This window comes from Maylandia zebra, linkage group LG4 (genome assembly GCF_041146795.1).
Source record: "Maylandia zebra isolate NMK-2024a linkage group LG4, Mzebra_GT3a, whole genome shotgun sequence".
Lineage (NCBI taxonomy): Eukaryota > Metazoa > Chordata > Actinopteri > Cichliformes > Cichlidae > Maylandia > Maylandia zebra.
This window is the reverse complement of record NC_135170.1, coordinates 20,963,683-21,107,861: the sequence shown is the minus strand read 5'-3', so window position 1 is coordinate 21,107,861 and position 144,179 is coordinate 20,963,683. Positions and strand designations below refer to the sequence as shown.

The 144,179-nt window shown below is 41.2% G+C and overlaps 4 protein-coding genes, 1 long non-coding RNA gene and 1 other non-coding gene across 14 annotated transcripts in view; 5 read left to right on the top strand and 1 right to left on the bottom strand.

Moving 5' to 3' along the window:
• tex2 (testis expressed 2) overlaps positions 1–20,676 on the top strand; it is a 29,088-nt gene extending 8,412 nt beyond the window's left edge. For 6 of the 7 annotated variants that reach the window (XM_004558325.3, XM_004558324.4, XM_004558326.3 and 3 more), the window contains exons 3-13: positions 8,156–9,896; positions 10,746–10,946; positions 11,865–12,228; positions 12,836–13,131; positions 13,419–13,562; positions 13,690–13,789; positions 15,859–15,979; positions 16,590–16,712; positions 17,011–17,220; positions 17,741–17,861; positions 20,135–20,676. In XM_004558325.3, the coding sequence (XP_004558382.3) occupies positions 8,178–9,896; positions 10,746–10,946; positions 11,865–12,228; positions 12,836–13,131; positions 13,419–13,562; positions 13,690–13,789; positions 15,859–15,979; positions 16,590–16,712; positions 17,011–17,220; positions 17,741–17,861; positions 20,135–20,281 (3,546 nt within the window). In that variant the 5' untranslated portion in view covers positions 8,156–8,177 and the 3' untranslated portion in view covers positions 20,282–20,676. Of the gene's footprint in view, positions 1–4,327; positions 4,525–8,155; positions 9,897–10,745; positions 10,947–11,864; positions 12,229–12,835; positions 13,132–13,418; positions 13,563–13,689; positions 13,790–15,858; positions 15,980–16,589; positions 16,713–17,010; positions 17,221–17,740; positions 17,862–20,134 lie in introns of those variants that run through there. The other variant, XM_004558329.5, reaches the window with a different exon arrangement.
• Positions 20,677–23,353: 2,677 nt separating this feature from the next.
• Positions 23,354–24,424, bottom strand: LOC101465772 (uncharacterized). The gene is made up of 4 exons (XR_191366.4): positions 24,188–24,424; positions 24,003–24,089; positions 23,761–23,799; positions 23,354–23,621 (listed from the first exon to the last, which is right to left on the bottom strand). It is a non-coding gene; the product is annotated as an uncharacterized LOC101465772 (long non-coding RNA).
• A 116-nt stretch (positions 24,425–24,540) lies between these two features.
• ern1 (endoplasmic reticulum to nucleus signaling 1) lies at positions 24,541–49,337 on the top strand. Its single transcript, XM_004558330.3, has 22 exons — positions 24,541–24,806; positions 33,282–33,402; positions 35,913–35,946; positions 36,081–36,153; positions 36,356–36,428; positions 37,407–37,529; positions 38,711–38,812; positions 38,907–39,168; positions 40,616–40,694; positions 41,039–41,198; positions 41,575–41,690; positions 41,805–41,999; positions 42,577–42,841; positions 42,937–43,027; positions 43,122–43,311; positions 43,563–43,662; positions 43,776–43,975; positions 44,337–44,484; positions 44,981–45,108; positions 47,127–47,250; positions 47,794–47,861; positions 47,952–49,337. The coding sequence occupies exons 1-22, from the start codon at positions 24,729–24,731 to the stop codon at positions 48,486–48,488; spliced, it is 3,267 nt and encodes a 1,088-aa protein (XP_004558387.2). The 5' UTR covers positions 24,541–24,728; the 3' UTR covers positions 48,489–49,337.
• Positions 49,338–51,372: 2,035 nt separating this feature from the next.
• On the top strand, positions 51,373–88,824 carry LOC112429978 (uncharacterized). The gene is made up of 5 exons (XR_013098342.1): positions 51,373–51,526; positions 55,960–56,021; positions 57,533–57,582; positions 80,813–80,876; positions 83,577–88,824. It is a non-coding gene; the product is annotated as an uncharacterized LOC112429978 (transcript).
• Positions 88,825–91,913: 3,089 nt separating this feature from the next.
• On the top strand, positions 91,914–101,326 carry gaa (alpha glucosidase). Of its 2 annotated transcripts, XR_013098341.1 has the most exons (20): positions 91,914–93,540; positions 93,867–94,018; positions 94,237–94,402; positions 94,571–94,667; positions 94,774–94,893; positions 95,100–95,218; positions 95,590–95,721; positions 95,917–96,027; positions 96,119–96,232; positions 96,353–96,437; positions 96,526–96,643; positions 96,974–97,107; positions 97,273–97,424; positions 97,652–97,800; positions 97,937–98,078; positions 98,238–98,336; positions 98,786–98,950; positions 99,084–99,236; positions 99,334–100,640; positions 100,731–101,326. XR_013098341.1 is itself a non-coding variant. In XM_004558335.6 (19 exons), exons 1-19 carry the CDS (start codon positions 93,007–93,009, stop codon positions 99,397–99,399), a joined length of 2,808 nt encoding a protein of 935 aa, XP_004558392.3. In that variant the 5' UTR covers positions 91,914–93,006; the 3' UTR covers positions 99,400–101,326. The 2 variants fall into 2 exon arrangements, 1 of the variants encoding a protein (XP_004558392.3); XM_004558335.6 differs by having other exon boundaries at positions 99,334–101,326.
• tbc1d16 (TBC1 domain family, member 16) lies at positions 100,556–127,010 on the top strand. 2 transcript variants are annotated; one of them, XM_004558334.4, is made up of 13 exons: positions 100,556–100,640; positions 105,577–105,789; positions 108,368–108,530; positions 108,681–108,989; positions 115,416–115,610; positions 115,775–115,922; positions 116,056–116,220; positions 116,877–117,025; positions 120,137–120,271; positions 121,074–121,260; positions 121,845–122,024; positions 123,829–123,975; positions 124,626–127,010. In XM_004558334.4, the coding sequence occupies exons 2-13, from the start codon at positions 105,609–105,611 to the stop codon at positions 124,917–124,919; spliced, it is 2,253 nt and encodes a 750-aa protein (XP_004558391.2). In that variant the 5' UTR covers positions 100,556–100,640; positions 105,577–105,608; the 3' UTR covers positions 124,920–127,010. The 2 variants fall into 2 exon arrangements, with proteins under 2 accessions (XP_004558391.2, XP_076739255.1); XM_076883140.1 differs by lacking the exons at positions 100,556–100,640; positions 105,577–105,789; positions 108,368–108,530; positions 108,681–108,989 and adding an exon at positions 109,663–109,781.
• Positions 127,011–144,179: the final 17,169 nt, after the last annotated feature.

Here is a 144,179-nt window from a genome sequence, read left to right as displayed (position 1 = left end):
CAAATCAGCTGCTTGTAATGTTGGTAACAGGCACATGTTCATCTCAACACTCAAAGAGAACATTAAAGTTGGCTTAAGTTGTCAGGAGAAAGTTTATTGATGTTGACAACCATAATCAGAGTTTATTAATTGATCGGGGACATTCGCATCTTAGGCAACACAATCCCCAAAATGACCAATTGATGTGCATCACATTCTCTTTTTCACATATCTCAGAAGTTTTACATCTGAGATCTGGGTTTTGTCGTTTCTTTTTCTTGTTCTGTGGCTTTGTACCCACACATCCTACACACGCGCACACACACACTGAACACAGTTCGCTGACAGCTTTGTGCTAACAAACCCTCCACACCACACGCTCCTCAGAGCGCACCATTACAGAGCGAGAAGAAGCTGCCCTCCCTAACAAAAGGATGCAGACACGAGTGCAGAGCAAGATGAAAGCTTCTCGGTTGGCATGGCAACCACCCGATCATCTGCCGCACGGCGAGGTTGGATGTTTGACGTGTCGATGGTGCATTCTGGGTTAGAGAGACAGAGGACGAGAGGGAGAGGTGAAGAAAACTGGTTTGATCCAGCTCAGTTGAGCGTGTGCTCTTTATCTGGCTTGGCTTTTATTTTATTGTTGTTTTACGTCTTTCTTTAAGAGAGAGCTGCATGATTCAGCTCACCATCAAACCGCTCCTCAGTGTTTCCTCTGAGCTCAACTGGAGCTCATCAAACTACCAGCTCGTGTACTGTCAGACCCTGGAGGTGGACTGTGTTAAACTCTGTGTGCTTGTGTGTTTTATATGAGAATGTTACACAGCAAGTGTTGTTGTTGTGCAAACGTGCTGGTCTAACAGGCTGAGTGTGAGACAGGCAGTGGTGATCACTGCTGATGTGAATGCCCAAAAATAGTCAGTAAAACTGAATGTGACATGTCCGTTATGTCCATGTCCACACTCAGGTTTAACATTACAAAGGTGTGATGCAAAAGTGGGGGGTACAGTATCAAAAGGACGTTTCACTTTTGCATTTGGGGGCTATTTAACTTGCATAACGTGTCTTATTTTAGACTTTTGCAAAGAAAATGTTCAAAAATGTCTTTATTTTAAAATACTGTCTTGTCTGTTGACATACATTTACCGTTACACTTTGCTAGTACTGGGCTGGACCCCCCTTTTTCCATAAATTCGTAGATTTTACAAGGTGCTAGAAACGTTCCTGTGAGATTTTGGTCCATTTTGACATGAGAACATCATATAGTTGCTGCAGATTTGTCGGCTGCACATCCACAATGTGACTCTACTGTTCTGGCCACATCCCAAACAGGGGTGCACATAAGTGGTCTGCAGGTGCGCATTCGCTGTCAAAATAAAAGACGCGCACCAGATAAGAAGTTGCAACGCGCGTTTGCGTCCATATAAAAAGCACAGTTTTTGTCCGCTAGAGTGGGATTTTCACGGCATATTCTGCACCACACCTCTGTGCGTTCATCATTTGTTTGAAGCCAGCTCACCTCCTGCAATCACTTTTCCGAGAATAGGCGCTTCTTTTGCGGTTCGGACTCCTTCTGACATTTCTTTGGAGGTGGAGGAAAACCAAAGTAATTGCTTAAAGGAGCTTCTTCTACATCTTTCTACATCTACATCGTTCTAAACAAATGTCTGTCCTCCTCCAGAAAATATTATGGACGCAAACGCGCGTTGCAACTTCTTATCTGGTGCGCGTCTTTTATTTTGACAGCGAATGCGCACCCGCGGACCACTTATGTGCACCCCTGATCCCAAAGGTTGTATTGAGATCTGGTGACTGCTTAAGTTTGAGCTTTGTAGAATCCGAGCTGCTGGAATCAGATCAGAAAATGGATACACTAGAGTCATAAAGGGATGGACATGGTCAGCAACAATACTCAGGGAGGCTTTTGTGTTGATATTTTCTGTGTACGCCATTACACCACCAGCACCCTAAACCATTGATACCAGGTAGAATGGACCAGTGCTTTCATATTATTTGCACCAAATTCTGACCTTGCCATCCAACTATTGCAGCAGAAATTGAGTTTCATCAGACCAGACAATATTTTTCCAATCGTCTTTTTCTCCAATTATGTTGAGCCTGTGTGAACTGCAGCCCTGTTTCCTGTTCTTAGTGGACAGGAGTTGTACCTTGTGTGGTCTTCTGCTGCTATTGCTCATCTGTTTCAAGGTTTAATGTGTGCATTCAGAGATGCCCATCTGCATACCTTGGTTGTAACAAGTGGCTGCTTGAGTTACAGTTTTTTTCCTATCAGACTGAAACCATCTGGTCATTCTCCTCTAAACTCTGACATGATCCACACAGAGAACAGCCACTCGCTGCATACTTTTCTGACCATTCTCTGTAAATCTCTTGGGAAATTCCAGCAGATCAGCTGTTGCTGAAATATTCCAGCCTATATGGCACCACCAATCATACCAGGTGACTTAAATAGCCTTTCTTCCCCATTCTGATGTTTGAACTAAAGCTAAAGGTCTAGACCATGTCTGTATTCTTAAATGTGTTGAGCTGCTGACATGTGGTGGGCTGATTACATATTTGCATCAGCAAACACTTTAACAGAGAGGCTGATGAATGCATATGCAAATAAGAGTTTGGTTAACACATATTTAAAGAATACATTTGAGAAAACTTGCAATGCAAAATACAAAATGTGAAAAACACATTAAAACCCATTTTCTCTCTTTTTTTCACACACCGAGCCCGAAATAAATTTGCCGTCATTTACTTTACAGATTTACCGAAAGGTTTGTTTGCATATCAAAAATGGATTTATTCCCGGCTGCTGACAATAATTTGGAATTTTTCTGATTAATAAATGCAGATATAATCCCCTCTCTAAAAAAAACTCTAATGTTGACAAATCGAAGCACGAATTCTGAATCTTGCTTCAGCCATTATTCAGATTTCTGTTTTAAAAACCTGTGAAATTAGCATACATTTAAAAGTCTAATTCCTTATTTGCATCCTTAAAAGAGCCATTCGAAACACTTCGAAAAAGAACAAAAAAAAAGTCATGTTCTTGGTAAGTAACCAGCTCACGATAAGCCAACACTGCAGGAACTACAAGACACGATCGCAGATCTTTACAGAGGTGATGTTGATTAATGCCCGCTCAATTGCCAACAAGTCTTATATTTTAAATGACTTGTTCTGTGCAGAGACGCTTGATTTTATGTTTATCTCTGAGACGTGGCAGCGTGAGAATGAAGTCTCACATCTTTTAGAGCTTTGTCCCGCAGACTGTTCGTTTCTCTGTGCACCTCGGATATCTCGACGAGGAGGTGGAACAGCTGTAATTTTTAAAAAAGACATTTTTATGCCAGATGATCTCTTCGAGCTGTTACAATTCTTTCGAGATGATCGTGATAAAAATTGGAAGAGATCAGCCCATGTACGGTATCTTAATTTATCGTCCACCTGGGTCTGCTGCATCTTTTCTGGCAGACTTGCAAGAACTTTTAATTTCCACTATTAAACTGGGCAAGGTCGTCATTGTTGGAGACTTCAACATTCATGCAGAAGACTCATCAAATAGTACCACTAAGGAGTTCCTGAGCATCATGGACTCTTTTAATTTTGTTCAGCATGTATCAGGCCCTACTCACACTGCTGGGCATACTCTGGACTTGGTCTTCACTTATGGCATTTCCCTTGACCACGTGAATTTAAATGACCTTGTTTTTAGCGACCATAAGTCAGTCTCTTTTAATGTGTCTGTCAACTCAGAGTCTCTTCCCCAAGGTTTTTTTAGGCGCAGGCGCTTTATTGATGACTCTGTTATTTCTAAATTTTCTTCCCTTTTCAGCCTTTCAGTCGGTGGCACCAAGGCTGTGGAACAGTCTACCACCACAACTACGTTTGGCTGACTCTGTGTAAAAAGCAGTTAAAAACTTTATTATTTAAACAGGCCTTCTGTTAATCAACACTTTTGAATTTGCATTATTTATATTGTCTATTTTATTACTTGATGTTTTCTTTATTTTAACCTTTGTGCACAGCGCTTTGTGACTGCCTGTCTACGAAAAAAAAGTTCATGTCATTTAGTAGCGATTTTAAATCTTGTCTTTGTCTGTTGAATATACTATTATACTGCTTAAATCCTTTTTAGTCTCCCATCTGTGCGCTGTAAACGGCCAGTCTGGTGCTGGGGGACGACACCTCCACTGCCTCGCAGAGCTATTTTAAGAACTGCTTGTGTTGCTTCTTCACTGTGAGAGTCAAGTCAGGGACTCCTTGGCTGATAAAAGCGGGCGTAGTCCGGCTTTCGTGTTGGTCTATGATCGTGATGACCTCTCTTCATTTGCGTTCGACTCTTCTGATTTAGGTCACGGTGGGAAATGTTTGGATTCTTTCCCAGCTGACACGCTCTGACTCGCCCTCTGTGCAATATGCTGCATGTAAGCAAACAAAGTCCAGTACAGTTTGCGTAATAGGGCCAGGGTGCCCGTGATGACTGGGACCTGCGTTCTCCTAGGAGCGAGCAGCAGAGTATGAAACAAGGTGGGTCGTGTGTTTACCTGCTCTGAGCTTTTGTGTGACTCGTGTGCTCGGCGACAAAGCCTCCTCGACCTTTGTGTCTTTTTCTGTTTCTCTCCCTCCGCTCGCTTTAGCTGCTCAGACTATTCTCCCCTTTGTCTCGGTTTGCTTGCACCCTACTCATCCAGGCAACTGTGCGCATCACAAGTCCACAGAGTGTGAGTGTGCGTGCACTCGTTAGTGAGTGAGGCCTCTGTGTATCTCGGTTGTTAGTGACAATCAATTGCGCCATCATCCCCCTCCCCCGCCCTGCACCCTGCGTTCATCTCCGATCTCTCTGTCTCACTCGATTTATCTTCCCGCCGTCGCCCTCCCCTTTCAGTCCCTTCGCTGACTCGCTTCTTCTTTTGATGTCCTCTCTGTTCTTCTCTCGCAACCATTTTTCACCCAGTGGGCTCACGTCACTCCTGCACGCCTGCTTTTATTTCTTTTCTTTTCTGTTTGTTTATCTAAAGGTAAAATGTCTTTGCGGAAATGAACTTTGCAGACTTTAGGCGAGGTCACGCCGGGCTGTCCTGAACACCCGCCAGTCACCTTGTTATTTAATTACAGGGATGCACTTAATAGGTTGGGATTAACTAGGAAACAACAACAACTTGGTACTGGCCCTAAAAACCCAGTGTTGACTAAAATTCCCACCTTTCCTTTAGCAGCCCACTTCTCATGTTCCCTTTCTGTGTCTAATAATGGATAGCAGAGAATTTCTGTGGAGTAGATGCACTTTGAATTGAAGCAGGATGTTGGTATTGGACAAGGATGTTTTTGTGTATAATATTGATTAGCAGACTCTACATTACAAAAACATTGCTTTATGTAGAAGTCGTCATTGAACACCTTTTACACGGGCCGCTGTGCCCTGTGCTGACATGCTTGTTGCCCTGTAGCCTGTTCAGCCTCTTATGTCATTATGTTACCTTGCTGCTTTTAACCTCCCTCCCTTTCTCTGAAGTCTCCATAGGGCTGGCTTGAGCTGATTAGAGAGGCCATGCTTGCATTGATTAATTGGATGAGTCTCGTCTCCATGCCAGTCTCCTCTCGTCTCACAGTAGTGGCTAAAACAAACACACGCAAGGCGTTTAATGGCAGTGGAGCTTTGATGACAGGAAGTACCCGAAACTGTGGGTGTGTCAGCAAACACAGTGTTGGTGTGAACCTGAATAGCACTCATCTTAACAGCAAACCTTACATCTACAGAGGAGAACAGTACCTTAAAAGGTGTAGGTGCGTGCAAGCGTGCTATGTTTTGCATTGATTCAGTGTGCGATTTTTATTTTTTTATTTTTTTGTCTTTTGGCTGCACCTTGCTAAAACCTGACTCTGAGAAAACTTGGAAACGTTGCTCCCTGCTCACCTTGTCAGCCTCCATAATGCTTTAATTCGTCCTTCAGGCTCTGATGACAACAACAACCTCTCCCATCTCCATGACTCTGTCTCCCCACTTAATTTGTCTCCTCTCCATGCTCTCCTCTCACTCTCATCCACTTCCCCTCATCTTTTTCGTCCTCCCTGTTTTCTCTCTCCTCCTGTCTTTAAGTAAATTCTGCTTCAAAAGCTTGTCTCTGAAAGGTCGTCTGCTGCTTCTGCAGACCCCCTGTGGCCTTTCATCTTTCTTCTTTATGTTGCTCTTTTTTTCCCTGTATCTGTCATTTTCTTTTGTTGTTTTTATTCGATCTGCTCTGCCCCTAGCACTTACCATGGCAGAACCAACAGCACACACGCATATACTGAAAATGACACACACAAAACCTATTGTAGCTCAGCCAAGTGAATGGCTGGCTGGGAAAGTCAAACGCTCTGTTATTCCATCCCGGCAAATGCAATCTCTGGAGATACAGTGCCAACCAGAGAGCCCCTAAGGGGCACTGAGGCTTTCTCAGAAATGCAGACAATCACACAAGCTTACTGCTATGTTGTCCCTCTCCCATCCCTCCTTCTTCCATTACAGACCTTTTTTTTTTTAATTTTTTTTTTTATATCAACCAGCTGAAAGCCCCAACACCAAAGAGGCTGCATGGTGTTGTGTGCACAAACAGCATGTTTGCACATATGTGTGCTCTGACTGTTTGATCATGCTAACCAAGGATGAGGAAGAATAAACAAGCACAATAACTCAATAACGACGCGAGGCCTCATTCAGTGAAATCATTGCATGATGAACGACTGCGGTTCCACTGTGTCGACTACACAAAAGACGCCTTGTTTCTGTGATCGCTTCAGCTGAACGGCCACTTTGTGGTGTCATTATGACCCGTATATTGTTTTGGATTGGTGAGGGAAAGTGGTTTTTTGTTTTTTTTTCTTGTCATGTGAATGTTTGTCTTTTTTAAGGTCAAATAAGGTCAACCCTTTATAGAATCTCTTATCTTTAAAACTGGTCTTAAAATGCTGCTGCCTTTGTTTGTATTGGCAACATTCAGGAAGTCATACTGATATATGTGGATTCTAAATATCACGTTTTAGTTTGCATCCAAATATCATGTCATGTTTGAACTTTGCTTACCTGTAATGCTTTAATTTTATTGTACTGCAAACTTCAATGTTTAAAAAGAAATCTCATGAAAAGCCGCCCAGAGAGTGAGCTGGCTCGGGGGAGGTTTGAGCTCTTGGAGTGCTCCTTCTTTTGATCCGTTCTCATTTTCACCTCTTTTCAGTATTTAACCCGCTGCATTCTTTCCCCCTTTGGAGGGTGGAGTTAAACACAGCTGAAATGTTGATGGCCCTTCTTCTTGAGACTTGTGAGCTCTGAAGTAACCCATTAATCATGTTGCCATAGTGGGATGAGTGACTGGGTGCTTGTAAGACAGAGCGGGAGAGAGATAGAGGCTTGGCCTGAGAGCAACTCGGTCTTCCGGCTACAACCTTACATAATGAGAGCTAATGGGTTGGGGAACATAGACATACCTGTCCAGTCCACTCACATTAGGGTGAACAGAAAGCTGCAAGGCTGTTCTTTTCTGTCTCAAGTACTGTATGTACAAGGAGTGCATTTAGAGCTCGTGGGGGTCTCTGCAGTTGTCACATGAACTCGAGAACTCTTTCATCAACAGCACCTCGTGCAGGAATGTGTTCAGTCAGTTTAACCGGGTAGACACTTCTTTAGCTTACCATTTATTAGTTGAGGGCAGTTAGCAACCAATAATTTCATGATGCATAGTAAAAATCTTGAAGTGTTTAGCCATTAATGTATTTTGTGCTGCTGGGTAACAAATTTAATAGTTTAATTTATACTTTTATCTACTTGGCTGTCATTCTCTATGGGTGTCAGTTTTCTACTGCTTATCGACTACTTCCAGTAGTTTTCCGCTCAGACCATTTTGTTCAGGCCTGCTCAATTCTGTAATTAAATTGCAATGTAATTTTTTTCCCCCCATTGGTTGATCTCATCTTCCCACCTATCCCCTGGCTACTGCAGAAGTGGCCCTCAGGGTACTTATACGTCTGGTTTGAAATCGCTGATTAAATCGAATTGCCAATTTGTACTACAAACACTACAGCCTCCCTCCCCCCTGCACTGATGCACTATTGCTTCATTGTTTTTTATTAACCACGTGTTCCCACTGTCTCTGTGTTTTGTTTTGTTTTTCCCCCCCCCCAGGCCGTGAGCCCTGTGCAGGGTGATGATGAGCAGTCAGGGCGGCAGCAGCAGGGGAAGTGGCCAGCATGCTGCCACTCCGCCCCCTCGTCACACCCCTGGACCCAAGCTGCAGGTCCAGCGTTCCCACTCTCGTGACACCATCACCATACACTTCTCTGCTCTGGGGAAAGAGGAAGACGATGAGGAAGAGGAGCTCTTTGGGATACCCGCTGGATCTGTTAAAGACAAGTCTGTCCTCGATGGTACAGGGGGGCTTCAAGGTCCAGCTTCAGCAGCTGATGACCGGTGCGTTGCTACAGGCTTGGAAGCAAAAGAGGAACTGCTGTTTGAATCTGCTGGTGCAGACACCCCCTCGGGACCTGCTGTTCTCCCAGTTTTATCTACCACCTTATCTGTGCAGCCCTCAGACCCTCAGCCACACACACACTCTCCTGCCTTGACTATTAATCCCACATCCACCCTCTCCTCCAATCCTCCTGCCAGCTCCTCCTGGCCGTCTGAACGGCTCCCGGTCAATCCCTCCCCCGCAAGCTCCAGCTCCTCTTCACCATGCAAGTCTGCAGCACTGTCATCCTCCAAGCCTTTTCTTAGTCTGGTTAGGTCTTTGTCCAATGACGTTGAGTCTCGAGAAACTGTCCCTTCACTTTCCACCGTAGCACCAACCCACGCACGTCATCGACACTTAATGAAGTCTTTTGTTAAGTCTCTGTCCACGGACGCTTCCAAGGCTGACCATTCGGAAGGGCCTCTTCAGCATCAGCAAATACAGCCATCCCATCGGCCTCCACCTCGCAACATGCAACTCTTCAAACAGTTCTCCCAACCCCGTTTATCCTCCAGTCCCGTCATCGTCACTCAAGCAGGTGGAGACTCTAAAACAGCCCCCTCCTCCCCCATCATGTCTCCAGATGGTAGGTCCTTCTTCAAAGTCCAAGAGGTGGAGGCCAAGATAGAGGATACCAAGCGGCGGCTATCGGAAGTGATGTCAGACCCTCTGCAGCTTTTTAGTAAGATAATGGGGGATGAGTCTGGTACGGGGTCTGCTGGAAGTGCTGCTTATCGTGCCAAATCGCTGTCCTCCAGTGCGTCGGAGCTCAGCGGAGTAACAGCGGTAAATGGACACGGAGAAGGTGGCAACAACTACAGCATCAAAGAGGAGGAAGGGGCAGAAGGAGAAGACGAGGAAGAAACCCCCACAGCTAAGGGCCCAGAGTCAGGTTTTTTCTCTTTCCCATCACTCGCGCCAGCCCTCACCCAGGCCTCATCTTCTGCCCTCCACAAATCTCCCTCTCTCACTCTGGGCCGCTGTTCGATGTCAGCCCTGGTAGCTCGACAGGAAGACGAGGACTTCTGTGAGCTGTACAGCGAAGACTTTGAGTTATGTACTGACACAGAGACACCGGACGGTGATCGTTCTGGGTCCCGGCAACCCCATACTGGTAGCACTGGTTTGTGTAGTGAGCTCGATCCAGAGGACGAGAGAGCCGAAGAGGAGGCCGAGACCTTACCCGTGACTGGTCTCATTATTTTAACACAGTTGGTGTATTGGTATTTGGTGCTTCCTGTGCCACCCTGTGTGTGCTCAGTAGTGCACGGGATAATAGCGGGGTTCGCGTTGGCGTTGCTCGTGCTTTGGCTGTCATCCCCTCAGCCCTCCTCATCAGTGAGCAGAAAAAGGAGGCGAAGGATAGAGCAATGGAATGTGGCCCAGCTGGATATTAAGGAACCAGGGATATTCAAGGTAAAGGCAAAACATGTGACTTCAAAAGTAAACTTGTGATTAGTTTTCCCAAGTGTGGTGCCTATGTTCAGTTTGTCCTTACTCTGAAGAAGACTATATGTTTCTACTCTGTTATTTCAGTTGAATTGCCTTTGTTAACACAGTGCCCTTCGGGAACAAAAAGGTAGGAGTTTGGATGAGAATTCAATCTGTGCAGCCTGTTGGGGAATCACGAGGTTGTGTTGCACTTCTTCTCCAGTGATGGCTCCAGTTTTTCTTTAAGCGAAACATTTTAATGACAGCACCACCGTTTGCTCCTTATTCTCGAGTAACCTCAGAAAATCAGAAGAGAAATCTTTAGTAATTTGACAGAGTTATGCAAGCATGTGTATGTGTGTGTGCCTTAGTGGGTACTAAGCGATTGCACAGGATAGCCTGATGGCTAGAGGCCACAGCTGTTCCAAAAAGAGGAGCTCTGCAGAACATGATACAGGCAGATGAACGACAAGTGTGGGGAAGCGGTCCACCAAGCTTTGTCTTTTTCTTCATACTTGTCTTTCTTTGGGAATACACAAAGTCTCAGATGCCCCACTTTATCTTTTGCTGTGTTGCATAAATTTTAAGCAAGAATGTCTTTTTAAATCAATGGTATGTGATACATAGTGGAGATTCAATAAACTGCGTTTTTTGGCACTTTAATGATGGTTTCATTTTTTATCTCAGGAGGTTACTTAGTTAATTTGAGCAAATTAATTCTCTGGTTTTAAACTGAAAATCTGATGTGTGTATAAAAGACTGTGCAAAAGTCTTGAGAGGTGACTCGAGTTTTACTTCATTGTAGCTGAAAAGTCTTCTGCTTCGCTCTCGCAGGGCTGGATGAATGAGATCCACAGCTATGACCCGGAGACGTACCATGCCACCCTGACCCACTCCGTTTACGTCCGTCTAGAGGGCTCAGTCCTGCGTCTGTCCAAGCCCAACCGGAACATCTCCCGTCGTGCCACACACAATGAGCCTAAACCTGACGTCACTTACATCAGCCAGAAGATCTACGACCTGACTGACAGCAAGGTGCGGTGGCTTAAACAAACCTTTTGGTCATGGAAAGAGAGATTTTTGCTAACACCACTCAAAGACGAGGGGGAAATTAATGTGTTAAGTGTGTGTGCGCGTCTCCTCAGTGTATTACTGTGCTTGATGATAAGCTTAACATTTAGTGACATCGAGCACACGTCCCGTCACATTTGCCTTTGCCCGACTGCATGCTCGCTAATAGGTCATGCTCAGTGACAATCACAGCTTGTGACTCGTAGACTGTGTGTAAACGTAGAGTGAATATCACAGGTCACTGACCTTATATACACAGTTGTGTATCTTGTGTACTAGCGCACTGATTCAACAGTTTTGCATATCTCAAGGCACAGCTGACATTTCTCATGTCAGTGTATCACAGAGCAAAAGGTTTCATCATGTACCCTTAACCTACTCTTCTTCTCTGGTTTCCTAAAGTGCCCTTTCTCAGTTATTATTGTAGATACTTAGTGTGTAGTTTATTCAGACACTCGTACAGGAAAAGCATCCCTGAAGGTCCAATTTCTGCTCATGGTGTTATTGTTTTAATCTGAGATCCAATACCGCTCCAACCCATTACAACCACAGGGATGAATGAAGTGCTGCTGTATGTATTAGAGAATTGTTGGCCTATAGCAAGAACAAAAGCAGAAGTACATGAACCTTTCCAGCCCTGAATGGTGCCAAATCTTGGTTACTTATCAACAGAAAACAGGCATATTCTTACATTTATTGCCACCAGTTGTTTCCACTCATACCCTCAGGTATCAATCTGCCGCATAAAAATGTGAACACTTTTTCTCTTTATCTTCTTTTCTTTATAATCATTCTGTTGCCCTAGAAACACCAATAAAGAAATAAAGAAAGCACTCATGTTCATGAGATTGATTTAGTGAAGTCAGTCTTTATACCCCACAGATATACCTGATGCCTCAGAGCCTGGCTAGGAAGAGAGTTTGGAACAAGAAATACCCCATTTGCATTGAGCTGGCCAAGCAGGATGACTTCATGTCCAAGGCCCAGGGAGAGAGGCCTGAAGCTGGGGAAGAAAAATCGACAGTTCAGAGTGAGAAGGTGGAGAAAACGGACAAGGGTGAGAAGGCAGAAGGATCGGCGTCAGCAGAGGAACCCAAAAAACCAACCTTTGGAGGCGGGGATTTGACTATCTACCTTTTCGGGAGGACGGGTCGGGAAAAGGAAGAGTGGTTCCGTAGATTTCTTCTAGCATCCCGAATGAAATCAGAGGGAAGAGGTGGCAGTCTGCCTAGCATCTGCAAGAATGGTGAGCTTCACACTCTCCCAGATCAAGGTGCAAACACACACACACGTAAAGCATTTGTTATCCATGTTCTTTCTTTCTTTCTTTTTTTTACACACCTGTATTTGCACAGACACGCGCCATTCCTCGATGTCAGAATAGCCGTTCTATTAAGTAGGCAACTGCGCAGCAATCAGATCTGTGCATAAGCCCCAGCTTAGGGACTGCCAATCCCCTCAACTAAGTGAACCGATGAGTGTGGTGGGTCAGCAGGATTACAAGCACAGAGCATCAGCGTATTATAGCATCACTTTCCACAGTGGGATGTAAGCCTGTGCGGAGGAGGCCTTATACAAAGAGAAATGCCAAAATTGTGTGGGTCAGGAGATAAAGGTAGTAAAGGTAGGGCTGGATTACTGGAAAGCAGTGTACAGCATGCTAATTCAGAGTGCTGCAGTCTACTGTGAGAAAGGAATACAAAAATAGCTGACAGCTATCTAAGGCTAATTAAATTTTGAGCATTTATTATTATTGTATACAAATCTGGAATCACTAAAAATGTTCCGTGTTCTAGCATAATTGTGTCAAAACACCCCCTTCACATCCCACATTTCCTTCCTTCCATTTGTAGCCTTCTTACCCTCCCACAGTCGCAGTAGCAGCTTTCAATCTGTCGGAGGCCTGGAGGCTGACAGCAGGAGCAGCAGCCGGGGAAGCCTGGAGGAGCTGTCTCAGTCTCAGTCTCGTCACAGAGAGACCACCGCCGCTCTCTCCTGTGGCTCTACTGCAGGCTTGAAGCAGAAGATGCTGTTGGACTATAATGTCTACATGGCCAAATACGTGAGTCCCCAGGTGCCGCCTAGAAGCCCGACTGCCACTGACAGCGCTAGGAACAGCCCGGATAGCAGCCCCCAGACTACCAAAAAGGTAGGAGACAGATGGATGCATGTCAGGCTGAATAGAAAAAGATTGTCATCCAAAGTGGGCATCTATCAAAAGCCCCCCCTGGGGTCTGCACGTCTAAACCACAATATCAACTAAATCAGTCTGTTGTCACCTGAAGTTACCCCAGAGAGCTCCGAACCACTGGCAACTCAGTGAATCTTACTGAAGGGTTGCTGGGAGCAAACTCAATATATCAAGCTCAAGCTTGATGCAGAAAATGATTATAGATATTCAAAACTGCCATTCATACATGTATGTGTGTCCTTTAGCTGCGTAGGAGTTCAGAGGAGACTGCGGAGCCTGAGGCCTGGGTAAATGCATTTCTGGGAAGGATATTCTGGGACTTCCTGGGAGAGAAATATTGGGCCAATGTAGTCTCCAAAAAGATCCAAATGAAGCTCAGTAAGATCAGGGTGAGTAGTAGTAGTAGCAGTAGCTACAGTTAGTAATATCCAAATGCAAGAAGATTTCCTCAAGAGATAGAGATTTGTCTTTGCGTTGGCTGTATTTGTATCTTTTTCCGTACATGTTGTCTTTTAGCTGCCATATGTTATGAATGAGCTGACTCTGACAGAGCTAGACATGGGCTTCTCCATTCCTAAGATCCTCCGTGCCTCCAAACCTTCAGTGGACCACCAAGGTAGGAAGAAAATTACATTAGGTGTGTTATTTTTTTTACATTTTTGTGGGTGCTTTCAAGATTTCTTATTTTTATCTTACTCGAGCCACTTATTAATTCTGTCTTTTCCCCAACCCGTCTTCTTCACCTTTCATACCATATCTCCATCTTATTCCTCTTCTCGCTAGATTAAGCCATAACCCCCTACCCTCCAACACTCTGTCCTTCTCTCCTCTGGAGTCTAGCCTTTCTGCATGTTTGCTCTATTAAGCCACAGTAATTAAACCTCATGTCTTGGCTCCCCCTCATCCATTACTGAAACACTGACTCACCCAGCCTGCTTTAAGCCTGAGCAAAGGGACTAGTTTGACACAGAAACAGAGCAGAGATGTGTATTAATTCCAGCTGGTTTAAGGCAAAAAAAGAGATTGTTAAAAGCTTCAGTCATTTGGGGTGGGGGGTTTTTTTAGTTTTTTTTTTTTTAATTTGTCATTTCTTAAAATATGATGATTATACACTTGCTAGCCATTTTGTTAGGTATTGTTCAACTGGTCGAATGCGTCATTAGCCAATGACATGGCAGCAACTTAGTACATTTAAGCATGTAGACATGGTCAAGATGACCTGCTGAAGCTAAGGCTATAATTGACATGAGCTCACCGAAATTGGACAACAGAAGAAAAATGTCGAATGCTGAAGACTTCACTGGATTCAAATGGCCTCCACAGTCACCAGAGCTCAAGATCTCTGGAGCACCTTTGAAACCAAAATCTGTGAGAAATGTTTCCAGCACCTTTTCGAATCTGTCTCATGAAGAATTAAGACCATTCTGAAGGCAAAAGGGGGTCCAACTAGTAAGGTGTACCTCATAAAGTGTCCAGTGAATGTAAATGTCATGAGGAGCCGCCGTGTTAAAATTTTTGTTTATCAATTCCAGATTAAGAACATTCAGTTTTTCTTGATCTTAGGTCTAAAGATTCTTGTTGTTCAGTTGTTGGAGCAGGGTGTCTGCAGAGCTCACAAATGTGTCTGAACCTATACATCCTCAGATATATACTAACAAAGCATCATTAGCCGATGATGAAATGTGCGCTTTCATCCTGCATGAACTGAACACGCTTGTGATTTCTTCTCTTGTGTGATGATGGTAAAATTGAGGGAAAGGCAGCTTCTCAATGCCTTATTTATGGGGAGACATGGCTTGATTGACAATGTTTACACTGTGCTTCGATAACCGCACAATACACACAAACTGATGTTTGTCAGTTGTGCAAAGATGTGAAAATGAGCTAGAGGCTTATAAGAAACAAGTGGGTATAACATTCTTGACGTTAGTGTATGCACAGAACCATTTTAACCATCTTAGCATGCAGACATTTCATAATTAGCTCAGAGGAGAGTCGGGCTGAAGCGTCACTTTTGCAATTGCTTGGTCATGCACATGCTGCACAAATGGAAATTATTAATGTGGAGGCAAATTCACCACACTATATGACAATGAGAGCGATTTAAAGGAATATCTAATGCACGATTGCTGTGATATGTTTCCCGGTTCTACATCTGTCTGTGGTAGAGATGTGTTGGCTCCTTCAAATTTAATGAGAAAATCCAGACGGTCTCTTCCTGCTGTTTGTCTCGTGCTAGACAATGAGACACTGTCTTCCATGATGTGTCTTGCTGCTGTCATGTAGCTTCTCTCTGGCACTGCTGTCACACAGACTGTACGAATCAATGAGCATTTACAGGGAGAGGGAAAGTGAAGAGAAGGGAGGGGGGCAGACAGAGGGGATAATAAACGTCAGTTACCGGCTGCAGACGTTCGCTGTGCAAACAGCAGGGGGATCGTAATCTGAATAATTCTCCTGCCGCCCGCTGAGGAGTGGGACGTGTAAACAGGAAGTAGCTTAATAAAGAACTGCTTCCTGATAGGTGACCTTTTTTTAGGTAGATGAGCACTAGATTTAACCTTGCAACAATTAAACACAAATCATTAGGTTGTTATTGATTTTCCTTATGCTATTGACGAGGATGTCAGCAGGCATGGGTTTGGTATAAAAAAACATCATAAGTCTTTATGTTTTCTTTCTCAGGTTTGTGGTTTGATCTGGAGGTCTCCTACACGGGCTCTTTCCTCATGACGCTGGAGACCAAGATGAACTTGGCCCGTTTGGGAAAGGAGGGCGAGGGCCTTGGAGAACATGGGAAAGATTGGTGAGGCTTTAAAAGTGCATGTCTTCTTTTAAGCAGAATAATGAAGCTAAGTGAAGCTCGGTCTGATTTTATTTTGTTTTTAAGAAGGCTTCCAGATTTTAGAGTCGTCCTCCACAGCTTGTCCTGATTCCTCCGTGTTTGTTTTTCTTCTTATTGTCTCATTCTCAGTGACAGTGCCAAAATAAAATGTGTGAAGGATTCGATTTTCTGCTAAAGAAAACCAGCTCTGAGTCGGATGGTAATCGGGTGCATTTGCATTTTTAGAGCCATATTAGTTGTCACATGCGTTTTTCACAGTTCCTCCCCTTTTGTCGTGTTACCTTTTCCCTCCTTCTCTTTATATACTAATCCTTCCCGTGGATGCTTACCGCTGTGGACATGTGTACAGTAAACTGGCGAGTTTGGGAATTGGATGCCTACAGTCGCTGTCCCTGAAACAATACATTTTGTTACCCATTTGGGTTTTTGGATCTTTTTTTGAGTGAGATCGGTGGAGAAGTAGTTCCTGGGATACATTTAATGGGAATTAATAGTGATTGATAAGGGCTCTTTGCAAAGCCACTGGGGCCTGACTTTGCAACATGAGTGCTTGTTTATGTGTGCGTGACAGGTCAAGGCCACGGACATACTGTCTGGCAGACAGTGACGAGGAATCGTCTAGTGCCGGTTCATCGGACGAGGAGGATCCTCCAGAACTCCTCAGTGACAAACCTGTTCTGCCTGGAGCAGAGGGGTGAGCAAATGTCTCTTTCTAACAACATTAGTGCACCTCCGAATTGAAAATGAGCAGAATAACATTCGTACTGAGGTTCTGAAACAGAACATTTTTCCTTTTTCTATCCAACCAGCCACCCACTCAGACATACATATTTGAAAGCTCGCTGATGATTTAATGTAGCACCCGGTCACTTGCACACATAGCCCCTCGATAGTGGGTGCTGAGTAGCAAGAGATGCCGTTATGAATTAATTATGAACCTGACTCACTCCTTGTCTCCCCTCCTCCTCTGTTTCCATCATCGACTCGCGTAGTTATGTGGGAGGCCACAGACCCAGCAAGATCATGCGCTTTGTGGACAAGATAGCCAAGTCGAAGTACTTCCAGAAAGCCACAGAGACGGAGTTCATCAAGAAGAAGATGGAGGAAGTATCCAACACGCCCTTGTTGCTCACCGTAGAGGTGCAAGAGTGCCGCGGGACTCTGGCTGTCAACATCCCACCTCCCCCCACAGACAGGATATGGTATGTTTAGAAGGATGTGGAAAATTGCAGGATGGAGTTGGTATGTCACAATCTATGTGAATGGCTTGAGATTATAGCACTGCACCCTCTGCTGGGCAAAAACAACAACACAAGCAAGTGATGAGAGAATAAAAATGTTTAATCACATCTAAGAAATGAGGGCACAAAGGTGTGTTTTCCATTAAAGATGTGGAACATTGAAGCCTTAAATACACACTGAGTTATGTTTGGCTTAATTAATACGAACTTCTTTATTTGCGCCACTAAATAGGTGCTAAGAAAAATATAATTAAAACAACATATAGAAAAATCTGTTTCTGTTGCATGCTATATATGTTTTGCATGTTTTCCTCCATGTTTTTACCTTTTTTCTCCTTAAATACTGCTAATATGTATTTTTTTTTTTTTTTATTGAAATGAAGCAGTCATTTAAGGAAAAACCCATCAATCGACATCTGTTTCATGAAGCTGGTCTGAAAATTCAACACGATTATCACAAACTTCTCTTTTTGGCTGTCAGGTATGGTTTTCGGAGTCCGCCTCACCTGGAGCTCAAAGCACGGCCCAAACTCGGTGAAAGGGAGGTGACGCTGGTGCATGTAACAGAGTGGATTGAGAAGAAACTGGATCAGGAGTTCCAGGTATACACTGGGAGAAACAAGCACCGGTGAAATCTAATCTTAAGTCATAATAAAGTCTACTTATTGTCCATTTGCAAGTTCCATTGTTAAAAACGAGGAATTGCATGGTTTTAAATTTACACTCGCTGGTCACTTCATTTACTATACCCGCTGAACTGTTCATTATTGCAGATATCTAATCAGCCAATCACATGGCAAAACGCAAATACATTAAGACATGTAGGCATGGTTAAGACAACTTGATGAAGTTCAAACTGAGCATCAGAATGGGGAAGGAAGGTGACGTAAGTGACTTTGAATGTGGTATAGTAGTTGATGCCAGACGGGCTGGTCTGAATATTTCAGAAACTGCTGATCTACTGGGATTTCCCCACACAGCCGTCTCTATGGTTTACAGAGAATGGTCAGAAAAGAAAGAAAAATATTCAGTGAGCAGCAGTTGTGTGGATGAAAATGCCTTGCCAATGTAAAAGGTCAGAAGAGAATGGCTAGACTGTTTTAAGGGCAAGAGTACCTCAAATAAGCACTCATTGCACCCAAGATATGCAGAAAGGCATCTCTACATACAGATGGACTACAGCAGCAGAAGACCACCCTGGGTGCCAGTGTGGTCAGATAAGAACAGCAAACTGAGGCTACAATTTGAAAGATTTGACAACAGAAGATTGGAAAATGTTACCTGGTCTGACGATTCTTGATATCTGTTGCAATGATCATTAGAATCAGAATTTGACATGGATCTGTCTTGTGTTGTATTAATGATTCAGGTTTGTGGACTTTGGGCTAGTTCTGGTTCTAGTTGCTGACCACATCCACCCCTTTGTTACCACAGTGGACCCATCTTCTGATGGCTGTTTCCACCATGTTAACGCACCATGCGACAAAGCTCAAATCATCTTAAAACTGTGTTCTTGAACACACAGTGACCATGTTCAAATGGCCTCCAGAGTCACCAGATCTCAGTTTAATAGGGAACCTTTTGGAAATGTTGGAATGGGAGATTCTCATCATTGATGTGCAGACGATAAATCTGAAGCAACTGTGTGATGCTGTGATGTCCATATGGACCAAAGTCTCTGAGGAATGTTTCCAGCACCTTATTGATTCTGTGCCATGAATTAAGTTAGCTCTGAAGGTAAAAACCGGGTCCAACTTAGTACTAGCACGGTGTAATGAAGTGGCTGGTGAGTGTTCAGTTTGAATTTGACACTCTGTTTGGAACTGAACAAGGGATTTTAAGTATTTAGCACATCCGAATACACCTTAAACCAGTGGTGTCCAAACCCAGGCCTCGAGGCTCGGTTTCCTGCAGGTTTTAGATGTGTCCTTGATCCATCACAGCTGATTTGAATGGATAAATGACCTCCTCAACATGTCTTGAGGTTCTCCAGAGGCCTGGTAATGAACTAATCATTTGATTCAAGTGTGTAGACCCAGGGTGAGATCTAAAACTTGCAGGACACCGGCCCTCGAGGCCTGGAGTTGGCCTTAAACCAATGTTCTTTATGTAAAATACCTTTGGCCTATTTAGAATTACCACCCATGTGTGCATAGGAGGAACATGTAGATCCAAACAGAAAGTTTTAACCAGTAGGTTTAAATCCAATATGTTGTTAATACATTGTGCTATTTTCAATTGAATATAGTTTAAAAAAAAACTCCAACTCACTGGAATCTGTTTTTACGTTTAACACAGCACCCTAACCTTTTTTGTAAACATGGGTGCATTTAGTGCATGATGTCATATCCTGTGGTATTTATCAACTGATGTTTGAAAGTCTACCATTGGCATGGCCGAGAAGCTCAAAGTTTACTCACCAAGGACAAAGAGCACCTCTGCAAACTACCGCAGCAAATTGTCCCTGTCAGGTTTACCACACATCAACATTTATCTCTGCCTCCTCCTCAGGGGCTGTAATTACGTTTTGGCCCCCTCCACAATGCTTCTAGTAAAATATAGCGCTGCGGTGCACACTGTTGTCATTTGTGAGCAAGTGTTTACATCTGGCTTTCAACAAACGCTGGACTCAGGCTTTATTGGGTTTCAGACATAACAATACAGGGTTGCTTTGTTGCTTTCTTGTTAAAAGAGATAGTTTGAAACTTTATTTTTGTTTTCATTTTGTATGTTTTTGATGACAAAACTAGAATTTATAGGTTCTGTTCCTCTAATAGTCTCTCACAGTGGTTTTCGAGTAAACATGCTTCACTGTCCTCCACCATATTTATTGCTAATCCTTGTTTTTTTTTTTGTTTTTTTCATCATTTCACAGAAAATATTTGTGATGCCAAACATGGATGATGTGTGGCTACCCATAATGCACTCTGCCATGGATACGCGTTCAAATGCCAACTTGTTTACTGTGACAAATGATGCCTTGAAGGATCCAGAACCCGAATCTGATGTCTCTGACATGTGAAGGCACGCTGCTCGAGGTGTTCAATGACAAGCTTTTTATCGCCATGTCCCCGCCCCGTCTCAGAGATCACAGCTCCAGCAGTGGGCTCGGTCGGCTCCCTGGTATTTTTACCAGTACTCCAGTCCTGCTGTCGCACCGCTCCATGAAGGCTGTGCTTCAAAACGATCTGAAATCTACTCATATCGGGCTATTAAAAGCAAACAGAAGAGAACAGTGACTCACAGACTGCCGATCATTCACACAGTTTTAGTGTGACATCAAATATTATGATTCACTCTGATGAAATTACTTTTTTGGGGGACATGGTTAAAGTGTGTGTGTGTGTGTGTGTGTGTGTGTGTGTGTGTGTGTGTGTGTGTGTGTGTGTGTGTGTGTGTGTGTGTGTGTGTGTGTGTGTCATGGTGGATTGACAAATAGCCATCCGATCCAACCAGAGGAACCATAATACCTGTGATGTACAGCTGCCCCAAACGTGATAGTTGTACAGTGTAAACCTTTTATGTGACGTTTCTAATTGACTGGTTTATTGTTACTATAACTCTTTGAGAACTCCTGAGGCCACTAAACGAAGATTGTGTATATCTGAGCGAGCAAACACCTGACAGAATATTCCTTTAAATTCGCAGGCGATTTCGCCGAAAACCCCAGCATCTGTGATTACATGTTTCACAGGGATGTCGAGACACATTTATCAACCACTCACACTGCTGCCTGTGCCGGCTGCCTGGCACCTATATGCAAACCAATCAACGGCTCTGCGTCTATAAGACACCGGGCCTGTTTAGAATAAAGGACTGTCATTATGCTTTTTACCTGTGTCATAGGACTTACAGAGGAGTCGTGTGAATTGAAGTACATCTGCAAACGCAGCAGCAAAACATTGCCTAGGTCTATTGAATGTATACATAGGAATGCAGCTCTTTAGCTGTGCAATGGAATAGCTCATTCACTGAAAACGTGCTTCTAAGCAACATGTTTCAAGCGCTCTTTTCGTGTTATGTTCAGAGTCGACAAAAAGTAATAATTTTCTATTTTTTATTGCCAAAGCAATCTTTCAGTGTGGTTTAAAGAAAGAAACCAGAGGGTTGTGTATGAGGTAAACAGAAATTCAGAAGACGGAGAAAAATAATCTGCAGGGAGTGATTTTAATGAGCAGGAGACTGAAACACTTTTAGTTTAAATGGAAACACATAAACTCAGAAATGTGTAGTTTAAAGAGCTGGGACATCCACTCTTGCTGTTTTATTTTAAATCAATAACATACTGGATATTAGCCATATTATTTAATGCTCTCAGCAGACATCCAGCTAATGAATGCTCCGTTTCTGTTGAATTATTTATTGATTTCCTTTTTTTAAATGCTGTCTACTGTTGTACACATTAAAGAAAAACATGACATACACTAGAACTACAGGATCTTTGTAATCTGCCAAGACGCCCTGCTTTACAGGTGACTTTTACTTTATATGTCCAGACATGTGTGTTGACAAGTGTATGAGGCAGAAAGTGCCTTTAAAGTAAATTAAACATTCCTCCATAGTGAGCCGCCGTGTTTCTTGCATCAGTTGAGAATAGGAAAAGGGGAAAAAAAAGTCTTTGTGCCATTACTGTGTCTGTTAAGACATGCCCATTTTGGTTTTTCATGTCTCGGTGTTGTTTATTTGCACAAGTGATGACAATATCAAACATTGCTGTTGTGTTCAGTGATGTTGCAGAATGTTACGTTTCTGATCATTGTGGATCAATAAAATCTTTTTGCTCGGAAAGAATACGTATGGATTTGATGTTCTGACAGAAGAGATGAGGAATGAGAAGCCGGAGCCAGATTCTCATCAGAAGACATGCATTTATATGCTGTTTCGCTTCATAAGGTACGCCTGTTCAATCACAAGGCGCCAACTCAGTGAGTTGAGGCGTATCAAGATGAGATACACCAGAATGGAGAAGAAAGGTGTTTTAACTGACTTGGCATGGTTGTTGATGCCAGATGGGCTGGTATCTACTGGGATTTTCCTGCACAATCATCTATTAATGTAACAGGGAATGTTCCAAAGGAGAAACTATTCAGTGAAAAACACTTTACTGATGTGAGAGGAGGGCGGGAAGAATGCTTTGAGCTGATTGGAAGGCAACAGTACTCAAATAACCACTTGTTATGACTAAAGTATGCAGAAGAGCACCCTCTAATTACACACCAAACAAACCTTGAAGCAGATGGGCTACTGCAGCAGAAGACCACACAGGGTGCCACTCATGTTAGCTAAGCACAATCCACAGGCTACAACCCACAAAATTAGACAATGCAAGGTCTCTGTGTTCCCACTCGTGACCTGGAAACTGATAGCAGTTTGATCTGCTGAGAGTTGTCTCAACTCCCGAAACAAATCTGTGGGTAGAGACGTTGCACAGGTGTCATTTGTGGAAGTGTTTATACACGTGAAGTAGTGGTGGCACATCACTGGATGATATGAAGCCTGCTGAGAGTTGGACTTTAAGATATTCAACAAATGAACTTTATCATTTCCAATTATAAATATAGTGGCTATAACAGCCACTTATGAGATGATGCCGCTGTCCCATGTCATAAGTGGCATCTTATTTTTGTTAACCAGTTTTTCCTAGCCCCGTCTGCTCTCATCTGGGGGAAGAGGAATCAAGGACGTGAAGTATGAAAGACAACACTTCACAATCTAAAAATAGTATGTGTGTGGATGTACATTCACTTGACAAAAATATTCAGTATTTAACCGGCTGCATTTCTTCTTTTTAAACATCTGACTTGTGGTGTCAAATTAAGTGTTAATGCTAACAGATGTGCTGACACCACAGACGGATGTTAAACTCCGTCACGTGGGCAGCTTCCGCACTTTGAGAACACTATACCTGAACTTCATCTCGAGTCTGTGTCTTGCTTTAAAAGAGAGACTTGGTGAAATAAAAGCCAAGAAACCCCAGTTATGACAAGACATGACTTGATCTTGCACTGCTCTCCACCTTTGAGTGGCCACGGAAGAGGCCAGCCAGGTTCAGAGGAGTGCCCAGAAATAAGTTAAAATAACAAAAACGACGCTGTTGGTTTGTGGAAAAATGCTTTATTCTTTTTAAAGAGTCAAGATTCAAAGTGTTTATTGTCATGCGTCACAAGAGAAAAGGCATTTCTCTGTGCAATGAAATTCTTTCTTTGCTGTCCACCCGCAGATGTCGATTAATATATACAATACAAATAGTACAAATAAAATAAAAACAAAGATGGAAAAAAAAAACCCCAAAAAAAACATGTTTATCTGAGACACTGCAACTTCAAGCCTGGGTCCACTTCTTGAGCATCACAGGCTGGTCCCTGAAGAAGAAAACAAATAAGCTCAGTTGTTAACAAGCTGTTTATAAAGATCTTTGAGGGGGGCAGATCAATAATGTCTTCAAATTTATCAGAAGACTTATCAGTTACAATCATTTTGGATTACACTCAAATTACTTACTGTGTCATTATCCTGAACATCCATTCACACTGAAGGCCCCTGTGCAGAAAATGATAAAAAAAAAAAAAAAAAGCTTAAGTGCATGTGATTGATTGATTACAAATCCTGACCTGTGTTAGTGACTCAACTCAGATTTCAATTCTGACTTCATTTTCAGATCAGAAGTCTAACGCACGAAAACTCATCATCCATGAACCAAAGGGAAAACACATTTTCTGTACTTCATATTTCTGACTTCATACCTCGCTGCTGGCCGTCCTCCACGAGACTGTATGACACCACCCTGTCCACGTGAAGTGCAGAAAACATCCACTAGAGCAATCACCATCCTATTTCACAAAGAGACCAAAATACCTGGTTACAGATGGGAGCTCAAGCGGGTTGTATTTTTATTTAGTTTTTTTTTTTTTTTTAAATAAGTTCTTACCTTCGTTTTCTTTGCTCTTGCGGCCTAGTCAAGTCCCGCTGCTCAAACGCGCAGTCATTGCTTTCAGTGCTCTAACTTTACACCTCCCCATCATATATGCACTGGCAGTCAGCTGCAATAATAATAACTACAACATAAAATTTCATAGCCAAATTAAACACGACCATGCCGCAGTTCGCTTGCCCAACGCTGAAAAGCATGCTTCCCACACTCTTCGCAGACCGCTGTAGAAAATGTCCCCCGGATCTATTTTATACCACATCCGGTGTCCGTATCGCTTTTCTCATTGGCTCACAGACTCTCGACATTTCCCCTCCTCCACTCGTGTGGATATCTATCCCAAAGTCCAACCCCCACGGTTTTCATTTCAGGAAGAAGCACATTTAACGTCGCATCCAGTGCGGCTGGCTCGATGCCTTTAACGTATCAACATTTACAAAACTATTTATAACACCTGTCTGCGAACCAGAAAGCGGTTTCTATGTAGTCTGCGGCCGCTCGGACCTCCCCAGCTGTCTATCCCGGTTTGAGACCAGAGAATATGGACTGGACAGTGAGCAGTCGGGCCCTGGTGTGGTGCATTTTAGCCCTGCTTTGCTACGCTGGTCTCCCACAAAAGGTAAGAGAGCTAGCTGGTTAAGCTAGCTAAACTTGGAGGACACTAACAGCAAAATTACAGTTATAAACAAAACGTGGACAGATATTTTTCACTACACGGGTGTCACCGCAGGGAGCTAAAGTTGTGTCATTGAAGCCTCTGTTTGTGTGCTTCGTGTTGCCCCAACATTACAGAAGTGAGCTAACACAGATGTTAGCTACCTGGCTGAAAAGCTCTAAAATTGAACTTTACTGGCACCAATTTTACATTTTCAGCGCTTCAGACCCGCTTCGCAAGCGAAAGAAGCAAACATGTTTACATTAACATTTTTGTTAAACATCTGAGTTATTGCGGAAAACGAGAAATTTTGTATTTACATGTTTAGACGTCTTCGTTTGCTTGTTTCAAAAACAGGATTTTTAAGTGTTTTTGTGGCTTGGTGATAAGTTAATACGCAGTATCTTTTACAAGCATCAGCACACATCCTGTCCCTTCACATCCACATCAGTAGCATCAGTAATCGCTGTAGGATATTTAAGCTGCAGAGGTGACAAACCAGACACCACAATGTGATGGCTTGAATAAACATTCTCCAAACGCTGGAGACATTGATGAGATATTACAATTGCAAGCTCAGTTCAAGGTAATGAGAGGTGGCTACAGAAAATGTGCTCCCTCTGTTGTTGGTTTTCTTAAGCTCGAAGGATAACATTGTGCATAAATTAAGCCATCATGCAGAAACACCTGCACTCAGTAACTGCACGCAAGAGATGGATTATGTATGAATTAGTACGTGTGCTAGTGATGTATTGGTATCAAATAACTTCTTCTTCTTTGCAAAAGAAATGGTTCTCACAAAAGCTTTGAAAAGCTGTAATTGGATCTGGGCGTTCTTTTAGTTCTGACCAAAACCCCTATGGCGACCCTCCCTATTATCCACAAACACCAATCCCATCCTCACCTATCCTGTATTGCTAACATCCTGTAAATGAGCCAGATCTCACAGTAAAAGGCTGGAGGCAGAGACCCTTCAGTACCCAGATACTAAACCACTTCAGCTAAACAGGAGATTAAACTAGATTTATAATTCCCTATCATGTCTCAGGTTACTCTCTTAGCCTGTTAAGATGGTCTGTTGGTGTAGCGGGGGTGACGGATGATAGGCTATCTATAGATTCTGACTAACATGTGTCTGAGTGGTAGATATAAATTGGATATTTTCAGAGAATATCTCTTTCCTTGTCACTGTTTTTAAGGTCAGCCGATTTTTTTTTTTCCATTGAGGGAAGGATGTCTCTGACTAAAAGCTTGCTAACTGTTTCAGCAAAACATAATATTTGTTTATAGATGCACTTTTTGTTTTTTCTAATGCCTCACTTTACACTCTGCAGGCTGTGTATAACAACACTATATTTAATACTTTTGTCCTCAGCTGTAGTTTACCCATTGCTCACAAGAACAGCATTTTATTTTCATCCTTATTTTTTCAGTATGGAGACAAGATTAAGGTTTGTTTTTAAAAGAAAATGGATAAAAGGCTGCGAGCTTACTCTGTCTTATCACAGGAGTGGATTGACTCCACTTTGACTGAGCGTGCCTGATCGTGGGCCAACATGTGACATATTCCACTTTGCAGCAAACGCATGGGGAGCATAGGTCCTTCAAACCTTCTTAGACCTGTCTTTGTTACACAGCTCCAGAGGAGAACCTTTATGTCTAGAGATATTACCAGGCTGTCCTTAATCCTAAAATACTAACGTCTGATGTTTTGTCACCCATGCGACTGTAGTCGGGTGATTTTCATTGTAGAGCCTTTTTTGTCATTTTATCAGATGTAGTATGTTCTTTTCTTGGTTCCTGTGTTGTTGGTTTTTTTTTTTTTTTTTGCTTCCTGCACAAAAGCAAGCTGCAAACACAGCTTATTGCTGCAGACAAGCTAATCGGTAGGACTGGCAGAGGTAATTTAGCAAGAAGTTAATTACCACGCGGAGGTAGTTTTTGACTGGTGAACTCTTAATGCAATTCACAAATTTCATTATTCCTCTTCTATTATTATTTATTTTCTAAAATTTATATTCACAGAACCCTCATCCCTCTTATGTATGTGATCCAAAAGCCCATGCTTCACAGCACAGCTTCTCTCAGGGTTTTTACTTAAGGGGGAAAGAAGCGAAATAATTTTCTGTTCTACTTCACTGTCTTTATCAACCCTGCTTTATAAAGTCTTTATTGTTCTTTGGCTCCTTAATGCGCTTCTCTGTAATCACATAATCGCCTGAGAGGTCAGATAATAAAGGAAAATACTTGTCTGTCGCAGTAGCCTGTACTCAGACAGCCAAACACATGACTACATCTGCACACATGTTTTTATAGTCTCTCCATGGTCTGCTGCTCTAAATTATGAGCATGATGACGCTAAAACGAACAGGCCATGCTTTCTCTTAATACGCCAGGTATTTGAGGTGTGTATCAACCCAAACAGAGAGGTGAAATAGTTATCAGTATAACCCAGTCTGTTCCTAACCTCTTGTTGTACTGTACTTTGGTTGGCAGAAAGAATATGAGAACAAAAACAAACTGTTTTAGCCCCTGTCTGTTGGTTGGTGATGTACTCCAGCATCTTATCAGACATGGAGGGTTGTGATGCATGTAACATGCTATCAAAGTGCTTTGTTTACACTCAGCTGGAAAGCTGCCAGTTACAGCCAGTCCCATGTTCAGGTTGGTCTGGCAAGCAACAGGCTGTGAAGCACCGTGACACTTCAGTGACTGCTAACAGGGATACCATAAGCATTGTAGTCTGTGTGCCTTTAAGCCATGCTGGGTCTCATTGCAGAAGGAAAAGAAGATCTTTAGAATAAGCCAATCGTTTTGGTTTCACCTCAGTCTTGTAGTATTATGTAACACTCTTGTGCAATAACTTCACATTTCTCTTTTAGAAAAAAGAATGAGGAAATGAGAGGGAGTGCACCAATATTTCACCATTAACTTATACAGCGCTTTATAACTCGCATGCTCAATCATGGCTAGCAGCCAGATGCTGTCTAGCAGATGTCCCTGAAGCTGAATACTGTATCCACCAGCTGATGAATATCAGTGTGTGTCCAAGACTAGGAGGCTAGCAGATGTTTGGAGAGTTATTTGTTTGCAAAACCAAGAGTGCTGGTAAAGGTTACAGGGGGCCTAAAACTGGATTAGTTATGATTTTTCTCATGAGTTCGGCACCCAGTGGGAACTGTCACAGATGCACATTGTTGACACAAATGCTTGTATAGGATAGGTGAGACTACAGCAGGGGTTTTGTAGGCAAATGTAGAAGGACACAGTTTCTTTATGTAGATAGTGTGAAACTTTCAGGGTTTGTTTGGCCTTGGTTTCTGCACAGACTATTAAAGCATGCTAGTGTCTTCCCATTTTTTGAGCAGAATGACTCACAGGAAGAAAGAAGTGAGCGTTTTAACATGGTAAAATTTGGAGTTTAACTGTAATTTGGTGCTTTCCCACTAGTGTAGCCTGTATTACGTTTTCTATTCACTCTTAAAAGTGGGGAAATACACTCCTTTGTTTCTCCCCTTTCACTAGCGGTGCTTATCTGAGAGCCTCTTGTCTGTGCCAGATGGTAATCTTTGTGAAATGTAGAAGTAATTTAATTGAGTGCTGGTACACGAAGACAACACTTGAAACCTGGGTTGAAGAATATTTATGGTAGTCGTCATTAACAGAAAAGTGTTAAGACTCAAGGTTGATCTGGTGACCCCCTCTCAGCCTCGAGTCTGTCAGATCCTGTACTAATCCAAAGCAACCTGACATTCAACCACCCAGAAATTGCACTATGCATTGCTGTGTAATGACCTGCTATTGTATCTGACTGCCTTATAGTGCTGACACCACAGCCCGTAATCTGCCAGAGTAGCATCTGCTGTTTCCTCTGCATTTCCCAGCTTTGCCAGTCGTTTTACAGTATATAACAGTCAGTCCTTCTCTCATTTCTATGTTGCAATAATTTCAGTTAAAGTAAGTCTTGAGTAACATTGTTATTAGCTGTTTAACTGTATTAATAATATTTGAAGCACACGGAAAGCTGAAAACGGTGTCATAATCAAGTAGTGGTTTTAGAGATGTAATTACAGACCAATACAGAGGTGTTAACTGTTAAATAAACTGTTGGATACACTGCTGTTTATATATATTTATTTATTCATTTATTTATCTATCTCATCAAATTATCACGGTAGAAGGACTGATCAGGTTGGGTTTGTGCATTTTTCTGTGGGGAGGCAAGCACGTCCACTGGAGTTTTTTCCTGCCAGAAACTGAAAGGTGCCCACGACTTGGTTATCAAGAGTGGAGTTTCTAGCATTCCTTAGTGGGTGACTGGAGCACTCTTCACCCACAGTGTTGTTAATTCTGGCATAAGCCAAGTCATGGGGCTGGATTGCTTTGCCACTGTTATGGGTTTTGTGGGTTCAGTTGTTTTCCCTGCGCAGTCTTTCATTTTACTTTCTCTTTATTTTCTCTTTGTATGTACTGGTTTATCTCCTCCTTGTATACTGGCTATTTCTTTCATGTGCTGAACCCATGTCTGTTCTTGTGCCACATATTTCTGAGTAGGAGAAAAAGTTTGTGAAAGGATTAGGTGCCCGTATGGCTCGTCAGCCTACTAGTCATCTGTGCAGCGGGATGTTGAAGCACTCTTCTGAGTTAATCCATTGCGAAATCTGTTTTCAAGTAGAGTGACCAAAAAAATCCCTGAAGTCAATTTACGATTCCCTTTGTGCTCTTGGAGGCTTGGCTTACCTCTAGCTTTCATTTTATCTGGGATTATGGTATATAACGTTTATTTAGAAAAAAAAACTCAAAGAAAAGCTGAGCTGCTGCTGATAGAGGTTATACAGATAAAAAAAAAGCTGCATAGGTGGTGAGTTAACAGTTCGGTATGATATCAGGCAGCGATGACCCTCAATGCTGCTGCAGACTCTGACACATCATCAGTGTCAGTGTGACATGCAGCTCTCTCCAGCCACAGCTTTCTGAGTGCACACAGCCCGACCACTTACAGTCACCATCTTTCTCCGCCTCCTCAGCCAGTGGGCACTGACCTCTGGTACTGCATCCTGTAGTGTGCACAATACAGCACTGGGAGATCAGTTCGACAGAAAGACAGGAGTCTGTATGTTTGACATAGAGCTGGGCGATATAAGATTTTTTCATATCACGATATGTTTTTTTTTTTTCATTTCAGGCGATAACGATATCTATCACGATATAAGCCAAATAACTATATTTGTAAGATTTAAATGTGCCGTTGCTCACAAGTAAAATGTGAAATAATCAGCAGCTTGTTTTTATTTAAATATTTATTTCCCATAATAAGTTCAACAGGGTAGATGTACTTAAGGAACATGAGACTTTTTCAGATAAATAAAGGCAAATATTGCAAACTACACAAAAGGCAGCCGCTAAAGCGTTTAAGTTTCAAAATAGAACAAACGAAACAGACTAAATTGTCAATTCCACTTAGAAACAAAATATTAATTCTAAAAATAAATCTTAGTTTGTTTTACAGAAGAACAGACAAAACTGACTAACTTTTGTCAATATCAAATAAACTGAGCACTAAAAGGAAATTCTCAATCTCTCCTTGTTGTATAGCTTAGCTTTTCAAACAGTTTTAACAGTTATTTTAGTCTGACAAAAGCCGAATGACGAATTAGCGCTTCCAGTCAGAGACTGAGGCTACGTCCACACGTACACGGGTATTTTTGAAAACGGAGATTTTCCGTTTTCGTTTTAAAAAATAATCCCGTCCACACATAAAGGCAGAAATGAAGGAAAACGCTGCTATGAACATGCCAAAGCAGCAGGTGGCGCTAGATTCCTAACCGTGCAGAAATGTTGGCCAATCAGAAGTCTAGAAGCCTCGGTGAGAAAAAGTAAACAAAGCTGGGGCATAGAAGCAGAACCGAGTCGTATGTGTGGAGGGACAGTAACTGTGTGTATATGTAAGCATTTAAACACTGCAGAGAGTAGAATTAACAGTAACAGTATTGTAGAAATTCATTTCACCGAAACAATAACGTGGCGCACAGTGTGACGTCAAAAAATGCGCACACCTTTGACGCTGCGTTTTCTCCGTTTTTCTAGTCCACACGTAAATGCAAAAACGGAGTTTTCAAAAATCTTCGTTTTCAGTGACCAAAAACACAGTTTACGTGTGGACGAAAGGTGCAAACGCATAGAAAAATCTGCGTTTTCAAAAATACCCGGGTACGTGTGGACGTAGCGCATGCACCAGTTTATTGTATTTCCAGACTTGCTTTCGGCACAATTTACAGTGCACGCTACTCTGTTTTTTGTCAGACTTGAAATAGCCGAAATACCTTCACACTACGGAACTTCTATGGCTCTTCCGTTCGACAATCTCTCCGGCATTGGAACCATCATCTGTTTTCTCTTCGGTAACCTTCGGTCACGCTCGGTTGATTTTTCTAGTCGGCACACTCATTTCCTCCATTACCCGGGCGGTATGGTGGCTGGCTGCTTCCCAAACAAATACACATGTGCAGCTTGGCACTTGTGCTGTACGTAACAAGTCACGTGACGTGACGCTGCGGCTGTGATTGGTTCGGCTCTGCGGTACGTAATTTGGATTGGCTGCTCTTTTTTTTTTTTTTTTTTTAAGAGGACAAGAGCGGCAAGGTCTATCGCGATAGTTTAATTTTTCTATCGAGAAAAAGTTATATCGCGATACATATCGTTATCGTTCTATCGCCCAGCTCTAGTTTGACATCAGACATTTTGTGTTTTTAAATAGTACTATAAAGTAATATTCCACCCTAACTGACTCACCAACCCACACACAGCTCTGACAGATAAGTTCTGGCAGTTTTTGTCTGGCTGACGAGCACTTCAGCTTCCACAATCAGTAGACAAGTAGACAAGCTTCAAACCTCATCATTTCTAGACAAATGGTCCGTTTTCATTTCTCATGCAAAGCAGACAAAATGTAGTCTAAAGTCGAGTTGCATACTTCGTGGCAGCACGACAGTAGATTAACTCAGCCAAAGGCCCAGTTTGATAACCTTTTCACTAAGTAACTTTGGCTGTGGTGGTGAAGATTGAATGGCAAGAAAAATGGTTTTTATTTATTTGGTTTTTTTTGTTAAGATATTCTATCATTCTGTCCTTGATGAATTATGAAATCTGTGAATTGGTTCCAGAAAAGTGTTGCTGCCACTCTTAAAGACTTGATTGGGCATTAAGAGTAAGATTGCTGTACTGTGTTTGCATTCAAAAACTCATGGCGCATCCTGTGGTAGGCCCAATGCTGATTGGTTAAAAAGTTGGCCGGAACAGAAAAGCCAGCGGCCTTGGGGTTCGTCGTGAATAATGCTACGTTCCGGTTATCTCAGAACTTGGGAGTGACTGCACTCATGGGTTAGTGCATTCCAGACAGTGTGGGGAAAGCAAAAACATGATTTCTTGTAGGCTTTTTTTTTTTTTTATCAAGGCAAAGGTATTCAGGTATTGATCGCAATACAGTATAATCCTTGTCCTGTTGCGCTGAAACACCACTACAGCCTGGCCAGTGCTCTGTGTATGGCTTATTTAATGAGTCACAAATACAGAACAGTACTGATTTAAAGTTTTACAGTTTTAAGTTCAGGGTTGCCATGTTGGATTGTTAGCTCAGGGTTTCTGGGGGCTTCTTCGACTTTCCAAGCGGAAAATCAGTTCAGGGGGCTTTCTAGATTCAAACTTTGACTGGGAACTCGGAAATTCTGACTTCAGACTTTTTCTTGGAACGCACCACAACCATAAAAAAAAATAATCAAAAACTGTATTAAAAACACAGGCATTGGGTGCAGAACAAACTTTCTATTATTTGTAACACCCGTTTTCTCTTTAGCTGTTTGTATGTTTTACCTTTGCGACTGGCTGAAGGACCAACAGCACAAACCGTTGTAGCCCACAGCCCACATGCTTGTGAAACTGGCTTGCAAAGCTTCCTTGGCTCCATGTGGGACCAATGTAAATGCATGAAAAAGCCATAAGGGCTTATCCAGTAACCTTCCCCCTGTCATCAACCCTGTCAGCTTCTTTCTTATTGCGTCTTCTGCTGTATTGATTTGAAGTTCATTGATTTTCATAAGGGTGGCAAACTCCCTGGGGCAAATGACTGCCATGCAAGTTCTAGCAAAGGCTAGTTATTGCAGGGTGATGATGAAAGCATCTTTTTGAAGGTGTAACATTTTCTTCCGTCTGATGCCTTCGTCTTGCAGTGTAAACAATTTCAACATTTTCCTAACGTTTGCTTCAGCCGTCTGTGCAGATAACCAGTGTCTGACTGCAAATGAGATTGCAGTTCTTTCCTAGTGTCTGATTATGATTATTTTATTTTATTTTTTTTAACTTTGCAAATGTGATAATTTTTATTTGCATCAACCATACATAACTTGTTGTATTAAGAGCTGTTTGTGTTTGTGCTCTTTGTAGGGGCTTTGCAGTGGCAGCACAGTGTCGCTTCCTGAAAGCCTGCTCTTTGTGTCCACCCTGGATGGAAACCTGCATGCTGTTAGCAAGAAATCAGGCTCTATTAAATGGACTCTAAAAGAAGGTAAGAGGAGAGGACTGGAGTCAGGTTTAGGTCTTTGTTTGTATTTTTCTCTGTTCAGCCCCATTAAAGCCCTGGGTTTTTTGTTTTTTTTTCCAAGCAGCCACAGGAAAAACAATGTATCCTGCTGCTTTTGAAAAAGAATAAAGAAAGTGTCAGAGAGGTGCCTCAAGCTCATTTTATTTATGTCATGTAAGCTGTTTTAGAAAACAACAATAAGACGTAAACTTAATAAAATAATTTAAAAAGAATGAGCTACAGACAACTATTCTTGTCATTTTGTTTCAGTTTAATTTAATTTTATTTATATAGCGAATCAGAACAGCAGTCGCCTCAAGGCGCTTAAATATTGTAGGGTAAAAGACTGTAATATTGGAGAGCCAATCAAATGACCACCTTTTATGCCAACACTTGGCAACAGTGGGAAGGAAAAACCCCTTTTAGCAGGAAGAAACCACAGGGATAGGCAGCAATCTGCCAGGACTGCTTGAGGGTGGGGGGAGGAAGATGGGACAAAAAACACAATATCCATGAATTGCACACTTCATAGATAATACTTGGCTTCCTTGTTAAACTGGCCTGTTGATTTGCAGTACTCCTTATGTGTTTTCTTTCCTTCTTTTATGAATGCAAGGTTGTGCACTTTGTCAACATATTAACACTAGGATTTAATTGTAACATCACATTGAATATTAGGCAATATTTAAACCCAATTTATTAAAATGGTGTAATGCTGTCTAGGGCTTATTTATACTGGTAATGACTGGAACCATGTGAACAAACTAAAAGCAGTTAAAAGACATCTATACCTATGAATTATATTGTCAGAATAGTTATTGACAGGTGGTGTTTTCTAGGCTTGAATCCTATTTTCAGTCCCTACTTGAAGAGAGTCTTTTGAAAGGCTCCATTATGCATGAAAACTGGTTAATTATTAACTGAGAGAGGGGAAAATATAGCCTGTAATCAAGGTCGGAGTGGGCCGGGGTAAGCAACGTTGCCGTACTGCACATGCACCGTGTGCAGTGATTACCATGTTAATGTACGAACTGTATGTTTGGGAGTTGTAGTAGATAAGATACACGAAGGGATAATTGGAAAACATTCAAGAGACATAATACGTGAGAAAGTTTCCCTGTTTTCTACATACATTTCTGATACTTTTCTGACATTTTTAAGATTGGTAAAAGTAGAGATGTGGGCCTGTAAGTCCGTCAGCTACCCCAATCATTAATAATGAGAGGCAGAAGCTGCCTCCTCCGCATCATCTGTTTTTCTGGAACAACTACTGAATATAAATGTAACCAGTTTTGTTCCAGGCTTTGCACACACCTGTTGTTGTGCGTCTGTCAGGCAACTGTAATCCTGCATAACGAAAAGGAGGCAGGAGTCTTTTATCTACACCAAGGCAGTACAAGTCAAGCCACATGCTTGCACGTGCACATGTCCCCTTACTGTTTGCTTATTACTCCGTGTTGGCTTTGTAAACATATACTTGTATTAAAGCCGGTCAGGGGGTAACATCCTTGTATGTAGCACAGAAAAATAAATTGTTTTCTCCACACCCTCTGTAACCACATTGAATGAATGCTCGTACTGTTCTTTAGCACCTCCATATAATCTGTGCTTACACCCTGCTATTGTTGACCCCTTTGGGTGCTTCCACAGAGATCAACTCCACCTGTTCCACACCCTGTATGTTCACAGTGTAAGGAAGGTGTGTGTTTAACCTGTTTAGATGGAGGCTTCACATTTTGACTGTTGTGTGTCAAGGAAGCACACTGGTATTTTAAAAGTCGTTGTAGTGGCTGGCCGTATTAGTGTTTTCTCTTTTTTTAAAAGGGATTTTCCCTTCTTTTAGGGAACTGCTTGTTTGTTTGTGTGACATGGAAGGAAAATAAGATGTGATGAGAAAGTGACTGAAATGATGACAGCAGTAATGTTTCTTTGAAAATGAACCATCAATTTGTGTTTTTGTCAGATTAAATGATACGAATGCTTCTGTTTCATGTCATGTTCATATGAAACTAATTTTCACCTCTACTAAACAGCTTTCCACCAGATAGTCCAAATGATTGCATTAGTAGTAATACAAAGAGCTTGAAATATTTACTAAACTGGCAGAATTTCAGGTGGGAAATGCCCTGAAAGCTTCTTAATGCCTGTTTCCTTAGCAGGGCAGGAGTAAAAAAAAAAAAGATTCTGTTTGCAGGATGAGCTGAGGAAATTATCACAGTTGTAATTATTTCCAATAAAACAATCACATTTTGTGCCTTAACAGTTGGTGTTTATTTGTCTGATTTATTCACTGAAAGCTGTTTGTTGACATGACTGTTTGCCTTTGATGTTTGCCACGGGGGGAATCCATGTTCATTTGGACTGTGTGTCCTCTGCGATTTTAATGTCATCAGTGCTCATGTCATCCTCTTACTCAACCGCTCCTGGCAGTGCTTTTCATTGTTGGTTGATATTCTTGTCACTCCTGACTAGCATCTTCTGGTCTCGCTTCACAGATCCAGTTCTTCAGGTCCCCACGCATGTAGCAGAGTAAGTATCTTTGTGTTCACACGCATCCTTGTGTATTGTGTTTAACTGTCAAAAGATGGATGCAAATAATCGTGGCAATCTGTTGAGCTCATCTTGAGCCATGATCCTGATGCCGTTTTTCTTCTTTGCACCAGGCCGGCCTTTCTGCCTGACCCAAATGATGGCAGCCTGTACTCTCTAGGCGGGAAGAACAACGAAGGCCTCACAGTAAGAGGAAACAAACTTATCACACACTATAATCTTGCCCCCCCCCTCTTTACTTCTCACTTCTCTGTTCAGGGGAAAAAGTATCTAAAAGTAATACTCTCTCATTTTAACTTGCAGTTGTGGGGATGCATAGATTCCATATATTATTTTAGGATTGCAGATTAATATTGTTTTCTAATGTTCGTTCATTTTCCTTAAACAGAAATTACCCTTCACCATCCCTGAGTTGGTCCAAGCTTCTCCCTGTCGCAGTTCTGATGGAGTCCTTTACATGGGTAAGGTGCATTCATAAATAAAATGATTAGGACACTTTTGATTAAGCTCAGTGTTTTATTCTCGTGGCTGTGTGCAGTCCATGTCCTGTGTATCACCTTGTCTAGCTGAGCTGGTGACGTTCTGGCCTCATATCACAGTGGTTTTCTTTTCCACTCAGCCTGCTGTCGTTGCCTCTGCTCTTTTGAATTTGCAGCAGTTAGCACAGAAAAGGTAATCTGCTGTGGTTACTATGTGTCATTGTTAAAAGAGAAGCGGCTGCCATTTGCCTCCCTGTGGTCATTATCAGTGAAGTATTTGCTTTCATTTAACTGACACTGCAGCCAGAAAAAGCATATTGGAGCTGATGAGTGTTACAAATTCTCACTACTTAAATTTGTTCATGTATGAATTTTTTGCAAAGTAGATTTTGCAGTTATCAGGGCCAAACAACCGTCCCTCTTTGTCTGCTTTCTGTCAATCAATCAAGCCATTTTCTGTATTATGGCTTTTGTATTGATCTATAACTAGCAATGACTGGCATTGCTTCTACACCCTGCATTGACAAAGTAGGCGAGGCAAGGAGTCCGTAAGCTGCTTATTGAATTACAGAATGGGTAACACCCATTTCTGTCAATCTTTAAATCCATATTGTTTTCCTTGGACAGTTTTCTTTACATGAGGCAAATATACGTTAGATGTTTTGCACTCTCTCCTGCTACACCTTTGTTTCCGTGTGACAAAACGAAGAGTAGGAAGTAAAATTGGAAAAGCCTCATGAGAAGGTGCCCTCTTTGAGGACGGACACACACAGTGGTAGTAAAATAAAGCAATAGTGAGAATTAAAGTGTCACGATTGGATACATAAAACCCCGCCTATGAATATGTAAATATGAAATGCAACAACAGGTTTGTAGGACGTGATTATGAAATCGCTTTTGCAAGGAGCAGTTTGAATGTTGAAATCTTGGTAAGTAATTGTGTTATGTGCTCTCACACAGGTAAAAAGCAGGACTTGTGGTATGTGGTGGATCTGTTGACTGGTGAGAAACAGCAAACCCTGACCTCATCCTTTGCTGAGATGTTCTGCCCCTCTTCATCTCTTCTCTATCTGGGACGCACAGGTAAAAGCAAAACCAACCCAGCAACACAGTTAACTGACACAACAATAGTCTCTGTGGTTCATCCTGTTCAGTTGTTGATTTTAATCAACTAAGTTTATTTGTCTTGCATACTCTGGTAAGCCCAGACGGTTTGCAAACCATTGTTTGCCTCTTACTCATCCAATCTCCAACCTCGCCTGAAAGAGTGCCATCCCCTGATCTGCCCTTGCAGACTTTAATGTCTGGGTTAAACAGGATGTTATGGTCCAGCAGAGGTAGGCATTTTAGTGCTTGTCTGCCGACAGTGAGCTCTGTTGTGAGATGGGTGCAGTGCGCAAAATATGTAGTACAACCTGTCTGTGGGCCACTCTTTGCTTGTACTGTTGTTGGTCTGTGAGCCAGCAGGCTGAGAAGAGTAAAGTTACAACATAAAAAAAGCTGATGTGAAACAGTGTTAATAACAATGAAAAGTGTCACTGCAGTCACTGTCTATGCTTTTCATGCAGTTCTCCCATTCCTGGTGAGCTCTGCTGTTTCTCCCTGCTCTATTCCACCCCAATCCAAGCTGGAGGAGTGCAAATTAGTACGTCTGGGGGTGTGTGAAAACCCCCTCTCTCCCCTCCATCTGAATTTTATACACAGACGGGCACATTTGCAGGAGCATGAAAGCTTTAGCTCTAACTATAACTGCAGACATGGAACTAGAGTCCTGCAAATCTCATCCACCCATCCATCATCTCCTACTTATCTAGGACTTGGTTGTGGGGGTAGCAACCTAAGCAGAGAAGCCCACACCTCCCTCCCCCCAGTCACCACCTCTAGCTAAACCTGGAGAACATCTAGGCATCTCAGTGTGTGCGATTTTGATAACCGCCATTAATCCTGAACATGGTGTGAAGTCAAAACTTAATTTGTAAACACAGCATATAAGCTGACTTTTCTTTCTTTACATTCCCATTGTTGCAGAGGAAGTTGAACACCGCTTGACATCTTTCTTACCACCTGAAATTGGTTAAAAAAAGGCTTTTAGTAGGTTACTTAAGAAATCTGTAAAAATACTTTAAACTGCATCCCTGTCAAAAGTGGTCATCACAGCAGGCAGCTTAGCATATTTGATTTGTGAATATTTTCTTTTTGATTTGTATAAGCACAAAAATGTCTTCCTTTTGTGAACATATCCCTGCTGTTCATTTCTCCGTTAGAGTATACCATCACCATGTATGACACCAAGAGCAGAGAGCTGCGCTGGAATGCCACCTACTCCGACTACGCCTCCACCCTCCCTGACGATGACACCAAATACAGTAAGATCCTTGGAACGTCTGTGTGTTTTATAGCTTTAGTTTCCAACAGACTGACTATAACACGTCTGCTTTTTTCTTTTTTTGTCTTCCTCAGAGATGGCTCATTTTGTGTCCAATGGCGACGGCCTTGTGGTGACCGTGGACAGCGAATCTGGAGATGTCCAGTGGGTCCAGAACTATAACTCTCCGGTGGTGGCCATGTATATCTGGCAGCGCGAGGGCCTCCGCAAAGTGGCCCATACTAACGTGGCCGTGGAGACCCTACGTTACCTCACTTTCATGTCTGGAGAGGTCGGCCGCATCACGCAGTGGAAATACCCATTTCCTAAGGAGAAGAAGCCCAAGAACAAATTCATGTAAATTATGCTTTTGTATGCTTCACTGCTAAAGTGGATATTGCATGCTGCTTCCTGGAGGTCAGAATTGTTTCTTTCTGAATATTGTTAGAGCCAAACTGATTCATTCAGTTTCTGGAAACAAGCATTGGCTAAGAGTTCTCTCAGGCATGTTTCAGCATTTTGTGTGAATCACACTAAGAGGGTGGAATCAAAATATACTTTTATTTATCCAGCCTTTGATTGCGTACTGTTTGAGTCGAGACATGCAATATCTAAGTGGCTGCCAGAAGGCCCGAGGCCTGTACTATGAAGCAATTTAAACATACCCAGAAGTGCAACTGTCCACTAATCAAAGAACTGGGTGTTGGATCTCCAGCTTGCCCTGATTTGTTACCAGCATGTAAATGTGCTTTGTAGTTAAAACGACTTTTATGGGGCTTTGTTAGACTAAAAGTGTTACGTAAATGCAGACCATTTACATCATCATTTACCAAAAGCAAAATGGCAATCACACAACGGTGGTTATCAACTCTGGAGGTCAACCCAGGTTTTCCAAATCTAGCTGCGAGCACGTCCACATAGTATCAGTGTTGGTCCCAGATAACCTGTTGCAACGGCTGAGCTGAACATTATTCACAAGAAAAACAAATCATCTGAAAAGTGAGCAGTTTACAAATAACTGCCGTATCAGTGTGACATCATTAAGACAAAAGTAGATCTAGATAGTTTCAGCCTCATTCTTTCTGCTGCAACCCTGCTATTGTTAAACTCATGTTAAACATTTAGGGGCAAGTAAAGTAGAAATACAAAAATATAATTCAAATAGTATGCAGGCTTGTTTACTGTCTCACTGTCTCAAGTACTTTGGTGCATTAACAGGTTGTGTAACGTCTTTACACTGACATAAAGGGGAGTTTCACTGACCCGGCTCACTTAAGATCAAAGTGTTCTGTATGTGGCCTTTGATGTAAAATGAGTTTGACATCCCTGGTTTAGACCATGATGTTCTATTTTCTACTTTTTTAAAAAAAAAGATAACTAATTGTTTGGCAATGATTTTACATGCACTGTTCTTTTAGCTTAAACACAACTTGCTCCAGAGCCGGTTAAATCTGCAGAGTAACTAACGTACCACAGAAACAAGTGACCCGCCTCCAAATCCCTGAAAACCCAGGGTTATACCAGAAGCCTCCTCGCTAACCTAAAGGCCAATTGTGTATTACAAGCCTCTAGTTTCAGCTCTTGTTTCGCACTCTTGTATATTTTTACGTCTTGCATCAACACCTGCTGATGAAAAACATTCAACGGGTTTCAGTACCTAGATCCTCTGTGAAAGTTTCGCCTGTATAGAGAGGTGATTTCAGGGAACTTGTTTTTTTTTATTTTTTGGAAGTGGTTTTAAATTTTTCATGGTGTGTAGATTCTGTTGTTAGGTTGCTTTATTTTGACTCTATTTGTTTTACAGGGCTACTTTGTATGTGGGCAAATACTCGACCAGTCTGTATGCTTCTCCCTCCTTGGTGCACGATGGAGTCACTGTGGTGGTGAGTGATGGCTGCATTTCTGTGTTCATTTCAGTAAAACATAAGTTGTGCATGACAGAGCAAAACATCAGTCAACCATCCTAAAAGGTGATCTCTCTGTGTCAGGGTTTTTTAATCTGTCTTCATTGTAGTGAGTGGTTTTTTGGAAGGAATGTTAAAAAGCTTGTGTGGGTACATCATGCCCATGTTTTGTCTTAGCTTGCCTCAGCTCAGGTCATTTTGACTCACAGGCCTTGACTCCGTAACATTACTGTACTCTTGGGCTTACACAAGAAGCCCATGAGGAATCTGCTTGATTACTCTGACTCGCTTAAATGTTTGTATTTGTGTTTGTGTATGTTTAGCCTCGTGGCAGCACATTCCCCATGCTGGAGGGCCCGGATAGCCAGGAGTCGGAAGAAGACAAGGAATGTGTCATCACACCCAGCACCAGCGTGAAGTTCAACGCTGCGCTCCGTGAGCGGAACCAGGTCAACTTTATGAGGAACTACCTGCTTCTTATAGGTACTACGCCAGTATAGAAACCAGACAGTAATATTAGGTCTAACCTACTAGCTTGTTTTATTTTATTTTCTTGATGCAATCAGGAAGCGGGTATCATACCTTTTGTTTATGTGCTAAGGCGTGTAAGCTGGTGGGTTTTGCACACAGGTTTCACACAGTTCAGGACCTTAAATGATCCCGTGTTCTTTCAGTGAAGATTTTGAGCCGACACTGCCCTCTGCTGGATACATTGTGGACCCACTATAGGCTTTTCTTTGCATTGAAACACAGGCAGAAAATTATAACAGTTGAAACTGGTTTCTAGGTGAATGTTCATGAGTTTCCTAATGATAATGATGACAGTAGTGATATTTTAAAAATATTCTTTGTTTATCAGGTCATCATGAGACGCCTCCAGAAGCTCACACTAAGATTCTTGAAAAATTCCCCGACAGCTTCCCACGCCATCAAGCTAACGTCATCCCACCAACGACTGACAAGAAAGTAGAGGAGGTTTGTCAGTGTGTCACCCATTAGTTATTTTAAGGTTTTATGCAGAATTTTAATAAATGTACTCTTGCTTTTCTGCCTTTTTCCTCATTTTTGTGTCTCTTTGCCTTCATGTAGAAGGTTAATGACAGCGGTATGGATGATGGGCCCCCTTCAGCTGTCCCTGAGACGTCTATCCAAGAACCTGGGACTGGTGGCCGCGCTGTGCGCCCAGAGGCCCCGGTGGATTCGATGCTTAAAGACATGGCTACCATCATCTTCTCCACATTCCTCCTGGCTGGCTGGGTTGCCTTTGTGATTACATACCCCAAAGTAAGTCAGTTACAGCCTTCCATTGAGCTGTTGATCATTTAAGATTAACTGTGAGGTTTAAAAAAACTATTATGAAAGAAGTAGGAAGAAAAACCTAAAGTGTTTCAAATTGATTAGCGATAAAGCATTGTATTAGTTTTTAATAAATTATGGTAATACATAATTAATATTTCCCATTTCTAACTAGTTCAAGTGGAGCTACTGTTAACGATTTTATATAAAATGAGGTTATAGAATAGAGGAAATGGAGCCTGATCAGTTTGTTTTTTGGTTATGATCACACTTTTAAAGATTTAATTTTAGCTTTTGCATCTCTCAGAACTTCTAAAATTGTGCACTGGCTTTTCAAACATTAATTTCTGAGAAATATTATAGATGATTTTAGAGAATTTGTTAATCTCCAGATTGCTACTAAATTGCTTTTCACCATTGGTTCAAAACCAGAATGAACAGTTATTGTCACCTAAAATAGTTGCTAGGTGACAACACACATTTACACTTAACTGCTGTGTTCACATCACTCACAGCTACCAATCAGTTGACATAGAGCGTTAACACATTATTTGTCTTCTAACAGAGTATGCACAAGCAGCAGCAGCTGCAGCACCAGGAGTTCCAGAGACAGATGGAGGAGAGGTTGGAGATGCTGCAGAGGCAGCAGCCTTTTCCACCTGCAGAAGTAGGCATGGGTTTGACTCTAGAGAGCGACTACCTGGAGGTGGCACGCACTCGCTCCGAATGCTCAGACCACAGCAGCCCCAATGTCACCCCTCGTGCCTCCAACCACTCCAACTTGTCTGTGTCTGAGCTGGGGAGCTCAGCCAATGAGCACGAAGATGGAGGTAACGACTGGAAAAATTGCAGCCACACTCTTTAGGCTTGTTCAGCACTTTAATGGTTTAATCTAGCTTTCACTGACCAACATTTGTATTATCAGAGGCAGACTCCAGTGTTGTCAGAGTGGGGAACATAACTTTCCATCCCAAAGAGGTCCTGGGACATGGTGCTGAGGGGACTATTGTGTACAAGTAAGTTAACCAGCTAGTGGTTATTCACAGTGGTGGTTTTTTAAACTGTAAAATGCTGATGACCAATGTTGTATTTTTACCATTTCTCCACTAGGGGTCAGTTTGACAACCGTCCAGTTGCAGTGAAGAGGATTCTCCCAGAGTGCTTCAGCTTTGCAGACCGAGAAGTTCAGCTGCTGAGGGAGTCTGATGAGCATCCAAACGTCATCCGCTACTTCTGCACGGAGAGGGACCGTCAGTTCCAGTACATCGCCATTGAGCTGTGCGCTGCCTCCCTTCAGGAGGTAATCGCTGGCTTTTTTGGGAGTATGGAGAAGCTGATTTTAGGTTTCCTTAAAAGTGCCTTATTCCTGTGTCATTTGCATGTAGTTGTCTGAATTTAAGACTAGCACAGGATGGTTTTCATTGTCACTTTCTCACAACAAGCACAATAAAGGACTTCCTATGTTAAAAATAATTTCGCAAAAAGTGTCAACTTTTCACAAAACTCTTATAAGTTTCTGATTGTGCTAATGGCTGTCCTTCATCTCTCTAGTATGTGGAACGAAAGGATTTCAATCGTCATGGACTTGAGCCTGTTATGCTTCTCCAGCAGACCATGTCTGGACTGGCCCATCTGCACTCCCTCAACATTGGTATCCATCACTGAATACAAAATAGTGTTCCTGTTTTCATTGTCATTAAGTTTTTTGTGTGCCTAAACAACTCTTTCTGTCTTTTTCTTTTTGTCCTCGTATTTTTTCTTCAGTCCACAGAGACCTGAAACCTCACAATATTCTAGTGTCCATGCCCAATGCACACGGTCGGGTCCGCGCCATGATTTCAGACTTCGGCCTGTGTAAGAAGCTCGCAGTGGGCCGCCACAGTTTCAGTAGGAGGTCTGGGGTGCCCGGCACTGAAGGCTGGATCGCTCCAGAGGTCCTCAGCGAGGACTGCAAAGACAACCCGGTGAGTTGGTGGTAGTTCTGCAGCTCTGTAATTATTACTGCAAGGTCAACTCTTACTGTTTCTATTGGGGAAATAAAACTTCCAACCAATGCAAGTTTAGCTAATACTTGATATTTGAAGTGGATGCTTTTGAGAGTAAGGTGAAAATTTTTTCAAAGGATTGCAGAGCCCAATCCAGGATTAATAACAATAATACTAATATATATGTTGCAACAATGCTTTTAAATTGGTGTTAGCCTACATGCTGGATAATTTGTGTAAACAGAAGAAACCTTGTTGATGATGATGTTGGTGGTTATGGTTCTGTTTCATTATATACACAGCTGTGACCTCCTCTTTTCTTCCTCTCTGTCCCTTGTAGACCTGCGCAGTTGATATTTTCTCTGCTGGTTGTGTCTTCTACTACGTTGTGTCCCAGGGAAGCCATCCTTTTGGGAAATCACTGCAGAGGCAAGCAAACATCCTACTGGGCTCGTACAGCCTGGACCATCTGCAGAATGACAAACATGGTGAGGATTCAGCTTCTGGTTTTGGTAAAAGTAATGCAGGTTAAGTCAGATGATTGTGTTGTTTGAGGACTTTGGGGTTTCTCATTTTAAGGCAAATTAATTTAAACCTTTGAAGATTTTCCCAGTGTGTCCACATAGTCCTCTCAGTCATGGAAAGGTTTCTTTAAACAGCACATCCTGATGAACTTCAGACCTGCAGACAAGAACTGGTTCATTCGGACGAGAAAAAACAAACAGATACAAACTTGACAACATAGCCGAAACATATCACTGAAAGTAAAAAGAAATACACGTTTAAGGAGATTCATATTCAAATTTTGGACAAAACAGAAAGTTAGAAAGAGGAGCAAAAGATGCAATATTTAAGCCACAGAAGTGTCTTTGAAAAGAGTTGTTGTTGTTGTTGTTGTTTTGTTTTTTGTGTGTGTGTCTTTGTAATTGTATGTGTTAAGAGGTGTGGCACATTGTCAGAACTGCTATGTTTATGTCTTGCCAGGTGACATTGTAGCCAGAGATCTAATAGAGCAGATGCTGAGCATGGATCCCCACCGGAGGCCTTCGGCTGAAAGCGTTCTTAAGCACCCTTTCTTCTGGAGCCTGGAGAAGGAGCTGCAGTTCTTTCAGGTTACTCTTGTTTTTACCCTACCTGGTAAATTTCACTGCATGTTGTAAAAATGACTCCTCTGACACTGTTCCTGATGTGGTGTAAACCTTGCCAGTATACAGTGGTACTGCAGACTAGTCTGTGTATAGACCCTGAACTTCCTTAAAATGTTCTAAATGGTGTAGAGCACATGTGTCAAACTCAAGGCCCGCGGGCCACATCTGGCCTGGCGGACATTTATATCCGGCCCGCAAGATCATTTTATATAGATTTATTATTATTGTTATGCATGGCCCGGCGATATAAGGCGCTAATAACACCCAAACTACAGATCCCATAATGCAGCGCTGCAGCCTCCTTGTTGAACGCTAGGCTAGCTGGGAACATTCTCGCGTCAATCAAGTCAAACTTCTGTTATTGTGAAGCTAGCCGCTCACAATGGTGGAGAGAAAAGTTGATTCTGAAAACGGAGCCTTTCAGCACCGGTGGGAGGCTGAATATATGTTTACAGACATTGCCGGTAAATCCGTGTGTCTTATTAGTGGAGCTAATGTGGCTGTAATTAAGGAATTTAATTTAAGACGGCACTACGAGACAAAACATCAGGATGAGCTGAAAAACCTAAATGCAGAAACTACAGAAAGTAGAAGAGCTAAAGAAGAATCTGACATTTCAGCAGACGTTTGTCACCAGAGCAAAATCACAAAGTGAAGCTGTTGTGAAAGCAAGTTTTATTGTAGCAGAGGAAAAAGCCAAATCAGCGCGGTACCACTCTGAAGAGCTGCATGATGAAGGTGTGCGACGTCTTGTGTCCAGACAAAACGCAGATTTTGGCAAATGTGAGCCTGAGCAGAGACTTATGTCAGAGTGTAACCGACACGAAACTGCCCTGAGACAAACTTGTTGGACTTACAAAAGATGGAGCGCCGGTGTTGTGCGGTGAAAAAAGCGGACTAGTCAGCAGGATGCAGTACAGATGCAGGAGAACTGTACCGGCGAGTTAACAGCATATCACTGCATCAGACACCAGGAAAGGCTGTGTGGTAAAGTCCTAAAATGGAGCATGTAATGATCACCGTGATGCAAACCGTAAATTTGATCCAATCTAAAGGTTTAAATCACCGTCAATTTCAGTCTTTTATGTTTAGATTCAGAGTTTGCCGACATTCCTTATCATACAGAGGTCCGTTGGCTGAGTTGGGGAAAAATTCTCAATAGTTTTGGAGCTCAGCAAGGAAATCTCAGTTCATGGACATGGCATGTATGATGCGGTGAAGCTGTCACAAATGCACCAGTGCAACTTGCCTCACTTTCCCTGTTGCCAAGTAATGTTGAACCAAGTCAGTGCAACAGTGTTCCCAAATGCGCACTTTGCTGATAAACTGAGCGCACGGCGCTTTGGTGACTTTGAAGCACAAAAAGAGAATTTACAGTTGAAACTGCACCTGTGCAGATTCAGATGGAGCTACATTCTAATGGGACACTCGAGGGAAAGTACGACCCGCCGGGTTTATTAGTTCCATTCCTGAAGCAATGCTCAGCTCCGTCTACATGCGGCTCGAACCTTGTGTATGTTTTCATTTATTTTTTCTGGTTTTGGCAGCATGTTCATATTTCTAGCTTGCATAATTTTGACAGGATATATTTTTATAAAAATATTTAAAGTTAAAGTTTATTTTTTTAAGTTTATTCTGGAATTGTATACCTGTCTGTTTTTATTCATATTTATGTTTAAAAAACACTGTTTTAGTGTGTTCAATAAATGTTTATCTTGTCTGGCGACCTAAAGTGTGCCTTGAGGTTTGGCCCCCTGTGCAATTGAGTTTGACACCCCTGGTGTAGAGTATGTTCAGCTTCCCTTTTTAATAATAAGCTTCTGTATAAATTTAAAAACAAGTGCTTTTGATTACTGTGATATTAACTTCTACAATACATTTTTTTATTTAAATAATGCAATAATATTGTCATTGAGAACAACACTCCAGACTGCCTGCCATATTATATTCACCGGGTGTTTTTTGTTTTTGGTTGTTTTCAGGATGTGAGTGACAGGATAGAAAAGGAACCGCTGGACGGACCAATTGTGAGACAGCTGGAGAGAGGGGGGAGGACTGTTGTCAAGGGTGACTGGAGAGAGCACATCACAGTGCCACTGCAGACCGGTATGAGACTGACTGTGCACAAACTCCTGAAGCCTCTTTTTGTAAAACGTTCTTCTTGTTTGTTGTGTGAAATTAGACTTGACAGTATTACACGTTACACAGTGACACTTGTACCAGTTCATCTTACAACTTGTTTAAGTGCCTCACTGTATGTTCAGTTGCATGCAGCATCCTGCTGCCAGAAAACATTTGAGCATGTGGTTAATTAAGCATGCTACTTCCTGTCAACAGCGCCATTTGACCCAGTATCACAACAACAGATTCTCCATGGACTCTGCGCTCATTTTTATTGACTTATAAAAGATTTGGAACAGATATTAATGATTAATCCAGAGATGATGTAGATAACAAAGGATTCACATTTAATAAAGATGAAATGGTACACATACCTTTCTACATGTTTTTAAATACAAGAGACACTTGGAACCATGCTCAGTTCAAGCTACAGCTTCACTAGTTTCAGGACTTCCTTTGTACTGATTCTGTGTTTAGAATTCATTTTTATGATCGATGCCTGAGCTCTGAGTTTTCCTTGTGTGGCAGATCTGAGGAAGTTTCGCTCCTATAAGGGCGGGTCAGTCAGAGACCTGCTGCGTGCAATGAGAAACAAGGTAAGAGTTTTTCCTTTATAACAAACAGCTTTGTGCTAAAGTGAGCCTGTTTTGCCACCGTCACATTCATGGCTGACCTTACTTCAACAGAAACACCATTATCGAGAGTTACCCACTGAGGTCCAGGAGACTCTGGGCTCCATCCCCGATGACTTTGTCTCCTATTTCACCTCCCGCTTTCCCCACCTACTGATGCACACCTACTTGGCCATGCGGACCTGCGCGCCTGAGAGACCATTCCTGCCTTACTACTGCTCTGCAGAACAGCTTGCTAAGACACAGGCCCAGTTAGCTCACCATGGGCCGCAAAGACATAATGAGCCATGCACTCAACACCTGCCAACACACACATCCACAGCTTCCTCACCACCCCAGGAGTCTACACATTTGTCACTGCCGGAGCAGGTGTGTCACACAGCAGCTGCTGAATCAGTGCCCTCATCAGCACCGGAGCCCATATTGTCACATATCCCGGTTCAGACAGTGCAGCCGGCAGAGCCAGCACCGTCCACACAGACTGACTCACACAGTCAGACCTCAGAATCAACTCTCAGGCAAAGAGAATCCAGTCAGCCTGAGGTGACCCCACTGACAAATCCTCCTATACTGGACAACAAACCAGTGTGAACTAGACTAGAGCCAGGTGGATCCAGCTCAGATGGGAGCATTGCCTTAAAGTGTGAGGGAGACAAAAGGAAAGGTTGGACTCCTGGTTGTGGCTATGCTGTGAGTCGGTGAGGACCAGGCCTGCAGCGCCTGGGATTCACCGCCAGACGCGGCCGCTGCATCCTGCATTAAGTGCCTTCTGCTAACCTGCATTAAAATGATCCCCAGCACGAGACTGTCCACGAGCCACCCTGAGAAATCCAGCAGGTGTTGGATGTTCTATTGTAGCCAAACTGAGTGAAGAAAGCTTTTAATTTTATTACGGCATGTCCAAAAAGGTGTATCTGGTCTCCAGTGTGGGGAAACGGGTCCAGATGTTGTTGAACACTTGGGTAGTTTTATTGTGCAATGTTGTGTACGTCTTGGTGAGCCTGTTCTCTGCACAGATACTGTATGTATATTTTTGTACAGACCAGTTCAGAATTTGGATCATTGATGATAAATCACTTGATGTGGCCGTTGTGCCTTTTTTTCCCCCCTTTTTCCCCTTTTTAATATCACTGTGCTGTATGTGTACAGATGTTTTAAAATTGACTATGCTAAATGTGCTTGATTCCAGTTAATGCTGCTGCTAGACTGCTTCTCTTTTGTCAATCAAGACTATTGAGCTGACTCATTAAGAGTGGGCTCCTCCAAAGGGTGTTCAGAGTGACGTCTGGATACAGTGGGGTTTTTGTAATCCTCCTCTTTATAGAGTCAAATTAGGAGTTTGGAAGTCAGGCTGCAAAATGCTTGTGTAATAACTTTTTCAGGGGTGTCAAAGTGAAGTTAATGACTTGCACATTAAATTCTATTGTTTTTATACTGATATTTTGTGTGTTTTGAGTGTGCTGCATGCCACAGTTTTGTAAGGTCTGTCATATTTGTCTACAAACTGTAAGTTTAACAGTTTCACCTGCTGTTGCTTCAGGCAGCTGGTTTTGTCTGACTTAGCAACAGAAACTATTAACTCTGAACCTCCTTTGGCATTATTATCAGCACAAAAACTGTGCGCCAGGAACTTAATGGCATGAGTTTCCATGACTAGCAATAACATGTAGGTGCCCCACGACCTTTGTCCATAGTGTATCTCAAAGGTTGGAAACAAAAGCCAGAAGTACCTGATGTTACCTTTCTAAGATGCTTCATGTAGTGTTCAGGGTATGAATGATTTGATGGCCTTAAAGTACAGAAGATGTAAATATTATTTTGGGTTGCTGTGCTTATACTACTACCACTGGAAAGGTTCACCTGATTTTGCCTAATTTCTGAATTAACCATCAGAAATAACACAAGACAAACCTGCAGGTATGACAAAGATGTGGGGCCTGCACTACTTTTATGATCCTTTAATGTGTAATCATAGACATAGAATCTACCATCAACAAAGGTACAAAGAATTAACTCAAATAGTGAGCTGTCAGTAATTTTCATTAATAGCAAATGGTTGATTTTACCTAATTCAGTGAATCCTGAGTTTAAAAAAAAAACAAAACAAAACAGTAAAAACATCAAATCATGTACACCTTTTAGCTTTCTGAGCTTTCAGTGTCAGCATTGTACTCATAAAGACCTTCAACATCAACATAATTCAAAATGATCAATTTCCAGTAATGGAATACAATCCCTCTCACAATGTCTAATAAAAATAAAATTTGTTTCCTGGAGCCTGGAGGTTTTTCGAGACCCAAGTAGTTCAACTGCTTCCTTTGGCAGGTCCAAATCTAATTTTGGATCAAGTCATTAAATTCTGGCTGAGTGAATAACTGGGGAGCAGATGAGCTACTGGATTTGGATGTGTAGTGAAGTATCCACAGTCGAAGGAAATTTATATCTGGATCATGTTTGCAATTGCCACTTCTGGGGAAAAAAAAAAAAAAAAAGTGATATAATGGAGCAAAACGTATAAAATATTTTTTGAAGCCACCAACACAAAATTAGTAAAGACAAGGTGTTGGATTTCATGCTGTAAATATGATGCAGGGCAGTGTTATTTATAGCAGCTGCCCTGTAAACACATTCTTGCACATATGCAGTGGATATTCACCCTGGTTACTTATGAAAACAACTTGGTCTCTTTGCAAAGCATAAAATACACAAATCCTGTTTATCGTAATGATGTGGATATTATTACTAGGCTTTAGTAATAACTCAGTTTTTTGTTTGTTTTTTTAACACGTTTAAGGTAATTTGCTAGTGTATAGTTTTTAATGTTTAACTGACATGAGCTGTTTTGGTTACTTTTCTCAGGCTGCTGGTGACAGACAGCCTCTCCTTGGTTGAAGCTAAGGTGTGGCTCGAATAGTTTACTTATTATGGTGACATTATTTGTACTGCTCAGGTCAAATCAATCCAATGTCACTTCTTTTAGCTTTTTGTGTTCTAAGTTTTAATGTTGACAGTGGTTTGGCCACAACTTACGGCTGGGCTAAAGCAATAAAACAAGAAGCATATTTGTCATTGAAAGAGGAAATGTTAATTTATCACACATCCATAACCTTACATATGATTAAGGTGATCAGAGTTCATAACAAATATTGGTAAGTTTGAATTTTCCTTTTCTTAAAAGTTTCAAAAGCTCTGTTTTGTGCTCAGATGCTCACTCATCCCGGTTTTTACAGCATAGTACAAAGACGGGACACAAAAACATACCATACTGTTTCCAATATGGTAGGCTTCAACACTACTTAGATCTATCCTATTAAACAATGTTAACACATTTTGGTACTTATTTTGTCTGAATCTTTAAACAGCCTTTTCAAAATACCTTTATTTCAAAAATTAAAACGCAAACAGCTTTTTTCTTTTTAACAATCACGTGACGCTCATTATGCTGTGGGCTTTCCGGTGCAGGGGTGCAGCTCTGCGGGCTTGTTTCTCCAAAAACGAAACTTGAAACTGATCGAGGATACCGTGTGCAGCATAGCAGGAAACGACACATAACATATCGGGCTTGAAACACAGGCGGCACTTTTCTTTGTATGCCTGCAGGGACTGTTTTCCGTCGGTATTTCTCCAAGGTAAGATAACTGCCTTGCCATATCTTATAGATCTAATAGTTTTTTTTGTCTCACTTGTAGGTTGAAATCACGGCTTCTTATAAAAGTTTTTAGTGATTCTTATTGTAAGAGTTAGCCTACGTGTTTGAGTCACAGATTAGAAGCACATGAAAAATATTTGCTTTATTAGGTGTTGTCTCAGACACTTTACAGTTAACAGCAGCTGTCGAGAAAAACGGTGACAGAATGTTTTTTTCACATGACTCCTGAAAAATGCCTTATTACAAACACGAGCGCTGTTTCTCAACATTAATCAAACGAAATAAATGAATAACGCTACACCATTCATTCAAAGTGTAAGAAATGTGGCAGCTATATTGAAACGCTTGCTGGCCCTTATTTGGACAGTTATAACAAAATTACCTTTAATTTTACTTTTCACCATAAAAAGTGCATTTGTACAGTTAGCAGTCAAATCTGAAACCGCTTCTGAGTTTCCCCCAAAATCAGGTTTATACCCCCGCCACCCACTACTTTTTTCTTTATATGCTGGGCGTAATACTTCTATAATCAACCTTGTCCTTGAGTGATTTAGATTTAAGTGTGCCTCTGGAAATACATTGCCTCGACATGCCTGACATGTGATTTCAAAGGGGCCGGGCTATATAGTGATGGGATTTCCGGATCTTTTTAGAGAATCGGCTCTTTCGGTTCGACTCACTAAAAAGAGCCGGCTCTTTCGGCTCCGAACCGGCTCTTCAGGTTGTTTTGTTGCTTTAATTTATTTATTATTAACAATAATATAAAATTATGCACAAAAGGAATTACTAACGTAAAAAACAGTGGTTTTATTTACATATGTTTATATATAAATATATGCGGTGGCCCCTAGAGACAAAACACGTACAAACTCCAAAACATATTTCTAGCATGAACTGAACTTCCAAAGCAGAGCTACTAGATCACTTAAATTACACAATTGAAAGCATGTGTGTATTGTTTGTGTATTTATACACAGGCACTCATGTATATTCAAATAATTTTTTAAAAAAAAAGTTAATTTATCTGTTACTACCACACACCAAATCCGGTCATTGGTACTTGCTGGATTGTGTAGCCACTAGGTAACAAAAGCTTAACACTGCGCCCAGCATCCTGGAGCACTTCTGTTGTCTTTTGTACGTGTTTTGAGTTTGTACGTGTTTTTACGTGCTTCGGAGTTTCTATGTGCTTTGTCTCTAGGCGCCACCGTAAATATACTTTTATTTATTCACTCCACATAAAATGTAATAAATAAATCATATAATACAAAAATCAACTATTCACATGTCAAATTTTAACTATTTAAATTTTCAGCCTTTTCCTTTTACAAAATTAAAGTGAAACAACACAAAACACTGCAAACCACAACACAATTAAATATAAATTTAAATATGAAAACAAAAAGAACATGCATATTCTCTGTCATATAGGCCCGCATGAATAAACTTTCTGAATCCTTTATCATCTGCAACTGAAAAATAGTTGTGGATGATTACTATCCGGTTGTTCAGTGATGACGCGACGAATCCTACTTCCGGGTCTAAAGTAGTCTGCGTTTAATATGGCTTTTATGTTGTTAACATGTTTAATGCTATGTATTTTCTTCTATTTGATCTCAAAAAGCTCCTAAAACAGTCAGTGATCCCTGTTGACCTCCCTCGCCTTTTATTACCGCTAATCATTTATTTAAGCTCAGTTTTTAAAACCTTAGGATGTAACTACAGCCCAGCCCATGCAGCAGTATATGAATGACTAACTTTGTATTGTAGATGAATTATCTCAGTTGTTCTCCTGGCTGAAGTTTGGTCCTTTTACAGCATCCTGCCATGCGATTACATTTGTTTCTGACCACCGAGAAAACTCACGTTAACTTTTATCGAGTGGAAAAAAAGTTAGCTTGTTTATATTATGCTAACATAGCTGTGTCGCTAGTGGTCACGTAGCACATCATTATATACCAGCTAGCCAAACTTCAGTAACCCTACAAACGTCACTGCTGTTTAGTTTTCTGTCTTCATTTATGCTGGAAGTGATAAGAAAGCTGTATGTTTTAATTTGTTTCCAAAACCCCGCAGTCAGGACATGCTATATTGTATTTAGATAGAAGCTAGCGAGCTAACTCCCTGCTAACTTCTAACTCCGTTAAATGTCATAAATTCCGTTTTCATGGATGCCTGGATGTTAAACTCAATTGTTACACCTGGTAGAGCAGAATGCTGATCATTTTATTAAAGATGAAAGACTTTAGACAGTTTTTCAACTCTCAGTAATGCCACAGTGATCGTTTGATATATGGACCTGCAGCGGAGTTTAGACCCAGACACGGCTAGTGACGTCAGACTGAACAACCGGATACCTTTCTAATGTGACGTTGTTGTCCCTGGCTCTCTTTCTCTCTCTCTCCCTCTGGCTCTGTTCCTGTGCTACTGAGTGTAACTACCGCCCCTCCCCCCTCTGCCCAGCGTAAAGCACAAGGCTCACATGCAGAGTGAAGTGAAAAAAGTGCGAGAGAGGCTGAGAGAAAGAGAAAAAAAAAAAAAATCACGTGACGGCTCGCGATAAGGAGCCGGCTTGCGTCGTTCACGTCAAAGAGCCGGCTCTAAGAACCATTTCGTTCGCGAACGACCCATCACTAGGGCTATAGAAGGGGGTCCAATTACAATAGCGAAGATTGGACTTTAAAGTGATTTCTAGCATTTGTTACACTACTGTCAGTAAAATATATAACAAAAGAAGTGCCATGCCTGAGGTGATATCTAAAAGTATCAGCTAAACATCCAGGAAGCAAATCTCCTTTTCCACCACATCGCACAGGTGCTCTGTGGATTGAGGTCTCTGGATTGAGCTCTCGTGACTGGAAGCCATTTGTGTACAATGAACTCACTGTCATGTTCAAGAAACCAATTCAATTCAATTTTATTAAATTTTATTTATATAGTGCCAAATCACAACAACAGTCGCCTCAAGGCGCTTTATATTTCACAGTAGATTGTACAATAATACATACAGACAAAAACCCAGCAATCATATGACCCCCTATGAGCAAGCACTTTTGTGACAGTGGGAAGGAAAAACTCCCTTGTAACAGGAAGAAACCTCCAGCAGAACCAGGCTCAGGGAGGGGCGGCCATCTGCTGCGACCGGTTGGGACGAGGGAAGGAAAACAGGATGAAGGACATGCTGTCGATTTTTGGGATTATTTGAGCTTTGTGATAGTACGAGCCCACTGGACTGTTGTGATTTCATATAAACTTTCTTTTGTAACCAGAAGAGGTTTGGTTAAAACAGTGATTCTGGGACAATATACGTTTTAGTTTTGTTTTAAACGCTCTTGCATCAAAAATATTTGCTTTAATAATGCTACATTTACCAAATGGCAAAATCAAAATGTGCCCAAAGACTTGGTATTAAATCCAGTTCTTTTGGATTCTTTACGGCTAAAAAAGACACAAGGCTCAAAGTGGTCTTTTAGTCAAAAAAAATATCTTTTCATACCCGGGATATGGAGACCTGAATACAAAACACACAACCCCAGGTCTGAAGCACAAACAGAAGCCTAGGTATTTATATACTTGCTCTCTACGTCACACCACTATAAGTTTCGATCAAAGACTCTGCTTAGTTTCACTTTCTGGCTGCAAAAGCATGCAGTTTCCCGTCAGTACTTTTTGGCACAGACTGTACTCAGAGTTAGGCCTCTCTTATATTAAAACAATATAATCAGCAAATACACATTCAGATTATATATTCAAACCCCAACATTGGCTATTTTTATTTTTTTTTTGGCATTAAAATCTTATAAAATAGTGTTCACAGTGAGGGATGAACTGTGAGACAGCAAGTGTTACAGCCGCTCGGCAGAACGGATTTACATCATTTTGTTATTAAGAGCAAAGCAATAACTACAAAATCAGACTGGGCAAGGAACTTGTGGTGGTTGATCTTCAATTGGTGAAGTTCGGGGCTACAAGAAACTTTCTTTAATGAGCAGCTGTCTAATTAGGCAAAGCCTGCACCCCACTTCCACCGGGCGCACCTTGATCTTCCAGCCTCTGTCCTCTGCCTCAGCTGCCAAGTTGGCATACCGCAGTTTCTTATGCTCAAACGTAAGAAGCTGCTAGTTTTATTACAGACATGGCAGGACCCCCCAAAATCCCGAAAGGTTGTGTCTTATCAGTCCACAAAATATTTTTCCAAAAGTCTCTGGGATCATCAAGATATTTTTAAACAAATGTGGTTTTCTCCTTGGAGCTCTCCCATTGCCATTTTTACAAATTCTTTCTTATTGTTGAATTGTTGAGTTGTCAGCTTTTTCCTTAGATTGTGGCATGATATGTTGCTTTTTGAGATCTTTTAACCTACTTCACTTGAAATTATTTAGGACTTCATGTCATTGTGTGATTTATTTGCAGATAAAAGGTGATAAGTAAAACGCAGTGCTAATAATGTGACAAAAGGAGGAAGAAAATCATGGGTAAGTAAATTTTGTTTCTATGAGATGCCTTTTTTTTTTTGCATTTATGGAACTTTCAAGTATTTCTTCTCCGATTCCAAAGTGTTAAGCATTCCATCTTAATCCGGTCGTTAAGTGATGACGTGACGAATCCTACTTCCGGGCCTAAAGTAGTCTGCGTTTAATATGGCTTTTGTGTTGTTAACATGTTTAATGCTTTGTATTTTCTTCTATTTAATCTCAAAAAGCTCCTAAAACAGTCAGTGATCACTGTTGACCTCCCTCGGCTTTTATTACCGCTAATTATTTATTTAAGCTCAGTTTTTAAAACCTTAGGATGTAACTACAGCCCAGCTCATGCAGCAGTATATGAATGACTAACCTCGTATTGTGGATGGATTATCTCAGTTGTTCTACTGGCTGAAGTTTGGTCCTTTTACAGCATCCTGCCATGCGATTACATTTGTTCCTGACCACCGATAACACTCACGTTAACTTTTATCGAGTGGAAAAAAAGTTAGCTTGTTTATATTATGCTAACATAACTGTGTCGCTAGCGGTCACGTAGCACATAATTATATACCAGCTAGCCAAACTTCAGTAACCCTACAAACGTCACTGCTGTTTAGTTTTCTGTCTTCATTTATGTTGGAAGTGATAACAGAGCTGTATGTTTTAATTTGTTTCCAAAACCCCGCAGTCAGGACATGCTATATTGTATTTAGATAGAAGATAGAGAGCTAACTTCCTGCTAACTTCTAACTCCGTTAAATGTCATAAATTCCGTTTTCATGGATGCCTGGATGTTAAACTCAATTGTTACACCTGGTAGAGCAGAACGCTGATCATTTTATTAAAGATGAAAGACTTTAGACAGTTTTTCAACTCTCAGTAATGCCATAGTGATCGTTTGATATATGGACCTGCAGCGGAGTTTAGGCCCAGACACGGCTAGTGACGTCAGACTTAACGACCGGATAGACTTTATCAACAGAACAAAAAAAGATATGTACACACAGATAAAAAAAAAACCCAATAAGTCATATTTAGTAGTTAAACTTTCACAGGTTTCGTAGGTGAACCATCAGTAGCATCCTTTAGTATATTTTTTGATTATACAGACCATAATGCTACTGTTTTGGTTTATCCTTGCTGTTCTTTTCCCTGTTATCTCCTTGCTGCAGGCTGCTGTTTGCAGGTGTATGTATAACTTGTACATGTCTTTCTTGTGTAAATGTAAAGTTGTCTGTGATTGTGTAAATACTTATGCTATTGTGTGCTTCACACATGGAGAAAAGACAAACTGCCTTTCATTGTTCTTGTAACAGTGACAATAAAAGCTATTCTATTCTATTGTTTTGACCAAAAAAAAAAAAAAAAAGCTTCAATAAGTTTCAAATTAAGAAGCAAACTATTATATTGTCAGTATTTCGCTTAAAGATGGAATTTCTGTCAATTGTCACACATCTCATATTTTTTTAACTAATTTTATCAATGCATAATCAAATACATGCTTTTTTGTGCTCTCACAGCTAAAATACCTCAACAGTTACCAAGTGCTTCTGGGTGGACTGAATCTGAAGTAAGCACCTGGCTAAGATCAATTCGAATAAAGGAACATTACATAGAAAAACTCTATGAAGAAGAAGTAGATGGACAAATCCTACTTGCACTGGATGAGGACTTTCTAAAAACAAAAATCTGCATGAAGTCAGGGCCTGCTCATTTGATTATTCAGAAAAGAGATGAGCTTATCAACTCCCAGCAAAAATGTCAAGAAAAGAAAAAAACTACTGGTTCCAAAAGAACTGAGTTTGAGGAAAAGAAAAGTAAGAAATCAGTTCAGTGTCTTCAAACAGTAAGTGATGGTTCTCCAGCACAAACTACACTGAGCGATCAGGAGAAAGAAACTGCTCAGGAACAATGTGTGTTGATTTCAAAGGAAGACTGCCAACCACGGCCATTCGATCAAGAAGGGACTAATTTCTTATATGTAAAACACAGCATCCTGCAGCCTGAATCAGGTGCTTTTAATCTGATATCGCCATGCCACGAATTTAAGTCTTTTGCTGTAGCTGCTACATTGGATCGCACAAGACTCCAAGCTAAGTTTGCCAAAGAGATTCTTAAATTTGCAACTGGTTGTATGAACATCAGGTCAAATGGTACAATACACTTTGGTGTGATGGACAGCAAGGAGGATGGAGGATATGTGCATGGCGAGATAACTGGTATCCCTGTAACAGAGAAGGATATTTATGTCGATGCTTTGGACTACATTGAAAAGAGTTTCTCCTCTGACACAGAACACATACGCCAGTGTGTGCGACCGCCAAGGTTCATTGAGGTTATAGATCGACAAAGTACAGAAAAGCGATATGTGGTAGAGGTTGACATTGTGCCATTAATAAGTATTGTCAAGAACAAAGTGTATGCAGTCCGTCTGCCAAATTTCAAAGAATCGGCAAACAAAGTAGAGTATGAGAAAGAGATGATTTTGCGAAGAGTGGGTTCAAAAACTGAGCCAGTGAGTGACAAGAACCTAAGTGACTTTTACCAAAGAGTCAAAGATCGCGATGCTCAAAGAGAAGAAGCAGAAAAAAATCATTTCCTTATTGCTCCAGAAATGTGTCAAGATCTTGGAAGGAAACTCACCATGCTGATGACCAGTGGTAAGAAATTCATTGAAAAGGAAAAATGGTTCATACTCGTAACAAACAAATTCAAACCTGATGACCTTTGTAACATTGACTGGCTGATTAACATGAATATTTTCTGCGTGTTCGACTTTGACCCAGACTCAAAGATATCAGGTCTTTGCAGTAGATACCTTAACGACCGTGTTGCAAATATGCATTCTCTCCAGAGCTACAAGGTGTCCGCTGGCACAAACATCAAAGAATTAACAAGTAAGATGGTTTTGTTCGATCAAGTTAGTTGGATCTTTTGCTATGGCCGTACTGACTTCAAAGGAAATGAAGCTCCATGTGATGAAATGACTTGGATCAAGACAAAAATGATTCAACTTAAAAAATCTGTGTCTTTGATCTGTAATCAGATTTTGTCAAAAGGTACATTCCAGGTCATATTCCTATTAACGTCACCAGTTGAGAAACCACTCTTGTACACCTTCTATGAGTTTTTCACAGACATGGAAGGTCATGAAGACATCATCTGCATCTGTGAATCAGAGGAAAACTTCCAGAAATGGCAAAGCTTTGCAGAGGATCCATGTGGGAAAGAAGCTGTAAACAATTCCAGTGTTGTTGGGATGAAAATGAGCCACATTAATGCAACTCTGCAACATATACAACCTGTGAAAACGCATGCCAGTAAACACTTGCCAGTCTTTGTGGGAGGAACATGTGTTCTTAAAACACAAGTAGAGGAACAGATGTACTCACTGGAGATTCTAACGGTCAATCATTGTGATGAAACATGCAAAGAATTCATCAATGAGGAAAAAGAAAACACGGAAGGCCAGTTCTACCATGGTGGGAGAGTGACTTGGTTGCATTTCTGGCTTGCTGAGAACAAATATGCTGGAGAGGTCATTGAAAGAGATGCTTATCACGATACTTCCAAACTTCTCAACAATGCCTTGAAATATAATGCAGACCAGACTCCAGTGAATATCATAAACATCTACCATCACCCAGGAAGTGGTGGAAGCACTGTGGCAAGACAAGTGCTGTGGAACAACAGAAAAAGTCTAAGGTGTGCGGTTGTGAAGCCCTCATATCCAGTTTCTGTTGTTGCACAACATGCAGTTGAACTAAGAGAATATGAAGAAAAGGATCCACAGAGATGTCTTTCTGTGCTGCTCCTCACTGAAGACTCAGACAAAGAATATCTAGATGATCTCAGGAATGAACTAGAGGGTGCCATAAACGAAAGACAAATCCAGTATGGTACTCTATGTTTCATTTTGTTGAGCTGCAGACGCTCCCATGATCCAGAGAAAAAATGCAAGGAGTCTCCTTTACAGAATGTGTCTGTCACTCATAAACTGTCTGATCAAGAGAAGAGAAAGTTTTCTGAAAAACAAAAGGCACTTAACAAAAAATATGACTTTAACTTCATTCTGACATTTGTTCTAATGAGCAAAGGATTCAGTGAAAATTATGTTCAAAAGTTTGTGAAACATCTGCTCCAAGACATTAACCGTCACTCTGTTGAATGTCGTCTCATTCGTTATGTAGCATTGCTGAACACATATGTTCAAAACTCTTTCATCTCTCAGTCTCACTGTGAAGCTTTGCTTGCCTTAAAGTTTGTCTCAGAGAGGTTTCGTCGACATGAGTTTGAGAGATCCCTCAGTGATCAGGCTAAGCTAGTCTTCTTGCACCTTCGAGATGACAAGACGCACATTGAATCAATCAGAATCATCCACCCACTTGTTGCAAAAGAAATTCTTCAACAACTTCTGGAACCCCAACAAACTCAAAGCAGTTTGGCGATGGATTTGCTCCACGAGGATGTGCTCTTTGAGCATAGTTTAGAAACAGATGAGTATCTCACATTTTTGAGACTGCTTTTTATTCGAAGATCCAGAATAACTGAAGAAGACAAATACTTTTTGAGTTTGTTCTCTCCTTTCATTGAGCATGTGCGTGGAACTGAAGAAAGCCCAAATAAAGCGATCGAGTTGCTCAAGGAAGCATTCGAGCGTTTCCATAATGATCCATTCTTTGCACAGCAACTTGCTCGTCTTCATTATACTTATGAAAAATTTGAAGAGGCCAAAAACTGGGCAGAGACAGCAGTGAAACAGCTGCCTGACAACTCCTATATACTCGACACAAAGGGGCAAGTATATAAGAAATGGTTCCAAGCAAAATGTAAAGCAATTGAAAATGTACCAAAGACGGCGCAAAACACAACAGATGCTGTGGAAACTGCACTGAAAGCACTTAAGTGTTTTCAAGAATGTCAGAGAGCAGCTGATGCTGAGATGCAACATGTCAACACTTCAGGGTTTTATGCTGAAGTTGAGGTTGGGCTGGGCCTTCTCAAACTGATCTTTTCATTGCAAGTATTTGCAAACAGATCCAATGGTCATTCAGAGTGTATGAAGTACCTAACATCAGATTACATCCCAGTGGAAGTTAAAGATGCTTGGGAACCATTTCATGACCATTTGAAAAAACTGTGCCAGACAATGGAAGACACTTTGGAAAGGATCTCAGAGGACCTGAGTTATTTCCAGACAGACATTGATGCAGATGAAGAAGAGACGCCTGAAGGCCCTGAGGGGAAGATACGTCATCCATTGAAATGGTTGGCAATAAAATCCTCTGAGTATGGCAAGTACTTCAGTGAAGCTTTTTCTGCTGCAGTCCTACAGCATCGGAAATCAATCCCAGCCAACCTCACTCCTTTCCAAAAACGAATGATGATCTATCATCTTGGTGGTGGCAACATAACATCCATTCTCTATAAGATAACTGATCAGAAGAACGCAGTAAAACTTCTAGAGCTCATCCTTTCTCTCTACCCCAGTAATCCATTAAAAGCTAAATTTGATCAAATGGATATTGTTAATTACATAGCGGCCCATATTTCTCTGAACTGTCTGTCACCACAAAATCAAAAAGTAGCTCCTCTGAAAGTTCTACAAGCACTTCGTCACCAGTTTCCATATGATAAAATGAAATGTTTGCCAAATGCCCTGTTCTTGCTTACATTGCTATTCTGGCCAGAGGATGACGACACAGAGCATGAGAGAGAAAAAAAATATCAAATTGTGCAAACAGCTGTTGAGCACCTGGAAAAAGGCCACAGGACCAAGATGAAAGACATTCCTCCATGGAAGAGAAGGATTTACACTCATTTTTTTCTAGGCAATGGGAGTGGGCTGGACAAGTTCGTCCACAAGAATAAGTTTGAAAAAATAAGAGAGTTGTCTTCAATCACAAAGTTGTATGAAAAACGCATGAAGTGGTTTAGTGGTGAGGCATTCAAGACTCCAGAGATTGCCGCAATGCTAAAACATGTATCTGGGTGGACTAAAGATGGATTGGTGTATCTTGAAGGTCCCAAGGAAAAAAAGTTCAATATCAGGCCTGTTAATGCACCTTCAGTGCCTCAAAGTAATGAAAACATCACCTTCTACCTGGGGTTCAGTTTCAGAGGCCCTGTTGCTTACAACATAGTTGTGACAAAATAGTCAACAACCGCTGCCTGTCAGTGTCAATCCAAGTTACTTTTACTTTTTAGTATTATGGATGTTAAAAAACCTTTTAAAAAACACACGAGCCTCAGTTTGTGAAAAAAAGAATAAAGCTAAACAGTTGTAGCATGTAATGATTATGTATGCAATTTTAGTGTCACTCAAAAAACATTGCTCAAGTGTCATAAAAATAATTAACCACTGTTTTGTTTAGTTGTAAATGTATTTAATCTGGCCAAGTTATTTATCCAACTACTTTGTATTGTGATTATGTGGGTGTCACATTTTGTTATGCTTCATTAGTCTCATTTTAGGTTGTACTTCTATTAGTGTATATTTGCATTGTTAGTCTATTAATCTCAACTACACTTTGGGGCCAACTTTTTCTTATGGTATGTGCTATTAGAAGAACGGCATAAATTACTCTGAATCTAAAAATTATTAGGAATAACAATGTAAATATAATTATTGTCATGGCTGGGTATATCCTCTCTGGCTAATATGCCTGTGTGTTTGTTACTTGTCTGTATTCCTTGTGTTCTCTTGACCAACTGTACTTGGATTTTATGAGCTGGTTCATATTCAGTGTTGATGCACTACACCGAAAAACAAAATCTACCAGCTACGCTAAAAGTGAAGCATGTATTGCTTGACTACAGTGTGAGCCTTCTTTCAGTTTTAATGCAGCTTTCCATTGATGTTCCATGACAGGAAAGTTGTTTCCAAGTATGAGCCCTTTATGTGTACTTTTCTAGTATATTATTGTGTATTTTCCAGGATAAATAAGGAAGCAGTATAATTAAATGTGAACTATTTAATTTTCTTGCCTATTTGCTTTTTAAATAGATTGGGAACTGATGTAAAAAAGTTTTTTGCAGTCAGAAGAATGACACTTGCATAGATGTTAACTTTACTTACAACACGATTCTTTAGGTAAAAGTGCAAAACAGTAATTTAATGTGCATCTTTTTTTTCTTTGAAGATTTTGCATTTTATTCATATACATGACTAAGTAAACATAAGTGTCCTTAAAATATGTATAAAATAAATGAATAAATAAGGTTAATGACATTTCTGGTGTTGTTTCTTTGTCAAATTGAAATCTCCAGTTCTGCTCAAACTAAAAGAATGGTGACATATGCTTTTTATAGGCAAATGTTTTCAGCTGGGGAAAGGTCTGAGGCTTGTACTGCAAAGCAGGATTTGGTCATATCCAAGTAACTTTAGGTTTAACTCAGGGTTTTCTGTACTGCAAAAGTAGTTCACTTCTTACTAGGGTATATTGCCATGGTAACTTATGATGTGAACTGATTAGAGATCAACAACTAAACTCACTGCTTATCGGCCAATGTGTTCTCCATTAAATAGTGTCACCATTCTTTGAAAATCCCTTAATTGGATTGCTGTGTGCAGGAACTAGGAATGTGTAAATTCTTTCTTTCCTTGATCATCTGTAACATCAATGGAACTTTATTCCTTGATTTTTTTTCTCCCTGTTGACTGCAAACAATTTTACCGTAATTTTATGGTTCCCTAATTATTAATGATCCTAAAACAGGACAGCTACAATGTACTTGCTGACTTATCAGCAAGTACAGTAAAACATGAGCATAAGCCTAAAATAAACATTAATTAAAATTTCAAATTATGCAACACAGACTTTTAGCTAGTCTTAGCATTTGATAGCACAGCTAGATGCCATTTTCGTTTGGATCAATGACTGTAGAAAACATGGACGGTGCAACAGCACCTCCTCCCATTGTGCAAAAATGAAACCAAAATATCCCGCTTTTGGAGGCTGCCATCTTGCATTTTTGGAGCTAGAGTCTGCGCAGTAGTGACTTGAGGTCACACTCCCGCCCACACACCCGCTGGACATGACCGCAAACACTCCCCCTTACACTTTTTACTTAACCCGGCTGCTCCATTTTTTTGTTGATGGGTTTACCATGACTGACAACTCGTTAAAGGTAAATACAACCACGTCACTGTTATGAAAAAGACACAGCTTATCTTATAGTTCTACACCATCTAAAAATCACTTTGTTAATTCGTTTGCTAGATTAGCCGCTAGCATACGCAATGTGTTGGGGGCTTGTTGCTAGCTAGTTAGCAATGCTACACACTTGTTACTCTAATCCGGTTGTTCAGTCTGACGTCACTAGCCGTGTCTGGGTCTAAACTCCGCTGCAGGTCCATATATCAAACGATCACTATGGGATTACTGAGAGTTGAAAAACTGTCTAAAGTCTTTCATCTTTAATAAAATGATCAGCGTTCTGCTCTACCAGGTGTAACAATTGAGTTTAACATCCAGGCATCCATGAAAACGGAATTTATGACATTTAACGGAGTTAGAAGTTAGCAGGGAGTTAGCTCGCTAGCTTCTATCTAAATACAATATAGCATGTCCTGACTGCGGGGTTTTGGAAACAAATTAAAACGTACAGCTCTGCTATCACTTCCAGCATAAATGAAGACAGAAAACTAAACAGCAGTGACGTTTGTAGGGTTACTGAAGTTGGGCTAGCTGGTATATAATGATGTGCTACGTGACCGCTAGCGACACAGCTATGTTAGCATAATATAAACAAGCTAACTTTTTTTTCCACTCGATAAAAGTTAATGTGAGTGTTCTCGGTGGTCAGGAACAAATGTAATCGCATGGCAGGATGCTGTAAAAGGACCAAACTTCAGCCAGGAGAACAACTGAGATAATCCATCCACAATACGAGGTTAGTCATTCATATACTGCTGCATGGGCTGGGCTGTAGTTACATCGTAAGGTTTTAAAAACTGAGCTTAAATAAATGATTAGCGGTAATAAAAGCCGAGGGAAGTCAACAGTGGTCGCTGACTGTTTTAGGAGCTTTTTGAGATCAAATAGAAGAAAATACATAGCATTAAACATGTTAACAACACAAAAGCTATATTAAACGCAGACTACTTTAGACCCGGAAGTAGGATTCGTCGCGTCATCACTGAACAACCGGATAGAGTGTGTTATTGAAGGATTCCTTGAAAGAGAAAATGACCTTTTAAGAAGTTGACTCTATTTCTTCTAATTCTACCATACCATCTTTATTTATAAAGCACTTTAGCATAAAACCAGAGCTCAAAGTGCTGTACATGCAAATAGCATAAGCAAAGTAAAAATAAAATAACAAGATAAAAATAAATAACTAAAATAAAACAAAACATGTTAAAACAAATTGAGTCAACCCCCTTAAACAGTGCCAAAGGCTTCAGCGAATAAGTATACTTTAAGAAGACGTGGCCTGTCTAACGTGCAAGGGCAGATCATTCCACAACTTTGGAGCAGCCAGATTTAAAAAAACAAAAAACAAAAAAACAACAATAAGAGAATTTTTAAAATGACCTTTAAATGTACATGTAGCTAATGGAGTGAAATTAAAATGGGGGTAATGTGCTCAGACTTTGTTCCAGTTAAAAGACGTGCTGAAACATTTTGGACAATTTTCTCTATTTTACTTTGTTTATGCTATTTGTATATTAGGGGTGCAACGATACACAAAATTCACGGTTCGGTTCGATACTTTGGTGTCACGGTTCGATATTTTTTCGATACAAAAAAAAAAATGTTCATGCCTTTTTAATTTGTCATTTATTAAAATTATAAATATATATTTTAACTCAAAAGTACAGTTTTTAAATTTAACCCTAACCCTTGTGCGTGTTTTTTATTTTGACAGCGAATGTGCACCTGCGGACCACTTATGTGCAGCCCTGGTTATTTAGCTCGTCATATTGCAGCCACAGAAATTCTTTTGTCCATGAAACCATACAGCTGCACTTTCTTTTTGCCTTATAGTCTGATTTGTCATAACTTCTCCGTTTTGTGGTAAGCTTTTCTTTGGCTGTCACTTCTTCACCCTGACCTGTCTTATTTGGCTCAGCAGAACTAAAATATATATCTGTCTGTGAAGGTTCTCAGTCATCCAGGTCATTGTAGTCAAATATATATCCTGCTGCTTTTACACACGCACTCACATAAGCTCAGCGATTCTCTGCGCGATCAACCTCTCATGTTTAAGCTTGCTGCGGGAGATTTCACTTGTCATGTTTGCATAGTAAGCTAACGATTAATAAGACGATGTCAGAGGAATTGGTGCACAAATTATCATCACTCACAGATCAGTGCTGTCGCTCTCTATACACAGTTCACGCGATTGCAAAGTGAAAGCAAAAAAACAAGCGCAAATTCAAACGCGATTGCAATATGTCACATATTGACAGTGGCTCACCGATGCCAATGACATAATTACCCAGCTACATTTCTGAAAGAATGCAAAAGCATTGACATATATATTTTCCTTCCTACAATAGCCCGACGGGCAGGGCAGAGAGATTTTGGTAAACCGACTGAAAAAAAATCGCTAGCCCCGGGACTTCGGGCTAGCGATATTGCGAGCCCTGTATCTGATTGAGGAATCACTCATCTTTGTAAAAGAGAGTTTATTACAGAGAAATGTCTCTTTCCAAAATAAAAGCTATACTATCCGCTTCTTCTGGGCTATATTCTCAGCAGCATATTAAACATATCAGGTCCCCATAAGGAGAATCATGTGCTAACAGCTGTCTAAATGACTCGGCTAAAGTTAGTAGCATGCTTGCTTGTTTTTTTTCTGCTTCCACTTGTCTTTGCACTAGGATGATGTCGGCGTAAATGTGCAGTCATATTCGTTGTGTTCCCACTAGTGCTTTCAGGTTAATCTCGTTGAAATGACCTTAACACCACAACACGGCAAATCTCCGTTAACGAGCTACTGCCGATCGCCCCGTGCATGGGGCTAGACGGCCAACACGTTAACGAGCTAACTGCGCTAACACACTAGTTCCCACCCATGTAATTGAGCATTGCGTGGCACATCCAACATACTGTTTTACTTTAGTCCATGACTCGCTTACCTTCAGGGTCATACGTCACATGAAAACCAAAATAATTCCAAACGCCAGATCTGAATGAGGTCCATGTTACAAGGAGAGCTTAACTTCTGTCTCGCTAGCTTGCCCTGCGCTCTTCCTTCTGACGATGCTGTCTGTGTTGAGCGCTCAGTGAATCTGCGTTCGACTACTCCGCCTAGGCTGCACTGTCGAGCCTAGGCGGAGTAGTCGAATGCAGATTCACTGAGCGCTCAACACAGACAGCATCGTCAGAAGGAAAGTTGATAAAATAAATTACAAATTTTGTATTGTTCGATACATATGCGTACCGAACCGAAAGCACTGTATCGAACGGTTCAATATCGATACGAATATCGTTGCACCCCTATTGTATATGTACTTTTTTTTAAAGTGCTTTATAAATAAAGGTGTTATGGTATTGTCAGCAACTGTCAGTTTACTTTCTTTTGTGCTTTATTGGCTATAGTTGAAAACTGACATCCAGATTGAGAAGCCTAACATTGACCTGAACATGAGAAAAGAACAAAGAAAAAAAAAAGACAATATTTTTAAAAGTTCCAATATGATGCTTACTGTACTAATAGACAAAAAACAATAATTGTATAGTCTACGAGCATGCTAGACTTGTACAGCGACAATGGTATATATCAGGACATTGTTATAATGATCTTCAAAATATAAGTCAGTTTAACAGCTGAATTTGTGTACAGTGGGGCAAAAAAGTATTTATTCAGCCAACAATTGTGAAAGTTCTCCAATTTAAAATAAATAAATAAAAATGAGGCCTGTCATAGGTATACCTCAACTATGAGAGACAAAATTAGGAAAAAACTAAACAGAATCACTTTGTCTGACTTTTAAAGAATTTATTTGCAAATTATGGTGGAAAATAAGTATTGGGTGACCTACAAATAAGCAAGATTTCTGGCTATCTCAGACCTGTAACAACTTCTGTAAGAGCCGCAACATGAAAAAAGACAAATACCAGAGTGTAGGTGAAACGAGGTTTTACCTTAAAATGGACTCAGGTTGGCTAAAATGGCTAGTACCACCAAGGCAAAGACTAGTGAGCTCCCGGGAAGCTTGCCTCAGGTATGCTTTTATCCACACCTGACTAGGTGTGGCCAATTAGCACCAGCTGAAAACATTGAGATGATTAGGGGCTGCAGAGGGACGTAACACCTCCCTCGAAGGGTTCCTCTAGGACCCTTAAATTTATTAAAAGCCCCTCTGAAGCCTTCAGGTCCTTGACCCACAAACCTGGAATAACAGTTAAAGCTAACAGAAGCAGTGTTCACATTATAGTTGGCATCTCTAAGCATGGATGGGCATGAGGATTTGAAGTTGCCACACTGAACACAAAATGTAACATGTGACCAACACAAAGGAGCACAACAGTCAAACCCAAAATGATTACCTGATCTGCTACAACACAAAACCAAAAGTAGCAACAAATAATCACAACTAAGTGATCTGTTGTCTCCACCACAGTCACATACAAGTGGCCCTATACCACAACAAGTTACTTTGATCCAAAAAGTTCAGTAAATCAACCACAAAACTGAGAGTTATGGCCACACAATGATCACATCAAGGGTGGCTCAGCACCCCACAGTGTTATTGCCATCACCTGGCCAACAACACTCACAAGTGATTCAACAAAATAGCCATATTCCCCACAACACTAAAGGTCACAGCACAAAACACTCACCTCACAAGGATCTCATTAGCATCCATCAACACTGACATATGCACACACATGGTGTACACACAATGGCAACTTAAAAACAGCCTACCTGCCTCAACTACAGACCATAATCATGAATGGTCTCAAACCTCCTACCAAGTTTGGTGCCACTGATTTACTATGTGCAACTCCCAGCCTAAAACACTAAAAACAAAACCCTTACTTTTCCTACCCTAGTCTTCAGTGGTGTACCAGGCTCGAGGCAACTTTAAACGTGAACTCGAGAGCAGGCAGCAGACCAGAGATATAGTCTCCTACCAAACTCTGAAGCATACCCCCACCCAGGATAGCCACCAAACACAATAAACTAAAACAATAAAGCAAAACAACAAACAAGTGCTTCGATGGAAGGGCAGCACAGCCACCCAGCTGAAACACTTACTAAAGGGAGTTTGCTCAATTACAGTGAACACCATCACTCACCCACTTAAAAGCAAAACAAACTGACATTCAGTCTCCACTAAAATGTCCAAATATCCTGGACGAGCCCCCACTTATGTTACGACCTGGCTCAAAAGCCGCAACATTAAAAAAAAAAAAAGGAGACGAATACCAGAGTATAGGTGAAACGAGGTTTTACCTTAAAATAGACTATCAGGTTGGCTAAAATGCTTGTGCCACTAATGCAACGACTAGTGCACTCCCCAGGAAGCTTGCCTCAGGTATGCTTTTATCCACACCTGACTAGGTGTGGCCAATTAGCACCAGCTGAAAACATTGAGATGATTAGGGGCTGCAGAGGGACGTAACAGCTCCTCTGTCCACTCGTTACCTGTATTAATGGCACCTGTTTGAACTTGTTATCAGTATAAAAGACACCTGCCCACAACCTCAAACAGTCACACTCCAAACACCACTATGGCCAAGCCCAAATAGCTGTCAAAGGATACCAGAAACATAATTGTAGACTTGCACCAGGCTGGGAAGACTGAATCTGCAATAGGTAAACAGCTTGGTGTGAAGAAATCAACTGTGGGAGCAATTATTTATTAGAAAATGAAAGACATACAAGACCATTGATAATCTCCCTCAATCTGGGGCTCCACGCAAGATCTCACCCCGTGGGGTCAAAATGACCACAAGAACAGTGAGCAAGAATCTAGAATGTCATATGAAACCAAAATAGAAATTTTTGGTTAAAAACTCTACTTGTCGTGTTTGGAGAAGGGGGGGGGCCCTAATGATTTGAGGCTGTTTTTCTGCAAAAGGGACCAGGACGACTGATCCGTGTAAAGGAAAGAATGAATGGGGCCATGTATTGTCAGATTTTGAGTCAAAACCTCCTTCCATCAGCAAGGGCATTGAAGATGAAACATGGCTGGATCTTTCAGCATGACAATGATCCCAAACACACCGCCCGGGTAAAGAAGGAGCGACTTCATAAAAAGCATTCCAAGGTTCTGGAGTGGCCTAGCCAGTCTCCAGATCTCAACCCCATAGAAAATCTTTGGAGGGAGTTGAAAGTCTGTGTTGCCCAGCAACAGCCACTAAACATCACTGCTCTAGAGGAGACCTGCATGGAGGAATGGGCCAAAATATCAGAAACGGTGTGTGAAAACCTTGTGAAGACTTACAGAAAATGTTTGACCTCTGTCATTGCCAACAAAGGGTATATAATAAAGTACTGAGATGAACTTTTGTTATTGGCCAAATACTATTTTCCATGATAATTTGCAAATTCTTTAAAAATCAGACAATGTGATTTTTCTGGATTTTTTTTCCATCTCATATTGTCTCTCATAGCTAAGTTATACCTATGATGAAAATTACAGGCCTCTCATCTTTTTAAGTGGGAAAACTTGCACAATTGGTGGCTGACTAAATACTTTTTTGCTCCACTGTATGTGTGCAATCACCTAGGTATATGGTTTACCAGGACAATTGTATACATCGGGACATTGTTATAATGAGCTTCAAAATACAAGTCAATTTAACACAGTGGTTTTCAAAGTGTGTGAGAGTTCTGACAAGTTGTGTGTAAGTTACCTGGCAAAAAAAGTCTTCCAAGACTATTGTTCAACATCAGAATCACTTTTACGGCAGAACAAAGAAATTCGCAGTTATGTTAATAATATGCGCATCCGCTGCATCGAGAAGGGTCTGGCTGCAGCCAAATGCTCTTGTGCTCTTGGCTGCAACCACTGAAAAGCTGCAGCCGCAATAAAGAAGTGTACTGAAAATTGCGAACATGTGGTTGGGTCTGTCGTGCATTGTTTAGTGGTTCCAAAACCCAGGATTGGGGCATGAGAGACCCGACCACATGTTTGCACTTTTCAGTACACTTCTTTACTGCAGCTGTTGACTTGCATACATGGCTGCAGCTTTTTGGCTACAGCCTTCACACATCAATGACAGGATCTAGTTCATTCTGTTTTAAGATGGCTCTGCAGTCAAAAACAGGCTCACTGCAGCCACTAAGAGTAATAGTATTAAACTCTCACTAAGTTGTATATTTTTCATCTCTGTTCACAAGTTTCTGGATTTTCTTTTCTTTTTCCTTTCTTTTTTTTTAAGACTAAGACTGCCAAACATGGGAAAAATAAAGTTCAATGTTCACATTCTGTTTAAATTGTTGCTTTTTTGAAAAGGTGGTGAAGACTAATGAAGCAGCCTAGTGACAAAGGTTACAAATAGTTGTTTGGTATGAGAGTTGTTTGGTTTTAAAACAAATTACTGAAGGATTTATTGTGAATGTGTTTATCTAAATAAAGTTGCAGCTAGGCATTTCTGTCATTGTTTTGTTTAGATGGGAAGTGAAAATATTTCTTCCTGCCATGTGGGGAACGAGAACCACTGGGTTAACAGCTGAATTTGTGTGTGCAGTAACGTAGGTATGGTTTACGGGCACAATGGTACATATCTGGTCATTCTCATGAGTTTCAGAGCATAAGTCTGCTGTCACGTCTAGTTATGATGTGTGTTACACAAAAGGACCCGACACATATCGTTGCAAGCTGGTGAATGTTTAAGCGTTTTCTTGTAGCTTTTTGTTTGCGCAGCTTTCCTACTGCATTCTCCTGATCAGCGCACATTCAGGAGAGGCATGATTAGATGATAAAGATCACCTGGGGTGGTCAGTCTTCCCTGACACCACACCCTGAACCCACTACTCCACCCCTCCCCTGCAGCCGGCTAACAAAATACATTCCACCACCTAGCCCCCCACCCCCGCACACAGTTCTTTTAGTGTGTGAGATATAAACGAGGAGCCCTGGTCAGTCAGGGCAATGGTTTTTCATAATTTCTGGTCAATCTCTTTATCTTTCCAGGTCACTGAAATGGGAAATGATAGCGAAGGTAGAGTAGGCCCCTGCTAGCTGTCCCCCAGCAGATTGTCCCAAGCAGCCAGGGAAACAAGAAGGCTGGGTGACGGTGAGGAGGAAGCATGGTCTTAACTCATTCACTGCCAGCCATTTTCAAATCAGGTAACTCCCCACTGCCATTGACGTCTATAGACGTCAATGGCAGTGAATGAGTTAAACAGAAGCCCCAGGTACACAACCAACCTGTTCATGTGTCTAACAGTTTTTCCCCAAATTGCTGTCTGTCTGAGTGGTGTCCAAAAAAAGACGATGTGGGCTTCATAGATAATTGGGAAACTTTCTGGAGGAAACCTGGTTTTGTTAGGAGAGACTGCATCCAATGCATGCAACAATTACTTCCTCCATACCATCAACATGTTTTTTATACCCCATTCCTACAAAACTGCTCAAAGAAGTCCTGCCATTAATTAATGCTTCAATCTTAAATATGATCAACCTATCTCTAATAATCGGCTACAATAAATATTGATCAAAATAGTCTAGAGTACAGCCTCTCCCTTTCTCATATTAAAAGGTGCGAAACATTGCATTGTAGCAGTTTGGCCAAAAATGAATCTGTTTTACCCCAAAAGGAATTGTTACGTGTCTGCATGTTTTCTTTCCCTCCTTTTGTTTGCCATTTCCTGAGGTACACAGATTGCAGGCTGGTGTCAATTCGGGGATCTCCAGCTAATTAGAGGAAGGAGGCTTTGATTGGACAAACCAGGAGTGCACACCTTGATAAGGAGACTCACCTGTGGCTGGGTGTGGCTCTCTTCCTTAGAATTGTTTGGCACATGTGTAAAGCGCCTTTGGTGTAGTTCTTTTGTTTGAAGTTTGTGGTGGGAGTAAAGAGGACTAGCTAAGTCTGGGGACCCCATACACTTACTCACGTAGAGTCCTTTCTGTTAGAAACACTAGGTAAGTAGGTTGGTGCCACCCATGTAATTTTGAGCTTGTTTTGAGTTGAGGATTAGGGTCTTTTCCCCCTGTTTTTGTTTTTCTAGGGTAAAAGCTCAGCTAAGTTTTGGTTTTATTTGGCACAACCAAACTGTATGAATTTGGGTTATTTTTCTTGTGAGAAAACTGCCATTAAACTTTTTTTTCTTTATTACACTTGTACCGAGTTGTTGAGGTACCCCCTCCTGCTCTCGAGGAGGCATAACAGGAATCAATAATATGGTAACAAAGCTGTACAGAGCTATTGTGTGTCAGATGATGTTCCTATATTTAAAGCCGGACTTTACATATTAGGAAATAAAGTCGGTGAATAAAATTCAAATATAGTTTATCCCAGAAGAATTACAGACAAAACACTAAATGGAAATGATGCCCGTTTACTCTTAGATGAGAACATCAGTGTCCAATTTTGTGCACATTTTATACTTTGAGATGTTAACTACATACATAGAAACGTTTTGAGTCACACCTATTAATCTTTTAATATAGATGTATAAAAATAAGAACTTAGCCATACAGTCTACCTTTCAAATATTACTGAAAGACTGAGTTATTCTAAAGAGCGCTCTGGATTCAGTGTGGTGCTGTAATAGGATGCCACTCTTTCAACAAGTAACAACAAGATATCCCACTTGTTGTTGGATATCTAGTAAGGAAGAAAGTTCAGTCCGCTATAAGTGTTATTGCAAAGTGGCAGACCACTGCATAAATCTTTCCACTGCTTTGCTGACTCCTTAATTGCAGAGCTCCAAATGTCCTCTGGTATTAACATCAGTACAAAAACTATTAACCTATACCATGAAGCTCAAGGTATTCTTAGCTAAGCAGCTCCTATAGGTGGCCCAGTACTTTTGTCCATGTAGTGCATCTCAAAGACTATAAAGAGGACCCAAAAGAAATTGTTGAAGGACTGGGTGCTACCCTGTAAGCTGCTTCATGTGGTGTTTGAGGTATGAGGGGTTTATACATCCCTCCTGCCTTTAAAGCACATAAGAAGAGGAAAGGATTATTAGGATTACTGTAATTTAGATTAGTTGATTACATGAAATCCACCTAATTTTTTGCCTAATACCTAACTGACCATCAGCAGTATCATTGGAAACCTGCAGGTATGTGCGACCTGTGCTACTTTTTATTATCCTTTAGGGCACTGCTGACAACAGAGAGACAGAAGTTACTCAGTAGTCAGTTGCTGTTATTATTTATAGGAACTACCTTGTAAACACACTCTTCCACATATGAAGGGATATTCACCCTCCCTAGTTGTTGAAACTCAACTTGGTCTCTACGCACAACATATAATGCGCTTATATTTATCATACAAACATAAAGGATGTGATATGAAAATACAACTACTTAGTTCAATATCTTTTTAAAGTGTTTACAGTAGTCTGCTAGTGTGCAGTTTTCAATATTTAACTTGGCTGGTGGTACTGTATTATGTAAATAGTCATTCCCTGGTTGAAACTAAGGTGTGGTTCAAACAGGTTACATAATGTGGTGAGCATACTTTGTACTGCTCAGGTCAAATCAGTCCAACCAGTACCTTATTTTCTCATTTCAATGGCACTTGGTCTAGCTTTCTTTGGAACTGAGTTCATTCTACTTTTTTTGTTGCAAGTTGTTTGGCCACAACTTACAAGCATATTGACACAACAAGGAACTTGTCACACATCCATAAACATATAATTAATGTGATCTGTATTTACTACACTCAACGTGTTTTCTGTCTTTTTCTGTTATCTGCTCAGATGCTCACTAACTCACCTGGGCTTCTACAGCATAATAGCCATACAACAACAGAAGGGCCACAGGTGTAAACTACTTCAGTACTGTGCTAAAATTAGGCCTACTCCATTAAAAAAAATGTTCATTCATTTTGGTGCTTCTTTTGATCCCTGAGCTTTTAACAAGCATTTTTAACAATTGGACAGAACATGAACCCTCATATTTTGTGTATTCCCCCCCCCCCCCTAAATATTCAGTTAATGCTCTCTGGACTTTGGAAGTATTTTTGTGTGTGTCTGCATTATTATACCTACATTATAATCAATCCACTACTTTTTGGCTACTTGATATATCTTTTTAGAACTGTGATATTGAATTTGTTGCAATTTATGCTGCTTTTGAAAAACACATTTTTAATGTCACCGACCTGACACCGACGTACCCGGATGAACAAAAAGCGACTTTGCCAAAAAATGACTGCGGGATCGCCTTGTTACAGGAATGTTCTTTCTGGCTCAAAATGACTTGATATCATTTATGAGAGATGTGTTTGACAGATTATAGACCAACAAGTCATTTATAACAGGCCTGTCATCTTTTTTTTTTCCAAACACATACCGGAAATCCCTTTTTGGCAGGGTTTCTCCAAAAACGAAACTGTGAGCATACACTGTTTGCAGCACACCGTGCAAACAACATATCGCACACAGGCGGCACTGCTTTCTTTGTTCCTCTATTAGCCTGCATTCTGGAGCAGAGAAAAGACTCTGTCGGTACTTCGCCAAGGTAAGATAATTGCCTTGCCATGTTTTGTTCCATATTACAATCTCCATGCGTAGTTTTAAGTGACCCGGTTAATGCACTACAATATGATTCTAATATATTGAACTTGCTTGGTGTAACATGGTATTGTGCAGAGATGCAATGGGCATGAAAATGTGGAATATTGAAATGTCTTGTAGGCTCATGGTGGTTGCCCGGGGCGGCATCGTGGTGGGGGGCGGATAAAAAAATTGCTCGTACTTATGCTGCCCCGACATCAGCCAGCGCGTACTGGGAATGGCCTAGGCACCGATCGGTTTTCTATCGCCCATTTGCTGGGAGTAAGGGCGCCCTCCGTTAGCGAGGTGCGCCTGCTGCTTGCGGCACAGGGAGGAGAGGGCGGCGGAGGATTCTCTGGCTGGAGCAGCATCTAATAACCAGCTCGCAGAATAAAACAAAATAAAAGCAAACAACAAACACGAAAACACCAGAGATTATGACACAGATTTATAATTTGCACCGATGTTTTTTCGAAACGTGAAAAGTGAGCGCGACAGCCCTCGGTGCGCCTGCTCGCTGCTGAAGTCAAAGTAAACTTTATTGTCATCTCCGCTACATACAGTCCAGTATATAGAGAGACGAGGCTCCAGTTACAGCAGTGCAAGTAAACAAACAATAAATATAAAAAGAGTAAGAAAATAAATATACACTTTAGGACCAGGGGTAAAGGGATCAATAACAATTTATAATTTACAGTTTGATGATTTAAAGTCTCACACACAACCTGCCGAAAGGGGAGGGGGGCTGGCTGCTTCCAAATAGAGCACATTTCATTCATAATGATGTAAATCCAAGCCCATTATGTATTCATGATTTGAATCCTGGGTTGTGTGAAATCCCAGAAATACACCTTAGACAAAGTGAATCTGTGAACTAAGGTGTAGGTCTATTAGGTTATGTTGTGGTGATCCTCGAGTTGGTGGATTTGTGGTCATACTGGAGTGCAAAATTAAAACCAGTGGAAGATGGACAAGAAAAGTTCAAAGCCATCAGGTGCTCAGTTTAGAAAAAATAGAAAAGAAGAGGAGAAACGAGCAAAAGATACAGGTAAGCAGGTGTGTCATTGGATAATGGCAGGGCATGTATCCTGAAACAATCAGAATCAGAATACTTTATTAATCCCTAAAGAAAATTATGTGGGTTACAGTTGCTCCAAGAAGAAATGGTAAAAATAGTAACAGTAACAGACTAAACTCCAAAAAATATATTAGGTTACAGATTTTAATATTAATTAGTCATTGTCAATTGTTGATTTGTCCTGTTCTCATTGTATGACGAATTATGATGGCGGTTTAGTAGCCGTTTGCATGTAATGCATACTCTCTCTCTCTTCGTGTGTGTGTTTCTCTGGTGAAATTCAGTATGGTTCCGACAACAGTTTTATGTTAATTTACAATCCTTAATATGTTTTATGTGTGTGTGTGGGCGGGGGAGGAGGGCCAGAGGGAGTGTTCGCCCGGGGCGCCAAACAGGCTAGGACCGCCACTGTTTACGACTAAAAACAGACCTGCAATACAAATGCATTATTTGGGAGCAGGTTATGAATAAAAACGTGTGATCACGTTAAGCCCACACAGCCCAGTTTTTAAACAGAAAAAAAAAAAAGATGCCACAACAGCAGCAGTGATGATGACGCTAGCACACTAACGTGGAGGCAGAGTCTGTTTACACAACACAAGGAGCAAAGAGACGGAGCCGTTACCGAAGCAGTGAGCTCAGAGTGAAAGAAAATGTGCTTCTAGCGTCCAAAACAGCAGTGCCGTTCCTGTAATCACCGTTAACACCTTTACTGGGGAAAAGGTAGCAGGAATTTGCTCTGAGGATATCCTTCATCAAAGCACCTGATCAACAAACTCCATAATGAAGAAAAGGGAACTTTTTAACTGCTCCATCGACCGCCGTTTGTTTTACACAGCAAAAACAAACTGCACTATTCCCCTGCACTAAATTGTATTAAAATCTGCAGATTAACTGTTTACTTAGTCTAACACCTGACTGGTTTAATTATACAGATTGCTGAAGGCTGACGGCGGCCATCCTATTTAACATGGAAGCGATACCTGCAGCAAACAATGGTAAGTCGAAAGGGGAGTGTGAGGTGTACTAGAACATGTTAATTTCAAAGGCTGTAACATTTTTAAAAGATAAAAAGTGAAATGATATGAAATATTGTATTCATGAAATTGCATTATCATTTATTACCGGGCAGTTAAAGATTCAGGCCGCACAGCTGTGGACTTTTCTATGTCAGGCAGTCTGCACACGGAGAAGTGAAGTACAATTCACAATTCAAAACATATATTAGACATATGAAAACACGAAATATTTGTGATTGGCTACTGATGGGGAAATGCCATGGTTCAGATTCACTGCTCCCTGATTTGTTCCTCTCGTGGTCCTTCCACATGGCAATGGTCTTTGACCTCCAGTCAGGGATCTTGTCCTGCGTGAGAACATTCCTCCCTACTTTACAGTTGTTACCAGGGATGTTTTATTTCCATGCTGATGTCAGCTTTAACCCACACAATAAAGTCTCCATTTCTTGTTGACTAGAACACCCGGTTATATCCCCCCACACACAAGGCCAAGGCAGTCTCTCCTATCTGAAACTGGTGTGTAAGCCTGTAGCAATTGATAGATGATCTGATATCCTCGTGTTGGTATTGTTCCCACATCATCATAATAAATGTTGTTCCAGGTTCAACATTGCAAGGGACCAATCACATTGTTGTGACATCATACTTTTGCAAGCCAAGTGATTCATTCATTTATGAAATTCCAATGTTGCAAGGACATTATGTATAGTGCTTACCGTTTATTAAAGAACAGTATCCGGAAATGCAACGAATTGCTGGATTGGCGGACAGAGGCGGTTTCTTGCACGTTTAGTGATGTGTCGGTCGCGAACGAAACGGCTCTTAGAGCCGCCTCTTTGAAGTGAACGACAAGAGCCGGCTCCTTATTGGGAGCCTTGTTTTTTTTTTTTTCTTTCTCTCACCCTCTCTCTCGCCCTTTTTTCCGCTTCACTCCGCACGCGAGCCTTGTGTTTTGCGCTGGGAAGAGGAGGGAGGGGCGGTAGTTGCACTCGCAGTAGCACAGGAACAGAGCAGGAGGGAAAGAGAGAGAAAGAGAGCCAGGGACAACAACGTCACATTAGAAAGGTATAATAATCATCCACAACTATTTTCAGTTGCGGATGATAAAGGATTCAGAAAGTTTATTCCTGCAGGCCCATATGACAGAGAATGTGCATCTTCCTTTTGTCTTCATATATTAATTTATATTTAATTGTGTTGTGGTTTGCAGTGTTTTGTGTTGTTTCACTTTAAATTTGTTTAAAAGGAAAAAGCTGAAAATTTAAATAGTTAAAAGTTTAAAATGTAAATAGTTGGGTTTTGTATCATATGATTTATTTATTACATTTTATGTGGAGTGAATAAATAAAAGTATATTTACGGTGGCCCCTACAGACAAAGCACATACAAACTCCAAAACACTTACAAACTCCAATATATATTTATATATAAACACATATAAATAAAAACAGAGTTGTTTTTTACATTAGGAATTCATTTTGTGCACAATTTTATATTGTTGTTAATAATAAATTAATTAAAGCAACAAAACAACTTGAAGAGCCCGTTGGGAGCCAAAAGAGCCGGCTCTTTTTAGTGAGTCGAGCCGAAAGAGCCGGTTCTCTAAAAAGAGCCGGAAATCCCATCACTACGCACGTTAAGTAGATTCTTTTTTTTTTGTTTTTTTTTAAGGCGTTTTTTTCCAAAGTCGCAAAAGTATGACGTCACAACAATGTGATTGGTCACTTGCAATGTTGAAACTTGACACAACATTTATTATGATGATGTGGGAACAACACCGACACGAGGATATCAGAGGATATCAGATGGTGCGTAGCAATTTACCTTCAACACTCCACTCTCTGTGCCTCTTAGTTAACCATTGTTGGTGTGATTTTGATGCTATTTCAATAGAATAGAATTAAAATGAACTGAAAATTTCTAGGCGCAGACAGGAAGTAGAGGTTGGAGAGATTAGTGGTCACAGTGTCACCTGAGTGTGAAGTGTTTGTGAACAGAATCGACAGCCCCAAATCTGCAGCCATTGCTCTTAGTTGGGAAAAGGGCGAAGTGTGCGTTGCGAATGAGTTGCTGCCCCAAGCAGAGTTTCTTAAGGTCTTGTTTACCAGTGAGGGGAGGCTGAGGGGAGAGCTGGGTAACTGGCAGACAGACTAGTGCAGCATCAGTAGCAACACTGTACTGGTTTGCGGTGGTGAAGTGCGAGCGGGAAACAGTCGATTTACAGTCCATCTACATTCCTACCCTTACCAATGATCATGAGTTGTGGATAGTGATTGAAAGAATGAGACTGCAGACAAAAGCGACAGCAGTTAGCTTAGAGATAGGACGAGGAGCTTGGTCATTCGGGAAAGGCTCAGAGTATAGCTGCTGCTCCTCTTTATTGGAAAGAGCCAGTTGAAGGGGTTCGGACGTCCGATCAGACGTCCGAACCCCTTCCGTCTGTCAGGAATGTTCCACTGTGAGAAGGCCTCGGGGTAGACCCAGCACACTGGATAGATTTTGACTCTGGGCTGCCTGGTTGTGTTTTTATTTCAGTTATTTTATATTGGAGTCTAAATGACCCAGATTAGTTCATCATTAAAATGCAAATGAAAACTAGTACAGATTTTTGGTTGACAAAATATGTAAAGAAACAAAAAGTAGCAAAAATAATAATAATCTATGTTTTCTTAGACGACATTAATTACCTTTGGTAGTCCATGAATGCAAAATATGTTCATCAGATGAAGGTTAACATGCACCTTATACTATACATTAGTGTCTAATAATAAATTACACAACACTGCGTGAGTTTTTTTTCTCTAGTATTCTGCCTTAAAGATCCTATATCAGTAAGCTCTATTCTTGAATATTTGTAATGTGTAAATTCTAATGTAAAATCTGACAGTATTTCGCATTGGATTCAGGAGACATTTGGTACAATAACTCTATCAGGAAAGATAAAATTTACTAAAGTTATAGTCAGTTCCAGTTTCAAAAGTTAATGATAAAATTTGACAACATAAATGACCCAGCAAAAATAATACAGGACTTAATGTGACGGTTTTTCTTTTTGACAGATGGAATGTGATGATAAGTAAAAACCAATACTGATGTGTGACAAAACAAGAAAGGAAATCATGGGTGAGTGAAGTTTGTTTTTATGAGATCCCTTTTTTTTCTTTTTTCTTTTTTTTTACATACATGATACTTTTAGGTTTCTGTAGACTAATTGTATTTTGTTGTTTTAAACATTCCATGTTTAACTGGCTTTATCATCAGTGTATAATAACCAGACAGCTGAAAATGACTAACTATTTGCTAAATCTGGGCTATGGTAACTGCTTTAGTACAAACATCATCCTCTACTACAGCGGTCCCCAACCCTTTTTGCGCCACGGACCGGTTTAATGTCAGACAATATTTTCACCGACCGGCCTTTAAGGTGTCACGGATAAATACAACATGCTCTCTGGTTGCTATAGTAAAATGCGTAAGCATTTCGCATAAACACGGGAAAAGACCCAGGGAAACCAAGTTAACAATAAAAACTCTGAAAAACCCTGAAAACCATAAATTTCACACCTGAGCCTCAACTCTCGGGGCCCGGTACCAAACGACCGGTACCACTGCTCTACTACACCAACTTAACATGACAAAATTAAGTCAGATTAAAACATATTTAGATGTATGCACTTTACATGGACATCTTCACCATATTGTCCTTCTTCCTGGCTTAAGAACTTTTAAATGTTACAGCTTCTTTAGTTGAATAAATACCTACTATATTACCAAAAATATAGTAGGTATTCATTATTATTATTATTATTAATAAAGTATTGTTAATATAGTAGGATTTATTATTAGCTGAAAATGACAAGTTGTGGGGGAATTTTCAAACCATTCTTTTAGGAAAAGGCAATAAAATACTATGAAAACACCTCAATACACATAAAGGTATTATTAGAAAATTGTACATAAAGTTTCAAAAGTAAAAATAATATATATACATAATATTCATAATCTTCTGTAAAGCATATATTTGCAGTGGCTGTCCTGTGAGAAAAAAAGATCAGTTGTTTGTAAGCTCAGAATCACAGGCTTACATCTTTTTTTTCCCCACAAAGTGTATTCAAATATTAGTAACAAAAAAAACATCTAAAAAGGCTTGAGCCATGTGTGACATAGTTAGATATCATTATTTACAAGCAGAATATCAATGCACAATGAAGATATAGTGTTGGCAAAAGAGCTCATTAAATCTGCTAAATTCAGACATTCCTATAGATGCTAATCTGACAGTTCTGTATTAGTGCTGCTGTCCCCTCTCCATCATCTTCAAAGTCATCTTCAAACTGCGTCCCCCTGCTCTCAGCCTACCAGGCTGAGCTGTTTCGGGACTTGGGCCACCTGCTGGATAAAGGTACTCCTACAGTTTGGGTGGAGATATTTATCGTCACTGATCTTATTCTCTGGACCTCTATGGGCGATAAAAAAATAAATAAAAACGCCACTACCACAGCCACAGCCAGGCATAGAGTCAAGGATGTTTACAAAAAAAATCTGAAAGTGGAGGTCAGTCTGTCACCTGAGACATCCCCCAGGTCCATTAGCTGCCAGAGATGCATGTGCAGTCAATCCATGGGTGTTAACAACTGTTGCCAGGGATTACAGACTACAGTTTGCAACAAAACTACCCACTTTCAGTGGCGTGGGTTCAGTTGCTACAGGGGAAGCCACAAAGGCTTTAGAGAGCAAAATCTCCTCTCTCTTTAGCCGAGGGGCAATAAGAGGAAATTAATCTAGACTTTTATTCCAGATATTTCCTCATTCTGTCCCATTCTGGATTTACGCTCCCTCAATTCTCATCTCAGAAACTACAAATTTAGAATGTTAACACAAAATGTGCTGTTTTGATCTATTTGATGGAGTGACTGGTTCACATCTACAGAATGATTTCCACATAAGCTTTAGTCCAGCACACAGGAAATTCCTAAGGTTTGTCTTCCAGGGCATAGCCTACAAATATCAAACCCTCCATTTGGGATCGGCCCTTGCCCCAAGGGTTTTCACCAGGTGTGTTGAAGCAGTTCAGAGCAACCATTTGACCTGCTTCAACACACTTGGTGTGTTGAAGCAGGTCAAATGGTTGCTCTGTTTCGCAACAGAAAGCTGGTCTCATTAAGAACTTGTATTTAACTGGGCTGGTAGGCACTGAAAACTGCTGCAGATCTGCTCTCCAGATCTTCTTTATGGAGAATGGGCACTCAATACAGAAATAGTGCACCAGTTGTGCATAGAGGTTTGGCCAGGCGAACCTCTATGCACAGTTCCTGTCTGCAGTTTTTCCCAAATTATAGAAAGGTGGCTCTGTGCCCTAAGCCTACCTTTGTGTCTAAGGTTAGGGAGTCTACCATTGGAGCTATCAGCTTTTCATCCACCGGCCATTTGCTGATTAGAGCCAGAGGCGGCTTAATTCACTTTGTCCTGTCTGCGCATTATGCATTTAGCTAAACAGGACTCAGGGGTTTAGGAAAAGCAACCAATTCTTTGTGTCCTGGGCTACCTCTCATAGAATGAAGCCTATGTCACATCTATGGCACAGGGGCTATTATAAAAGGATGTCTGTGTATGCAGCTTGCCTCTCGCCACATACATAATGCGATTAGGCGGAACGGCGAAAAAATGTTTTAATATACAAGGAATTTCAAAATAAAGAAGCAGTATAATATATTGTCAGTTTTTGTCATAAATAAAAAAAGTTATTGTCACACATATTATTTAACTGATGTTTTTATGCATAGGGTAATTCATGTTTTGTTCTGCTTTTTTGTCCTTTCGCAGCTGACACACCTCAGCAGTCACCCAAGAATTGGACTGAATCTGAAGTAAGCACCTGGCTAAGATCAATTGGAGTGAAGGAACAGTACATAGAAAAGCTCCATGAAGAAGAAGTAAATGGACAAATCCTACTTGCACTAAATGAGGACTTTCTAAAAACAAAAATCTACATGAAGTCAGGGCCTGCTCATTTGATTATTCAGAGAAGAGATGAGCTTATCAACTCTCAGCAAAAATGTCAAGAAAAGAAAAAAACTACTGGTTCCAAAAGAACTGAGTTTGAGGAAAAGAGGAGTCAGAAATTGGTTCAGTCTCTTTCAACAGTAAGTGATGGTCCTCCAGCACAAACTACAGAGACAGAACAAGATGTCTTTGAGGAGAACCATGCTTCTCAGGAACAATGTGTGTTAATCTCAAAGGAAGACTGTAAACCAAGGCCATTTGATCAAGAAGGGATTGATTTTTTATATGTGAAACACAGAATCCTGCAGCCTGAATCAGGTGCTTTTAATCTGATATCGCCATGCCACGAATTTAAGTCTTTTGCTGTAGCTGCTACATTGGATCGCACAAGACTCCAAGCTAAGTTTGCCAAAGAGGTTCTTAAATTTGCAGCTGGTTGTATGAATATCAGATCAAATGGCACAATACACTTTGGTGTGATGGACAGCAAGGAGGATGGAGAATATGTGCACGGTGAGATAACTGGTATCCCTGTAACAGACAAGGATATTTATGTCGATGCTTTGGACTACATTGAAAGGAGTTTCTCCTCTGACAAAGAGCACATACGCCAGTGTGTGCGACCGCCAAGGTTCATTGAGGTTATAGATCGACAAAGTACAGAAAAGCGATATGTGGTAGAGGTTGACATTGTGCCATTAATAAGTATTGTCAAGAACAAAGTGTATGCAGTCCGTCTGCCAAATTTCAAAGAATCGGCAAACAAAGTAGAGTATGAGAAAGAGATGATTTTGCGAAGAGTGGGTTCAAAAACGGAGCCAGTGAGTGACAAGGACCTAAGTGACTTTTACCAAAGAGTCAAAGATCGCGATGCTCAAAGAGAAGAAGCAGAAAAAAATCATTTCCTTATTGCTCCAGAAATGTGTCAAGACCTTGGAAGGAAACTCACCATGCTGATGACCAGTGGTAAGAAATTCATTGAAAAGGAAAAATGGTTCATACTCGTAACAAACAAATTCAAACCTGATGACCTTTGTAACATTGACTGGCTGATTAACATGAATATTTTCTGCGTGTTCGACTTTGACCCAGACTCAAAGATATCAGGTCTTTGCAGTAGATACCTTGAGTACCGTGCTGCAAACATGCATTTTTTGCAAAGCTACAGAATATCCACTGGCACAAGCATCAAAGAATTCACAAACCATCTGCATTTATTTGATCAAACTAGTTGGATCTTTTGCAATGGCCATACTGACTTCAAAGGAAATGAAACTTCATGTGACGAAATGACTTGGATCAAGACAAAAATGACTTTACTCCGAGAGTCTGTGTCTTTGATCTGTAAACAGATTTTGCCAAAAGGTACATTCCAGGTCATATTCCTATTAACATCACCAGTTGAGAAACCACAATTGCACACCTTCTATGAGTTTTTCACAGACATGGAAGGCCATGAAGACATCATCTGCATCTGTGAATCAGAGGAAAACTTCCATAAGTGGCAAAGCTTTGCAGAGGGTTCATGTGGGAAAGAAGCTCTAAACAATTCCAGTGTTGTTGGAATGAAAATGAGCCACATTAATGCAACTCTGCAACATATACAACCTATGAAAGTGTGTTTCACCAAACACTTGCCGGTCTTTGTGAAAGGAACATGTCGTCTTGAAACACAAGTAGAGGAACAGATGTACTCACTGGAGATTCTAACGGTCAATCATTGCAATGAAACATGCAAAGAATTCATCAATGAGAAAAAAGAAAACATTGAGCGCCAGTTCTACCATGGTGGGAGAGTGACCTGGTTGAATTTCTGGCTTGCTGAGAACAAATATGCTGGAGAGGTCATTGAAAGAGATGCTTATCACGATACTTCCAAACTTCTCAACGATGCCTTGAAATATAATGCAGACCAGACTCCAGTGAATATCATAAACATCTACCATCACCCAGGAAGTGGTGGAAGCACTGTGGCAAGACAAGTGCTGTGGAACAACAGAAAAAGTCTAAGGTGTGCGGTTGTGAAGCCCTCATATCCAGTTTCTGTTGTTGCACAACATGCAGTTGAACTAAGAGAATATGAAGAAAAGGATCCACAGAGATGTCTTCCTGTGCTGCTCCTCACTGAAGACTCAGACAAAGAATATCTAGATGATCTCAGGAATGAATTAGAAGTTGCAGTTAATGTTAAACAAATCCAGTATGGCACCCTGTGTTTCATTTTGTTGAGCTGCAGACGCTCCCATGATCCAGAGAGAAGATGCAAGGAGTCTCCTTTACAGAATGTGTCTGTCACTCATAAACTGTCTGATCAAGAGAAGAGAAAGTTTTCTGGAAAACGGCAGGCACTCGAGGAAAGATATGAACCTCAATTCATTCTGACATTTGTTTTGATGAGTGAAGGATTCAGTGAGGTTTACGTTCATCAGTTTGTGAAACATCTGCTCCAAGACATTGACCGTCACTCTGTTGTCACTCGACTCATTCACTATGTAGCATTGCTGAACACAAATGTTCAAAACTCTTTCATCTCTCAATCGCACTGTGAAGCTTTGCTTGCCTTAACGATCCACTTGGAGAGGTTTCGCCACTACGAGTTTGAGAGCTCTCTAAGTGATCAGGCTAAGCTAGTCTTCTTGCACCTTCGAGATGACAAGACGCACATTGAATCAATCAGAATCATCCACCCACTTGTTGCAAAAGAAATTCTTCAACAACTTCTGGGACCCCAACAAACTCAAAGCAGTTTGGCGATGGATTTGCTCCACGAGGATGTGCTCTTTGAGCACAGATTTGGAAGGGATGAGTATCTCACATTTTTGAGACAACTTTTCATTCGGAGATCCAGGATAAGCAAAGGAGATAAATATGATAGCTTTTTCTCTCCTTTCATTGAGCATGTGTGTGAAAATGAGAAAAGCCCGGACAAAGCAATTGAGTTGCTCAAGGAAGCATTCGAGCGTTTCCATAATGATCCATTCTTTGCACAACAACTTGCTCGTCTTCATTATACTTATGAAAAGTTTGAAGAGGCTAAACACTGGGCAGAGACAGCAGCTAAACAGCTGCCCAACAACTCTTATATACTTGACACAAAGGGACAGGTATATAAGAAATGGTTCCAAGCAAAATGTAAAGCAATTGAAAATGTACCAAAGACGGTGCAAAACACAGCAGATGCTGTGGAAACTGCACTGAAAGCACTTGAGTGTTTTCAAGAATGTGAGAGAGCAGCTGATGCTGATATGGAAAATGTCAACACTTCAGGATTTTTTCACGAAGTTGAGGTTGGGTGCAGCCTGCTCAAACTGATTTCTTCATTACAAGTGTTTGCAAACAGATCCAATGGCCATGCAGAATGTATGAAGTACCTGTTAACTGATTACATCCCAGAGGAAGTTGAAGATGTTTGGGAACCATTCCATAACCGTTTGAAAAAACTTCACAAGACAATGCAGGATGCATTGGAGTGGATTTCAGAGGACCTGAGTTACTTCCAGACAGATATTGGTGCAGATGAAGAAGAAACACCTGAAAGTCCCGAGGAGAAAATAAGCCATCCACTGACATGGCTGGCAAAAAAATCCTCTGAGTATGGAAAGTACTTCAGTGAAGCGTATTCCACTGCAGTCCTACAGCATGGTAAAGCAATCCCAGCCAACCTCACTCCTTTCCAAAAACGCATGATCATCTATCATCTTGGTGGCGGCAATATAACATCCATCCTTTCCAAGCTAACTGATCAGAGGGATGCAGTAAAACTTCTAGAGCATATAATTTCTCTCTACCCCAGTAATCCATTAAAAGCCAAATTCGGTCAAAGGGACATTGTCAATTACATTGTGGCCCATATTTCTCTGAACTGCCTGTCACCGCAAACTCACAAGGTAGCTCATTTGAAAGATCTACAAGCACTTTGTTGTCAGTTTCCATCTGATAAAAGGAAATGTTTGCCAAATGCCCTGTTCTTGCTTACATTGCTATTCTGGCCAGAGGATGACGACACAGAGCATGAGAAAGAAACCAAATATGAAATTGTACAATCAGCAGTTGAACACCTTGAAAAGGGTTACTGGAGCAAGATGAAAGACATTCCTCAGCGGAAGAGAAGGATTTATAGCCATTTTTTTCTGGGCAATGGGAATGGATTGGACAAGTTTGTTCACAAGAAAAAGTTTGAAAGAATCACCAAGTGGTTCTCAGTCACTGAGAAACGCATGAAGTGGGTTAGTGGTGAGGCATGGAAGATGCCACAGATTGCCACAATGCTGAAGCGGGTTTCTGGGTGGACTGAAGATCGTGTGGTTTATCTTGAAGGTCCTAAGAAAAAGAAGTTCAATATCCTGCCTCTCTATGTACCTTCAGTGCCTCATAGTAATGAAAACATCACCTTCTACCTGGGGTTCACCTTTAGAGGCCCTGTTGCCTGCAACATCCTTGTGAAAAAGTAGTTGGTTGTCAACTTGCTGAAGCGTGGGCCTAGAATCCAGCTTACTCCAAAGGGAAAGAAAAGATTGTGGATGATGACTGAAAAACCCACAAGCTTTAGACTGTTAGTCAGTTGGTCAAAAAACAAAACTTAAAACATGATTATATTCGTGAAGGTATTTAAGGTTCTTAAAAATACAACTGAACTTGCTTTGTTATAATATTGGCCTCACCTAGAAAGCACTTTGGGGTCATTTCAGCTTAAAATTGTTCTTTTTAAGTGTACTATATAAAGGAAAAAAAATTATATATTTACTCTGAATTTACAAATTAATACAAATGTATTCCTTAGCTTGTTAAATGTAATTTTTTAGGGTTCTGGTTGTTTTTGAATTCCTCTGTTTTCCTGTTTGTACTTATAGTTTAGAAGGACTGAAGTTCATACTTGGCTGACCATTTGTACACTGATTTTACAAGGTGTCTTATACATGTTTATGTAAGCAAACCTAACGTGCAACCATTCAGAATGCATAGCAATATCAATGGTTGTCAAATTGTGTTCCATTTTACATTATAAGTGTTCTTAAAACATGTAAAGAAAAAGAGAAAAAATTAATACATTAAACTCTTTTTCCATTTATGATTTTCTGTTGTTGATTCTTTGACATTTCTTCTCAATTTGATATCTCCACTCCAGCTTAAAATAAAATTATGATTTAACATTGGAACAACTGTCAGCTTTTAATGCAGACTTAACTGGAAGATGAACTTCCATTACATCAGAGGGTGTGGGACTGATAATTCATGAAGTATGTGAGAAGTTTTGTCTATTGCATGATGCATAAATGCAAAAGTAACATGAAGAACTGTGCACCTTTGAGTTAACTATCTTAGAAAAAATGTGGGTCCTGAAGGAAATCAGAATGGGAAAAATGGAAGTTAGAAGCTGTTAATGTACCAAAAAACAAAATGTATTGCATTTTTTTCATAATCTCTATCAAAGCCTTATCATTCTTGCTTTTTTTGTTTTGTTTTGACTTGGATCAAAACAAAAATGACTTTACTCCGAGAGTCTGTGTCTTTGATCTGTAAACAGATTTTGCCAAAAGGTACATTCCACGTCATATTTCTATTATAATCACCAGTTGAGAAACCACTCTTGCACACCTTCTATGAGTTTTTGACAGACATGGAAGGTCATGAATACATCACCTGCATCTGTGAATCAGAGAAAAACTTCCAGAAATGGCAAAGCTTTGCAGAGGGTTCATGTGGGAAAGAAGCTGTAGACAATTCCAGTGTTGTTGGAATGAAAATGAGTCACATTAATGCAACTCTGCAACATATACAACCTATGAAAGTGTGTTTCACCAAACACTTGCCGGTCTTTGTGGAAGGGACGTGTCTTCTCGAAACACATGTAGAGGAACAGATGTACTCGCTGGAGATTCTGACGGTCAATCATTGTGATGAAACAAGCAAAGACTTCATCAGTGAGAAAAAAGAAAACATCAAACACCAGTTCTGCATTTTTATGTCCTTATAATATATAAAAATAATAATAATGAACTAAATACATTAAACTTCTTTTTTCAGTTTCAGCTTCTACAGTTCTGCTCAAACTAAAAGAATTATTTCACAGTGGAACAAATATCACCTAATAACGCAGACTTAATGGGACAATGCCATTACATCACGGGCTTGAGGAGATACTCAAATTAAAATTTTCTGCATTGAGGAACATTATTCTGTAATTTTTTTATATGTTTTTAAGACTGGTAAATCTCTGGTTTCTATACTTCTGAGAAACTCTGAGATGCTCTTTTTATATTTGTCATGTTACTGCTGCCAGTGAACCTAGTTAGCTGCAAAATGTTTCTCCAGCTTTCTCTTTTCAGTGCCACTTACTTTTCAAGACTTGTGTCGTGCCCATTATGTTATTCTAATTTAAATATTTTGTTTGTTTTCTATGTTTTATTGTGAATAAAATATGAGTTTATGAGATTTGCAAATCATTAAACTTTGTTTTTATACACCTTTTTAATAATGTCCCAATGTTTTCTGGAACTTGGGTTGTAACTGCCACTGCTCATTTGTACAATACAGAAAACAGATTTGGAGGTAAGTTATAATTATTTTATGAAATATAATTAATGTTTTTAATGATAAAAGATAACCATCTGGTTTCTGTTTTTCATCTAAACTATTGCTATTTTGATCACTTTTGTCCCAGTATAGTGATGGGATTTCCGGCTCTTTTTAGAGAACCGGCTCTTTCGGTTCGGCTCACTAAAAAGAGCCGGCTCTTTCGGCTCCGAACCAGCTCTTCAGGTTGTTTTGTTGCTTTAATTAATTTATTATTAACAATAATATTACGCACAAAAGGAATTACTAATGTAAAAAAAAGTGGTTTTATTTATATATGTTTATATATAAATATATGCGGTGGCCCCTAGACAAAACACGTACAAACTCCAAAAAGCACGTACAAACTCCAAAACACATTTCTAGCATGAACTGAACTTCCAAAACAGAGCTACCTAGATTACTGAAATTACACAATTGAAAGCATGAAAGCATATGTGTATTGTTTGTGTATTTATACACAAGCATTCATATATAGTCAAATAATAAAAATAAAAAAAGTTCATTTACCTGTTATTGCCACATACCAAATCCAGTCGTTGGTACTTGCTGGCTTGTATAGCCACTAGGTAACAAAAGCTCAACACTGCGCCTATCATCCTGGAGCACTTCTGTTGTCTTTTGTACGTGTTTTGGAGTTTGTACGTGTTTTTACATGTTTTGGAGTTTTTACATGTTTTGGAGTTTGTACGTGTTTTTATGTGTTTTGGAGTTTTTACGTGTTTTGGGGTTTGTACGTGTTTTTGAGTTTGTACGTGTTTTGGAGTTTGTACGTGCTTCAGGGTTCGTACGCAGTGTTGGGAAGGTTACTTTTAAAATGTATTCCATTACAGAATACAGAATACATGCCCCAAAATGTATTCTGTAACGTATTCCGTTACGTTACTCAATGACAGTAACGTATTCTGAATACTTTGGATTACTTAATATATTATCATGCTTTTTTTTAAAACAACGTGAATGTACTATTGCTGTGTGATTTATTACTGTTACTGAAGGTCCGCGACTCCGAACTGTAGTAAAGGGACCTCTGACTAATACGGCGGGGTCCCTGTCGGCTCGTAGCCGAAAAATAGTTTTACTTTGTTGTGTGGGTCAACTTTTCTTGACAGAGAGACAGAGAGAGGCGTTGAAAGGCTGCTCCAACAGAACTTATTGTTTTCGGAGGAAAACACGAACACGGTGTACAGTCGAGTCTTAATAGCTTACTTACAACTGGGCTCCTCAGGCACTCTTCTTGGCTGCAGTGGTTATTATTATATTTACATGCTTCCAGCTCCCGTTTTTCCTCGATGACAACTCGTACCTTTCCACTCCCCTTTTTCTTCCTCCTCGCGCTCACAGACCCATAACATGTATGGCAGTCCATTCTCCCTGCAGCACGGACTACACTGCCCATGATGCTACATTCTTTAGAGCTATGCTTGTAGCATTCTGCCTGTTAGCTTAGCACAACAACAACGAAAAGGCGCTCTCTCACCCAGGAAACACACAGTCGCAGAGAGAGAGAGAGAGCGTCGCCCTGTAACCATGGCAACCGTAACGCTGCCGCCTGGAACAACAGAACGTAGCTGTCAAACAAAACCCAAACAGTCCTGACCCGCGACAAAATGAAACAGGAAAGTACCGCAGTGTAATCCATTTATTTCAACAAAGTAACTGTATTCTGAATACCACCTTTTTAAACGGTAACTGTAACGGAATACAGTTACTCATATTTTGTATTTTAAATACGTAACGGCGGTACATGTATTCCGTTACTCCCCAACACTGTTCGTACGTGATTTGAAGTTTGTATGTGCTTTGTCTGTAGGGGCCACCGTAAATATACTTTTATTTATTCACTCCACATAAAATATAATAAATAAATCATATAATACAAAAATCAACTATTCACATTTCAACTTTTAACTATTTAAATTTTCAGCTTTTTCCTTTTACAAATTTAAAGTGAAACAACACAAAACACTGCAAACCACAACACAATTAAATATAAATTATAATATGAAAACAAAAAGAACATGCACATCCTCTGTCATATGGACCTGCATGAATAAACTTTCTGAATCCTTTATCATCCGCAACTGAAAATAGTTGTGGATGATTATTATACCTTTCTAATGTGACGTTGTTGTCCCTGGCTCTCTTTCTCTCTCTCTCCCTCCTGCTCTGTTCCTGTGCTACTGAGTGTAGCTACCGCCCCTCCCCCCTCTTCCCAGGGTAAAGCACAAGGCTCGCATGCTGAGTGAAGCGGAAAAAAAGTGCGAGAGAGAGGGTGAGAGAAAGAAAAAAACAAAACAAAAAAAAATCCACAGCTCGGGACAAGGAGCCGGCTCGCGTCGTTCACGTCAAAGAACTGGCTCTAAGAGCAATTTCGTTCGCGACCGACCCATCACTATCCCAGTATGCTTGCCCTAGTTTTGCGTTAGCCTTCATGTTGCTGTTTTTGCTATTAATGGTTAACCTAATTCACTGTAGACGTCTTGATTTAATGTGTCGCAACTTCACAACAATGTCTATTTTCCGACACTGCGGATAATTTGATTAGAGGGAACAGATAACCGCTGGACACCGGACTGGGACTGCTACATGTAGCTACATGACCTACTACATACCCTACTACCACTGAATATTTTCATGAAGACAGCGCAAAGTTCATTTAAGGATCCTTTGCACGATGGGTCTGTTGTCTCACTTCACTGTAGCCGTGCTCCTCTTCGCATTTTCTTTATTAGCTTGTTTGTTCATGAACCGCTTTTTCACCAGTGAAGCCCGACTACAGATTGGGTCAGTTCGGGATGAGCAACATGACATCACGGCACATGGACGGCTTGTTTATAATCCCGCAAAGCCACAGAACAATTCAAGTCGGGGTATACACCCTGAAAGATCCCAGAAATGTAATATTTCCAGAGGAAGTGAATGCGCCATGGCCCCAGAGAGTCGGTTTGACTGTGGCAGGGACAAACTGCTCAGCCAGAGCGAGTGTGAGGACAGAGGATGCTGCTACGCCCCTCTGCTTGACTCCGCAGGACCACCCTGGTGCTTTTACCCCCGTGTGTATCCTGGCTATAAAATGGGACCCCTCATACCTACTCCTCGGGGTCAGGGTGCCACACTGACTCGTGCCAGCCCCTCCTACCTCCCCAAAGATATCTCCACTCTAAGACTAGATGACATTCAAGAGACAGCAGACTGTTTCCACCTAACAGTAAGCATTCATCCCCAAACATGTGATCAAGACAACACAGTCAAGGATAATATTTTAATTTTATTTTGCTTTATTTTTATGTTTGAAATAGTCCAACAAATCTATTTTATAAAAGCACGTTTGTCTTGAATGTCCTTGAATTAACCCAGGAATGAATATTTATGCTGACTTTTCCAGTAATTTTCAAATGAAATACACAAATAAAGAGTCCCACCAGTAGGACAGGCACCACAGTTTGAAAAAAAACTGAGTATTGGACCCTCTATTATTTTACATACTTTGTCATTTCAAAGAAAAATAGTTATCAACCTTTTTTTTCTATGAAGTTAAAGGACCCATCATCTCAGCGGTATGAAGTTCATCTGCCAGGCGGTGTTCCTCAGAGCAAAGCCAATACACAGAGTGTCCTCTATACCACTGAATACCAGTCTGACCCATTTGGCTTTATGGTGCGACGGAAATCCAATGGAAGGGTGATGTGAGTAGTTCACTTCATTTTTAATGTATTTGAGGATGGACTATATAGTGAGTTTAATCATAGTGTCTGTCAATAACTTACTCTGATGTAGTCAGCTTGTTCATATTTGCTCTGTTATCTCTGTTCATATTTATCATTTTGTGCTGGTAGTTTTTTCATTTCACTTATATGTTTAAATCACTTTATTTTTTGTTTGTACACATCCTCTGCCTGTTTAGTATGAACACCACAGTTGCTCCTCTGCTGTTTGCTGACCAGTACCTGCAGCTGTCTACCACACTGGCCTCTTCTTTTGTGTCTGGCCTTGGGGAACATTACACCTCTCTCCTCTTGGATCTAAACTGGACTTCCCTGACTCTCTGGAATAGAGACATGGCACCTCATGTGAGTCTATTGCAGTGGTTCAATAACAGTCGTCAAACTCATGGTTAGGAGCGCCCCCTTCTGGACAGATACTCAAACGATTTAGACTATATGTCTGGCAGCAGACATTCATATTAAACAGTCTTTTGTAAGCTTTCTTTATGATGTTGACACTGTCTTTCCCCACAGGCTGATGCCAACCTCTATGGCTCCCACCCATTTTACATAGTACAGGAAGAGGATGGCTTAGCACATGGAGTTTTCCTTCTAAATAGCAATGCAATTGGTACTGAGCTCTCTGATCCAACATCCCACACTTTTTGAATTCACTTTCCATAGAACAGATTCTAGCATCTGATGCCATTTCACTGACTTCCCAAATGTTTCTGTAGAGGTGATTCTACAGCCGACCCCTGCTCTCACCTGGGTGTCCACCGGTGGAATCCTGGATCTCTACATTTTCTTGGGTCCTGACCCTCAAAGTGTTATACGACAGTACCTTCAGATCATTGGTATGCAGCATGAGTTGTCTGGCTGACATTCACTAACACATGTCCATGCAGTAATAAGCATGTATACTTACTACAAGAGATGTGAAGTTTGAAAATAGTAATTTGTAAAAGCATGTGAGCGTTTGTGCATTTGAACGAGTCCTGGGGCATCAGAAAAAGAAGGAATGCATTTATGTGTTTCAGAGTTATCATGTATCTGTCCCCAGGCTATCCTATGATGCCTTCTTATTGGTCGCTGGGCTTTCATCTGTGCCGCTGGGGTTACACGACCACTAATACGACCCGAAAGGTTGCACAAAGCATGCATGATGAAAACTTTCCGATGGTATGAAATTCATAGAAGATTCTCCATCTGTGCATTTGCTTTATACATTTGTTTAAGAAAGTATTCAAAATTTTATTTTTCATTCTAAATTTTCATTTTAGATTGATAACATTAACGATCCATGTGTAACAACAGTAACTCTAATGATAGTTAAAAAATGAATTGAAGGCAGTTTGTCCTCAGTTTTTCATGTTTATGATTTTAATGTTTACTTTTTTAATTATTTGTTTATAAGGTGGCTGATGTGCCAAACTGTCTAACTAAATGAAAATATCTTTAGAAGTCTTAGGCACTCACTGATTTTATGTGGCAGCTGGAGTCTTCATTAAACTGCCTTTTTCCTGAGAATATTTAACCGTTTTCACCAACAGGATGTACAATGGAATGACCTGGATTACGCAAACAAGCGAAGGGTATTCACCTTTGACCCCTGGAGATTCGGGGATCTGCCAGAAATGGTGGAGGAGTTTCACAAGAGAGGCATGAAGTACATCCTTATTCTGGTGTGACATCTTTGTGTTTAAAAGACCTGACAAACTACTATATACATATATACATTTGCATTTGAATTTGATGCAAACAAAACATTTTTGTTCTTGCTTTCACTGGAGCTAAAAGCAGGTATTAACCATAGTTTTCCAGTGGAGGGCAGCAAAAATGTCCTAAGTTTTGACTGAGGCTCCTCGTTTATGTTACAGGACCCAGGGATAAGCAGCAGCAGCACCCCAGGAATGTACCCTCCCTTTGATGATGGACTTAAAAGAGATGTCTTTATCAAAAACGCTACAGGGCAAATCCTGATAGGGAAGGTGAGATAGGGTCGGGGTGGGTGGGGGGCAATATGTATGTAGCATTTTTTTTTATCTGAAAATGTGGGGTTGTCATATTCTGTATACGCAGGTTTGGCCAGGCCCAACAGCCTTTCCTGACTTCACGAACCCAGACACCAGACAATGGTGGGAAGACTGCATCAGAGATTTTCACTCTAAAGTTCCTGTAGATGGTCTCTGGATTGTATGTGTACACAGGACAGGGTTGTAATTCACAAATAATGTGCATGACTTTTTTGAAATGTGGACATTTATTATACACTATCAAATAAAAATTGCTTTCCATGTTTTTCTTTCCACACAGGATATGAACGAACCAGCCAGTTTTGTGCAGGGCTCGGTGGAGGGCTGTCCTGACAGTGACCTTGAGAACCCACCATACACACCAAGTAACACATTTAAAAGCACATAAACATTCAGATTTTATGTTGTTTTTTTAAGACAAAATGTTATTCTACAAAACTCTCCGACACACAGGTGTCGTTGGAGGACGGTTAAACTCAGGAACCCTCTGTATGTCGGCTCAGCAGAAGATGTCATTTCACTACAACCTGCACAATCTTTACGGACTCACAGAAGCTTATGCAACACACAGGTTGGGCCAGGATGTGATTAGACACAGTTGCACAGTTAGTTGTTTTGTTGTGGATGAAAGAACGAGTAATAAATATATAGTAACACTTTGTAAACATGATAATTTTATGAAACAGTGATTTTATTGTTGCATAAAAAAGTCAATAATTTGAGATGAAATGACAGAAATCGAATGCTTTTACCACCTGGTCATATAACTTCTCACTTCCTGTGATGTCTTGTAGGATTCAGAATTTGAATTTGGAATAATGGTGCCCAGTGTTACAGATTATGTACATGTAGCTGTTCTTTGTGGGGGGGGTTTTATCCTGGGGTTTGTTCCCATCCTCAGTGCTTTGCTGAAGATACGGAGGAAGAGACCCTTTGTGCTGTCACGCTCCTCTTTCCCCGGCATCGGACGCTTTTCTGGAGTGTGGACAGGAGATGTCAGGAGTGACTGGGAGCAGCTCAGATTCTCAATTCCTGGTGAGGAAATGTCATTTCTGAAAGGTCACATGAACTGGCTTTTTGAGATCCTCTCATCTCGTAAGAATATTGACCCAAAACATCAGAATTGGAATGTATTTTTGAAGTTACCACAGCTTAATAGTGAATTGACCTAAATGGAGCTTTTGTACCTGTCCCCTCCAGCGGTGCTGCAGTTCAGCCTGTTCGGGGTCCCTCTGGTGGGAGCGGACATATGCGGCTTTGGAGGCAACACCACTGAGGAGTTGTGCGCTCGGTGGATGCAGCTTGGGGCCTTCTACCCATTTATGAGGAACCACAATGACAAGCCCAATGCTGTGAGACACGGACGCTGATACTGGTTATGTTTATGGTCTGTTAATTCAGATGCATGTGCAAACTGTTTAGTGACAGTAACTGTCGGGGGAGTTATATGATGAAGAAGAGGTTTATCCAGCATGTTTTTCTTTTCTCGGGTCATGTAGAGACGTCCATCTGTTTCATCTATTATTGAAAAGGAGTAACTCAATCTCTTCACTGTGTGTGTGTTTGTCTTGTCCCTCAGGCTCAAGAGCCCTATGTGTTTGGGCAGCGGGCCCAGGCAGCCATGCGGAGTGCGCTGTATCTCCGTTACTCCCTACTGCCGTTCCTTTACACACTCTTCCACCATGCACACGCCTCTGCTGAAACTGTGGCCAGACCTCTATTCATGGAGTGTGTGTCCTCTTCATAGCTATTCTTCCCTTACTTTTTTGGTACTCTATTGTAATGCATAAACAAAGCCATTTAGGCCATCTCATTTCACTTTTCATCTTTCTTTTCCTCTTCCCTGTATGTCCATCGCTCTTAGGTTTCCCAATGACCCTAACAGTCGGACCATAGACAAACAGTTCCTGTGGGGGAGTTCACTTCTTATTAGTCCAGTTTTAGAGCAAGGGGCTGTAGAACTGGCTGCATACCTGCCCCCCGCCACTTGGTACAGCCTGCACAATGTGAGTCACTCAGTCATATTCAGCCGTCTCTGACAACACCACTAGAATGTATGAGCCACACAATAATAAATCATGTATGAATCATGTATGAACCATGGAGGGACGTGACATTAGTGTTTACTGGATTTACAACCTTATGTTGTGTTTTGGCCTCTCAAGGGTCAGCCTTTCTACAGTAAAGGGCAGTTCCTGCTCCTGCCAGCTCCTCTGGACACCATCAATGTTCATGTGAGGGAAGGACACATCATTCCCCAGCAGGTGGGTGTTTGTTTTAGGGAAAAAAAGCAAATGTTTGAAGATCTTGATTCTGTTTGGAGACACAATTTACAGGTTTGATGGAAAAACTGATTTTAAAAAGGGCTTGTTAAGTTATGCTTGAGTTCAGTATAAAAGAACAAAGCAAAGCACATCGTTTACTGGATAGTTATTCATTCAGACATTGCAGTTTACGGTAGTCGTTATCAGTACATCACTTCACCCTGTGATGCTTTTCTTTATAAGCAATACAGCTCTTTGAAGGAATTATTTCGCTACATGGGAGAAATCTCTTTTCATCCACAGTTTCTATGATCAAATGTTGACCCATTACTGTCACGACTTCCTAGATGAGGTGTTAAAGTTCAAAACTAGCTGAGACACTTGGAAGAAAAGAGGATGTTTTGTAACTTAACATCATATTTTCTTTGATCTTCCCTTTTCTTGCGCAGGAGCCTGCTTTGACAACCACAGCCTCACGCAACAACCCTTTCTTCCTGACTGTGGCGCTGTCAGCGGGCGGCTGGGCCCGGGGCGACTTGTTTTGGGATGATGGCGAGAGCGTCGACACTTTTGAAATGCAAAATTATTGCTACGTTATCTTCTCTGCTAAACCGGTAAGTAGAGATTATTTATATTTCCATATGGAAAGCAGCAGAGACTTTGCTATGCATTGTGATGCACGACTGCTTGATGCAAAAAGTGTGAATGAGGGACAGTGTTTCACACACATCTCTGGCTTTACTTCAGTCTCAGGTTGTGAGTAACCCTCTAAAGCTGAATGGGGCACTGGACAGTCTGGTGCTGGGAGGGCTGCAGGTTTTCGGGGTGCCTTCACCACCTCGCTACATTTTAGCAAATGGGGAGAAAGTCAGGGACTTTACATATCGCACTGACACCAAGGTGAGCTTTTAACCAGCAACATATGAGCCCCACTACTTCCATCATTTCTTTGCCTCAAATAAACTTTTGTCTTTCTCCTCCCTGTCTCTTCTCGTAGGTTTTAGCAGTGACTAGTCTGGCCTTACCCATGTCAGAAGTGTTTACGGTCCAGTGGGTTCTCTAATACACTGAGTTTCATTTAAAAGAAAAAAACACTCATTTTGTGCACCGTAGACTTGCTGCATCTCTTCTTCAAAATTGCCTGGAATTTGGATCAGCAGGTTTGTTGAAAAACAACAACAAAAAAACAAAACAGGACATGATAATATCAAAGCACGGGAGCCACCGTGGTATATCTGGTTTGCATGTCCTAACTGCTACACTCAAAACGGTTTAATGCCTTGAAATGTATTTATTTTTTATAACTATTTTAATTGTTTTTATTTTTGAAAATGATTTTTGCATTTATTTTTTTGTGAAATAGTTAAAAAATAATTCAAAATTGTTTGTCTGCAGCACTTGTGTAGCATTTACTATGATGAGATGTCACATTTACTGTGTCCTCTGAACAGTTTGATAAAAGCCAACCATGATGTAACTGACTCATAGCTGGATGAATCCTTGGATGAGGGTGATCATGCTCCCTCTGAGTAATTGGACTTGCATGCCCCACTAGTGTATGCATTTGACACAAAACTACTGCACACTTTGTATTCTGAGTGGTATGTATGTATGTATGGTTGTATGATTTACATTAAGCATATTATTCTAGTGGGAAATAACCTAAAAAAATAATCAGGTTTGTACTGGCAGGTAAAGGCAGCAGTGCTGGTGTGTGAAGAGCCTCTGACCAACTGTATTCAAGCCTTTGCCAGTGACCTTTAAAACGTCACTTATGATGAAAAAGCTCTGCTTTTTTATGATAGGCTGGGGCCGATGACGACTGCGGATGGTGTGAAATGCATTTGTATTTTCAAATGCAGCCATGCTCCAACTTTTCTTTCACTATTTTGAATATGAAATCTACGCCCAGGCTTTTTTGGATTGAAAAACCCATTTAAATTTCCGGAAGCAGCAATAAATTTGTGGATTGGTCTGGGAGCTGTGAAGTCAAGTAGGACGCAAACGATCGGGTAGTTGTAGGAAGCGCGACATGTGCGGGCTACAAATTAAACCGCACGCATTGTTAGTCTAGCGCGAGCTTTTACTTTGAAAATTCGAACCGGAAGTGTATTTTTTCCGCTGTAGAAACCGCAGCAGTCAGACATGTAGCGTGCCCTGTCGGAAAACAAGGATACAAACAGGACTTACAGTTAATAACAACAGAGCCGGATCTGGGAGAAAGGAGGCGAGACAGCGCCGGTACGTCCCGCTCGGCCCCTGCCTGCCCGGTGTGGGCTGTAGACTCCTGCGGCGGGACTGACGGTGAGAGCTCAGCTGCTTTAGCCCCCTTCCCCTCTCGCTCCGCTTCTCTACAATTTGCTTGTTATTCATTCATTTCTGCCGCTGGAACAGGTGTGTGCCAAAGCGCCGAGGAGGACGCTTTTCTCCGGTACGAGCCCGAAGTGTTTTTGTCTCCCGGCAACTTTTAAGTTGCATGCAAACGCGGACGGCTTTAAAACACCAGCCAAGCAGTCGGATTTCGGCCATGGCTCAGCTGAGCTAAAGTAAAATATTTATGTTCAAGGTGCTACAGAGTGAGGCTCAGGCCACAGAGCCACAGTAAAAACTCGTAAGGGCCTGCGTGTAAATAGGCTTGTCCATCCTCGCCTCCGCTGTCAGGCGGATGCTGCCTGTCAGGACTGTATTGATAGCTGATGGACATCACGGCACGCCTCTGCTGCACAGGCTGCCCCACCGCAGTCAGGGCAGGGATCAAACCACCCCCAGGCACCCTTTTATGTCCTCAGAAACGCGTTGACCCACGTCACGGGTGCACGTCTAATCTGTATAACCTGAGCGCATCGTAATTAAGTCAAGTTTCTCAAAGTGCTCCCTATGTGTGGGACCTGTTAGAGACAAGTTGTAGTTTGTGGTCTGTTTCTGTTGCAAAATGAGATGGATACATGTTATCACTTCATATTTAATAAAATAAAATTAAAAAAGGTGAATCATCTTTTCAATTCTATCTATAAAAAAGCTACTTATCTTTGTCCTGTTTGTACTGCAAGTTATCAACACCATATCTGAAAAAACTTAATATTGGTTTACACTTAAGTCATTTTAACATGTAAAACACCAAAAAGAAAAAATGAGAGAACTATGCTGTGTTTATAACCATTTCCCACTGAGTCACCTGTAACATTTTATCATAACTCGCTGACTTCAGAAGAATCTTGTTTCTCAGCCTTCCTTTTTTCCACCTGCCTTAGGCATTAATATACAGTGGTGATGAAATAGGAGTGTTAAGTATTGGCTCCTTCATTCATATGTCACAATGTGACAACTTAATTAATGTAGCCCAGAGGTGAGAATTTGAGATCGTGGAAGCTTGTTGCTTTCTACATTTTCAGCTCAGCTTCAGTCTTGCAAAGTTTCATGTTCACATTAAGAGTTTCAATCTTTCTGGCAGGTGATCCGTTAAAAGTTTGCAAAAAATGTGCATCATTCTGTCTGTCACAGCAGGACTAGACTGAGGCGAACATGGTGTTTCAGTCTTGAGCATGTGAGCGGTTTGATAAAACTGAAAGGTCAGAGAAGAGAGGGAATGTGCGCGCACGCCAAGGCGTTGACAGCATAAAGATGAAGGGGGAAGGAAAGAGTGAGAGGACGCTGTCCAGCCTGATTGAGAAGATGACCCGGTTCACCCTGTAATCGCATACAGACCAAAATAACTACACAGTAGCAGGGATTTCACAAAAGAATCATTTTTACGGTCTAGCCCTCTTATTATTTGAATAATGGTCAATTTGCATGTTTTATGTGCATGGATCAGAGTATGCAGAAATACAACTATTCTTTTTCTTCATTTACTGCTAGTCTGAAGTATTTATGTATATTCACTCATAGGCTACTGTATTAGCTGTACTTTCCGAGTAGTGGTTAGAACCCCCTTCCCCCTTAAGAATTGCCTTCATTCTTTGTGGCACAGATTCAAAAAGGGTGCTGGAAACATTCCTCATAGATTTTGGTCTATATTGACATGACAGCATCACACAAATCTTTTTTGGCTCACATCCATGATGTAAATCTCCTGTTCCACCACATCCCAAAGGTGCTCTGTTGGATTGAATCTGGTGACTGTGGAGGATTGCCAAGAAAATATCCCCTACACCACAACACCACCATCACGTGACCTGCGAATGGATCCATGATTTTTATGTTGTTTACCCTTCAAATGTGGCAGCAGAAATTGAGACTCATCAGACCAGGCAATGTTTTCCAATATTCTGTTGTCCACTGTTGGTGATCCTGTGTGGACTGTAGCCTCAGTTTCCTGTTATTAGCTGATAGGTGGTGTCGACTTCTGCAGCCCATCTGTTTCAGTGTTTGAGGTGTTGTGGATTCATTGATGCTGTTCTGCAAACCTTTGTTTCATCAAAGAGACATTTTTACGCAGACAAATGCCGCTCACTGGTTATTTTTTTCCTCAACCCTTCTCTGTAAACACTAGAGATGGTTGTGTGGGAAAATCCCAGGAGATCAGCAGTTTCTAAAATGCTCAGAACGGCCGTCTGGCACCAACAACCATGCAATGAGCATTTGTCTCTATTCTGATGCTCAGTTTGAACTAGAGCAGGGCGATATGGCCAAAAATATTTATCACGATATATATTTGAAAATTTGCGATAACGATATAACTGACAATATAATTGATGGGAGACAAAATACAACTCCACAACTTTACTAGCGCAAAAAAAGCAGCTGTTTTTTATGTGCATTAAAGCTATATAAAAATTTAACAGTGCAAATGCAAATTTCTTGCTGAAAGTTTAATCCAAGGGCATTTCCAGTAGAAATGGGCAGATGTATCCTGAGCATAACCATGTATAATATCCACTGAAGTTAAAAAGAGGTGCTTTGCAACATTAAACTGCATTGTGCCAAATAAAAAAGTCAAATACGTATTTTTCGGACCATAAGGTGCATGGGATTATAAGGCACATTAAGCGAAACAAAGCAGTCAGATAAATCAAACTTTATTCAACTCATACTTCTTGCTTCCTCCACTTCTGTACCATTGATTCCTTAATGCTGTATTCTATCACAGCTGCTCTATTCCCATGTTGTTGCAGTATATTAATGACTAACCTTGTATTGTGGCTGGATTATCTCAGACTGAAGTTTGGTCCGTTTATAGCATGCTGCCATGCGATTGCATTTGTCTCTAACCATCAGGAACCCTCACGTTTATCGAGTGGAAAAGTGTTAGCATTCATCCTGCATCTTCACTGTTTTTACTATGCTAACATAGCTGTGTCGCTAGCGATCACGTAGCACATCATTATATACCAGCTAGCCCAACTTCAGTAACCCTACAAACGTCACTGCTGTTTAGTTTCCTGTCTTCATTTATGTTGGAAGTGATAGCAGAGCTGTACGTTTTAATTTTTTCAGAAATCTCTCAGTCAGAACATGCTATATCATGCTTAGGTAGCTAGTGAAACTAGCGAGCTAACTTCCTGCTAACTTCTAACTCCGTTAAATGTAATAAATTCTGTTTTCATGGATGCTTGGATGTTAAACTTAATTGTTACACCTGGTAAAGCAGCAGTGCTGATCATTTTATTAAAGGTGAAATCATTTAGACAGTTTTTAACTCTCAATATGCCACAGTTGTTCGTTTGACTTTGGGACCCGGCCGCTTGCATGTTCTACAAAAAAATGTCCTTTGGTGGGTATCTGACAGACAAACACCAAACCAGTTCAACATCACTGAAGTTGCACCATTTTTACAAACCAATTCTGGTTCATCCATTGCACTCAACGATCCGCTTCCCCCCTTCTCATTCTCCGTTGCCGCCATGCTTTTTGGAACAAAGGCACTGCGCATGCGCGTTTTACCCATATTCTATCGCGATATTTTATTTTCTTATCGTTGCCTAACATTATACCGGTATTACCGTGAAGGGTATAATATGGCCCAGCCCAAGTTTGAACTTCAGCAGGCTATCTTGACCATGTCTTTGTGCCTGAATGCTGTCATGTGATTGGCTGATCAGACATTTGTATTAAGCAGCTGAACCGTTGTACTTAATGAAATGGCAGGTGAGTGCACAATAGATTGTCTTATGACGGGTTCAGTAGCAGACTAATCTTGTGCCAAATTCAACAAAATGTTAATGTGTTAATCTACTAATTAATCTACTAAATTAAAAACAGTGATGAGCAAAACTAGTAAAATGGGACTAAGCCTAAGATTACTGACATCTGCAAGAAACCACAGACACTTTCTAACCCCCACCCCCCAAAAAAGTGGTCCTGCACCGGATTTCGTGCCAGTAGCTTTCCTGTCTGGGGCCTGGCATCAGGAAGTGGGGTGGCTTCTTAATCAAGCAGAGGTAAACATGCCCTCTGAGGAAAAAGCAGGGAACATTCCTCAGATAGTGAGGAGTACATGCCGGGGTGTTCAGCCTGCAAGAGAACAAGGTTACACACTTGCATTGGATTCAAAGATACAGGCACAGCTAAGATAAATAAAAGTTATCATTGCATTCTGCAGTTCTTTGATGTCAATGAAGAGAAGTTAAATGCAAAAGTAAGGCTTTAATTAGTTTTCTTTGAGTCTGCAAACTAAGATCCCCTTTAAACCTTATCATTGACGAAAGCCTTCAACAACACGCCGAAGCAGAAGCTTCAAAAGAGCCCTGTTACATCTAACTTGACATCGCACAAAGCTTTCTTTCTAAAGCAGACAAGTTAAACACTGCTGGTGTGACAAGCTGATCCCAATTCATTGCTGGCATTGATGTCATCTGCTGGCTACTGATAACTGCCCTGAATTTCACACAGATGGAGTAAAGTGTGTTTGCGCACGTCTTTCTCTCCGTGTGTGTACACACAACGGCATATGTGTGTGCTGTTTGCAAAAGGTGGGACACCCTCGGCTACACAGTAGTACAGTATGCAGAAGGTGGTAATGTGTTTGGGAGCGCAGGTGCATGGCAGAGAAAATGTGGGATGGGGAAGTGCTGAACAAGTACGGCGGGGAGAGGGGATCCTTGTAGGGCTGGGCGTTGCAGTAAGGACACTGCAGTAAATACTAGCACACGTGTGACAGAGGATCAGTGCAGCTCTTAAACCAATTTGTGCTGCACCTTCTGTCAAATATTTACCTTACTGAAATTATACTTTTAATTTTTCCTTTATATCCTCCCCTTCACCTGATGACTTTTTCTACTCCCTAATCTCTCATATTCAGAGGATGGGCGCAGTGTCCTGGTGCCTGAGGAGATGTCTTTGGGTCGGCTCCTACGGCGTGCCTCCTCCAAGGCCTCCGACCTCCTGACCTTTAACCCTGGGGCGGGGGGCTCATCGTTACGCTCGGGACTGGATGGCGAGATTATCTTCTCCAAAAATAATGTTTGCGTGCACCCCGCGGAGCCCCTGCCTGGCCTGGCTGAGCACCACCCAGGTTAGACTGAACCAAGTGTTTCTTCTTCTAAACTTTTCAACTTGACAAATACAACAGAAGAAAATACATAAATGTGCTGCAAGTAGCCAAGACAGTAATACAGTTGTTTATAGAGGTCATGATGAAAAAGTGAAAATGGCTGAGACACTTGTTAAGTGTTTTGTACCCTTTTAATTTGCTCAAGTCAGCTATTTGTCCCCAGCTGTTACTTAGACTTTTTTGCAGGGTATTACTGACTTTGCAGTGCATTTGTCTGTTTGATTGTGTTGTATTTGCAGCGCATGCATTACATTACATTGTGTTTTATCTATCTGTAGCTGGCATGGAAGTGCTTTTTACACCTCGGCGCTGGCAGCCGCCACAACCGGAGGTGTTATACTTTGGGGGATGTGTGTTCATTCCAACTTGTGAATGTGATATCTCTTTGGCGGTTTGGCACAACTGGTCAAAGTGCAAAGACGGTCAATGTGACATGCCTCGTTCTTCAGAACATGTTATTTGAGAAACTCCAGGAGATTCCACTACTGTGCAAAAGTCTTGATTTACCCTTCATTTCTTTTTATTTTGCTAAAAAATGGGAAATGGGTGCAGCAATTTACAGTATATATAAGGCAAACACAGCAGTTAAAAGTCAATATTTAGTGTCACGGCACAGCGTGAACTCTTAGCAATCTCTCTTGTAATTTCTTTAAGCAGTCTTCAGGAATAGCTCTCCAGGCTTCTTGAAGGATATTCAAAGCTCTTCTCTGAATGTTGGATGCCTTTTGTTCCTCTATCTGTCAAGATGATCCCACACTGAGGTCTGGGGTCTGGGTTGGCCAGTCCGTGGCTAATGTTCCACTCTGTGTTTTTTCTATCCCTGTAAGCTTTTAACGTATTGGCCGTGTATTTTGGGAACGCTGTCATACTGAAAAATAAAGCAGGTGCCACGTCAGACATCTTTCAGATACTTATGGTGGATGAAAATCTGAAGGTATTTTTCTGTACCTCAGTTTTGACAAAATCCCCAACACGGGCTGAAATGCAGCACCAAACCATGACAGTCTCCATCATATTTTACAGATGGGTCTAGACACTGTTATCCCTCTCTCCCGACCTCCTCCTTAGATATTGACAAGTTCTCAGCCTTCTTTTTCTTCTTAACAGCCACCCTGACAAAGCTTCTGTGAACAGTTCATTGATCAGCTGAATAGGATGTGACTTTCAGACACTCTCCAGCTATAAATTATAGCTGGAATTATACTAATTAATAAAAATTATAATAATTCACTAAAAGGACTAGATGTCCTTTTGCTGAATTATTATAATTATTATTTTTTTGTTAACGCCTGACACTTCTTCTCTTGTCTCTTCCTCAAATGTTTTCACCTCATGGCTCTGTAGAAATCACTTTGTTGGTGCAAACATTTCACACTCGTCCAACTGTCTTATCTTTGGCTACCTTTGGTTAGGTGCCGTTTTGTATGTTTGAGTAACTCCCAGGTCAGTGTTAAGTGGCTTAACCAACAAAAGTGTTCCCCTGGTATAATTGAAAATATATTCAGAAAGCCTGAAAAGCTACTGCTCAAGACCATGTAAAAAAAAAAAAAAAGTCTGGCTCCTTAGAAGCAAAATGTAAAGAAATGAGGGGTGCAAAGCACTGTATGTGAATGCAAAAAGCACAAATTGGATTGAAGTATGAACTCAACAGTCAAAGGTCAAGGTCACTTTGACCTAATAAAACGTGTTTGTGACCACAACTCAACAATCCACATGCCAGCGATGATAGAATTTCACACCAGTGTCAAATATGTAGAAATGATCTAGTGATAACCTTTGGATTTGAATAGATGGAATATAAATTTGCCTGTTTGGGGAAAGTGTTCAACTGTGAAGCAAGCGATGTCACACTCTTTTAGCTATCATGCATTTAGATATAGAAGAAACACAAGGGAATATAAAAAGACAAACATGAAAACCATAAAACGATAAATGAAGAAGAAAATGTGAGACGACGTTTTAAAAATATAAAAAGAGCAGTAAATTTAATTGAGTAAAAAGGCACTTGATTTAATATAAACCTATATAAACCTCACTGATACTGCTGCTAATCCAAAAGAGCACACTTTTGCTTTGAAATCAAGGTTAAAATAGCTAGAGTTATACTTCTAACCTCTATCTAAAAGGTAAGATTAAAGGGGCTCTAAACCATGTGACATTTATAGCTGTGTCCGATAAGCTGCTGTAAACTTCATTCAGGTTTTTATTGTACTGCCTCATAAATTCAAACAAGAGCTGTTCCTCTGTTTTATGAAGCCTTTGGTCGTTAGTTGAATTGCTTTACCTTTGTCTACTTGCCTTATTCATACATGTAAAGACCGTACACGGCTAGTGGAGTGGTTTTGAATACGTGTTGTCTTTTTTCCTGGCATATATGAGCAACACTTCCTCTGTCATCATCATCTCCCTGTTCTCGAGTTACGTGTTTGTTTTAAATTGACTGCTATATATAAAATGCTTCACAAGCTCTTCTTACATTCCCAAATTACCTCCACCATAATTAGTCATAACACGATCAAGGTTTTGTTGCCCTCTGCAGGCTACCTCTGTGTCCATGTGGAGAAGGATGAGAGCCTGGGCACCACTCTTATCCTGACCTGGGTCCCCAACTCCCGCATCCAGAGGCAGGATGAAGAGGCGCTGCGATACATCACTCCGGAGAGCTCGCCTGTACGCAGGAACGCCCGCCGCAGAGGCAGACGGTACAAGAACGTGTTACTTAAAATGTGTCTCTGGGTTGTTTATGCGGTGCTGATATCTCGATCAGCACCACACAGTAGTGGGAAGCAGTTTTCAGTAAAGCATGAACTGAAATACTCTCAAGGAACTCAATTTATAAACATCCTTTCCAGACCTCACTCCCGTCCCCCAGCAGCCCAGGAGGAAGACGAGGATGAGGAGAGGAACATTACGAGCAGCACCTCCACAGAGAGCCACAGCCTGGTGGTCGAGGCTGGAGCCGATCCGTCCTCACACCAGCAGCAGCTCCCCTCAGGTGGGGAGGAAGGCGACGAGGGCTCCTGTGAGCTGTCTGATGAAGTGAGCCGGGACAGCACTATGGGTTCGGACTCGGACACCTTCTCCTCTCCCTTCTGCTTGTCCCCCGTTAGTGAGGCCCTCTGTGAAAGCAGTGGCTCCGTTTTCCTGGACAACGAGAGCAGGTCAGTGAGAGGATTGAAAGTCGCCTTATTAATAATAGAATAGAATAAATTTATTGCCCACATTAGTGGAAAATTTGGCTCACCAAGTCACAAATCAATTAATAATAAAAAGACTGACAATTATGAGCAAATGTTGCATTTGGCACAAATTATCTTTTATACAGCTTTTTAGTAGCTAGAGGCAACTTATAACCTTGTCCTGAATAAAGACAATAATCTTTATTATTAGTTATACATAGGAGAGTTTAAACTGTTTAATTTTGTATGTTTTTTTTTCCCTTCAAGGTTGAGTAAAAATAATAATTATTAAAAAATATTATTATTATTATTATTATTATTATTATTATTACGAAAACACACTAATTGGTCAGGTCACTTTTTTCCTTCTCATATATATATATATATATATATATATATATATATATATATATATATATATATATATATATATATATATATATATATATATTAGGGGTGCAACGATATTCGTATCGATATTGAACCGTTTGATACAGTGCTTTCGGTTCGGTACGCATATGTATGAACAATACAACATTTGTAATTTATTTTATCAACTTTCCTTCCGACGATGCTGTCTGTGTTGAGCGCTCAGTGAATCTGCGTTCGACTAGGCTGCACTGTCAAGCGCAGATCACTGAGCACTCAACACAGACAGCATAGTCAGAAGGAAGAGCGCAGGGCAAGCTAGCAAGACACATGGACCTCCCCCACCCTCATTCAGATCTGGCGTTTGGAATTATTTTGGTTTTCATGTGACGTATGACCCTGAAGGTAAGCGAGTCATGGACTAAAGTAAAACAGTATGTTGGATGTGCCATGCAATGCTCAATTACATGGGTGTGAACTAGTGTGTTAGCGCAGTTAGCTCGTTAACGTGTTTGCTGTCTAGCCCCAAACACGGGGCGATCGGCGGTAGCTCGTTAACGGAGATTTGCCGTGTTGTGGTGTTAAGGTCATTTCAACGAGATTAACCTGAAAGCACTAGTGGGAACACGACGAATATGACTGCACATTTACGCAGACATCATCCTAGTGCAAAGACCAAAACAACAAGCATGCTACTAACTTTAGCCGAGTCATTTAGACAGCTGTTAGCACATGATTCTCCTTATGCTGCTGAGAATATAACCCAGAAGAAGCGGATAGTATAGCTTTTATTTTGGAAAGAGACATTTCTCTGTAATAAACTCTCTTTTCCAAAGATGAGTGATTCCTCAATCAGATACAGGGCTTGCAATATCGCTAGCCCGATGTCCTGGAGCTAGCGATTTTTTTCAGTCGGGCTACCAAAATCTATCTCTTCCCTGCCCGTCGGGCTATTGTAGGAAGGAAAAATATATGTCAATGCTTTTGCATTCTTTCAGAAATGTAGCTGGGTAATTATGTCATTGGCATCGATGAGCCACTGTCAATATGTGACATATTGAAATCGCGTTTGAATTTGCGCTTGTTTTTTTGCTTTCACTTTGCAATCGCGCAAACTGTGTATAGAGAGCGACAGCACTGATCTGTGAGTGATGATAATTTGTGCACCAATTCCTCTGACATCGTCTTATTAATCGTTAGCTTACTATGCAAACATGACAAGTGAAATCTCCCGCAGCAAGCTTAAACATATGAGAGGTTGATCGCGCAGAGAATCGCTGAGCTTATGTGAGTCCGTGTGTAAAAGCATTTCAGTTCTGCTGAGCCAAATAAGACAGGTCAGTGCGTGTGTAAAAGCAGCAGGATATATATTTGACTACAATGACCTGGATGACTGAGAACCTTCACAGACAGATATATATTTTAGTTCTGCTGAGCCAAATAAGACAGGTCAGGGTGAAGAAGTGACAGCCAAAGAAAAGCTTACCACAAAACGGAGAAGTTATGACAAATCAGACTATAAGGCAAAAAGAAAGTGCAGCTTTATGGTTTCATGGACAAAAGAATTTCTGTGGCTGCAATATGAGAGCTAAATAACCAGGGCTGCACATAAGTGGTCCGCAGGTGCGCATTCGCTGTCAAAATAAAAAACACGCACAAGGGTTAGGGTTAAATTTAAAAACTGTACTTTTGAGTTAAAATATATATTTATAATTTTAATAAATGACAAATTAAAAAGGCATGAACATTTTTTTTGTATCGAAAAAATATCGAACCGTGACACCAAAGTATCGAACCGACCCGAACCGTGAATTTTGTGTATCGTTGCACCCCTAATATATATATATATATATATATATATATATATATATATATATAGATATATATATAGATATATAGATATATATATATATATATATATAGATAGATAGATAGATAGATATATATATATATATATATATATATATATATATATATATATATATATATATATATATATATATATTCAAAGCCTGTTATGCGCAGTTTTAAGAAAATATAATCAAAAACTTTGGACAGCTTTTTTCAGACTGAGCCTGCCACGTGTTTAGGAACTAACTTATGGGAAGGGTTATTTTGGGTTATTTTTGCATACATTTAAAGATCATGGAAGTGTTGTGTGAGTAGATTGTGTTATAAATATTATGAGATTGTGTGTGTTTCTTTTAAAAGCGAATGAGGCTATATTAGTGGGCTGTTCCTACATTCCTCGAGGTATTCAGTGGTACTCCAAAGTAAATTTATAGTAAATATTTCATTCTATTTAATATCAGCTAAGTTGCTCCATAAAGTCAAAATTATTGATTTCTTTCCCTTTCTTGTTGTGGCTTCGAATAACATAATGTTAAATTTTCCCTTACTGTAATTTTTTTTGTTATTTTTATTCACAAATTGTTTTTTTTAGTTGCCCTAAGCTACCAGAAGGTGGAGCCAAAAAGAAAAGAATTGATTGCATGTGAGCTGGTTTACAGTTTGAAGCCACAAGGTGGCTCACTGCACTACAGCTAAATGTCCCGAGCGACCTGAAAGCAGGTAGATGACTTCAGCAGGAACCATGAAATGTTATCAGGCTTCACAATTTCAATTTTTATTTAAATTGGCCTTCGATCTAAATGCTGTGTAATGTCACAGAGGTCTTTAAATAAGTCTCCAAATCCTTAAAAAACAAACAAAAATAAAGCAAGCCAAACCACAATCCCTCCACACACTGTTCTGTAGTCAGGGGAGCCATCTGTACAGTAATTGCGTTGCTGTTCAGACCTCGCGGTCGTGTGATTTTATGATTCCCTTCGCGGATGTTTCCTCACGCAGCTATGTGGCCTGATATGTTGCCCAGAAATGTGTAAGCCTGTGTCAGTGTCCCCCCCCCCCCCCCCCCCCCACCGCCCCACCCCCACCAAAAAAGAAAAAAAAGAGTGAGACAGTGTGACTTTAAGTGTTTTTAGCCACTTTTTCACATTCGCTGTAAGTGCAGTCAGTGTGTGACTTGGCATTGCTCTTTGCTTCACAGCTTCTAACCTTTACTCCGTCCCTCTCTTCATCCAAAACTCTCTGCCTCACTTGCTGTTGGTGTCTCTTCACAGCTCTCTGGCACTGTATCCATCTTTTCCTCTGCCTGTTATTTTTTTCCCCCCTCCTTCTTTTTCTTCTTCTTTTGGATTCTCCTCTGTTCTCCATATCTGTCAACTCCTCCCACTTTTCTCATTATTATTATTTCACATCTCTTCCTTTTGCATATTCTCGAGTTGTTGTATCGTTTGGTGTTGTCCACCTCTCAAATACTTCGGCCCACCACCACCCCCCCCTTTCCCCTTCCCCTTCCTAAAGTCTGTGTGAAGCCCTTTGATTCTCAGTGCTCCCAGGGTTGTTGTGCTGGGCTGAATGTCAGCTCTCTGGATTAGAGGACTGAAGAGAGCAGAGCAGCAGCCAAAACCCTGGAACCCACTCAATCTCTCTTTCTCTCTCTCTTGCTTTAATTGACACTGTTAAGGGGCCAGGAACTGGAAACATGTCACTTGGAATCATTCAAAGAGAAAGCTCTGCGAATGAGAGTGAGAGCGGATGAAAAGGGGGGGCAGAAAGAGGAGAGCGGTGGGAGAGGGCAAAAAAGAGGGAGAGAGAGAAATCTGCAGCAATCTCTGTCGAGCTTCTTAACAAGTTTCTTTAAAGTTTAACATTAGTTTATGATGCTGTCAATGCGTACTGCCTTCTTGGGGCTGCACTTTGTGGAACGTTTAGTATATGATTATGTCTAAGAACAGTGGTTTTTTACTGTGACGCCTGAAAACGTTTGCAACCATTTGTTACGTATATTTGGTCTGGCAGTTGCGATCTTAGTTTTTCCTTGTTTTTCCAGTTTTCCATGTTTAAATATTTTTTCAACTACCTAATTGTTATGTAAGGGGGAAAAAATCGGTAAACAGGATTTTTTTTTTCAGCAGAAATATTTCTTTCTTCTTTATCTGTTGGTTTATAATCAAATTAAAGTACATTTAATATGGACAAAAGAGTGTCCAGAGTGCAGAAAGTGCCTTTGAGGGATTATTTCCGAAAAGGATAAGATGATGCTGGATGTTTTTTCTCCTTTTCTAAAACTTCTAATTGTACTGACCACTTTTCAGTGTGCGCCCACACCGCCCCCTTCATCTGAGCCCTCCCTTAAACTCCCTGTTCTCTCCAGGGATTAGCTAGAGGACCTGGGAGTCTCTGTAGGCCTGTTCACTGCGTGGTGGTTCTCAGGGTGACCTGGCAGCACTTTCCCCCGGAGTAAAGCCTTATGTGTGTGGAGGGAAGCATTACACAGGGCCTCAGGGCAGTTTGATCTCACCCTGGCCTGGTGGGACATGATGGTTACAGCAGTCTCACTCAAGCAAAACAGCTTGTTTATATAATGTACACTGTGCAGAATTTATGGCGTGACTGCTGCCTACTTTTGCTCCCTAATATAAATGAATAGAATCGAGCTCTAAACACTGACAGATGTTGTTAATCACTTCTTGAGTTTACGCTTGAACGCAGCACAGTGAATGACCCATGCTCAGATTTCAGAAATCAAGTGCTTTTTCACTCTGACCTTTGTTACTTTTTTTTTTTGTCTGTGTGGCGAAATATACAAAAAGATTTTAATGTATGAGTCTTAAGCATGCAGGAAAGAGAGAAGGAAATGTCAGCTGTAAATGGGCTTATGGGCCTTCACAGTCACTTAACAAAAAAAAAGGGGAAACACAGTTGTCCGTTAAAAGATCTCCTTCATAGTTCACATTGCCTAACTCTCTTACCAGAACTCTCTGCGCCTCTCTCCCCGTCTCGTAGTCTTCCACAGTCTGGTTTGTGGCATGATACATGAGACAGAGAGCAGTAAATCACCAGATAGCATAAGGAAACAGTGCAGCTTGGATTGATCAGCCTTGTTATTTTCCCATCTGCTAACAGGCAAATTATTAGCAAGACATGATTGATTCGGGGCGTAAAAGGCTCAGCCGGCCTCCCTCGTGATCAAAGAAGCCAACGTGTCAGCTGATGCGAGCAGAGTGGGAAAAAATATATACATTTTTACAAATTGATATTCTTCTCTTACTAAATTTTGATCGTGAATGACCTCTTCTTGGCTGTATTGTTAAAAAAATATATTTCTGATGCATATATATATGTGTGTGTGTGTGTGTAGGATTTATAGCAAGTCATAATCAGGCAACTTAATTTACACGTGTGCTTCTCAAATGTCGCCGGGTTTAATGCATTTCTGTTTCTCAGCGTTAGCAGGTCTGGAGACGTGTTTGCGAGTGCATTTTGGTCATTAGCTATGGTCCATTCTTGAGCGTCTGTGTGTGTGTGTCTACATGTGTGTACGTTAGAGAGAACACGCCAGCCAGCGAGCAGTTTGGCTGGCGTGTGGTTTGCTGCGGTGCGCAGTGCGTGTTTGTGTTGGCCACGTACATATTTTGGCATTGTCGCATGCATGTTTCTCTGCACACACGTGTGATTATAATGTGTGTGTTCTTGTGTGTCTCCTCGTGCAGCAGAGGAGCCTTCAGCTCAGGTTTCAGTGCCGGGAACAACATGCTTGCCATGAGGGAATGACAGGGGAAATTGGACAGCGGACAGTGTGATTTGTGTGTGTGTGTGATTTGTGTGTGTACAGATTTCCTTGTGTGTTTGTGCATGTGTGTGTTTCTGTCCTCTGACGCCTCCATGCATTCCTCCTATTCTCAGCCTCTTGGTGAAAAACATATTGAGACATAAAACAACAGGGGAGAGCTGAGCCGAGGAGTGTCTCCACCAGCGGCCTCTGACTTTGTGATATTCACTGTCAATGCTTCACGTTGAAAAACACAACTTTCTATCTGAATGTGAGGTTAAAGAAGCAAAGAGAGAGAAACTACATTTAAAGACTCCCTATTGTGATGTAAAGGGGAAAATACTTGAATTAAACAAACCCCCAAATTCTGATTCCAAAATCTTTTTTCTTTTTTTTTTTTTTTAAATTTATTTGTTTTCCAGGGAGCTGTGCGAGGAATCCATGAACCACTCGGTCAGCTCTGCTTCAAGTTTGGACAGCCATGCCCCCTCTGAGAGCAGCAGCCAGTCGCAGGGCATGCGGTGGGAGGAGCAGCAGAAGCTCCTAGCTCTGGAGCAATTGTGTGGAGTTTTCAGGGTCGACCTGGGTCACATGAGGTCGTTGAGACTCTTCTTCAGGTCAGTCGGAGAGTGCAAAAGGTCGGAGAAAGGTCGCGAGGGGTCACTTTGCTGCGCTACTGCGTAATGTTTCACTCTCTCTCACAGGCTCTTTGTTCGCTGCGTGAGGTTCTTTATTACTACAGTAGTTATTGACTTTATCATTCACCATTGTGTTGTTGCAGTGACGAGGCCTGCACTAGTGGCCAGCTGGTGATAGCTAGCAGAGAAAGCCAATATAAGATCCTCCACTTTCATCATGCTGGCCTGGACAAGCTGGCTGAGGTGTTCCAGCAGTGGAAGTGCTGCAGAGAAACTCAGCTCAAAGACCAGGTCGGGTTACAGCCCAAATTCCCAGTTTGGCTTCTAGTTTTATTGGAAAAGGAAGCATTTTTTTTAACAGTTTTTATTCAGTTGTAGTGTCCTCGCCAATGTGTTTCTCCCCTTTGGTCTCATTTAACATCAGGTGTCAGATGAGAAGTCTTGCATGCAGTTTTCCATCCAGAGGCCCACCCTGCCATCGGCCGAGACTCACCCAGAAGAGAGGCTTTATCGAAGGCTGGATGTCACCACTTGGCTACGTCACCTCAACCAGAACGGACAGGTGGAGGAGGAGTATAAGCTGCGCAAGGTATGTATGCAGGTGTGAACACAAGCAGGCTATTATAATTCTGAGGAATCAGTCAGAACGTAATCAATCAGCTAATATGTTAAGCTCAGTCATACCTATCCATACTGTAAGCATCACATTTTCTGGTAGCACATGCTTCGGAAAGTCATTTTGAAACTCAGCCCTACACTGAAGTTTCAGTTTGAATCAGCACTCCCAGGTTGTAAATGATGAGAGGATTGGTCTTGGCCACTGTCCCCCTGTGACTCATTTCAGTCTTCTTTGATTGACTCAGTTTAAACTTTACCATATTGTTGAAAATGACTCAGAGGCCGTTAGACTCAGACCAAAACATTTCCTCAGTAAATGCACAAGTGCAGGAATTGCAAAAGAGGACTGTTCTTGCTGGACCTGCTGACAAAGCAGTGTTTGTTTTTTTGTTCCCCCCCCCCCCCCCCGTTAACATTACAGAAGTTTCAGTTTTGCAACACTTTGCAGCACTTGATAAACAAGCCTAGTGAGGTGATAGTTGCATTGCAGGCTGTGCCGCACTGTCTGCATGCCTTGTTTGCATAAAGTATGGTTTGCTCTCATAGTTATCAGTTTTGGCCCCTGCTTGCCCTTTGAATGCAGAGAACACACTCCCTCTGTGCTCACCTCTACACTCTTTTTACCAGGCCATCTTTTTCGGTGGTATCGACCCATCCATTCGTGGTGAGGTGTGGCCCTTCCTGCTGCACTACTACAGCTATGACTCCTCTTCCCAAGAAAGGGAAGATTGGAGACTGCAAAAGCGTAGCCAGTACCATGACATCCAGCAGAGGAGGTATGTTTGTGGAAGTACAGTGTTAACATCATGAAGTCTTTTTAAAAGTATTAAAAAAAAAGAAAAAGCTTGTATTGAGAGACATCTGTATGCTTCACTCTCTGAAACACAGATAAACTATCATGTGGCTGCAGTGTCTGCTGCCAAATGCTCAGTCAGTCAAACATTAAACCATATGTGAGCCTATTGTGGCTTTTCATCGCAGGCGCTCAGCAATCAATAGGCGCAATCAGGAAAGTGTTAAGGGGAGGTGCTGGGTGTGAAATAAAAGGTCTCTTGAGAAAAAAACATGTCAGCGCTTATCAGATCATACTGTCTTGTCGGATGGAAAAAATAAAACAAAAACAAAAAAACAGAACACAGCTTCGGTATGCACGGCCAACCACACGCACACGTCACACACACATGAGCACGTTCCCCAGTCTTCATTTGCCTCCAGCCTGCCATCAAAAAGGTTAAGTGTACACATATTTTCACACATTGTGCCCCTCTGTCTGTAATGAATATGATAATTGGACAGGTTTCATGTGTATGGCCTATTAACATTTTGAGTGCTTGAGAAGGTCTTATTGAAGTCAGGTAATTAGAGTCCTTGTTCTGACTGTGATGTGGATTCCTGTAAAGAGCCTTTGAGTAGAGCCAGCCTCCGGGGCCACTAGTTGATCATTAGGAGCAAAGAGACATGTCTTTTCATTCTGTGTCACCGTCAGATGTGATAACTACCTGGCCGTCAATGGAAATGGGGCAGCAATAACAAGTAAAGCAAAACTAACCAGACTGACACTAGATTATTGTGATTACTGTGTATGACTGTGTACGTGACAAAAAGAATTTGAATTTGAAATGTGAGCGCACAACAAGAAAATATGCGAAACTAACAGAGGAATGTGAACATACATTAAGCATACCAGTAGTTGTCCTTTTTCTTATCCCTATCATTTAAAAAACATTTCAAGCTGTTGTCATAATTTTTTTTGTTTGCAGCTTTTATTACATGATATATATTGAATAAGAAAATGTCCTCTGGCTAACTTGAAGATAAATTGTTTTATTTCATTTTTTTTAGAGCTTATAAGTATAAGTATACTATACTATAAATAAAAGTTATTTTAATTTTTTAAAGTGGTCTTGAGCAATAGCTCTCCAGGCTTTTCTGAAGACTTTTCAGAGGTTTTCTTTGGACATTTTTTGGACTTTTTGGCTGCTTTTTCAGTCATTTTCACTCTAGTCCTTCTACCTGATGATTTTTGTAGGAGATTTTTTGTTAAGCCACTGAACTCTGACTTCTGAACCATTCAAGGATTAAAAACGGGTGACTAACTCAAGGGATGAACCAGTTTAGGGTCTATACACACAGACAACTTGGCAAAGAACCAATTTTAAATTGTATCTGTAGGTTAGCTATTTTTAAATTAAGACTGCTCAACTTTTAAAAGAAAATGGAGCAGATCTGTCCTCAAATTACAAATAACAAAACAAAACAATAAAAACACATTTAAAAGATCTTACCTATACTGCTACAATGAGAAGCCTTTGGCCTTTAATCACAGTCTAGTTATTGGATACCAAATAATCCAGTTGATAAGGCTTCTGAGCTTTTATACTTACCATACATATGTCAAATTTAACTTGCTGCTTCTCACTTGTGGCATGACAGGAATCATGTCAATCGCATTTCTGGTCTAACCTGAATAATGTCCGGCAGATGATATCATCCGATTAGGTTTCTTTTTAAAGCAGATAAAGGTTTCATTGTTTTCAGTTCCTGCTTGAAGAACGTTTAAAAAAATATATCAATGCCATCAAGATTAAAATTAAAAATAGTTCATTATTGGTTTAAGAAAGTTGTTAAGAGCCAGGTTTTCTTGTAGTTTAAATTGTATCTTTAGGCACTTTGTTACTTGCAGCCTGCCACAAAAAACACACAATTTATTTCTTTAGTAAAAATTTGAAAAATCTGAAGAGAGCGTTTGATCCACCATGAATTGCCACGTGGAAAGAGTCTCAAAGTCTCCACGACTGCATCCCACACACAGTGCGATGGAGTTGGTCATGGATTGGCCTCCCCAGAGCCTGGAGGTCAACATTATTGAAGCAGTGTGGGATTATCTTAACAGAGAACAGAACAAAAGGCAACGAACATCCAAAGAAGAGCTTTGACTGTCCTTCAAGAAACCTGGAGAAGTGTTCCTGAAGACTACTTAAACACAATACACAAAAACGTGCCTAAGAGAGTTCAGGCTGTGCTCAATAAAGGTGGTCACACCAAATACTGACTTTCAAGGTTGTTAGACTCATGCAAACCAGAATTGTTTTTGCCTTATATCCTGTATTTCCATGTATGTTTGCACATTTTTCAATAAATTGCTGCACCTATGTCCCATCTTTGCAAAGTATATAGAAACGAGGGATAGATTAAGACTTTTTTTCCCTCAAAAAAAGTCTCACCTCAGAAAAGTCACATAAAAATACAGATTTTTGCCTCATTCAATTATAACTATCTATGTTCTTATTGTCTAGGCTTATGAACTACAAAGTGATGAAAACAATTCAAATTTCAAGTCAAAGAGAAGTAGAAGGGTCCAAGGACACGAACACAACAAAAACTAAACAGTTGCGTGGCATTGCATCAGGTGTGCGCTCATTATTCCTGGTGGGGCTTCATGGAAAACAAACAGTGTTAATTAAATCCCCTCTCCTTGTTAGGACTTGAGTACATTAGTGCCACACTCAGAGTACATTGCTAATATAGTTGCTAACATCTACAGGGAAGGATAGGGGGAGTTTTATGGTTGTGGTATTATTCTCAGTGGAACACTTGATTGTAAAATACCCTGCCAGGCCCACTGTTTACACACCCCTGGATTTTTTGTTCATTTCTAGCTAAGTGTTAGTGTTACACCTGAGTCACATTTGCATCAACGATCACTTGATAACCCTTCATTTTGTGATTCTAATTACCAAGCATTTCCTAAGAGACTGTGCAGTGAAAAACTTTTTTTTTTAACGCCACCGCTTTAACAGCTTTATTAACTGCTGCAACTTTAAGTTTGCCTTTTCTTTCGCTTAATATTTCTGTTGCTTTCTGGTGTTTATATGAATTTTTCTCAGGTTGTCCATGAGCCCGGAGGAGCACAGTGAGTTCTGGAGAAAGGTCCAGTTCACGGTGGATAAAGACGTGGTGAGAACGGACCGCAGCAACCACTTTTTTAGAGGCGAGAACAACCCGAATGTGGAGATCATGAGGTCAGACCACCATCTTTTTCTCATTTTTCCCATCCACTTTAAATTTCTATCTGTCACCTTCTCCCAGTCCAGCCTTATCGTTCCTCAGCCCAACGCACAGGCGTACCTATTCATTTCATATTCTGAACCCTGAGGGAACGGAAAATGAGTTTCATGCTTTATTGACTCTGACTAAGCCGTCTGAGCACTTTTGATGCATACTCAGAGCTAATAGCTTTCCAAACGAGGAGCAAGAGGATTTAAATAGCATATTAGTTTAGTGACTCTCATCAAGGCTCCTGGTATTTGTCCTGGCATTATGTCTCATATTGTATGTGAGCTGGGGTGATACCAGCACTGCACATGTCCAGATAGAGAGCACTCATCTCATAAGTTAGCTCACAGCTATTACTGATATGTCAAATAGACATTTGTCTGGATCATTTAGTCTAAGCAGAGAGACCGGCATCCTCATATTGCAGTCTCCGTCTCCACAAATTCAGTCTTTGTTTTTAATTTAGTGCTCAAACAACAGAAACTATCTTTAGCCTGTTTCCTTTGTTTATGCAGTACTTACTAAGGTCTGAAAACAGCAAAGGAAGTTTTCTCAAAATTGGTAACCATGCAAGAAAAAGGGAAAAAAAAACCTGAGAGTGTTTGGGTGGGACTATACATTTGGTTTGGCAGGACTGTGTAGAGGCTGTATTGGAGACTGTGAAAGGGGTTTATGTTTATGGTTCTACTGTGGCCACTTACAGCGCTTTTTTTGAGATGCTGAGATGTTATGACACCACTAAGATGTTCGTGGTTGTTGTCGCCTCAGGCGGATTCTGCTCAACTATGCAGTGTTTAATCCTGACATGGGCTACTGCCAGGGCATGTCTGACCTGGTGGCCCCGCTGCTCACTGAGATCCAGGATGAAAGCGACACCTTCTGGTGCTTTGTCGGCCTCATGGAGAACACCATCTTCATCAGCTCCCCGCGGGACGAAGACATGGAGAGGCAGCTGGTAGGCAGTTTCTCTGTGCGTCTTTTGTGAGTTGTACGAATGTCTGAATTGATTCTGCAGAGACGCTTTACACCACAGCTTTCTGACACTTCAGCTTCAAGTTGTCTCTAACAATTTCTGTAACTTAGACATTTATATCTATTTTCTTGACCAGATGCAAGTGGCTAGATTAAGCTTTCTTTGTTCATTCTTTAAACAACTCTTTCAGTTTTCTGATGAATCACATTGTACAAAGCTACTTTGATCTACTCCCTTATTCATAAGTCATCACCACAGTTGTTGGTGCTGCATATTTGATGCCGAATGCCCTTCCTGATGCAATCCTCAAGGGATTTGTCTCTCCTCCTGGGATCTTTTTGCTTGTTAGGTGACTGTATAAATCATTACGCTATAGAGCCACTATGCAGTATAAAACTCTGACTCTGTGATGTCAGTGAGGGTAGATATCCCTAATATGGTCATCCCAGCCACACAGCTCCACAGCCTGCTGTTCAAACTTTGAGTTTATGAAGGGCAGCCAATCATAAAGTTGGCTTAAATAGAAGGAGAAATAAGCTTAAACAGCTCTATGATCCTGCTTCCAGATGTACCTGCGGGAGCTGCTGCGCCTCATGCTGCCACGTTTTCACCAGCACCTGACCAGGCTCGGGGAGGACGGCCTCCAACTCCTCTTCTGCCATCGCTGGATCCTGCTCTGCTTTAAGAGAGAGTTCCCCGACACCGAGGCCCTGCGCATGTGGGAGGCGTGCTGGGCACACTACCAGGTCAGGTCAAAGTCCGAACGGCTCCTTTGCATACACAAGTTTGAAAGAAAAACTTTGCATATACTACGCTGCATGTTACTCCTTTAATGCTTCCCACTGCAGGCTTCTGTAATCCTGCCTTTAAAACCTGTAATTGCTCTTCAAGGGGTTTAATGGTTTTGTTTATTTTTGGGTTTTGATTCCCAGAGCTTACAGTGACCCCTAATAGCATATTAGCTTAAAAAACAAATTGTAAAAAGTAAAAATACTGTGTTTAAAAAAAAAAAAAAAAAGTCATTTGGCTTATCTTGAATCGATCTACCCAGTGCATATTTTCCCACCCTTTCTGTATTTTATCAGAGTTAGTCATGCCTGTGTAGTGCGTAGTGAGAAAGAGGTTAACACCTCTCCTCAAATATCAGCCTCACTGCTTCGTGCCATCTGCTCAAACTCTCTTCTAGATGTTCTGATCTGAAGCTACAGGTGGTGATAGAAGAGATATGAGAGTGAAACCTTGGTTTAGACAGTTGAGTGTCACATACCAGATGGGCTAAAAGCAAGAATTTCTGATTGATATCTGATTTTTCTGTGAAAGGGAAGAATCGTGTAATATTGGGTCACACAATATTTATCTCGACAGTTCTTGCTAAACGAAATGTTTGGGGTTAGTCCAAAAATAGATTTTTCATGAAAAATGTTTTGCTTTTCTTAAAGAATTTATTGCTTTCTTAATGATAAAAGGACAGGTAAAATGTAAAAGTCTGGCTATTCCACCAGGAGGTGAAAACAGACCTATAATAAAGGCATGGGGGAAGATATTTTAAAGTGTTATGGACAACTGAACAAATACTATTGCACATCAATAGCTCATTGTGTACAGTAGATTTAATAAAGGCCTTATTTAATTTCGTATTGAAAATCATGGTAATTTTTGGGCTTTTAATGATTTATTTGAACCTGCATCCACACAGGGTCAAACGTAAATATACACTCACTTAAATCTTTTAATAAATGGTCCTGAAGGTTCTACAGTGTCTTTGAACTTGCCAAATCATATCAACTTTTCATTAGTGATCATGATTGGCTACAGCTGGTAGTTTCTGGTAGACACCTCCCATTGGATTAACCAACGCTCAGAACAATGAGAAGGTTTGAGGAACTCAGTGATCATCTAGATTTACACAAGTTACAGACAGTTATACGTAAGGACAAGTTATTCTGATCTTACACCACTCTGGTGGCATATATTCCACAAAGTTGCTGGAATTAACCACTCAAATCAGCAGCTAGATGGTTGTAACTTGGATACAACTGGGTGTTTCAACAGGATAATTATCCCAAACACACAAGAAAACTGGTTTTTAAATGGATAAACCAGGCTAACATTAAGCTTCTGAAATGGCTTTCACAAAGCCTCGACCTCAACGCTATTAAAAATCTATTTACTATACTTAAAACTCTGGTCTATGCCAGTAAACCAAACAATTTAAACGAACTCTGCCAATTCTGCCGGGAAGGGGGTCAAATATCCAGCCATAATCATGCCAGAAAATTATGCCAGAAACTTGTTGATGGCTACCAAAAGCATCTGATAGAGTTGCAACTTGTTAACGGACATTTGAGCAAATATTAGTGAGCGTAGATGTATCCTTATCCTAGGCGTGTCCTTAACGTTGTTCCTTATAACAAAGGCATGAATAAATGCAAAGCACTTACTGAAATTTAAATTTGCATTAGTAACATAACTGACTGTACACCACAGAAGCTGATAATATGCATATTTTCCTTCTACCTTTCACTTCTTTGCTGATCTCCTCCTCTTTAGACGGACTACTTCCACCTGTTCCTGTGTGTGGCCATCATTGTTCTCTACGGGGAGGATGTGACAGAGCAGCAGCTCGCTACTGACCAGATGTTGCTGCACTTCAGCAATCTCTCCATGCACATGAACGGAGAGCTGGTTCTGCGCAAGGTATCACAGTAAAACCTTTTTTTTTGGTTTTCATGCCTTTATGTTACCATTTCATCTCACTACTCCGCTTCCTTCATACCAAAAATAAAGGTTATCACGCAGCAATCTCCAAATATGAGAATAATCGGTTGTTTACGATCATCATAAGAATTCTTCGACAGACTGCTGCATTGCTACACATTTAAACCAAATCCAGTGCTGCTTGCATTAAGGCAGCCCTGCCCCAATGCTGCAGCAAAGCAACTGATGCACATTAAGTTGCCCACAGAGGCCTTGAGGTACTAAATGGGAGGCTGCCATGCCAAAGTGGAGGATTTATGATCTCCATCCCGGCTATTGTGTCCATGCCTGCTTCCTCATGTTTATGGATACTGTGTGTTACTACTGCAACCACAGGCAGCGAGTTCATGTTAGCATGCAGGTGGTGTAACTCCACAGCTTTGCTGCATGCGATGCGGACTTTGTAGCTTTAGGCAACATCACGCTTTCTGACCTTGAGAGTCTTTTGTTATCTTTTAGCCTGGAGTCGAGCCCATTGATTTATTTTGGTGTTTTAATGCGCTGTTTGATATCAGCATCGATCTGTGTTGCATTTATTGGCTCCGCATCGTGGCAAACTAGAACTCCTTTCCTCTCGTCCTGCTTTCCAGGCCCGCAGTCTACTCTACCAGTTCCGCCTGCTTCCCAGGATCCCGTGCAGCCTTCACGACCTCTGTAAACTGTGCGGCCCGGGGATGTGGGACAGCCGCTACATCCCCGCCGTGGAGTGTTCGGGTGAACATCCAGACTCGCAGAGCTGCCCCTATGGAGGCACCTCCACCCCCCAGCCCTCCTCACCCTCCCCGTCATCCACACCCTCACCGAACCTCACCCCGACACCTCCACCGGAGGGCAAGAGAGGCTCTAAAACTCGAGACATTTTCACCTTTCGGAAACAGACCTGAGGTGGAGGTTATGAGGTGCTTTTGCTTGTCACCGTGCAGCACCTGTCCCCTCCCCATCTCTCTCTTTCTCTGTGTCTCTCCATCGTCCATGCTTCTAGTTTTACACTCTTAAAAAGGATATTTTGCCACACATGGAGCAATGTAGAACACTGCCTTACCAGAATGTTGTTATTAACATTCATTTCACAAGACTCCGTGATGAGGATTCGCTGTTGGATAGATCAGAGGTCAAGAAGCTACTTTCCTCCAGGAGCAAAATGGACAATCACCAGCCTCTATGTTGGCTGGAGTTACTTTCAGGTTCTAGTCTGCCGCTGGCTTGGCTTTCTTCCAGGGGCTTCGTGGGTAGGGGGTCACATCAGGGTCCGAGGCAACTGGGCTGAATTCTTGCGGATGCTGACCCAGGGTCAAAACAAACTGGAGATTCATTCACAATAACTTGAACTTTACATTTTGAACACTGTTCCCATGTCCTGACAGTGGAATATTTGTCTGAGTATCAAGTTTATACATGCATATCTCAAGTCTGAGCAGGACATTTTTAACGTGAAACCTGATCCTTTGGTGTTAACAGAGAGGCGTTAACCTACATATGATGAATTTGAATGGATTAGCGGTCTGTTTAAGTTTTGTTTGATTTTTAAACAAAGTGAATGTTTTGCGTTTATATCAACAGTTACAAATATTTAGCAATATTATATCCTTGCATGAGCAGTTCTTTACATATAGAGGGCACAGCGTACAGTAATTGTTTTTAGAAAACACAGAGGTAAGAATGTGTTTACAGGACAAACACATCCTGAGGGCTTTCTTGTATTTCCTCATCAGATGATGGGAAAGAACCTTCTCGTAGTTTCTCCTGAGGAGCCGGAGAAAAACAACAACATTCTTCCTTCTGAGAAAGTCAGGCTGTCATGTTACCTGTTGAGTAATAGGATATTTATTTTTCTTCCCTTCCCGTTTTCACATTAGCATAAAAAAGCAAATGAAATGTATTTTCTGCTCGAGGTGTCGAATGGGTGTGACGCCAGAGAGAGCGCGGACGGCGGTTTTTATCCAGACAGGAAAAACTGATGACTTTCTCTCCTACTTGAAACTTCATCCTCGTCTGTGTTGAACCATGTTTAGACAGCCTTGTGAAAAATTATCAGCACAGTTTTTAGTCTGTTTTCCCCCCTTTCCTTCCAGAAGTCTTTCCACTTCACCTTAAAATGAATGACAACACTCAAGAATCAGTTCACATGAATGTATTTGTGTTTTTTTGTTTTGTTTTTTTGCTTCGTCTCACTCGACAACAGAAGTGTTAAAATCTTTGATATATGTATGTGTGTGTGCGTGCGTGTGTGTGTGTGTGGAAACTCGATTGGCCGCTAACATCTGGTGAGTCACAGAATGCCCTACGACCAGATTAGCAGCAGCCACCCTGCAGAAAAAAACCTGGTAGATAAATTAGAAAGACAAGCCAGCCGCTTTAGCAGTTAGGCTTTGAGGAGGGATGCGTGCTGATCTTAAATCAGACTTAAAGGCAATCTCCACTTGGAAAACGTCCCTGAGACATTTTGAGCAACAGGCCTCTAAGTGAAAACATCTTTAAATTGTTGCTAAAACGCAACATTAAGATCTTCAATCGGGCTTTCTCCACCGCCCCCACACCGCCGCACTTCCCCCTTCTTTCGGTTCTCTGCATCTCTCAGCAAGCAGCCTCAGTAAATGACATATTAGTTATCATGTGCAGCTGTTTGCTGGAGATGCCCGCAGAGTTTTAAAGATGGGGAGGCTGCGGCGAAGTGAGCAAAGTCAGAAAAACGGAAAAGCAACGGTCGGCGCGAATGTGTGTGAAAGGGAGCTCATGAATTGTATTAGCATTGAAATCACATTTGTTTACACGGACACTGCAAGTCACAAGCTTGATTAATGAACACTCCGATTTCCAGGGGTGGTTGTTGTGAGTTGTGGTCACGAATGTACAGCTGTTAAGCTCTATGATATGTTGATGCATTATTGTACACGTCACAGGGAAAAAAGAGCCTATTCTTATCATTGGTATCATTGAAAATGACTGAAATAAAATGACACTAATGCTTTCATGAAGCACTTCTGAAAGATTGTTGTTGTTTTGCTGATTAAATAATATTTCAGTTTATTTCATTTTGAGGATAAATTGTTTTGATCTGGTAGAAAATAAAGCAGAAATGGGGTTTACTGCACTAGAGCCAGCATTTTTCTGTATAAAGATGAAAAAAATACTAAAATTTAGTATTTTTTTTATCTAATAAATAAATGCAAGTATCAAGATTATGCCCAAATGAACCAAAAGAAAAAATACCTAATGTCTCAGCCATGTAGATATTATAGTGTATTATTACTAATACGACATATCCAGGCTACAATATTTTCTTTAAGTAGTCTTTAGGAAAAGTTCTCCAGGCTTCTTCATGGACATTCAGAGCTCTTCTTTGGATGTTGGCTGCCTTTTGTTCCATCCTCGGTCCAGATGATCCCTCACTCCCTCAGTAATTTTGAAGTCTGGACTGAATAAAAAACTGAACTGAACAGCTGTACTGAAAATGTTCAGTGATTTAATTGGTGAAAGGTATATTTTCTGTTTTGAGTTTTTCTATCAGGCATGTTTTTACTGGAGATCATTGCCATGAATCCAAATTTGGATTCAACACTGCATCAGACCGGTTGCCACTGATTTTTTTTTTAGTCTTGTGTAATTTGGGATACCTGAGCCTTTTTCCTCCCTCCTTCCACTAAGAATGACTTCTTGTCAGCCAACCTTCCAATGAGACCATTTCCGATGAATTTTGAGTGAAGAGCAGATGCATCTCTGAGGATTTTCTTTCTAAAGAACACTACTTTCAGTTATTGTTTACCTACTCTAGACTTGTTTCTGTCCTGCCCCTTCTTCATTTGTCCTCTTCACTCTTTTAAGGACACACTGCTCACCATGCTGAGCTATATCAAGCTTTAGGTTTGTAGCTCTTGGGAGTCGCCTTGTTGGTGCATAAAATATTATTTCATGCCAGTCAAACTGTGTTATCTTTGGCATTTCTTTGTGGATTCACTAAAGAAATGTGAACCAATCAATGTTTATGCAACAGGCAGTTAGTAACAAAGTGCCTAAAGATCCATTAAAATTGATTCTTTTCCAAGTTGTCTGTTATGTGTCGATGCAACACTGGTTCATTCCTTAAGTTAGGTGCCTTTATATGCTTGAATTATTCATAATGTGTGTTAAGTTGTTGTAATGAATAAAAAAGAAGGAAAGAAAAATCTGAAAATGATCAGTATAAGGACTGGACTGAAAATGAGTGAAAAAAGCAGAAAACGTGAAACTTTTAAAGATCTCCAGAAATCTCTGGTTCTCCAGGATCTTGGAAGTAGCATATAAAGACACGAGGGAAGACTTAAGACTTTATCACAGTACTACACCTGTGTTATGTTTGGTTAGTCAGATTCTTCTTATTAATAATAGCAATAATGGTACCAAAACCTTTTAAAGCCAACAGTAAACCAATAACTTGAACAGCGTGTTTCCCAGAGTTCAACCCTAAACTGTCTAGCAAAGTCTTTTCAGCCTCTACCGTTTGCCGTGTGTGTGTGTGTGTGTGTGTGTGTGTGTGTGTGTGTGTGAGAGAGAGAGAGAATGAGAGTGAGTGATGGCTCAGGCATTTGACAGGAATCGAGTGACTATCACGGACAGCTATAGAGAGTATCAGATGCTGTCATTCCTTGGAAACGCTGGAGCAGACGGAGTGTTGTTTTTTTTGTGTGTGTGGAATGACTCAGAGCAGGTATTCTGGTTTAGCCACTCAGCAGTTCCAGGAAGACCAAATTTCAGACATATTTCTCTGGAAAAATCCTCAAATCTTATGAATAACACAGTCAGGGTTCCCCCCCCCCCCCGAAACTCCCTCGTACTTCGTCCATGTACTTTTGTTTAAAACCATAAATATACTAGCCAGGGTGATTATTGCACTGAGATGAGTGTAATGGTTTCAAAAGGAAAATGACTTGAGAATTTCCTCTAACCTGGGATCACCCAGGGACCGAATCCACTGTAGGTCTTTCTCTACTGTACAGGGACCCCGTCGCTTGTGATGTGGGTGCCTCCCTGCCTGCAATTACAACCCATTAGCTCCCTGATTGATAGCTTCTTTCAGGGCTAATGCATTTCTATAACAGGAAACTAGATAAAAGGAAAATGACAATAAATACATAAATGAATAAACTCCCACTTTTCATTACTCAAATCTTTGGCCTCTGCCCCCTTTAAAAAAAAAGAAAAAAAAAAAGAAGCACAATTGCCATTTTCATTCGCAGAACATCCAAATGTATCAAACACCACAACGGAGGCACAAAAGACACAAAACATCACCTTGTTTGTTAAGTCTACCTGAGAACTGCAGTTTCCGTTGGAGGCTTTTTGCTTATTTCTACTTAGATAATTTTTAGTGCATCACTTTGATAAAATCTGTGGTTTAACAGTAACATGGAAATGGGTGTGTGTGGAAATACATGGTCGACCTATTGTAGCACACCCCCAACAGTGCTGCAGCTTCACTTTGTTACCTGTGGTATCATAAGCCCCACACACGCTATCAGTGACCTACGCAAAGCACTTGAGTTCTGTGGAGGCTCTTTGTGTTCTCTATCAGTCCTTGCATATACTCTAAATCCAGCCGGAGTATACATGTGTTATTGTTTCCAAGTTTTTTTTTTTTCCTCACCTCTAGACAAATGCACCCCTTGTTGAATTATAGCCCTTAACCCCCACCTCCTCCTCAATTCTCTAGTTTCCACTGCCTCTGACTGAGTGACAGTGTGGGGCCTGGCTACTATCCTGTCTTAAGGCCTGCACTGAATGCTGGGTTATTACCCCCTAATTATCAATTACAGGGCTCGGCTTCCACACCTGCAGCAGGCCAGGCTGGGAATGAGCTTAGCCCATTAGGAAGGACCTCCGGCTGGGCTGTTTATAGAGGGGGCTGGGCTTTACCCTCTGGAGGTGTTAATGGGCCTTCCAGGGCTGCAGTCAGCAGGCTGATCCACCGGGGTGTCTGATAACAGCATGAGAGGACAGACTCATGCTGAACTGCAGTGGGGATTCTGGTGTTACTGCAGTGATAGATTGACTTTATTAGCCAGAGCTGCACATGCACTTTTCCACATGTGTCACTTGCAAGTCCTGACATGATTTTTCTCAGTGAGCATTCAGAGGCAGTTGCAAGGGAAGAATAATGGCGACGTTACTTTTAATGTGCAGCTTTGTTTCAGTGGAAAGATTGCCATTACATACTGGGCACATTGCTTGAGCTGTCACCATGCAGTAATATACTTAGACTGTAGTTTTATGCTGTCAATCTGTTGCAATCTAGAACAAATGTACTGTTAAATATCAGCAGTGGGAGAAAATAATTATTTGATCCCCTGCTGAACATGTAAGTTTGCTCAGATCACAAAGGCATCAACAGTGTCTAATTTTTATAGTAGTGTTGTTTTTTGTTTTTGTTTTGTTTTGTTTTTTAACAGAGAGAGAATATCAACAAAGAAATTGAGAGAAAAACTCATTCAATTAAAGTTATAAATTGATTTGCATGTCATTATAATCCAGACAGAATCCTGATCTCAAGTTCTTATGTGTATGATGCACACTTGTCCATCCTGTCCACCACCGTGGGCAAGAGCAATGAGCAATCAAAGGACACCAGGGACACATCTTAAGTTTGACCGTGAACATCTAAATGGTTCAGAGAAGGGAAGGGAAAACGTGCTTTGGTCAGATGAAACTGAAATTGAGGGCATCAGTTCGACCCACCGTGTTTGGAGGACGAGAAATACTGAGTACAAGTCAAAAAGCACCATTGCCACAGTCAGGCAGAGATGTGGAAACATTATGAAACATTATGAAACATTGAAAATGGGTCATGTATGGGTCTTCCAGCATGACAATGACTCAAAACATACCACGAAGATAACAAAGGAGTGGCTAAAGAAGCACATTAAGGTCATGGAGTGGCCTCACCAGTCTTCGAGTATCCATACAGCAGCTAATAAACCTAAAGGATTTAGAAGGTTTCTGTAAAGAGGAGCAAACTAAACCCCCCTGAGACCTGTGAAAACCTGGTGACCAACTACAAGAAACGTCTCACTGCTCTGCTTCTACTAAGTCATGCTTTGCTTGGGGGTCAAATACTTATTTCACTCAAATTTAATTTATAACTTTTATCTATGTTCTTTTTTCTGGATTTTTTTCTCTTACTGTTAAAATGATTCATTTGTTTGTAAGTCAGCAAGCTTACAAATTCAGCATGATAGCAGTATGTATGGTGCTGCAAAGAATATAACATTACTCAGTTCAGTTATGTTTTGATTACCTTAAATTACATAATCACTGTGGAATGCACATTACAAGTGGTACAAAAATAAAAGACTACACTAACTCATCACTGCATCTCTTACAGTAGTGACAAGTTAAATTAGGGCCATCTCATTTTTAGCTGTGTTTTTAAAGGATATACGAAACAAACTACGCTCACACGAGTGCAACACTACATTTATATATTGATCAGTTACACTGAAATTTGAAGAAGGGCAAAGCAGGTTCACCTATTGAATTTACCCAGCAAGTATGAGAACCATGTCTCTGTACAGTCAAGGTCTGCAGCGGCATTCAAGAAGAATCTGCTTCTTGAATTACTGCCTCATTGCTCTGGTAAAGTGCTCATCCAGCTCGGCTTACGTTTGATCTTCAGACCTCAGCAATACTCACAGTGCGATACATTCAGAAAAAGAGCCACTATCTCCCATACAAATTCCACTCTCCGCGTAGCGTGTCATTTGCTTATTGCTGCCGATATCATTCAGCAAGGAAAACCGATCGAGCGTGACAGAAGACACAAGCTGATCGGTGGTTTCGTACTCCCATATACATCTGTGTCCTTGTCTCTTTTTTTCTTCTATTCATGCATGAAAATGCAAAAAAAAAAAAAAAAAAAAGGATTTCTTTTCATCCATAAATGCAAATAGATTGACTTGCCCTCTTATCATCACAATAGGAGCTCTTTCAAATGCCTGTCTTTTCAGTGCTCTGTTCAACTGTTGCTGTCATTTAGGTGAAGGAGTCAGCTTATGGCAGCCATGCACTGTATCATACACAAGATTGAAATGAAAATGAGGCGTTTCTCAAAATAGCTACAGGCAGACGGGGACGGCGGAGGGGTGGGGGAGTAGTAAGACGGGGGATTGAGGGTGACAGGGGTGAAGATATATGTTATGACTTTGTGTGTATTTTAGAGCTTGTGGGTTGTTTTAAGTCTCTGAATGCTTCTGAGATATGTCACAGGTGTTGAGATGGATTGCGGAGCGTGCTGTGTGCCGCATTAACTTTGCAATTGGTTGTGTGAATGTGACATGCAGAGAAAGTGCAGGTGAATGCGAACACATATCTCTATTATTGCATGCATATCTCAGATCCCCTCCCTCTCCCTGCCGGGTTTCCTGGTGGTGATGGTGTGTGTGTTCGCATATTTTGGTAGAGGCAGAACAAGGAAGGAAACACAGCATTTCCTTTACTTTCATATTATGAAAGTTCAGTAAATTGCACAAGATTGAACATGTGCTTTTTTTTTTCTATCTGCTAATGGTGCTTCATTGTGTTTACAGCCATGTATGTAGGTTGCAGCTGCCTGAAAGTACACACAAAAACACATCAGTGAGTTGCACTGTGGGACATGTTTCTTTATTATTACAAATGTAGACGAGGTGTTGTACATCATCCCGGCCCTCTAAAAACCAAACCAAACACGCATCAATCCACAACTTGTAATAGTCTCCTCCAACAATTGTACATCTTTAAACCTTTTTTTAAAAATACATATCTAAATATTTATGAGGATTTAAAAGCTTATTGTCTTCACTGGGCACGAATGGATGTACTGAGTGGCACAGACAGGACTGAAAATCCTAAAACAACCAAGAAATGGACTAAAATTTTGCAGAATGGCAAACATCCAGAAGAACATCAGCCTTTAGATAACTAAACAAACTTATTTGTCCATTATAACAACAAAAATGGGTAGAAGTAGCCACTTTGCACTTTATTTACCCAATCATGATGATGAAATTGAAAGTTTGGAGTCATCTTGAGGTGTAGCCACGATGTGGCCACACAGACGCTCAGTGTATTAAGCCTCCCTGCTGTCCCTGCCGTCCCCCGTTGTGCTTCACTGGGGCCGTGGGATGTGTGCACTGACGCAAACTCTCGTCTCTCTTGGGCAGCCATGCAGGTAAATAAACTGGTGATTGTGTGCTGAGGGAGGACGTCACATGCCCAGATGGAAAAGCCTGTTGATTACTGATTAGTTAGCCACGGTAATACTCTGTGCCCTGACTCTCAGCCTCGGGATGAGCTTTGGATCAATCTTTAATAGGGTGACCGAAATACAAATCTTCTATTGACCTGCAGGAAAAACTCTCCAGAGCGCGGTGTCATTAATTTGCATTTAATTGCATCTATATGCAGGCTTGGCAGAGAGTCATCGATTTAGATAGAGAAGATGATGAAAATTGCCTTTCCCTTCAGTTTAAGGAGAAAGCCAATTTGAAGAGATTGAAAGTGTCCTTTCATTTAATGTGCAGCTACATCTTTGCTCAGTGCGTGCGGTGGGGGTGGCAGTACAATCTATGTGGATGACTTTTCTTCATCCCCAACATGGTTTAGCTTTCACCTTAGTCGTCATGAGAAACGTGACACATGTTGAGTAAAATCTTGTGTCACTATTTGTGATTGTTTTGAGCATCTGTGTGGTTTCCCAGCAGACTGTGAAGCCCTCAGCTGAAATTTGTCTGCGTTTGTCAAGATGGGAACACACACATATGCGCACACACGTTTCAGGGATGTCATTAAGAAAACTGTTGCCATTCCAACAATGCATCAATTAGTGTGTGTCCCATTGTAATAAAGTGCTGGGGGCTCAGTTCTTCCCAGTCTTCAATCTAAATCTTTGCATTCAAAGCGCTTGTAACATCACAAGGCCTATCCACCATTATCCCTCTTTACCATTATTCATCTCCAATAAGCACTGCAGCTCCCCTCAGGGTGACAAGGCGAGGTTTGAACCAATTCACTACTAATCAGACACTGTTTGCCTGTTTTGTTTTTTTTTTCTTTCTTTCTTTGGATTGGCTGCTATGTTCTCTCACGACGCCTCAGGCACAGCTGACTGTGACGGGGCCCCCACAAGGGACCCCACGGTCGCCCCACTGGGAGACTTCCTAATCCAGGATTATTCGCTCAGACCCCGTACCCTGCTGGATTAGAGGATAGTAGATGGAAAAGGGCACCGTCAGCACTCTTTCCTGAGCAGCTCAGTGGATTAGAACCGCGCAGACGCCGAGCTGCCAGAGAGGTGCAGAGAAGGAGAGGAGCAGCAAGCCTCGCCGGTCCCCTCACAGCTTACTCAGGAGCACCATACATGGAGATGGAAAAAAGGGGATGGTTGAGTGCACACTCATACAACACGAAGAGTTGATTTTTCCAGTCTCAAATATGGTGTCAGGAGATAATAGGTTTAGGTGGACTGTGCTAAACTAAATAGCCGAAAAGGTCATTTAAATAAAAGCTGCATTCATCCTATTGTTGTCGTATCTCACGGACATGTGTGCAGCATCCAGACGGACCGATGACAGCTTCCATACAACTGCAACCTCCCATCCTCCTTCAGACACATTATCTATACTTCAGTGTCTGTCAATTTGCACATTTTACAGCGTGCTTTGTGTGAGAGCAATTTTGAAGAGCAGTTACTGGTTTTTAAGTCTATATCCTGTGCTCACAGTGGTCTGTATGTGTGAAAACCCAGTGCATAACCACAGCAGCAGAACAGATACTCTAGCTAGTTTCACCAGCCAGTAATCAGCTACTATTGATTGTGAAGTAGTCAATGAGACTAAAGTCTCAATGCGCCCTCAAAGCTGCCGACGGATCGATCACGGCCTGCTGCTGCTGCTGCTGAGCTTTTGTGTGACCGGCATAATGGAATGTGCACGACAGTGTGCAGTGTTTTTTTTTCCTCGTCAGGAAAGGGAAAATAAAATAAAAGAACATCTTATTCAGATTTTCCAGAAGATTTGCAGGTATCTTGTTCTTGCAATACACAAAAAATACAAACGCAAGTTGTTTACCTGTGTGCAAACAAATAGGCATGTTCATCCATGAGGCTGAGATGCACGCAACCACATTACCTCCCCATCAAAACCACATCCTATCAACTTAATGCAGATAAAGAGGCCATATTGAAATTGCCAGGTGCCTAATTTGGTCTTTGTCGCACATAATTGAAACCACTCATCCCTCCCCCCACTGAAGAGGAGAAGAGCGAGAGAGAGAGAGAGAGAGAGAGCGAGGGCACGGTGGGGGAGAGAGAGAGATAATTGCCTTATAAGGCAGTAGGCTCTTATGATTGTGACGTCTCATTCCCAGCAGTGCTGGCAGATGATACGGTAAAGCCCACATCTCAAATCCATCTGAAGAAAGCTGGCTCTCTCAGGCTTTGGTCTGATAGCTCCAGCTGTCTCGTTTAGGACTGCATGTGTGTGCAAGTGTGCACATATACTGTATATGTATGCGTGTGCTTTGGGGTTGGGGGTGGTGGTTGGGGTGCATGTATAAGCGTGCAGATTTGAAGAGGAGTGTTGTGTGTGTGAGTGGGTGTGTGTGTGCTGTGATATTGACTCCTGAATGACTTCTCTGGAAGGGGGGAATTTTTGCTGGAATTTTGTGTTTGTGTGTGGTGGCGGACAGAACAGGAATGATGAAAAGAGAGGCGTGTTTGTGAGCGTGTGTGTGGACAGAGTGGTATGCTGAGTCAGGTGGGTGATTTATAGTCTGACTGTTGGCAAGCAGATGGAGACGCAAATGCAGTGATGCCATATGTAACGTGATTTTTCCTTTTCTTTTGTTACCGCCGCACCACCTCCTCGCCTCTTCGCTCGCGGTCCTTTTTTTCTCGACATCCCCTCAATTCCGTCTTTCTTTCTTTTTCTCCCAATCTTATCAACCCCTCCCTTTTGTTGCATCCTTCTCCTTCACTGTCTCCTCACCAATCCCTTTTTCCCCTCTCCATCACTATCCCTCTCCATCTCTCTGAATCTCAGCATACCCTTCCCCCAACCAGACAGCCAGGCTTGATTGTGTGTGTGTGTGTGTGTGTACGCACATGTGTGTATGTGTCTATGTGTGTGTGCGCTCCCAGCTGGGGGCAGCAGTAGGGAGGGATGTTCTTTGGGGAAATGGAAGACAGCATGCAGTCTGCTCCTCTTGGAAAATCAGTGCATCATGTCTTTCTCTCCCTCTGATTTCTTCTTCTCTGTGTATAATAAGCATACCTCTAAAATGCTCCATCTAAATTGGCACTGTTCTATAAAATAAAGAAAAAAAATCTACCTGACACCCTTCCTTGTCTTCTCCTGCTCTCTCTACATCTCTCTTCACATTGATGTGCCAGGATTTTTTTTTCTTTTTTCATGCCGGTGTCCTCTCAGCATGCGCATCTGTCCCCCACAGAGAGGGTTTTCTCCTGTCACTACACACTCCTCACAGGGCATCCTCTTGCTACCACCAGTCCCTTTAAAGCACAGCCCTCCATTTATCTCAGCTCTTCTTCTTCTTCTTTTTTTTTAGAAGTGCCGCAAGCTCCTTTCAATTATCTTCCCTTCTACTCTCGCCGGTCGCTGGGAGACTGCTTTTCAGTGCAAATATTTGCGTTTCATGAATATGCCATCATTAAGCACCCTGCATAGGTGCAGGCACAGCAATGACGAAATGTTAATTGCGACTCGGTGAGGCCCTCCTGTGCATTCCTCCCCTTGCAGGAATCTGGCAGGAGCTCAGACAGGGAACAGACGTCTGGGTCAGGGCTCCGACGGAGAATAAGGGAGCAACAGAAAGAAGGAAGCATGTGAAGGGAGAGCGAGGAGAAGAGAAGGAAAATGAGCAGGGTGGATAAGAGGAAGGAGAGTTCGATTGACCCAAGTGTAAATGACATCTGAAGCATCATCAGGTCTAGGATCCCTTCTCATCCTGTGGGCCTAAGGTGTAACATAAAGCACAGGGGGCTTAGAATTTTGGAGGAGGTGTCTTCTCCATCTAGAATGCACACCCTGTCCACCTCCAAGCACATTTAGGCAATCCTAAGAACACTGATCCACTAATAATCACAATATTTCCAAGTTATCACTAGCTGATCTCTAATTCTAAACCCTTGCACATTTTTTCTTTTCCATGCTGTTTTTACCTGCTTGTAATTATCACGTAGCTTAACCCCCCACCACTCTCCCCATTTCCCCTGCGAGATTTGCATGTAATGAAACATGTGTTATTTATAAAATGCATTATCACTGTTATTACTAAAGCCAGAAAAAATGAGAGTGCACATGCCCGGGGGAGTTCAATTGTCAATACTAGTACAACTGGATGAGGACCAAGAGGCCAGCATGAAAGGGGGATTAGAGTCCGTTTTAACATGGAGCTGGTATCTGTTGCAAGATCGCCTTAATATGGTGAACAGCAATGGCTTTGTTTTAGGCGAGGAATGTAGCCGGTCCAGCTAAATTAGAGGAGGCTATTTCCGTTGGCATAGGGGGCTTGGCTAGGTTGGCAGAGCTCCTCGATGGAGCGGCCATGTGACATGGAGTAAAAGCAGCTCCAATCTCAGTCAGAGGAAACTGAGAGAATCAAGTCAAGTGGGCAGAAACGTTTCTATAAAATCAACAGATTATATATTTATTTATGTATTTTGGAACATGCTTGTTGTTGGTTTCACGGCTCCATAATTAATGAAATTATCTACAGACCAACAGAAGCCTTGTGCGAAAAAGATCATAGCTTAACAGTAGCTGCAGCGCAGGTGAAATACGCTCAAAGCCTGACAGAATATGTCTAAAGTTCACCTTGTTTTTATCACAGGAAAGCATAAAATTGCTCATGCCGTGAGAGCTTTTCAGAGTACAAACTGCCATGCTGTGTGTGTGTGTGTGTGTGTGTGTGTGTGTGTGTGTGTGATAAGCCTTGAAATGAACAGATCTATTACTGAAACCGGGCTTCATGAATGTCAGCGGTGCCTAAAGCAAGCCACCCCAACCAATGCTGCCCTTTGTATTTAATCAGCTCTGTTTTTGGTCTCAAGGCCTGCTTGAAAGAGTCCGCCTGTGCCTCCGCCAGATGGCTTTGGTGACTAGTCTGTCACTGGAGGAAATCTCAATCCAAACTCTTTTCCTGTGTGGTCTCTCTGTACTGACATGAGTTGCCAAACTTATTTGGGCCAACAAAATCTGTCTTCAATAACAATCTTGACCTCATGAACGAAATACTAGTATTTAGTATAAGATCTTGTTTTTTTATTCTTCTTTCTGTCTCTCAAAAAATGCTGCTTCTTGTTTACTGATCCACCTGCAGTCTGGAGGAGCTTGTGGTAAAATAAGCTGGACTTAAACAGAGCACCTTTCAACTCAGCTGGGTCTACTACTACATACATGATATTTATGCCTAAGTGCTTTCTAACATTCACACACATGCACTCTCATGAATGCATCGTGGGCAACTTGGGCATTAGTGTCAAGCTCAAGGTTATTCCAGCATGCATTCAGGGATTAATCCACTGACCTGCAGATTGGTAGAAAACCCGCTCTACCACCTGAGCCACAGCCCCTGCTGTCAGAAGAAATGTTGGACCTTTTATTTTTATTGCATCCATTCTGAATCCAATTCAACAATTGCTAAAAGCAAATAAGACTTTTTGATGACGACGTAAGACAGTATACAGTAAAAGCTGATGGCTGCAGGATGTGATTTGCCGGTATTGTATTTAAAACACTGCTCTAATCTCTTCAAGCGCATCAGCTTCCTCTGCTGCCGACAGACAGGACGTGGTCTCCTGCGCTAACACATATCTGACCTGAACAGAGCCAAACTTATGAGATAGTTCACATAGTTAACTTAAGCTGCATTGCATCATTCACACATACAATGAGTCACTTTTCTCAGAGTCATTTACCAAACACACATTCGTAAATTAACTTTATCTTTTTAAGCTGCAGATTTCTCACTCCTTTCTCCAGTGCAGCGCTGACCCCTCCACCACACCAGCAGGGCTGGATCAGGTGACCATGAACCTTTTCTTAGTTGTGCTGAAACAGACCTCAGCTGGCCGAGGCTTGTCATGATGTATTGAATCGTCTTCACTCTCCCTATTACACTCACCATGTGTTCATACATCACTCTCTATTTAATCATTAATTATTACCAGTTCTGCCTGAAGTTTCTACCTGTTAAAAGGGAGGTTTTCCTTCTCAATGTCAACAAGTGCTTGCTGATTGTTGAGGTTTTTATTATAAAGTTTTTACCTTGTAATATAAACTGCCTCATGATGACTGCTGCTGTGATTTAGCGCTTTATAAATTGAATTGAATGGAACGTATTTGTGGGGTGTGGTGAGCTCCTAGACTCCGTAACCACCGTATTCTGCTGCTGTAATAAGCTATTTTAAAAATGTGAGTAACTGAACTGTACTTGGGCATGCCAAAAGAGTCTGGTTTGTTAGGCCCATCCCAGCAGCTGCTTCTTGTGTCTGTCTCTAGTCTGCCTCACCGTCGCCTCACTTCATAAGGTTGGGTTAGGCTTATTTTTATGTAACAGGGGGAGATGGAGTCGGGGGACATGATTCTTCATGTTTGCAACTTTGGAAATCCTCCAGTTTCCCCCTTGCATTGTTTTGCCTCCCACTCCACCTTATTTCAATGGAAATCCCTCTTTTCTTCACAACTGTCATCAGCAGTCTTATTTGAAAGTGTGAGGTTCCTGCCTTGCAGGTGTGTGGGTGGTGTTTTCTCTGCGCCAGATGCCTCGTTATCCCCTGTTTTATCCTCCCACTTTAACCCTAAAACATGCTTCCTTCCTCCGGCTCCGTTCTGTTTCCTTTCCACAGGTGAATTTTTGCTGCACCTTTCCCTTAGTCTCCGCACCATCACCTTCCTCTCCCCCTCCCCCTCTCCCTCTCTGTCCCCGCTGCTCTCCCAGAGTAGTCAACCTGTTATCGGCAGGGTCTATGAATAGAACAGGGTTGGAGTTGCGACCCACTCACCTCCCCACCATTGCTTGTGCCTTATGTATGGCTCCAGCGTGCCAGAATCACTTAAGCTCCATTTCTAGCATTACTGCAGCTCCAGTACTGCTTTTTCCCCCTCCAATTACCTGAAGGTGTGAGAGAATTACACACCTTATAATACATTCAGTAATTCATTGCAGTTTAAGGGAATTATTTTACAGTGTTCAAATATGTGTGAACAGATCTCTCAGTGAATTCATTCTGTCTGTCTGAATGCAGGTGTCTCAGGTGTCTGCATGTAATCTTTAAAAAGCTGTGGAGCTTAAAAAACGAAGAAAACTACGTGTGAAACTGCTAATAAACAATTACACACCTTTGCATTCTTGATATTCACCCAGCTTTTCCTCCTCCAGACACCAGCTTACACCATATAATCATGTAAAGATTGTGGCTCAGCATTTAAGGCTGGCTGTGTATACCCAGATGCAGGACAGAGATAAGCATCCATATCACTCTTCCTCTATGTCGCGCCTGAAAATTTGGGTATGGGAAGTTGCTTATTTTCCTAGAACCTGTTTATGCTGAACGAGAGGTGGTATCATCCTCCTAGTGTTTCTCTTCTATGCCACAGCTTCAATAATACACTAGGGACAAGGAGCTTAGCAGTGACAGCCCCCAAATCCCTCTTTCCACAGCACTGATTTCTGGATTAAGGAGGGGAGATTTCCACACCTCTGAATTGTATTGTGTTACAGGGCTCACACATCTTTTCATGCATCTTTTTTTTTGCGGTTTGCATCGAAATGGGAGCGTTTCCTTATTTACACAGATTTAGAGCGATTCTGGATGTCCCAATCCATGTTCCAGCATCCAGTGTCCCAACTGGAGGCTGGAACATGGATTCTGGATGTCCCAATCCATGTTCCAGCATCCAGTGTCCCAACTGGAGGCTGGAACATGGATGAGGCTCGAGGCAGGGAGAAGGTGGAGAATGAAGACGGTTGTTGTGGCAAAACCACCTTTATGGAGGGATTTCAGAGCCTCATAATAAACCGAGCACCTAAGCAGTGTGCGTATGCTTGTTTTTTTTTCTTCCTTAAAAGCATGCTCCACACAGTGGTTTTTTTGGGGGTGGCTGAGAAGAGGCTATAAATTCCAACTATACTTAATAGTTTTCCCATTACTTTGACATATCTGGATGGCACTATTTTTATTCCAGCATGACTTAAAAAAAACCCTCATTTGATCTTTTCTTCCTCCTTCTCTACTTTTTGGCTGGTTCTATTTTGCATCCCTTACCCTGGTCCTGTCATCCGCGGCCCTTCTTGGGTCCTTCGTCACTTTTCCCCCACATTCCTTTGTCGAACATTGTTTTGACTTTCCAGGTTCCGCATTCCTCTGGACAGCATACCAACCTGCCCAGTCACACTGCCAGAAAAATTCCTGGCCTGCGATTATCCACTCGTATTTCATTTATACACACCCACACAGAGGCAATAAATTAATGGAAGGGACTTTACTCTTTCATTACCTCTGAAGGAAGGTTTATTGTTTCGTATTGTAACCAGTTAAACTGATTTACTGATACGTTCCTAAACGTCCAAATGCCATTGATTTGCTTTTTAGTGATCAATCTGAGGAGTGTGTGTGTGTGTGTGTGCGTGCGTGCGTGTTCTTTTTAACTCCAAGTTTGTGTGTGTTGCCCTAATTTGCCTTGTTTGCGAGCCAAATCAAACACAGCTTTACTGCACACTTATATCAGATTTACTGAGAAATTAACTTCTGAAGAGCAATTAATTAGGAGTCGGAAATGATGAAAACATAAATCAGTCAAACAGAAATTTCCCTCATGATGCGTGTTTAGATATGTAAACGCATTAATAATCGAGACAGGGCGCTCATTCTGTCAGGAAAAACTGTATTTTTCCTAAATTAATAGAAAAAATAAATTAAAGCTGTTTATGTGTGCACTGAGATGTTTGCAGCTTGCACACACACGCACACACACACACAGCCTACCAGTTGGCAGTGGGTGTTAATTGTGTTGGGCCTCAGGGCAAAAATAACATTGCACCAAAGATAGAAAGACAAAGTGTGTTTTTTCACTCATCAGCCTACGCCTTTATCCTCAAGACTAAACAACATGTTCATGCTGGAATCATAAAGCAAGCAGTAGCTTATTTATTAATATCCCGAAACAATCACTCATTAGATTCATTACACGTCATGAAAGGATACAAGTACGAGTCTTGTTTCAAATGCTCTTTCTTTTCTTATTTACAGCCGTTATCCCGCAGTGAATCCCGGTGGATGGTGTTTTCATCACTATAGGACTGTTAATTGCTAATTAGGCTGGGGTAGCAACAGACCTCAGTGTGAGGTGATAGCACTGTGTCGGTGTACACAGAATAATTACAATGAAAGGTGTTGTGGGAACGTGTCAGCTTCTGCTCCCTGCGAGGATGTATGAAACAAAAAAAAAAGATTGATGAGAGAAGCTCTCACAGACTGACGGGTTCTTTTCATCTGCGCTGTGTTTTTGGGGGGATTTGGAACATTTTGCGGGTCATTTGCTGCAGAACAGCTGACGTGGAGAAGTAGAATAGAATAAATGAGCTTTTCTAATAATTATTTGGGCAGCATTACTGTAATTTGCAATTTTCTATTTAGATTTTAACAAATGGCTGTCATTTTTTATTTCTATTGTGCCGTTACAGTTGGTGATTGCACAATGGAAACCAATGAAAAGACCAAAGAGCACCAGTATTAGTATGATTATCTCATGATGACATCTCTGGTTAAATCTACCAATGCTGCTGTGGCAGTTTCTTGTTCAAGAGATAAGTTTGATGTGATGTAAGCCTACATGCGTGGGTAATCGGATGGCTGTCTTTGTGAGGCCTAGCACCAGTTTGAGACCTTGGAAGTGAAGACTTGATGAATCAATGAGCTGTTTGAGGGTTCCGTTTAGTTTTAGGTCAACCAGACAATGAATTATCATCACAAAGACAGCCATACAAATTTGAATGTGAGCCAGCTAAATTGTAAAGATTAAGAACAAAATGTTCTGTAAGTAACCAGTAAAACAGGACTGAAAGGTTGGTGCTGTCAAAGATCCTCTTAATGCAATAATTACAGTGTGCCGCTCTTATACTGTAGCTCTCATGCAACAAACATGCATCCCCCCCGTTGTCCTTTACTCACTGTGTGTATGTGTGTGTGTGTGTGTGTGTGTGTGTGTGTGTGTGTGTGTGTGTGTGTGTGTGTGTGTGTGTTTGAGGTTTGGTGCTGCAGCATGCTGAAAAGCTTTTCTGCGGGTAACCCTTTGCTGAAAACACATGTTGGTCTAATGTATTTAATATGGCTGTAAATCACAGTCAACTGAGTGCTGTAGCATCAGTACCACTCACATGGAAATGAGAACTACTTGAGTGCCTTTTAATGGTGTATTCAGAGCTTTATCAGCTGTGTGTGTGTGCATGTGTCTGCAAGTGTGTGTGTGAGCGCTGCATCTTGAGTTCCATGCATCTTTCAGCTGGTTGAGCTGACTGTGTTTGAGGTCAGTTATGTGTTTGGTTATTCTTTTTGTAAAGATCACTTCCACTTACGATCATAAATTTCATGCTGGTTTTCATGCACTGGAGCAGACTGGATGGATCATTAATTTAATGCTTCGTTTAAACCGATTCCCTAATTAGTCAGGCAACTGATCACACACACACACACACACACACACACACATATATGCACAATATCTTTTAAAGGCTTTGAATTTGAATTGCAATAGTGTGTCTCTCAATTAACCGCCTCCAAAATTAGAAACTGAAGAAGCTCTCAGAGATTTCTCTCCAACAGTAGCAACTTCAGCAGCAGCGGAGCAATAGGCGACGACTACACTACATGGATGCAAGCGAATGCGTGGTTGTGTGTGTGTGTGTAGGTGTTTGTTTAAACTGTTGATTGTGTGAGTGGTGCTTGTATGCAGGCATATTTTAACCTGCCTCATTAGGCCTGCCTTCCGTTGCCATGGTTGTCTATTAGAGCAGCAGAGATTAAAGACTCATTTACATGTGAAAGAGGAGAGTGGTGAGAGAGGGAGAGAGAGCAGGAACTAACTGCGCTCTTCTCACATGAGTGTAATCTGGAGAAG

Bases quoted from the DNA above. Each gene is read 5' to 3' on its own strand.
- ern1 (XM_004558330.3), top strand. From the start codon at position 24,729: ATGGACTGGACAGTGAGCAGTCGGGCCCTGGTGTGGTGCATTTTAGCC. The intron at 36,429-37,406 runs GTAAGGTGCATT...GCTCTCACACAG, and splicing joins TGATGGAGTCCTTTACATGG to GTAAAAAGCAGGACTTGTGG. The intron at 42,000-42,576 runs GTAAGTCAGTTA...GTCTTCTAACAG, and splicing joins TTGTGATTACATACCCCAAA to AGTATGCACAAGCAGCAGCA.
- tbc1d16 (XM_004558334.4), top strand. From the start codon at position 105,609: ATGTCTTTGGGTCGGCTCCTACGGCGTGCCTCCTCCAAGGCCTCCGAC. The intron at 115,923-116,055 runs GTCGGGTTACAG...ATTTAACATCAG, and splicing joins AAACTCAGCTCAAAGACCAG to GTGTCAGATGAGAAGTCTTG. The intron at 123,976-124,625 runs GTATCACAGTAA...CCTGCTTTCCAG, and splicing joins GAGAGCTGGTTCTGCGCAAG to GCCCGCAGTCTACTCTACCA.
- gaa (XM_004558335.6), top strand. From the start codon at position 93,007: ATGGGTCTGTTGTCTCACTTCACTGTAGCCGTGCTCCTCTTCGCATTT. The intron at 98,951-99,083 runs GTAAGTAGAGAT...GCTTTACTTCAG, and splicing joins TTATCTTCTCTGCTAAACCG to TCTCAGGTTGTGAGTAACCC. The intron at 99,237-99,333 runs GTGAGCTTTTAA...CTCTTCTCGTAG, and splicing joins CATATCGCACTGACACCAAG to GTTTTAGCAGTGACTAGTCT.